This window comes from Vulpes vulpes, chromosome 15, assembly GCF_048418805.1.
Source record: "Vulpes vulpes isolate BD-2025 chromosome 15, VulVul3, whole genome shotgun sequence".
Taxonomy (NCBI): Eukaryota; Metazoa; Chordata; class Mammalia; order Carnivora; family Canidae; genus Vulpes; species Vulpes vulpes.
The window spans coordinates 100,628,157-100,772,335 of NC_132794.1; the positions used below are offsets into that span (position 1 = coordinate 100,628,157).

Here is a 144,179-nt window from a genome sequence, read left to right on the forward strand (position 1 = left end):
ATCTGACCGTGTTATTTCCAGTTCCCCACTGGCCTTGGAAAGAATCCAAATTTCTGAATGCAGTAGAGAAGTTACTTCAGGAGCTGACCTCTTCTCACCTCACTGGTCTTCTGCTTAGCACCCCCTGTCTGTAGCACACGCTGGATCCCTGCTAGCCACTTTCTCTCCCTTTCCTTGTGGCTCACTCTTACTCAGTTTCATGCCTCCTCTGAGCCATCTGCTCCCCCAGGAAGAGGCCTTCACTGACCACACTGATCTGCATTAGGTTCCCCTCCCCACATACTCCCGCAGCACCTTATCACTCCTCAATATTCACTCAGTCCGACCATACTGTATCTGCTCACTGTCCGTGGATTGTAGAATAGGTCACAGAAAAAGAATACAGGAGGAGTTGATTCATAAAAATATTATTAAAAAGGGGAGAGAGGGGTGCCTGGGTGGATCAGTCAGTTAAGTGTCTGCCTTTGGCTCAGGTCATGATCTTGGGATCTTGGGATTGAGCCCCACAGCCAGACTCCCCACTGCAAGGAGTCTCCCTCTCCCTTTGCCCCTCCCCTTACTTGTGCGTGCACTCTCTCTCTCTCTGTCAAACAAATTATTTAAATCTTTAAAAAAAATAGATCACAGAGCAAGAAGACAGAAGTTGATTCAGGTGAATTGTGCTCATACATGACATGCAGACACTACAGTCTCCAGATAATGTTCTGGTTCTTTTGGATGCATCTAGGATGGCTGCCAAGCCAACAGGACACACAGAGGCACTTTCCATCCATAACCCAGGCTCACCCAACTCCCACCTCACCATCATTCAGGCAGGACACAACAAGCCTGGTCAGTCTTTGGTGACCAAGGGCCTGGAGCTGTCCCCACTATTGGGAAGAAGTGAAAGGGAAGTTCAGTAACACTTGTCCTTTAAGGGCTTGGGACCCAGGGGCACCTGGGTCACTCAGTGGTTGAGTATCTGCCTTCAGCTCAGGTCGTGATCCCGGGATCCTGGGATCGAGTTCCGCATCAGGCTCCCCACAGGGAGCCTGCTTGTCCCTCTGCCTGTGTCTCTGTCTCTTTCTGTGTGTCTCTCATGAATAAATAAATTAAAATCTTTAAAAAAAAAAAAAAAGGAGGGCGAGGCTTGGGACCCAGGGGCCCCCATGAATCCCTAGAACTCATCTGCTTCCACTAAGGGAGGAAAAAAGATCTTTGAAGAATAATTTATATCTTGTAATTTCACAAAAGGAAAAAGGCAGAATTAATCCATACTCCTGGTCCTTCCCAGGGTTCTTCTTGATATTAAAATGGATTTCTGTGGACAATTCAAAATAACACGTGATGCAGAGAATCATCTTTCCTTGGCAATCTAAATAAAGCCTTGGATAATATAATAATTTCCTCATTATATTCAATTCATGGTGCTTCAGTAAGATTTACATGCCATTTGCAGAACACAAGCTCTGAACCACCTAATAAATGTTCCAAATAACAAAAAAGTCTTTTTTAATTTTCATAACAAAAATAAATGTATACACTTTTCCCATTGGAAAATAAAATGTGCTCATTATACATATTCAAAAAATATAGATTATGCGCAAAGAAGAAAGTAAATAAAATTCCAAATTTCAACACTCCAAAGTACTAGTTTACCATTTTTAAACCTGCAAGTCAGGCTGAGCTTTGGTTACTTCCTCCAACCGGGCTCCTCTGAAGCCTTTCCAACAAACAGTCCCTTCATCCGAAAGAATTTTCTCTAAACACCTTCTTCCGGGGTCCTAACTTAGATATTCTTCTTATTATCATTATCTATAATTAATTTTTTCAGAGATTTACTTATTTATTTTAGAGAGAGAGCGCACATGAACAGGGAAGGGGGCAAAGGGAGAGAGACAGAGAATCTCAAGCAAAACTCTCCGCTGAGCATGTAGCCCCTTGTGAGGCTCAATCCCATGACCAGGAGATCATGACTTAGGCTGAAATCAAGAGTCAGATGCTTAACTGACTGAGCCACCCAGCCACCCCTCATTATAATTAATTTTTATTTAATCCTGTCATTGATGATATGTCATGCAATAAATACAGTAAGTACACTGCAATAATACAGTATAATCTTCTAATTACTGGATGTAATTTCCTCCAGGGAGGCCTCCCTGACTCCCCAGGGCTAGGGTTGTTGGCTCTCCCTTATAGCACCAATCACAGTACTGTTCACCCTAGAATAATGCAATCACTACTGGCTCTTTCTGCCACGATTTTAAGCTGCCCAGAGGAGGGGCCAGGTCTATCTAATTCACTGCTGTACTAAGAACCCAGTGCACACTCACTCTCTCTCTAACCAAAGGACAACTGTACCTGCTGTTCTATATACTGCCTTGTTCCTCGACAACAGATAGTGGACATATTTCTGTGCTAATCAAGATAGATTTATATTATTCTAAAAGACTGCGGTCTGTTGCATGAAAATCATGACTTCCTTCACCAGGCCTCTATTGACTTCTGCTATCCCATTCTAGGAGGCCATATGACCATTTCTTTCAGAACTTTGGGCACAATAGGAATCTGGACTGTGAGTAAGAAACTAAGGAACTCTGATATGAGGAAATTTAAGAGTTTTCTTACACCTTCCATCTGCTCCAGAGGTCTCTTGTTGTTTACTTCTGGGTCTTAGCTATGTTCTGATGGCTGATGTTGCCAGATCCATGACCTTCAGCTAAGTGTTGCAACATTGTTTTAAAATACTTGGTATTTTTTGAGCATCTGTAAACTGCTATGGTGTGATGTCAGCCTAGGAGAAAGAAGCCATCCTGAGATAAATACTCTGCCGAAAAGAGACCAGAAATCCAGATAATCCACATGCTGACAAAGTAAAATTGACCTTTTTTGTACATTACCAAAAATCCTCTAGGAATTGAGTACATTCCCACCCTAAAATTAAACATTTCACCTCTTTCCTACTAAATGAGGTTTACAGCGCTTATATTGTAAACCCAGGACCATGCTAGGTTCTAAGAAAATGATAAGTCATCTTTTTTGCTCTAGGAAAGTTTATAGTTTCTTTTAATCAAGATGTTTCTATCAAAACTTCTAGACCCCCAAAATTCAATCCACAGCCCCATATTTGGTGCAAACACACTTGCATCCATAAACGAACATGACCCATCTTCTCCTGGAAAAGCAAATGAGTCAGTATAATGGCTCTCTGAAAAATAACTCAAGGACTTAGGGGGAAATGACTAATTGTGTTGAGAAAGGAGTCCTTAGGGCTACTGAACCACAGCCGAGCAAGGCTGAAGAACATCATTTTTCTCTCTAAATGTAAGTATTATCACTTTTTGCCATGTCAGGATGCAAACACACAACTGAACAATGACTGGAGCTTCCAGGGCCATCAAACAGCATGGTAATGACACCAAATATTTATGTATTTCCTGCCTCTGAGGTACTCAGAACCTCTTTACAAAGTGATAAACAAAAACCTCACTAATGCAGTGGCAGCTGGTATTCCATCTTTGTGGTATAGACAGTGGGAGTCCAACAAGATTGGAAGCAAAAGCTGAACATGCAACCAACATGCATGTTTGACCCAACACCCAAGTTCCTCTGAACTCAATTTACCTTTTCTGCCTCTACTTCTGATTTAGTTGCCTGCTATGCCCAAGACAGTTCATGCTCATGAAATTCTCCATGTGTCCCCCAACACTTCCCAGACCCCCTTACAGTTGAGTCAGAGCCAACTGAGTAGTTATGGTCCATAGACAATGAGCAGAAGCCAAGTGTGTTGCTTCTGGGTTGAGAGCGTTAAAATAAATGCCTCTGCTACTCCTCCTTTCCTTGTTTTAGCAACCTTGATGAGATGGGTGCCTCACGAGATGGAGGAGCAAGGGAGCATGGATCCAAGGCACCAGATGGAGAATTTCTCCTAGCCAGTGCCAGACTTTGTGATTGTGAAGTCAGCGCTGTCATGCTAAGCCACGGGGATGCTGGGGTTGACTTGTCACCATAGCACAGCCTGCCCTATCCTGCCAGATACTATCCACCAGCCACTCCTACCCCCTCATCTCATCCTGGCAAAGTCCCAACGTGGTTTGCAGTTCACTCTCCACTTGGCCACGTGGTCAGAGTAAGTGGCTACCTCTCCAGCCGCAGGAGGGTGAGTCAATTGATCTCAGCAGATTACAATGGTTTTATTTACCTGGCCAGAGATTGATTTAGGCCTGGGCATGTGTAATTATTGTGGACAAGGAAATTCTGAGAAGGACTTTGTTCACGGGTGTGTGTGTGTGTGTGTGTGTAGAAGTCATCCCTTTGATGTCTCAAGACGTAACGAGGGTGATGAGGTAATACATGGCACCATGGCTGCCATTTTGCAACCAGGAAGCCAAGGCCAAGCCAGCATGGTGAAGATGACAGAGAAGAAATGGGAAAATAACATGAGTTCTTGAAGTAATTGAGCCATATATTAATCAACTCTGCAACCACTCTCTTCTTTTTATTATCTGAAAATAATTTGAAAGTGGCCTGCCATTCAAGTTGGCAACTGTCAACTCTGGCTGCACAGTAGTAAAGGATGGGGAGCATCTGAAACATTGCAGCACCGTAGTTCCACCCCCAGAGGTTCTGGCTTCATCAGACTGTGGTGTGGCCCAGACATCACTTTTTTTCAGCTCTTGGGTGATTCTAACATCCAGAGTGACAGACCACCATCAGAGTTTCACCTTCCTGAGGTTAAGAACTACATCTCTCTGATCCTTGATGGCCTCGTCAGCAGCAAGCAAACATGAGGCCTGGCATGCAAACAAAAGGCCTGGCTCTTCCGTAATTGGAAAACAATCTATAAAGCAGATAACATGAGCTCATCTCTTTAGAGGTACATTTCCTCACGGAGTAAAAATCAAGCTGTATCTCAGAAGGAGATTAGCAGTGACTGGGAACAGGGGCCTGGGAACAGGGGTCAGGAGCGGCTCTCCACTTGAGGACATCGGTGTCCTTCGGGTCTTGGTACGTCCTTCGCATCCTGACACCCGCCTGGCTTCTTTATATCTCAGTGCCCACTGCTTGCCTTCCCAGGCCTGGGCAGCCATCCCAGTGAGATCTGACCAGGTTCTTTCTAGGGCCCTGAAAGGCTGAGAGAGTGAGATTCGCCAACACCACCACCCTCCGACATAGAATAAACACCTGTCTGGTGTCCGCTTACTTTGAAATATCCAGTTCCACAAAATAAATAATTGCTTTGCTTACTACTGAATGCTCCAAATCTGTTCAGCACATGAAAGCAGAGTCTGGGCTGCAGAGAACCAACAGCCAGGACCTGGAGTGGCCCCCACCTCTGATCACACACACCCCACCACCTCCGGGAACCAGGCCAGACTTCCCTCCAAAGATAAGAGGTGCTTCCTTCCCTCTTCCCGCTTTCCCAAAACTGGGGGAGAAAGCCCTGCCTTCCACACATCGAGCCCTATTTCCTCTCCTGCACAGAGGAGCATGGATGCCGAAGCTCTATCCAGCCATCTACCCCCAAATAAGCTGGGGTTGAGCCTTACTGTCCATCTGTCCAGAAGGATAGTGACTGACACCCATCACCACTCAGTGCGCACAGGGCACTGTGCACAGCAGTCATGAGCACTGCTCCGAGGTCACATTACTGTCCCCATATAGATACAGAAGCATTGAGCAGCACATCGCCATTATATCACTAATATAGCTATTCTACCCGTGTTACCAAAATCCCCAAAACTCCCTCAAAATGCAAGCTAGGCTCGGCTATGCATTTTTTTTTCTCCTCTTGGCTCTGTTCCTTCTGCTTTGCCATCAACTGTGTGTTGATGCTTCTGGAGGTTTCTAGGCATCTCTGTTGCTGGCTGTCGGCTGGCTGTTGGCTGAGGGGCCTCCATGAACTTCCACGTGGTCTCTCACACCCCAGCAGGCTGGCTCTGGCCTGCTCGCAGGGCAGAAGCAGCGTTCCAAGTAAATGTGGAGGGGATCCCTGGGTGGCTCAGCGGTTAAGTGATTGCCTTCAGCCCAGGGCATGATCCTGGGAGACCCGAGATCAAGTCCTGTATCGGGCCTGCATTGGGCTCGCTGCATGGAGCCTGCTTCTCCCTCTGCCTGTGTCTCTGCCTCTGTGTGTGTGTGTGTGTGTGTGTGTGTGTGTCTCATGAATAAATAAATAAAATCTTTAAAAAAAAAAAGAAAATTTAAAATTTAATCCAAGTAAATGTGGAAATGTGGAAGTACTCTTCAGGTCGAGGCTTGGGGTTGGTACAGTATCATTTCCCTTGCATTCTGTTGGCTGGAGCAGGTCACAGCCTAGCCCGGGTCTACTGCTTCATGGGAGGAGCAAAGACACATTGCAGAGGGCAGTGATTTGGGGAAACCATTAATCTACCACAGCTATAAGTGCTGGGACTGGACTGGAGCCCAGGCAGTGTGGACTTGGGCGACATAATCAAGTAGCTGCTCACGCTCCCAGGTGTCCAGATTCTGTGGTTCTGGTTTGAGCTCCCCAGGTATTTTCCTTCCAAGTTAAACCTCCTAGTTATTATGCAAACATATGCTCAATGGCACATCAATAAGCAATAATTTACACCTTAGTCAGCCATTCCCCAAACAGGAGCTAACAGAAGGGGGAAATATGCAAATCTTTTTTTTTTAAGGATTTTATTTATTCATGAGAGACACAGAGGAAGAGACACAGGCAGAGGGAGAGGCAGGCTCCACACAGGGAGCCCAATGCAGGCCCGATACAGGACTTGATCTCAGGACTCCAGGATCACGCCCTGGGCTGAAGGCAGGTGCTAAACCGCTGAGCCACCCGGGCATCCCGAAAACATGCAAATCTTTTTTTTTTAACTTATTTTTTTTGTATATTTTTTTTATTGGAGTTCAATTTGCAACATATGGCATAACACCCAGTACTTATCCAGTCAAGTGCACCCCTCAGTGCCCATCACCCAGCCACCCCTATCCCCCGCCCACCTCCCCTTCCACCACCCCTAGTTCGTTTCCCAGAGTTAGGAGTCTCTCATGTTCCATCACCCTCTCTGATATTTCCCACTCATTTTCTCTCCTTTCCCCTTTATTCCCTTTCACTATTTTTATATTCCCCAAATGAATGAGACCATATAATGTTTATCCTTCTCCGATTGACTTACTTCACTCAGCAGAATTACCCCAAAGATACAGATGCAGTGAAACGGCAGGACACCTACACCCCAATGTTAATGGCAGCAATGTCCACAATAGCCAAACTGTGGAAGGAGCCTCGGTGTCCATCGAAAGATGAATGGATAAAGAAGATGTGGTCTATGTATACAATGGAATATTCCTCAGCCATTAGAAACGACAAATACCCACCATTTGCTTTGACGTGGTTGGAACTGGTATGTCATGCAAATCTTTTTAAAGACTGTCTCATTTCCACCTAACTAAACACTATCATTATGAAACCTCACACACCAACAATATCACAAACAACATCCCGGGGATTTTGTACTGTGTGCTAAGAAATAAAGTACCCACTTACACAGAAGGGCAAGAGAGGCCTCTGAATGGTGAAGAATTTTTAGTATTCTAAAAGCTATTGCTGCTTTCTCCTTAGAGAGCTGGGAGTTCACCTGCAACGAAGGACCCAGTCCCTGGATTGACAGCTCAGGACTCAGACTATAATTTCCGAGAGAGCTTTCACCCAAAACCCCATCATATAAAGACTGTTTGATGTCCTTGAACTCCCAGTACAAGCCCACTTCATTTTTCTTCGAATTACCTCCAAACAATTACATTTGTATTGCACTCATGTCCTGTAATCCAAACCCTGTTCCTCCAAATTGTCTGCAATAAGAAACATGACTAAGTCCTTCCCTGAGAGATATGGTTTTGTTTTTTTTTTTTTTCTTTATTTCTCTTTTTCTTTTTTTTGGGGGGGGGGAATGTGTGTGTTGACATCTTTTAAAGAGATTCTTACAAATTGAACTTATTACACAGTCTGTAAGTGCTACTTGGAATATGTGAAGAAAATCTGACTGCATAAACTCAGTTGCTCACTGAGAACACGAGCTCTTGCCCCCACCCTGCCCTCTCCCTTCTTGGACCATGTGGAAATTCTGGGTAAAGTGGAAAGGCCCAGGAGCCCCTGCGCACACCCCCGCACCCACTCTCACTGCCCTGAGTGGTCCAGCTCCAGCAGAATGCTGTCTGGCAAGCAGTTCCTAGACTTCTCAAAGCTTTCAGAATAAAGGGAAATGTTGCCTGTAGCAAAACACTTAGATCATCTTTCTCACATTTTCCCCTAAATAAAAAATACTAAGAAAATGCTGGAAGCTTTATTTCGTTAAGAGAGAAAAAGGGAAGGAAGCAGGAAGACTGAAAATGAGAACCCCTCTTGGCAGCCAAATGGATTTCAGTAATAAAGGTTTTGAGTTCTCTGGTGCCATGGATATTATCCCTGATTATTCACTTCAGCCCTTCCCTACATCAGGTAGGCCATGTGCTACTAGTTCCATAGAGGCACCACTTATTTCCCCCCACCTTTTTACAGAATGCTGGCCCATCCCCCCAAACCCTGACTCTTTAGCATAGAGCCTGACTCCCAGGTACCCACCTATGCTGGCCAGTTAGGCTGCTCAATGCCTGGCTCCAGGCAGCTCCTATGGTTCAGGGGAGCAGTTTCCAAATGGAGGGGATTATCCATGCCACTGAGGGAACCCCTCACAAGTTCAGATTCCTGTCCTGACTCAGAATCTCCACAGGAGAGGGCTGGGCATATCTACTTCTAGAAGGCTCTCCTATTATTTTGGTGACTAGACAAATCTGGAAATCAGTTAAGCAGAAAACCCCAAAGGAACCAGACATTGTCAAAAAGACAGAAGCAGGGACCTTGTCTGGGGAGGGTTTGGCGGTGCGAGGGGAAGCACACTTCCCTCATGCACATACCGATGCCTCAGATTTCATTACAAGGATCTGGTGGCCCACAAAAATGACTCCTTATCAATTGCCATCACCCTTATTTTTCTTTATCTTAGATCCACAATTGTCAGGGGCACATAGAAGAAAGCTCTCTAGTAGGACTCAACGTTATCAAACTCTTCTTTTCTTCTTTTCCCTTTCTTTTTTTATTTCCAGTTATTAGTTCATGATGAGCTGAGCAATGACCAAGTTCCTCCTTCCCAGCAGTTCAAAGGACAACTGATCATTGTGTTGGGGTCCACCACCATTGGCAGTCAGGGTAACTCCTGACCCTGGTCTCTCTGCCTAGAACACCGAAGGTTGATTTTGGACCCCAGGGGACATTTGTCAGTGTCTATAGACATTCTTGTGTGGCACAATTCGGGGAAGGGGCTCTACTGCTCTCTAGCAGGTAGAGGTCAGAGATGTGGCTTAAAGTCCTCCATACACAGGACAGCCCCCCCCACAACAAAGTATCTAACTCAAAATGTTGAGTGCCTAGACTGGAAAACCCTGTCTAGAGAAGGGAACATTAAAGGGGAAACCCTTTAAAACAATGTTCTGAACAGTATTTAATCAGCAGTGAATGGACTTCATTTAGTTCTAAATGGACGAATCCCCTTCTCTCCTGATCGTGGAATAGTCAATATGACAGATGAAGAATGCTGAAAACTTTATATTCATTCACTCAATGAATGTCTTCAACTCCAACTCCATGCAAGCATCATGCTGGGAAGAGGGGTCTAGAGAAAAGAAAACGTGGTCCTGCCCTCGTGGAGCATTGTTGGGGAGATGAGCTCAAGGCAAAGAATCACCCAAATCACAACTATAAGCACTGAAAGGAAGTGAGAGGGTGAGCAATGGTGGGGAAAGAGGTTTAGTAGGGGTGTCACTGAGGAAATGTGGTTGGGCTAAGATCTGTAGGATGCAGGGGAGGGGAGGTGAAAAGCACTTTCCAGCAAAGGAAAGAGCATATCTGAAGACCATGGAAAGAAGGATGGGATGCATACCAGATGCTGAAAGATGTGCAAAGAAGATGAAAGTGGCACCAGAAGAGACTGAGGTAGGAATGCAGAGTCCAGATCCTGAGGAACTTTGGTTTAGGAGACATTTAAGGGGTTGGTCTTACTCTTGATAGCAGTGGGAAACCAGTCAAGTTTTTTAAAGTAGAACTTGGGGTTTATGAAGGATCCAAGTGTCTGCTAGTCCATTGGCCCCCAACTCTGTTTGCACATAAGAATTGCTTAAGGAGCTTTTTAAAAATACACATCTTCAGGCCTCACCTCATAACAATGAACCAGAATTTCTAGGGATGTTTCCCAGGAATCAGCAATTATTTAAAAGCTTTAGAAACAATATCCTAAAGGATCACAAACTCCAAATCCATATATATCCTTATAGAGTGTAATGTAGTCCATAAATCTCTAAGGTAGGATGAGTAAAGATTACATTGCCCAGAGGCAGCTGGACCTTCCATGATGGAAGAGTGATCCCATGCCAAAGTTTGGGGTCAGTCAAGTGTATTTATTAGCAAAGGACCTGTCTCTAGCTTACCAGTCTATACTAGATACAATTCTAATTCTTACTTCTGTAAAACTACAAATAACTACTGGGTCTCTAGAATATAGTCAATCCCAAGAATTTGGAAATCTACAAATGCCAAAGATCTGCTGTAATTAAAGGATGCAAATGCTAAGGCAGAAATTAGATTTACATAACACAGTAAAGCAATGGTAAAAGAGAGAAAAAGAAAAATTCAACTCAACAGCAGACTCTGTGGTCATGTGGTGAGAGGCTAGCTTTTTCAAGTTATTTCAAGGGGAATAGGAATGGGATTCTTTTCTGAAGTTTGTAGTTTCAAGGTTGCCTGGAATTACAAATAATTTATGAAATAAATGCGAAATTATTTAACGTAGGACTCTCAAGCAAAGGGCACGGTCTTCTGCTGACTCACCCCATTATGGACGAAAATAGGTGCTTAAACCTAAGTGAATGTGACAGAGATAATTACACATCATATTATCAACTGTTCTAAGCACCACCCTCATTAAAACCCACAAATTTTAAACTAAAAAAGACGGAAGTGAGAAGAATTTCAGCACAACTTATTAAGCCAGACAAGATGGATAACTCAAGAAAACAAAACTCGTTCCATGCCATCAGTTTTGTGCCAGCAGATAATTCATTTACTTTGGTTCACCACGCATGGAGCACTATTTACTAGAGACACCTGGGAAATAATAGCGTGTCTCAGTAGAATTCATGACTGTTGCTCCTGGTCAAGGCCACCAGCAAAATGAATGAGAGGTGACCAATAATCCCTTTGGTATTGCTTATAGAAAAAAGGTGGGGGAAGGGCCAAAGACAGCTCCAAGAATCTCCAGCTTTGTACATCAAAGATTAAAATAGATTGTGAACCTTTCCAGAAGCTTCTATTTGAGGATGATTTCAAAATACTATACTTAGCTACCATTTTACGATTCTGCAACACTAGATATCTAAGATTAATGGAAACAATCAGAGCAACAGATAGTACCCAAGCAATGGAGACACTGAGAAATTTGAAATATTTTCACCAAAGGAAGGACCGATTCTTATTCTTTAATTCCAGCTGTTTGTAAAATCAAAACAATAGGAAACCTTTAGTAATCCAATGATCTCTCAAAGGCCAAACACCTCTAGCGAAATAAATTTCACTACCCATCTTTTCCATTCAGATGACACACAGACTTGAGGATTAAAAAGGGTCAAATCACTGTTAGGAACATAGATTGCAATATCACAAACGAAATAATAAATTTTTTCCAGATAAGAAAAAACATAATAAATATTTCATAAGAATTGCTTCTTTATAATTTTTTAACCAATCAATTGATTAATAGTGAGTGGTACACAAGGCATTTGGGATTTATATGGCAAATTGTGACATAAAGCACTAATCAGGAAAACTCCATTTAATTATGGATTTCTGCAAGATGTGCATTTACACCGTTTGATTTACCTTTAAAACGCTTTCCTCTAAACTCAAAGATAGATGCAGATGGCATTTACAGAAGGTATACACTATTATTTCCAGACAAGGAAGTCTTTTGTCTTTTTCTGTTTAAATTTACAACTCCATCAGAAAATGGTGGGGTCATTTTGTTTACATTTCATTTACAGCTCAATGAAGCAAAGAACTGGTACTATTCCTACAAGGGGCCTATTTCCAACCAAATAGGACAATGTTCCTTATTTTAAGGAAAGCCTTCCTTCTGGACAAGAACAATTACCCCCAACAAATAGCAAATCAACTTATAACCTTTTAATAAAGCAACAGGCCTATATACTCTGTATATGTTTCCTGAACAAACAACTTAATTACTGACAAACAGTATTGGGGTGGAGAAAGAGAGGATAAATTCAGTAAAATACAAAGAGTCATAGAGTCGTGGTGCATAGGAATGTGATTGCTTAGCCCTGGGCAGAGGGAGAGGAGGAAACTGAATGATGATGCCCTTTATCAGCTCAAAGAATATAGAAGAAGAGAGGCATAAGTTCATTTTCAGATACTTTAAATTCCAGGTTTCTACGGGGCTTCTAAGTAGAGCCACATCCAATAGGCTGATGGATGTAAGGTCAGAACTCCTTACAACAAGCACATATCAGAACAATAAGGGTCATAAGCAATGGTGAAGGACACCATGAGTTTTCTGATGGGCAGTGTGGCGGGTGCTCTGGACCAGAACCAGGGGAGGCAGCAGCAGAGGACATGCTCCACTTTCACCACATTGGGGCAGCACAGAGTCTCCTCCTCTCTTCCTCCTCAAGGGGGACCAGAGTCTCCTCTCCTCCTCCTCAAGCCAGAACCAGTTCTGGCTTCCCAGAGGTGTTCAGTCCCTGAATGGTGGCCCAGGATACCAACGGGCACCCTGCAAGATGGTTCCCAAGGAGGCCCTATGCATTTGCCCTTCCCTCCTTCAACGAGGAGGCTAGCTGGCATAAACAGTTTTCCTTTGAGCAAATTAGCCCTGACCATCTGAGCCCTGATGACAGCTAGAGTGAACTAATTTCTCCTCTGCCTAAACACATCTGTTTAGAGAGACCTAAAGTGTGCCAGAGGCAAAGTTTACAAGGGTGTCATGTGGACATTCGGTCATCAATAATTCTACATGCCCCTGCATGCTTTCCCCTTAAGGTACTTCACAGTTTATAATTGCATCTGTATGTGATTATTTGATTAACGTCTCCCTTACTATTTCTGTAAGGGCCTGTGTCTGCATTGCCCACTGCATTCCAGTCAACATTTAAGATCCAAGAAAATAATACAAAATGCCTACTGTGTGTCAGATCAAATGCTGGGTCCTAAGGATATCCAGTTGTCAGGGACCCAATCTCTATCATCGAGTTGCTTATAGCCCACTGTGGCTCCAGTATCATCCTCTTGGTTAGCTAGGGACATGGACTCTGACTCCGCTGAAAAGAAACTCCCTCTGGTCTCCCTGGACCAGCCCCTGAAGTGCCCCTCCAGGTCTGACCCTAATGCTAAATCCAAAGACAGCACAGCATGGGGAAAACAGAGCTCCCGAGAAAGTCATCACTCTAAGAGAGACCTAAGATTAATAAAACACTTTGAATTGCTCTTATAAATTGAACTTTTTCCATTCTTAAGTGAACACGAAATAGTACTTGCTTTAAGAGTCTCACCTGTCCCCTTTCACTTGGAGCTGTGAGGTGTTCCCCGTTTCTCCATAATCAGAAGGCGCTGCCCATCTCCCACAGCAAAAATGGTCTTGTGCAACAACCCCATCAAAATTAATATTTACTTATATGTTCTTAAAATTGAGAATTTTCCATCTTTCTGCTCACTAACAAGAATTGTCATGAATTAGTACTATGTATATAATATATAATTATATTATATATAATTATATTATAATATTTATAATCTATATTATATGTTATAAATATAAATATTATAAATATATTATATATATTTGAGGTATAATTCAAATATGATACAATTAACCCATTTAAAATAAGCAATTAAGGGGCACCTGGGTGGCTGTGTGTGTGTGAGGCCTTGGACTCAGGTCATGACATCCTGACATCCCAGGGTCCTAGGATAGAGCCTCTCATTGGGTTCCCTATTTAGTGGGAGTCTGCTTCTCTCTCTCCAGCTGTAGCTCCCTCTGCTTGTTCTCTCTCTCTCTCTCTCTCTCTCTGTCAGTCATATAAATAAATTAAATCTTTAAAAATAATAAAAATAAATAAAATATGCAATTCAATGGTTTTGGGTATATTCACTGAGTTGTGCAACCACTGCCACCATCTAATACCAGAAACTTTCATCACCCTACAAAGAAACCCCATGGAAATGAGATTATACAGTATGTAGTCTTTTGCAATAAACTTCTCTCACTTAAGCATAATATTTTTAACATTCATCCACATTTTGTTTCGCCATTGTTAGTTGATAGACATTTGGGTTGTTTTTAATTTTTGCCTATTACAAATAAAGTTGCTATGATCATTCACATACAAATATCTGTGTTGGCATGTCTTTATTTCTCTTAAATATATATATACCTAGAGTAGAATTGCTGAGACACATGATAACTCTATGTTTTATCTTTTGAGGAACAACAAGACTATTTTCCAAATCATTGCACCATTTTAAGTTCCCACCAGAAGTGTTTGAGGGTTCTACTTTCTCTAAGTCCTTGCCAACACTTGTTACTGTCTATCTTTTTTTCTTATAGCCATTCTAGTGATTATTAAGTGGCATCTAGGTCCTGATTTATATTTCCCTCATGGCTAATGATGTCCACGGCTTTTTGAAGCTTAAAGTTCGAGGACATGATTCAAACTTTTTCCCCCTACATCAAAATAAAAATTGTCTTTTGAAAACATAAACCACACTGGAAAGCCAAGGAATCTATAAGGTCCCTATAATAGCAATAGAACCTGAAAGTCCCATCAGTGATTCCAGGGGAGACACTGGAAAATGCAGTCAAGATGAACTGTAGATGGAAAATTATGTTCTTGGGCTTCTAGAGAGAAGAAAATTAAGAGTTCCATTCAAGTTCCAGCAAGTAGGGATGCTCCAGCTGAGGCTTTGCTAAGCAGGCACCACCCCCTTGGTTCCAGTCATGCACTTGTGTGGATGATCTCATGAGGAAAAATGTCATAATATGATAAAATAAATGAGAATTTGAGGCAGAGCAGCATGTGGTCTTGCTGACTTGCTTGCGGTAAAATCTGGTTGGAGTTTGAGAGGGGCTTGCACAAAGCCCCTTCATGACCTTGCTTTGATCCCAAAGGGGGCTTTGGACCAATGATTGAACCATAAGTAGAGGCTCCAAGGTTGTAACCCCCAAAGCAGAAATGCTGTCCTAAGCCTTTCAATCAGAAGCTTCTTGGACTGCAAACCAGCTGTCATCACGGCTATGGTCATGGCCACTCTTGGATATAGTCAATGTTAGTGAGCTCTCTCCCCTCCCCTTCTCTCACTGGCAGCCTCACTGCAGGGAAGCAGGCATCGCAAGGTAAAAGGCAGAAGGCCAAGGTAGGGCCCCTGGTCCTGAGGTCTGTGTGAGGCAGCCTGTAGTACAGGAAATCAAAAAACCACTGGGTTGGGTGATGGAAGGCTTAGAGGGCATGCAAAGACATAGTCTCACTTTGAGAAGCTTAGACATTAAAAAAAGAAAGTGATATTTAACACTCACCTCCACGACTTTGTGTGGTATTTATCAGTGAACCCAACTCTGGTGCTTACTATCTTTTTAATCTAACATCACCAGTTAGGGGACGCCAGGGTGGCTCAGTGGTTGACCATCTGCCTTTGGATCAGGGTATGATCCCGGGGTCCTGGGATTAAGTCCCACAACAGGCTCCCTACAGGGAGCCTGCTTCTCCCTCTGTCTAGCTCTCTTTCTCTCTGTGTGTCACTCATGATATATAAATAAAATCTTAGGATGAAAAAAAAAATCACCAGTTAGGATGTGACTATCAATGAAATCAAATCACCAGCAAGCCTATTATAGAACAGATGGGAAACTGGGGTATAGGAATACTTGGTGTGACCCCCACATGATAAGTGTGTGGCTGTAGCTCAGGGTTCCATGTGGAATGAAAGAGCTCAAGGTGTGCATCTGAATCCATCAAGAGTCCGTGAATTGCTCACCCCCCACCACTCACCCTCACCCCCCACCTCCCCACTTGTGCTTTGAGTGAGGCCTCTCCTTTACTCCCAGGCCTCCCAGTTTGGGTTGGGGGGGCGGGGCTGGCCTAAACCCCTGAGCTGAGAGAAGCCCAGAACCCAGGACCACTGAGACTACTCAGTCTAAACCACTGAGACTAAAGTCAGAACATTAGCTTGGACCAATAAGAAGCAGAGGACTTTTCGTTCTAAGGACGTGAAGGGAGGCACGCTTGGGGCCATCCTGCAGAGAACCTGCCTGTGGGAGTGGCCAGTAGAGGAAAGTATCGTCAAAAGCCAAAGAGCAACAGAACACTGTTGATAACCTTTGAGCTTCCTGACACCCTGTGCCAGAAATGAATTGCCTCCAGAATTTTCCATTAGGTTAATTAATGCCCTTCCCCTACATACACATACACACACACACACACACACACACACTCACTCACTCACTCTTGTTTTCTGCTTTGTGTTTTGCTTAAATCAGCTTAAATCGAGTTTCTGTTACTTGCAAACAAAAGTCCCAATGGGCACATGACTTAGAGTTTTTTTCCTACAATCACCATCCTACTCCCGTGGATCCCCTTCAGCACCGGGGCTACTATCTGAACACGCCTGCTTGTGCCTTGACCATACTCTCCCTACATACAGATAAGGCTAATAATCACTCTCATGGTCCACTAAACATGCCAACTGTCTTCCCCACTGACTTGCCCTTAATGATGAATGTCTCTTTCCTTTCTCTCGTAAGAATTTGTATCCTGTCCCAAGATAGCACAGGACCCACTCTACTCACCATCCTGCTCCTTTAACACAACCTACTCAACATCTTCAGCTACCAGACAAATAACCTTGACACACTGATCATAGTCTGGCAACAGCTCATGAGGCATCCCCAGCTCACAGGTGCTCTGCAGGCACACTCGCCTTCTGCTCTACTTCTCCCTGCTTTTCTCTATTTCCAATCCAAATCTAAATTAAGGGGTTTTTAACTATTCTAGCAATGTGCTCATTAGCAGAAGCAAAACCATTCTAAATGATACTTCTGCTTTTCCCCTACTTGTCAATCTTTAGGGAATAAAGCCAGGCACAGTGGGAATCCTCCCAGCACCTTCCAACCCAAAGCTCCTATTATCCCGTGGGGCTTGCTGATGACGTTTGTAAAAATTCACAAAGAACTTTGCCTAAAACCTCCCAGTGGGGAGGTAGGTCTGGGTTTGAGCCCCATTCAGTGTCCTCTGGCCCTCATCTTCGCCCCCACCTCGCCCACTGCCCCTCTGCACTCCTTGGCACTCCAAAACTTTTCCACAAGCAGCAACATGGACAAAGGAAGCACCTGGACACATGCCCCAGGTGAGATTTAATTCTTATGCTGCTCCCCAGGGAGCAAAACACTTCCCAGGCTGAGGTATCCTGGTCCCCTGTCAGGGAAGCTTAGCTCAAAAAGTATCTCTTAATGCTTATTAAAATTTGCTCACAAAACATCCCTTAATGCTTATTATAACTTGTTTTCACCTAAAATTATATTTTTCTGGCATTTGGGCAGAACTAGGGTGTATTTTTTCAGGAAACGGGGAGAAACATGAATATATATGCAGCGCAGTGATTTACAATGTGGTCTCTATAATTTTTCCGCCTCACTTTCTCTAAATCGAGATTTAATAAAAAAAAAAATACAATGTGGTCTCTAGAGTCACATTGTCCATGTTTAAATCCCAGGTCAACCATTTGGACACATGATTTAACACACATCTTTCTCATTTGTTTAATAGGAATAGTAATAGAAGCCACATCATAAGGTTGCTGGGAAGATCAAAAATGATCATCTATGCAAAGCACTCAGCACAGAGCTCTGCAGAAAGCAAGTGCTCAATAAACATCAGTTATTGGGACACTGACTCTCCAACATGACAAAGAAACCTGGTGGCTCCTATAGCTCATGATGTCCAAGTGGCCTCTCAGGAGTTGGGAGAAGTTAGTGGACCTCCCTGTCACACAAGGATGTGAGTTTGGTGCTGCTATGGTGAACACTCCTCCCACCCACCCTCAAGGAATCCTCCAGAGGAGACTTGCCTCTTTCTCAGGCTACCATCAGAATCAAAAGACAGCCCACCACATGGGGTGGCTTCATTCAGAGGCATCTTCGCATCAGAGGTGATGTGAACCCCTCTCTTCTAACAACCTGTTTGTGTTGATTGGAGTGTGTGACTGCAGGTCCCAAGCGGAAGCGCTGTCTATGGCTGCGGTTCTCAACCAGGGGCAATTTTACCCCAGGAGACAACTGATAGTGTCTGGAGACATTTTTGATTGTGCAAAGTGGGGGTTGAGGGTTGCTACCAACATCTAGTGGGTAAAAGCCAGGGATGCTGCTTAACATCCCACAGGACACAGAACAGCTGCCCGCAGAGAATCATCCACACATGAATCCACACATATGCAAACATACGTACACATGCACATACACAAAGAATACTCACATGTGCACAATGGACGCATACACACAGAGACACACATGTACACAGAGATACATACATGCACACAAAAACACACATATATATGACATACACAACATATACGCAGACACAGATACATACACACATATGTACACACAGGAATACTCATATATACACAGCAGACACACATACACACGCAGAGACAGACACACATAGACAGACACGTAATAATATATACAGAGAAATAGATACACACATGCACACAGGGACACGTATAGACACACATATACACAACACGTACACAGACACAATTACATACATACATACTCATTCAGTCTTGTTGCACACAGATAGGGCCCGACACCTACTTTTTTTCCCCCCCTCCAGGCCTATTTATTCAAGGAACTTTCAGAAATGGCATCTCTAAAGCAGCCCATAGCTTGCTGGAAATAGAAATCGCAGTCCCTACCCTCAAGGGATTTTTAAATTTGGGAAGAGGGAAGAGGAGCCTCTGCAAGGAGGGTGTACCCATATACCTACGGACAAAGCCACATGAATCAAAGTCATATATCATGTTAGTGGATCAAGTGTATATATAAGGGGGATGGAGGACTACGCTCTGTTTCTGTTCACACCTCCCTGTGTCAAACAGCCTTCCTGACCACAATCTGGACTCAGAGTGAGTCTTGGAGCCTCAAATACTGGGCACAGGCAGGAGACACTGACATGCTGTAAATCCCAGGGCCTCAAGAATATCCACATCCTCTGCCCTCTCCTCCACAATGATCTCCCCAATTTCTTCCATGGCGGGGGGAGGGGGGGCCTTCCTTGCATACTATGCCTAGAGCCAGGATTATCCTGTTGTCATCCCCAATGGAAGGGAATATTTGGACTGAACTCTCTTCCCCCTAACAAGAAGAAAGCACATTTCACTCCACATAAACATTCTGCAAAAGTCAAATAGGTCAGCAGGAATCCTTTTCCTGCCACTGGAGAGATTATGGCTCCACCAGGGTGACTGTGCAACTGGGAGGTCATATGACAGTTCACACGGTTCTAGAGCAGCACCTGGGGGAACCCTGGGCCTTCGTGCAAATTCTGTAGCTGCCGCTTAATAGCTATAAAAATTCACACACATTACTGAAATTCCTTGAAACAAATGCCTCCTTTTTTGGTTTCCTGGCTCGCCTGTACAACACCTATTTCTTCTTCTCCAGATAACAGAACCATGATTTTCCTTCAGGTTGACGGAAGTGAACCACTCCATCCCTGGCTCTAGAGGTGGGCACGTAGCTCAGGATCATAGCTCATCCCTTCAGCCACAGTTATCCAATCAGCATGACCCTGGCTACACCAAAGACACTCAATCCTGGGACTTGGAGTTGGGACCTCTCAGAAGGAAAAGCTCCCTTATTTTTAACTATATTTGAAACTGAGAAGGCACATACCTAAAGCCGCTGGGGCCAGTGCACTAAGAAGCCCACCAACCCAGCAGAAAGTACAACCAAGAGAATAAGTGAGTTCTGATGACACCATGAAGACCCTAAATCCAACTGTGTCTGAAGCCTTAGACTCCCTACTGACATAAATAAATTCCTATATGCCTACACCAACATAATATACACACTCACACCCACATGGACCTGGATTCTTAACATTCACAGCCACAAGTCCCCAGTAATTCACTCTCTAAGCCTCTGTTTCTTCCTATTATAGTGGAGATAGTATCAGTTTTTAGTCTCCTATGGTTATGATGAGGTTTAACCAAGATACAGCAACAAGTAGAACATGGTGGCCTTTCATGCCTTCCTTCAAGGGAAGGAACTCAACTAGATTCGATGAGGGCTTGTGGCAGAACTGGGCATGCTCCTTACACCCCATGTGCTCCCAGCCCTCTTGCATCTAAGCGAGGCTATACAGCCAGTCCTATCCACGGGCTGCATCTGAAAGACTCAAGAGCTGGTGTTTGGCCCTCTACCTCTTATCTCTTGCCATAGTGACCAAGAAGCCTTATGAAGAGCTGATGGCACCACAGGATCAAAGCAGCCAGAATCGCTGAGTTATGCCTGAAGAGCAGCTGTCCTGGAGAGTTGCTAGACTGACATCTACTGTGTTAAGTCCCCGAGATTCAGGGAGTATTCATTGGCACAGGGTGGCCTACCCTATATTGACTAATAGGGATGTCTTCTGAAGAAAGACCTCCACAGCCAAGCAGATGAATGTAGTGAGCCTTGAGCCTGAACGAGGGGAACCATCTAAGGAGGTGGACACTCCACCCCCAAGACAAACCACACAGGTCCTAATTTTGCCCAGAGGCTGTCTTTTCATTTTTCAGGTCTGTACTTCTATGGCATATCCTCAGAGGGGTCTTTCTGACCGCTCTACTGAAAGCAAGTCCCCTCAGTATTGTCTCTCTCAGCTTCCTCTGCTTGTTTTCTCCTCCTCCTCCCCTTCCCCCCTACCTTCTTCTTCTCCTTCTCCATCAACATAACTGACTGGTTATTTCCTATGCGTGGGGTAGAACTCTGCATGGATTGTCTCATTTAATCCAGCAACAACCCTCTGTATCAATCAGGAATCTTGAGTTCACACCATAGAAAGCAAGCTGATTTAAGCAGAAAATACATTTAATGAAAGGCTATTGAGTAGCTCCAGGCCATACCTGGCACCAAGCAACACTGGAAGGCCAGAATCCTAGCCCAGGGCAAACCACAGTCATGGCCCAGCCAGCAACAACTGCGGACACTGCTAAGCGTGGGTCACCATTGTTGTCATCACCACCCTGAGACCTGGGTACACCCACTCTTGTTGATCAACTCTCACTGTTCTCGTGTCTTTGAGCCACAGACTTGGTTGAGTCAAAGTTTTAGGCTGAAGCACCTTATTTTCCAAGCTAAGGCCCAGATCCTCCCCAAGCTGCTACACCAGTGTCCATGAATGGTGCACCATGGATCATTCCCAAAGCACATGAAGACGCATTAGATGCTGTGCAGCTCTGAAAGAAACAAAATGCCCACACTCCTTGGGGCAAACTGAACATTCGTGTCACAATTTTTAAAAACCCTTGCCAATTTGCCAATACTCATGCCACGCCTAATTAAAAAAAAAAAAAAGTTGAACAAATATCTAAAGACAATCCATTTGAAGAGAAGCCAAATTATTAGCCAGATGAGGGTGCCCATAGTTTCCAGTCTCATTCTGCTGATGGGGATGGGGAGAGAAGTTTACCACATGACTGCCTGCAGCCTTAGCTTCTCAGGAACTCACAGTCTCTGACAGTAGAGTCAGGCCTATCAGCCTACCAAGTCCTACTACACAAAGTGTGGTCCTGCAACCAGCAGCACGTATCACCTAGGAGCTTGTTAGACCCTAGGTCCCACTACAGCCCTACTGAATCTAAAACTAAATCTGCCTTTTAGCAAAATCCCTAGTGATGCATGTCCACATGAAAGTTTAAAAATGTCCTATTCTTGCACGGTGATTCTCAACCTCACTCACACAATGAAAGCACGCGGGCAATTTTTACAGAGTACTGAGGCCTCATCCTCCGGCCAAAGACTCCGTTGCGATTATTCAGAGGTGTGGTCTGAACACTGAAATTTTAAAAAATCTCCCCAGATAACTCTAATGAAAAGCCAAGGTCAAGAACTACTTAGAAAGACATGATTAATCCCGCCCAGAGCATCCTCGGAATGGAAAATTATTCTCATGAAAACTGTGTCAACCCAGGGTCATTTCCCAACATCTCCGTCCTACAGGATTCCCAAGCATCATCACTCACCAAAGTTTGTTCCCAGAGAAACTAATTTTAAAAACCAAAGGCAACTGATTGGTCACGGCCACTCTGAGCTACTCACTCTAAATCTTGGTGGTGTGGAAGCTTAAAAAAAGCGATTTTACTCTAGGGTTCATTCGATCTAAACTTCTCAGGCTATACAGGTAAGGAAGTGGAGCCACAAGGAGAGGAACTAAGTTTTCAAGCACAACCAGGAACTTTCACTTCCCAATTCCAAGGGCAGTCCCTTCCCACCACATGCACCGCCTCTGCAGTGAAGGGCATCTATGAGGAATGGATGTTCCATGAGTGCATGGTCAGAAGTTCATCACCAAAATGTTTATTACTCACAATGAGTCTAACAGCTTTGGAGCTAATCCAGTACCAATGGCCCCCCTGAAAGTCAGTTTTTCAGTTCGTTCCCATCTAATCACAGATAGTTACAGTGATTGGAAACCGGGGAGCTCAGACAGGCAAGGTTGCAGGAAAGGGAGCCCTCTTACACAATTCCTCCTGGGAAGAGTCTGCTCCCACCCTCGCATGCAACTGGGACTCTCCCAAGGCCTGTCCCGGGAAGGAGGAGAGTAAGCACATCCTAAGAGGAGTAAGGGAAACAGATAAGACACGATTACCCAGGTCTGGGAGAGTGACAGTCCCACAAGGAAAGCGAGCACCCAGCCCCTGTGCTGTGGGGACTCTGTGCTGTGCCAGTGTCCCAGAGGCCATTACTGCGTCATGAGTTGTGCAAGCCTTGCATGCGTGTGGTTGGTTGTGGCTGGTTGTGGTCTTCATGTTATACTTACTGAGTAGGTACTGGGTACTAGGTGCCAGGTACTGACCTAAGTACTCTGTTCACATTACCCGTTTTATCCCTGTATCTATTCCCTTTGACAGGGGAAGGAAATGAGGTTTAAAGGGCTTTGAATCAGGGGCACCTGGGCAGCTCAGTGGTTGATCGCCCGCCTTCAGCTCAGGGTATGATCCCGGGGTCCTGGGATCGAGTCCTGTATCGGGCTCCCCGCATGGAGCTTGCTGCTCCCTCTGCCTGTGCTTCTGCTTCTCTCTGTGTGTCTCATGAATAAATAAATAAAATCTTTAAAAAATAATAATAAACCGCTTTGAGTCACTGCCCAGAGTCCCACAGATTGGGGTAGAGCCAGAGCCCCGGCATCCACTCTGCTCCACCCTCCATCCCTTGGGCTCGCAGCAGCCTCAACCCTCATCAGGACCAGCCCGACCCTCACAGACGGAAGTGAGCAGGAGCTCCAGGGTCCATCGGAGCAGGGAAGCAGATGCTGGTCGGAGGAAAGTGGACATCGGCAGGAAGAAAACGGGATTCCCAAGTGAACAGCCGCACCTGTCCATGCCCTGGGGGGCCCGCACCATGAGTTCGGCTGACCCAGGAGCTGCCACCGAGGCGTCGGTGGCAGTGCACACTGCAGTGGGCCCACGGTTCCATGGCGCCGTTTGCACCATCTGGCCTCCCCGGGCAGAGTTTCCACCACCGTTGGCAGCTGAGGGTTTGCTGATCAGGGCTCCGGTGGCTACCGCTTAACAAGTTCATGGCTCCGTGGCTCCCGAGATGGATTACTCAAAGCCCCTTGCTCGGGAGCCAGATTTTCCGCAAAGCCAGCTGCAGGTGGCTTCCCATGGTTGCTATCAGCCTTGTTAACACCACCTGAGCTGCACATCATCCTTCTCCCATCTGCTGCCTACCAGCTGGGCTGCTGGAGGCTGGGGGATTCATTTTTCAATCTCCCTCCCGGCTCCCACTCTTTCCCTCTCTCCCCTTCTCCCTGTCTGCGTTTTAATGTCAAGCCAAACTTCTCATGGGTTTAAAACCCCCTACCAAATTTTGTCCCCATTTTTAAGCCCAACCTCAGATGTGTATCAGCCAGGGGTGAAAATACTCTTTGCCTGTTTGGGGTAGTGGAATCACATGGGCAGATTCAGGTCCATCCTCCTTTTGCCACGAGTTTGCACAGAAGTTTCAGGAAGGTCGACACAAAGCTGCGGTGGGGTGGGGGGAGAAGGGTGATGACATCATCTGCCCTTGCAGGTCACTAGTGTCATCCCAATTCCTGCCCCCCCACCCCCCAACCCCTGCTCCCCAGGCCCCTGTTGGCCTCATGACCCTTCTGGAATAATCTGCTACTTTTTTATTTTAGGATGGGGATAAACTGAGGCAATCAAGGAATTCTTTATCAAGACTCATTAGGATGCCGTTTCCCCCTGAGGTCCTGCTGCCTCTGTGGAAGACAGACTCAGGTCTCCTCTGCCCTCAGACACATCTGGAAGTTGCTCCATCTCCAGGGCTCAGCCTGGGGAGCAGGAAGCCAAGCCCCCGTGGGGTCTCTCCATGCCAACTCCTGTCCTGCATCCCTTCCAGGGTGCCTCCCTGCCTGCAGCACTGAGAGTCTTTTTCTGGTCAGAGACAGGGATGGAAAGAAAGTCTGGATTTTATGTCATTTCCTCTGAGATGAGTCCTTCCTAGGCTACTGAAACTCAAAAGCAAGGAAGAGAGAATTTTCTCTTCTCCTTTCTGCTCTCACAGGGAGACATACGGAGAAAGACAGGACTCCCACTGATGGATGGAAGAGACAAGAAAGAAAAAGGAATAACAATCAGTTAATATTTTTTAAATATGATCCTACCACGGGTTAAGAGACAGGCTCAGGCACGTGCAGCGTCTTGCCCAAAGACACAGAGCAAATGGGAACACCCGAACCAGAAGTTACCATCAAGAATATGAGATATGGGAGAAAATCCACACTCCCCTTAATCCAGTGGGTCTGGCTGTGAGTCAAAATAACCTGGTCACACATGGGGAATCTAACACAAGAGCCCCACACAACTAAATAGTAATCTGTACTCTTCAGAGACTATTTTTAAGATAAAGACACCATGGCAGAGAGAAAACATGCTCTCGTGGTTAGCTAGCTATAACCGATAATCTACCTACTTCCAAAGAAATTGAAGCCATTCATAACAAGTTCATGGCATCAAGACCAGAACATGATGCTGGGCTCAGTCTCCTTCTTCCAGAAACCAATCCGTTGTCTATCCTCCGTCCTGTTTACTCCTGGCAGGGGAAATGTTTTACCCATTTTTCACCCTTTGTAGACAATTCATTCTCAAAGATTTTCCAGGAAGAGAAATAGAAGAGTTAAGAGAGAAATAGAAGTGTCCGTGTGCAGGTGGGCAAGAGTGCCATTAATGCACACTCGACATTCATCTGCCCCACTCGGGGGTATGTACGTGTGTTTGGAGCAAGTAGGCTCAACATAATCCAAAAATATAAATCTGACCAGTAATTATTACTTGATTAGTCCTAGGAAACATTGAACAGCATCTTTATTCTTTTTTATTTGGGTCAGATAATAATTGAATGCTTCCTGTAACATCCCCATGCAGAGCAGGCGTACAGGTGTCACCTATCTCATATAACACCCCTACACTCAGGGAATTTAAACTTTTATTGGAAGATAGACCAAAACAAAAGCTAACAAGAAAATATATAAATTGATTCTTGTATGTGAAAAGTGACAATAAAAAAGCAAACAAAAGGCTGAGCTAGAACGGGAGTCAGCAAGTTGTTTGTTTTTGTTTTTTTCTTAAAAGGGCCAGATGGTAACTATTTTATGCTTTCTGGACCATACGGCCTGTGTCTCAACCTCTTGGCTCTGCCCCTCTAACCCCAAGGCAGCCAAATAGGTAATGGAACAGGTGGGGGGGCTGTGTTCCAATGAGCCTCATGTATGAAATCAGCCCATGTAGCTTGGTGGCCCCTGAGCATGATGAGGGGGAGGTAGAGGGACCGTCCCTAACAGAGTCACACGTACTAAGGCTGGAAGGGTGAGGAGCCGCCAGCCATGGAAAGCAAGAGAAAAGAGCCTCCCAATAGAGGGAACCCAGGGCTTGGGCGGGCTATGAGCCAAGCCGAGCAGGCACTGCTGGTGGGGTGCCAAAGGGGCCGTCAGCACGGGCAGGGGGTCCCCTCATGTGCAGGCCTCCCTGTGGGCCATCCAAGGAGTCAGAACTTTACTGCAAGTGCAGCAGAAGGCCACTGACAGTTTTAAGCAGAGAGTTACCATGATTTGAGTGTGTTTCATCTTAGGAGCCTCACTCCTTGTATGACCGCCAGGAGCTATACCAGCGACAAGGGTGGCAGCAGGGACTGAGGGAAAGGGAGCTGGGCCGAGCTGGGCCGAGCTGGGCCGAGCTCAGCTGTGCTGAGGCGGTGACCGTGGCAATGAGAGCAGAGGGGCCTCAGAGACACCCTGTAGAGATCAAGCCCATGGCTCTTGCAGATATATGGCACATGCCAGGGAGAAAGGAAAAGAGTCAAGAATGATTAACGGGGTTCTCACTTGAGCAGGGGGTGCAGATGGGCTCCCAGGCTTAGCCCTGAGAGGCCACGTGTCTGTCAGTAAGGAAGTCTACGATGACGCAGAGGGCGGGGCGAGTCACAAGCATCATCTGAGCTGCAGGCTCTCAAGCCATCCCTGGCTATTTCCTTGCATCTGTCCATCCACCTTAATTAGGCACCACTGTGTGCCCAGCACAAAGCCAGGCTCTAGACCCCAATTGGATGGGGTGGGCAGTCTCATAAGAAATCAGGCGAGGTGAATGAGGCTGCAGGCCTCCTCTGTGCCTGCCGCACTTGGCCCCCTCCACCCACATCTGTCTCAGGCTCCCAGACATCAAAGGATCAGAAGGGCAGTGAAGGCAGAGGCTGCAGAGGGATAGCTGTGACCTCTCAGCACGGGCTCCATCAGTGGAAAAACTAGGAAGTTTTAAAAAGCTAAACTTGGGGACGCCTGGGTGGCTCAGCAGTTGAGCACCTGCCCCTGGCTCAGGGCGTGATCTGCAGTCTCAGGATCGAGTCCCATGTCAGGCTCCCTGCATGGAGCCTGCTTCTCCCTCTGCCTACGTCTCTGCCTCTCTCTCTGTGTGTCTTTCATGAATAAATAAATAAAAAATCTTAAAAAAAAAAAAAAAACGAAAAAAAATAAAAAAGATTAACTTGTAAAGATTTTATTTATTCATTTATTTGAGAGTAAGCAAGAGAGCACGAGTAGGGGGAGGGGCAGCGGGAGAGGGAGAAGCAGGCTCCCCACTGAGCAGGGAGCCCAGCACAGGGCTCCATCCCAGGACCCCGAGATCATGATCTCAACTGAAGGCAGACACTTCACTGACTGAGCCACCCAGATGCCCCTAAAAAGTTTAACTTTTAAATAAAGTAGAACTGTCACTTTTATTATCTTTAAGTAAAAGCTGGGCCAGATCAAGTGACTTAAATGCCAGCCTCCCAGCGAGCAGCTGGGGTGGGGGTGGGGGTTGATATCTGCTTGGTTTTGATTGTTTTCCTGAGGAAAGTCCTCAGGAGAGTCCAGAAATGTCCAGAGACACCTGGATTCCAGTGCTGCCCTGCCCTGCCCTTCCAGGCCTGCCCTAGGGAGGATGCCCACCTTTGACCCTGAGCAAATCACAGGCCTTCTCGTGGCCTCGGTGGACCCATCTGTAAACTTGGGAGTTGGAGCAGCTGCTCCCGGATGCTCTGGTGTCTTCCCTCTGCCATAAATCTCCTCCGTCGGGTGATGTCATTGACCACAGTCGCTGCCCCAAGGGGTCTGTGGCTCGTGTAAATCATGAGCACTTGCCCTCTGTCTGGGACCCATAAATCACAGCACAGAGAGCCAAAAGGCCTTCCCTGCTCAGATGTAGGGCGCACCTCACTAGCAGGCAGAGCCAAATTCTGTCCTTTTGGCAGAGGAATCCAGCACATAGTGGCAAACATGTGGTACCCCCCACACCACCGCCACCACCGAGTTCACAATGAAACACCGATGCCTGGCCCTGACCCGCCTTCCTCAGTATCTCCTACCCAGGGACCGTGGATCGGGTCATTTCTGACCTCCCCTCCTCTCCATGCCTCACTGATTGACCCTCTTCTCAGCCTCATCCCATGAAACATTTTCACGTGTGTATGTTGGGTTCATTTATTTGGCAAATATTTACGAAGCACCTACAGTGTGCCAGACCCAGGATGAAGAGCCAGGGACAAAGGACAAAAAGACATCATGTCTATCGATCTGGTAAGGGGACGACATCACAGCCTATTTAAAATTACCACTTGGAACAAGTGCCATGAAGGAAGTTACAAGAGAACAATCTGAGGGAGACGGACAGATGCCTAATGTTGATGAGCACTGGGTCAGGAGGAGGAGGGTGTCCTGGGAAGTCCGCTCTGGGAACAGGCATTTGAAGGGAAGCCTGTGGGATGATCAAGAGGACAGGTGGAAGAGGTGGCGTGCCCAGAGCAGCAGGACATGATGGGCCACCTTATTCTAGCTACAATTTTGAATGCCATTTATTAAGGGTTTGTATCAGTCCCCTGGGGCTGCAATAACGAAGTACCACCAACTGAGCGGCTTAAAAACACTCACATTTATTCTCTCACAGTTCTGGAGGGTACGATCTGAACTCTAGATGTTGGCAGGGCCATGCTCCCTTCGATGGCTCTAGGGAAGAAATCTTGGCATTCCCTGCCTTGTATGCATCACTCCAATCTGCCTGTCTTCACGTGGCCTTCCTCTCTGTGTCCTCTCCTCTTCTTCTGAGGACACCAGTCATTGGGTTTAAGGCCCACCTTCCTCCAACAGGACCTCATCTTAATCACCCATGCAAAGAATCTATTTCCAAGTAAGGTCACATTGTGAGATCCCAGGTCGATGTGAGTTTTGGGGAAACTAGTCAATCCACTACAGGATTTTAGGCCGGGGGTGGGTATGATAGGCTTTATGTGTCATATCTCTGACTCTGGCTGCTGTGTGAGGGATGGATTAGGGTGAGAATGAGGGAAAGTAAGAGTCTGAGGAGCAGTGGGTGGGGTGGGGATGGTTCTGGGGCTGGGGCTGGCTGAGAGATGGAGATAAGAGGATGAATTCTAAATCTGTCTTGGAGGTTGAGTTGACACCATTGGCCATGGATGGGATGTGAGGGACAAAGGAGAGGGATTAAGAATTTCTCCCTGTCGTTTGGCCACTGAACCAGACACACTGTGAGGGTATGAAATGACATATTTCTTCCCTAATTGCCACATGTTGGTGGGTGGCTCACAGAGCACACAGTTCTGCTGCCAGGACAGGAATCCCAAGTGAGCATGAGGCCACTGTCTCCACTTGGAGCTGTCCCCTCCAGTCTCCGTCTTTGGCTTGTGTAGGGCTTTCCATCCTGCAGGAGCGGCAGAGAGCAGACCCACACTCCTGACCTTTCCCCTGTCCCCCTCCTATTTCCAGGGCTGTCTGGGCATTGGGGTCACTGCTGTCACTTCAGCATTATGCCAGTGTGGCACACCAGTCCCCAGGACCTTCGGGCCAGAACCAGAGGCTCACATCTAACTCATCAGCTTTGGCAAAGAGCTGGCACTGAATGATGGGGGCGCGCAGGAAGAGAAGGCTGGATGCTCAGGACCTGATGTCAAAATACGAGCAAGGGAAGGAGGCAGCAGGAGGAATCTAGTGTGCAGACACCACAAAGAATTCTGTTCCCACTGAAGAAGGCATTTTTGAGGCAGCATCCCAGGGACTGGCTTTGAGAAGGGGGTACTTCCTGTGGCTTCTGGCTTTCTCTTTGGCAGGTGCCTTGAAGCAGTTTTGCAACTTTGAGAGGAGCCTGTGAACAGTGGAAAGCAGTGGCTACCGGGTCGTGGCCGAAGGGGAAAGTAGTGCACAGGTGGATATACATGTGTGCACACACACCGGCACACACGTGCACACACACACACAGGTTGCTTGGCAGGCCGCCTTTTGATTTTGTGCTTGAAGAATGCCAGAGATGCAAAAAATGCACCTGAATGGGAGCAAGCCTCCAGCTCCAAGTACCAGACCTCCAGATTACAGGAAATACAGGGGACAGAGGAACATGCATACGGACCCCTGAGGATGCCAACGGCAAGAGCCAGGTGCGGGAAACCACACAACAATGCACGAGATGTCTTAACAAATACGTTGCAAGGCAGGCACGTGGTGGGGGAAAGAAAATGTACAGCTCGAGAGAAACTTAAAAGGCCTAACTGCTTGCAAAGTGTGGCTCTTGCTTGGATCCTGACTTGAACAAACCAACTGGTAAAAAAAAAAAAAAAAAATTGAGGCAGTTGGATGTTGAACATCGACGAGAACGACTGCTGTTTTTAGGTGTGATAATGCTATTGTGATTATGTTTTTTAAAGAGTCATTATCCTTCAGAGCTGCCTGCTGAAATATTTATGGATAAAATGATCTGATGTCAGGGATTTGCTTTGAAATCATCTGGAGGTGGAGGGAGCAGGGAGGAAACAGACAGAACAGAATTGGCCCAAACTTGGCAATTATTGAAGCCGGCTGACGTGAGTGTGGGGCTTTGTTATGCGCTTCTCCCCACTGTTGTGAGTGTTTGAAATTTCCTGTGATGAACAGAATTTTTTTTTTTAAAAAAAAAAAGGAAAACAAAAGGCCTCTGGCCGGTAGATTCACAGCCCTGCCACTGACCAGCTGGGGGCCCCTGGCCACTCCAGCTCCCCCAGAGCCACTCGTCTCAGTGCTACTGATTCCTGCTTGCAGGGACTAGAGTCTAGTGAGAGCACCAACATGTCACTTAACTTCTGCTATTTATTTGTCCTTTAGTTGGTGGTTCGTCTCTGTTTCTCCTGGGACATTCTCAATGGGGTATCACACTCCTGGATCACCCTCCATCAGAGTTCAACTATTTTTCACGTCCTCTGAGAAGCCTGGCTGTTGACCCAACTCAGCCAAGGTGAATCCCTCCTCTGAGCCACCCTGCCACCCAGCCTGGGCTTGCCACAGTGTGTACCCGCCAACCTTACGTGGTAATGGCCTGTCCCCAAGCTGTCCTCAGCACCTAGCATGCAGTAAGCACCCAGCGAAGGTTATTTGACCAAGTGAACAAATGAAACCAACAAGCCTTTGTGAAGAAAGAACCCTGAAGATCTAGAGGCAGAAATCTGCTTCCTGAGCCTTGTCTGTCTCTGCTTTGCTGTGTGGCCCTGGGCAAGAATCTAAACCTCTCTGAGCCTCTCTTCCAAGAAAGTCCCACTGACTGTCACACTGCACTACAGAATGAATGGCACCCAGCCGGGGCCCACCACCTCCTGGTGTGTGGTGAACCTGCATAGATAATGCAAGCGCTCTACCCATCCTGGCCTTCAGAAGCAAGCCTGCCACCTCCAAGCCACAGGCCTTCCCTTCCTTAGACTCCCTCGTGTTCCACACACACTCTGCACAAAGTGCCCGAGCCCTGGACAATGTCCATCGCTAAGGCTCTCTTGATGATGATAATCATCCCCCAGTGACATTTGAAATCAAATATATTAACATTTCAGACAAGCCCTATACACAGGGAGGGTTTAGTTTCAAGCCCTGAGGAATGGCTGCTGGAGATTAGCACAGAAGCAGCATCCTCCAGCTGCCGGAGTAGAAGCTGGGAGGAGAACACGCAGCCTGCCCGGCATGCCCACAGCCCACACGGCTAAGGCCTGGGGGCCCAGGAACTTTCTGCATGCCCCGTACCCAGGCTGGCAATGTTCAGAGGCGCTGGTGGCAAGAGCCACCCAGGGAGACCTCTGCACACGCAGCACCTGTGCCCGCAGCTGTCGGGACATCAGTGGGCCCGTGGGACACGCAGGCCCCAGCAGCCCAGGACCGTGGCTCTGCCGGCGCCCTCCAGGGAGCCCGGCCCTGTGGTTAAACACCCTCCTTGGTGTTTTCCTGGCCCAGAGCAGCCTGGAGGAAACAGTTTTGGAAGTCAGAAGCAGAGCCGGCTCCAAGGGTTGGTTCTCCAACAGTGGCAAGCCAGGGTGGCCACCGGGCCAAACCTTCTCATCCCATAGTCCTCCCCCGCCTGTCTGAGTCCTCCTCCTTGCTGTCGAGGGCAGCTCACTGCCCTCCCCACCTCCTCCGGCTCTCTGTCCTCCTGTAGGTGCTGTGGTCCCACCCACCCCCCAAGGTCCCCCCGCCGCCGGGCCCTCCTCCCGCCCTCAGTGTCCCCAGCCCTTCAGCTGCATCTGAGCCCCGGCCACACCACCTTCTCACCCACGCATCGTCCGCCAGGGCCTTGCCACCACCCCAGGTGGCGCACCGGGACCGGCCCCCAGGAGATGCACAGGTCTAGTGCATTGGATGAGCTCCTACTGAGTGCAGCACCCAGCTCGGCCGAAGGACAGAGGGACAGACAGGCCTGGGGCAGGGGCTCCCCGGGGAATCTCACCCTGCAGGGAGGAGGCCGGAGGCACCACAGGATCCTGGACAGGCAGATCCGACTACACCCACAGGGGCTAACTTGCGGAGCCCTGCTAGTGTCCACCACAGCAGCCAAAGCCCCCAGGGCTTTGGCCAGGGGTCCCCACTCTAGGGCTCCCCAGCCAATAGTGGGGCCTGCGCTGGGCTGCGGGAGGCCCAAGGAAGCAGCAACCACGTTTGAGCACCAGAGCGGAGGAGGGGGTGCAGGGCATGCCAGGCAGCAGGTCCAGGCACTACAGTATTTCCATCCTGAGGTCCCTGAGACACCCCAAATCTCACCCACTACCAGCGGGCCTTGCAAGCCCCCGCTGCAGGGTGCTGGCGCCCTCTAGCGGCGCAAGTGCCGCGGCCCCTTCCCTGCAGCGGGGAGGACAGTCCCCCTCCCAGAGGCAGAGCCACAGCACCCTGTGCAGCTGGGACACTGCCCTTGGGGCTTCCAGTCCCTCCCCCGTCCCCTCCGCTGCGATTGCCACCTTCCTGCAGATCCCAGATGCAAAATTCCACGTCCTCGCTCCCACCATCGCCAGCTTGCTCGGTGGTTCGCAGTTTTAGGAAGGTGCAAAATTACGGTAAACAACGCCCAACAGGCCTTCTCAACAGGAAGGCAGTTTACAGGCAGCAAAAGCTTGGTGAGGGGTGAAGTTGGGGTATGATGCAGGCGTCCAGGGAGTGTTCCTGGGCCGCGTGGGAGGCACCCACTGTCCCCTTCTGCAGGGCAGTCTGGACTACACGATTCCTAGAGCACTGACTCTCCCCAGGGGAAGAAGCATGCAGGTGGCGCCACCAAGGGAGAACACCAGGGGCCTGGAGCCCACTGCTTATGCAATAGCAATAGCGTTGAGGGCCAACTGGGCTGAGCCCCCGGGAGCACAGAGCAAAGGCCGAGAAAGAGATGCCGAGCCTGGCCCCTCACTCTCTGCAGCCACCACAAGCATTCCTCGGCTGGTGGCAGGCAGCGAAGGGGACCCTGCTCCAGCCCCATTGGCACACATGACCCCAACAGTATCAACCCTTGCTGCTTGCTTTGCCCAAGGGACCCCCCCCCCCCCCCAGGAAATGCTTTCTGGGACACAATTCATCAAGCACTTCTGGAAGTGCCTTCTGGAAGTTTTGAGTCTCCGAATCAAATGGCCACACTGCCCCTTTTGCACCCACCCCAGAGCTGGCGGCTCCATCATGTCACCCTCCGCTTCCCAGAACACCTCCCTCTCAGTACTCTGGGAGGCTATGTCCCCTCCACCCCAGCCCAAGCCAACAGAGTTGGTATTCGACTTGACAGGAGACCCCATCCCTTTGTGATAGGGAAGAGCTGCCTGTCAATCTCTAGAGCATACCCCAAAGGGCCTGCTTCCCCAGCTCCTCCCCACCATGTCCCAGATACCATCATCCTCCGTGCAGTGTGGTTTCCTTCCTTCCCCCAGGCCACTGCACACCAAGCAGCAGCAGTACCCTCAGAAAGGTCTAAACTCTATTGATTTCCCTTCGGTGACTTCCTGCCTTGTGCTCGGGTGCTGGGCTCCAGCCTTCATCCCTCTTCTCTACCCCAGTACCTTCCTGTCCTCGAGCCCTCCTCGTGGTGTCCCCTGGGCAGGAGCACCCCACTCCTGAGCCCCCTTGCAAAGCTGGCTCTTGTCAGCCATAAGGCTCTCAGCTTAGCTGTCCACTTGCTCAGAGAAGACTCCCCCAGTCTACACCCCACAGTGACGCTCTCTCACAGCACCGCATTAGCTTGGTTCACTGCACACATCCTCGTCTGTGCTTTATTGACACTTCCGCTCACTCCTTCTAGACCTAACTCAGCACCTAGAACATAAGCTCCGTGAGGTCCGGGATGCCAGGGTTCACCACTGTATCCCCAGCACCCTGCTGCACAAAGAAGGTGCTCAGTGGAATGGTTGAAAGCATCCAGTGCCCTAGGAGAGATGCAACGAGGTTTGGGAAGAAGGAACGCTCACTTCCAGGGCACCCAAGGGGAAAAGATAAGATCTGACGGTGCAGAGGTGGTGGCAAGGCTGCAGGAGCGAAGGCACAGAGGAGGGGTGGCTCCAGTGGTTGGGCTTGACTATGCTGGAGGTGAGGGCAAGGACAGGGCAGGTGGTCTCGGAGGGCTCTGGGAGGTGTTAGCAGAGGAGCAGAAAGGCTCATGGAAAACCCACAGGGGGACCAGAGAGAGGAGCCTGACCCAACACAGAGGACGAGCAGAGACTCAGCTACAGACATAAGGCCAAGGCGGCGGTGACCCGGCCCCCTCGGGCCTCACCCATCCGCATCCTTGTCCGGTGGGACAGCAGACAGGAGACAGGCAAAGGGAGACCGGGAGCGAGGCCGCCCCTCATATCCCACCGGCCCGGGGCTGTCTCTGCCCTCCCCTTTCCTCCACTGGGAGGATCCGTCCTGAGGTCCCACCTGCGGCCCCGGCGGCTAATCCCGGGCCCCGGAGCCCTAGGTGAGGTTCTAGCACCACCTCGTGGACAGAGCTGGAACGTGCTGCATCCTGGCCCAGGTGGGGCCAGATTCCGGGCCCCCCAGACCCAGGACCTCAGGAAGGCTGAGGGCGCTTGGGAAGCACAGACCACTCTTCCTGAACACGCTGCCCCTGTCACTGGGGCTGGCATAGATCATCTGCGTAGAGTGCTCCCGAGGTCTCCGGCTGAGGGAGAGAGTGGGCAGATGCAAGTAGATAAAGCCAAGGGTCCGGGGAAAGTTTCCGAGTCATCTGGAAAGGGACACACCCTTTACAGAATTAGCATTTATTATTTTTTAAGATTTTATTTATTTGACCGAGAGAGAGAGAGCACAAGCAGGGGGAGCGGCAGAGGAAGAGGCAGGGGGCCCAACTCAGTGCTCCATCCCAGGACCCTGGGATCATGACCTGAGCTGAAGGCAGATGCCTAACCGACTGAGCCACCCAGGCTCCCCAGAGCTAACGTAAAACATTTTGTAGGTGCCAGACTTGGTGCTAACTGCTTCCTGAAGCTGCATTATTTCACAGCATCCCCTATGGGTGGAGAGGGGGAATCAAGGAACAGGTGGGAGGTCTCTGGGCTGCTGAGTAGGGAGCTGGGACTTGAACCGAGGGAACCTGGGCAGATTCTAGGTGCTGACTGAATCACAAAGCTGTGGACACCTCAGGAGCAGTCATGTCAGAAGACCGTGAACCAAGAAGCCCCCAGACTCCTGGGTGGGACCCTACCTGTTCAAAACTCTGTTGGCAGTTCAAGAAATGTGAAGAAAGCCATGAAAGTGGAGTAACTCATGACTTCCCGGTCATGGCCTTCTTTTCCTCATCCAGAGGCCCCAGATTTGGGATTGGCCCATCTGTCACACTCAATACCAGCCCTCACTTCCCCTCTTGAAATACCTCTCTGGCCCTGAGTGGGCGGGATTAAGTCCTGAGGCAGACCGTGTGGGTCCTGGGAGGCAGGCTTCAAACCTAAGGGGTGACCATAAGGCCCTATTCCGGGTGTATCACCCTGCTCTCCCTCCCACCACCCTCACCCCTAACCCACCCCCAAATGTGGTGACCCTGGGGACTTATCACACCCAGACTGTGAAAGTCAGGCACTCAGGAAGATGCTCAAGGTCAAGGAAGCCCTGGGGCTTGGTGGAAAGAGCAGAGGTTCGAGCACCAGGGCAGGGCCATGTTTCCCTTAAGAAGCTTGAGGTGTTTCTGGAGACATTCAAGCCTCCACTTCTTCATCTGTAAAATGGGGAGGGGCTGGCTATGCCTGGAAAGCTGTTAGCTCAGCGACTGGCAATTAGTTCATGCTCAATATGTACCATTTTATTCTCCCCTAAAAAAAATAAATTTCCCATCTGCACATTCAGATGGCTTTCTTTTTGTCATTTTAAGTAAAGACATGCATTTAGAGGCATTACTCAGTATTGAGGGGAAAAAAATTTTAAAACTGCAAGCGCTATGATTCAGTGACCCCTGACCATTGGCCACAGTGACCCCTGACCCTTGGTCAGGGGACAATCAGGTTGGGGCGGGGGGAACCATAGCAAACTAAAAGCCACAGGCCTCATCTAAATGGCCTCTATTCCACTTGATGGGATGAGCACTGGGTGTTATGCTATATGTTGGCAAATTGAACTCCAATAAAAAATGAATAAAAATAAAATTAAAATTAAAAAATAAGTAAATGGCCTCTATTCATTTCAACCCATTGTTCAACCCACTGGAATGCAGACCCAGTGCTGAGAGATCTTCTAGGAATCTCAACAAAAGCCAGAATTTCAGAATTTAGAAATCTTTTGATACCTTGAACATTGACTCCATTTGTTTGGCACTTCACAGTTACCAAGCTAGGCGGGTCTGCGGGATGAATTAAGCCCACAGGTGACCCATGGGCATGGGCCTTGCATGTGAGTGACTTAATAGTTCCGTGAAATTTAATTATCAAGTGAGATTTTCCAAGGATTCCTGTTCCCACCGCCTGATTCTCACCTTTCCTTCCAGACCCAGTTGAAGACTGACTCTGCCAGCGACCCCTCGGGCACTACCACTCAACCTCCCACAGCAGCTCCTGCATTTGCCTCCAAGTAACTTTTCTTGGGAAAAGTCCTGTGTCTTCTAGGAGACAGGGAGCTGCTCCGGGGTGAGTGCCACACTTTGCACTTTGTATCCTGTCCCCTGCCTATTAAACGCTCAGTGTTGGCTGCGGATAACAATAACACTCCCCGAACATTTGCCACCCTGAGTTCTGATCTCTCCAAGCACCTTGTTGATCTTTCTCACTGGCAAGCAGCGAAAGAGGCAGGGCAATGTTTATAGATCATTCCTCATCACCATCTCTGAACACGGATCTCAAACTGGGAACTAGCAACGTCAGGTCCTCTAATTGCTCCACTCGCTGGTATGCCAACGCATTGGTTAGTCGAATTTACCAGTCTTTGGAAACACTCTTCACATTGCTTTGTAGCTCAGCATCTAGCCAACGACATGTAGTCATGATGGCTGTCTTAGTCTGGGCTCCCCTAAGAGCAGCTCCTGAGACAAGAACTGGTCTACAAGTCATTTACGTGTGAGCGGACTCCGGGAAGCACTAATAAGGGATGGGCAAAGGGAGACAGGGAAGAGAGAAAGCCAAGAGAAAAGTATAATGAGTGGGTCACTGCCATGGTCAGTGGAGGTTAAGCCCACTGGAAATCCTCTGAATTGTTCCCATGAGGGGCAAAAAAGCCAACCTCTTATCTTCTGGTTCCCACCCCTTCTTGGTTGAGGGCCACTCTTGGGATGTTAACACCCCAGCACTTCTGGCTTGCTCTGTGGGCCCTCACACTTCCCAGTCAGAGGAAGATACAGGCAGACAAGGGGTGCCGGAACATTCGGCGGTGGCTAGGAGGGTATAGGCAGGGTCCTACAGAATCTCTACAAGAACTCTGCCTCCAGAAGACCCCATTCATGACCCTGAGTGAATGAATTATACTTGCAAAGCATCGTCCTCTGGCTCATCTTGCTTCCCCATGATAGTCATGGGGCCGTGACCCTTTGCTGGAGTTGGCAAATGGAAGAAACCGTTTGCCCAGAGTGATATAAATGGTCACTGACTCTAATTTGCAGATTTGCTGAACTTTATATCACTAAAGGCCTTGCCAGGGGGTTACTTCACATAGCAAAGCATTTCATCCTTGCAAATTATTTTGTAATTTCTAAGTTGATTTCCTCACATCTTTTCGGGAACGTGTCTGGTTCTTGGTGTCATCCGTCTCGGTATGCTGGCGGGTCCTCTTTGTTACAGAAACCCTGTATTGGGTGTCTGGCCCATTCTGGCCCCTTCCAGGGTCTTGAAATCCGAATGCCCTTTCTTGACAAGTACTCTTTCCACCTTTACACTTCACCTTAATTTATGTAAAACTATTTCTTGGGCAGTGGCAAGATTTAGTTGTTAATAAAATTGAATTAAAACAGCAGCCACGGACACAGCATTGATGCTGACCCTCCCGGGACAACAGATTAGAGAGCACAATGAATTTTCACTGAGAACGACCTCAATGGAAGGCTGCTGCCAATAAAAATTAAGTTTCCTCCTTGATCAAAAACAATGGCTGTGTTCCACTCCCCATCTGAGATAGTCGTTCCAAATTAATTTGCCTGCTTTGTGCCTACCGTGAGCGGGAACATCAGTGGGGAAATGTTAATGAGGCCGGAAGGCTCCCACCAAGCAGATTCCATACAACTGCCCAATTCGGATAGAAACAAACTCTCCATGAAAAATGACTTGTGGTTTTGAGCCTTAAAGCATTACATAGCTCTGACCCTGTTGATATCATTACTGGCCCAGGAGTCAGATTTAGAAGTGATTGATTCCATAGGGGAGGGGATGTCTCCTGACCCCAGACGGAGGGGCCAGGGCTGCAGGCTGTGCTGGGGGAGGGCAGGGTGGAAACGCCACCTCCTCTCCGCATCAGAGACAGTGACTTTTCCAACCCGGTGAACACAGCAGAAGACTTCACAGTGAGCCCAACCAGAGCCTGCCCGGTGCTCAAAACGCCTCCCAAATAAATGCCATCTGCAGATTCGCTTTCAGTGTTATTAGTTCTCTCTTCTAGACATGGACTGGCCAGGGAGGCTGAGTGCCCTCAGGAGCATTTGTAAAACACAGTGCTGAGGATCGCATTTGAAAACCGGTCCCAAAGCCTGCTGGCAACATGACCTGGACTAAGTGCTTACATTGCTTACCTCTGAGGGTCCTGAGAACCACCACCAAGGGATCCACATGGCTCTTGACATACAGGATCCTAAAAGTACTTTCATAGGATCTGTTTGCACACTGGCCCTTGTACACTACAGGCCAGGAGACACTGAAGAAAGAGGCAGAGCACTCCAGATTGGTAGGTGGCCGCCTTCAACAAGCAAGGGAACTTAGGAGGCTTGTCCTGGGCAATGGCAAGAACGGGAGATCTCTACACTCACCTGTGGGAATCTTAAAAGCTCACATAGAGACCTTCACTGGGTTCACAGAAGCCCTCCAGACAATCTGAACAACACCTTTTCCTCTCAATGCTACATCCTTGAGATGGCTGCTCGGGTGGGAATAGTAGGGGAAATGTACTTTCCAGAGACAAAGGAGGGGACAGCAAGAGGGGAAGGAGCCTCCCATTGCCCTGGTTCAGCCTGCAGGTCAACTGGAGATCATGTTCTCTCAATAACCTCCGACATGTATGGCAATCACTGCTGAGTTTTGGCTCTGCACCATAACAAATACACAATACGTGTAGCCAACTCTAGCCATCTTCAATCTCAGAGGCTCTCCTCCTGCCTCACTGTGTGCAAGCAGCGTGGTGGGAGAGGGCTTGTGCAAAATCCTCTGAGCGAGTCACATCACCTCAGTGCACAGGAACACCCTCAATGAATGCATTCTCGAAGAAGACCTTAGGTGGAATGAATGTGGAAGTGTTTTGTGAATTGGAAATGTTGCACTTGGGTGGGATTTGCTCTTCTCTGCTTCCGATTGAGGACAGAAAAGTTTAGCTCTGAAAGGGAAATGAGGAGTCACCCAGCATTCAGCCCCATTTTCCAGAGGAGGAAGTTGCCCGTGCTCACACAGGAAGGTGATGAAAGAATCTAGAACAGAAATGACATCATCTGACCACCAGCCACATGGAATGCAAACCAGTAAGTGAAATAACCCAAAGGCCCTGCAGTAACGTCAAGGTGATTCCTGCACTTAGTGTGAAACTTGGAAAACGACATGACAAAGTGAAACGAGAAGAAAGTTTATTGGCTCCAGCAAAACAATGGAGAACACTTATTATGAAAAACAATAAATACTGATTTGAAGGGCTGTATAAAATTTGCACACAGAACAAAACTTGGACAAGCCTTCCTTTTGATAAATTGAGTGCTGAGAATCCCCCAGATGACAAGTCACACAAGGCAGAAGGTATGCCTGCCCTCACCTGCAGAGATGGCTGAGCAATGACAAGGCTATCACCATTGCCCAAGGTAGATACACCCCAACATGCATAGAGGGGCCAAGGCCCATTATCCCCTAGCCCAGTTTGGACAAGCTGACTTGATGGCTTTCATGCTTCCCTGAGAAGAACCCATTTTGGAAAGGGTATTTATTACCCATCTCTGTCCCTTGTTTCCATTTCCTGAGTACAAAGTGAAACTCCCAATTTTTGCCAAGGCTGTGTATCTAAAGCAGGGGTTCTCAAACCCTATGAATCAATGAGAGTTTGTCAAAACAGATTGCTGGGCACTGGGGTGGAGCCAAAAGTATTTGTTTTTCCAACAAGTTCCCAAGTGGTGCTAATGCTACTTGTCTGGTGATCTTCTTGAAAACCACTGATCAACAGAGAACAGCCATATTCAGTCCCTCCTTGAAATCCTCATCACAGGCCCCATGTTGTTCTGGTTTTTCCTTATTAGATAAAAGGAGACTGGTAGCTCTCTTCTCCACCCACCATGCATGCCTAGAATCATACAAATAGAAGCAGGGATATTTTGCTCACCCTTTGAACCATAGAGAAATAATAAAGCATATTCATTTGGCCTCAAACCCTCCAAAAGTACTAGAAGAGATGGATTTAATGGAACTCTGAAAAATTGAGAGATTCCTTGGAGAACTCCGGGCTGTTTCTCCAGTCTCTCCATAAGTGCTCAGATCAGTTCAATTATAAACATTTCCTTACAAGTAAATTTGAAGATGGTTAAAGTTCTCAGGTGGTAAACCCCCGAGTATATTTGAGAAAAAAAAAAAGAAGAAGAAGAAAGTAGTAGAGTACTAACAACAGTGGCCAAAGTCTTGGTGGGACAGTGTTTAGAAAGTTTCTTCCCCTCTTTGGCTAAGTTTTAGTTGAAAGAGTGTAGCCAAAACTGTAACCAAAAGAGGCATTACGCTTCCAGAAAAATCTCAAGGAAAAATACTGCAAGCAACAGTAGTAGCAGTTGGATCAGATTCTAAAGGAAAAAGTGGGAGAGATTCAACCAGTGAGTGTGAAAGTTGTAGGTATAGTTCTTTGCCCAGAATATGGAGACACCAAAGTAGTTCTACGTGACACTGAATAGAGATGGTGACATTCTCGGAGAGCATGTAGACTAAAGTAATTCATTATTGAAATGGCATCCAGTGAAGCTGCCCATTCCAGGGAAGTTGTGAAATCTTTTATCATGTAAATAATTTGTGTCTCTTTTATAATAAACTAATGGTACCCCAAAAAAGAAGCTCCTTTCTCAACTCTAGTGGGATCCTGTCACTGACCGGCAGATGGATGTCCCATGGATACAGTGACCATATAATCTATTACTCTCACCTAGACTCTTCTGAGAGCCAAAAAGGGCATTATTAATAATCACAAAGGGACTATGGCAGGCAAATGGGAATCTAGGTATCAGATGGGCCCACCAATAAAGAACCCAAAAGGAAGCAAGTGGAAAGGTTATTTTTAAGATTTTTTAAAATGTATATTTATTCATGAGAGACACACAGAGAGAGAGGGGCAGAGACAAAGGCAGAGGGAGAAGCAGGCTCCATGCAGGGAGCCCGACGCGGGACTCGACCCCGGGGCTCCAGGATCACACCCCAGGCCGAAGGCAGGCCCTAAACCGCTGAGCCACCTGGGCGTGCCGAGGAAAGGTTATCCATATCTGCTATTGTCTTATGTAGACCCCTCACTTCTACTACGTTCTGTATCTTGGCTATGTAAATTAAGGACTTTCAACAGGTGTCTGCGGGAGTCTGTATGGGTTCTTTTCCTTCTAATTTTCAACTGACCTGCAATGTGAAGGTGGCAAGATGTTTTCCCAGAAGTTTGGAAATTGAGCTTGTGCACCTATTCTAACCATTTCCTGTCAGAAGTAGCTTTGGCAGGAACACCAGAGCCACTGGCAGTGGCAACACTGGCTTGTTTTGATGTACACTTTCCTTGATGTGGGCACAGCAGTGAGCCCAACATCAAAGGCTGACTCAATTGCCCATTGCCTGCCTGGTTAAACATTACCCAGGGGTCCTCATCAAAGCCTTGCTTTGACACTTCATCCCTGCCTAACTCAGATGAGCAAGATCAACCTTTCCCCAACAACAGAACCTTTTCTGGCTCCTGGAAGGGGCATCTAGAACTGGTGTTTTCATAGCTGCTTTCTCCCAAATCAGAAGGCATGAACTGGCAGCTGACAAGACAGAAATGGCCCAGCAAGGCAGAACACACAATCCACATACTTTGTTGTACCAACATGTAAAAATTGGGTACTTTCATATTGAAAAAATACAAATTTCAGACAAAATTGGCTTCTTAATACTCAGAGGCTCCAGCAACAATGCCTGGACCATCTGATAAAGGGCGGGAGGCAAGGAAGAGTTGGAAAGGGTGGCGTTCTGAAGGAGAGAGAAGACCAGAGGGCCAAGGACACTCGAAGAGCAAAATTAGCATCTCAAGGAGGGGTCAGGCTGCGGTATGGACAGCGCGAATGCTGTGGACAACATTACAAAAACATCTATTTGCCAAGGAGGGACATTAGAATTTTACTAGATATGTGTGTAGGAGACAGACTAGGTGGTACAAAAGGAAATAAACAGACTAAAATGAGTGGGTGCAGAACTGAACATCTAGAGATTAACCTTCAAAACTAACATCCACTTAGAGTGAGCAGTTGTAAAAAATGGAATTTTGTATGATAGAGGAAGGTCACACTTGGCTGCAGCGAGAGAGTTGCTAATGCAGAGAAAGAATGAATGCATCAAAGGGCAAGGGCACAGTCCTGGCAACAACCAGACCAAATCACAGAGGGCAGAGTACAACATTCGGATAGAGGGTCTGGTGGAGAACAGATGAGACGGCCTTGAATGTCAGGTTCACAGCCATGTCGTATGCCCAAAGGACAGGGACAGCATGGCCAGGCAAGTGTTTGCTCCCTTTCCAAAGGGCATGCTCCTGGAAAGGCTGCATTGGAGTGACTGTGAAGGATCCACAGAAAAATGTGCCATAAGAAAATACTTGCCTTGTCAAAAAAGTCAACTAATATTTTTTGAGCAAATATTATGAACTATTGGGAAAAAAAACAAACACTTCAGTACATAAAAATATGACAGAAGCACCCAGTTTAAAGGGATCTTTTAAAGGGATCTTTACAGAAACTCAAAGTCTATCTCTGTGATGTGAATATTTACTAAGGAGAGCAAATGCTTGATCGCAGTTGGAGAGTTCTGGGTCCGTAATAAAACCATGCACTGCATGCAGGCTCATAAATTTATGTAAGATCATTTCCTATAAGCATTTTAATAAAGTGCTATATAAAATCAAACAAGAACAACTGTATAATGAATTATGTCAGGAACTTTTAACTACAAATGCAAGACATCAAGAATGTATTCATTTTTTGGTTTATTAAAAGAAAACTACACTTCTGTGCTTCTTACAATACATTAACAGGCATAAAAATCAATCAACGTTTCCAAATAAGTTTCGCTCACAAAATCACATAGTATTATTTCACAGTACTTTATAGTAATTCTTTTTACAGCAATTTAACATTTCTTTGTACAACAGGAAAATAACACCTTCCATCAAGGCATTTCAGAGCTTTAGATGTTTAGAAATAAAGTCAAAATTCTTTCAAATGCAATCATTAGTTTGTATTAAACTAGAACACCAGATGCCAAGTCTCAAGTTCCTAAAAAGAGTGTTTTAAAAAACAGATTTACATCCAAATTAAGTCTTAGAAACTTCAATGATAGATCTTATCATTTCTAAACACTAGAACTACCTGTGGATAAAAATCTGTATTCAGTTGTGCATTATTTTCTTCTAGATCTGAATTAAAATCTTCATTATTTACCCCAGTTAATCCTTGTGTTAATTTTGCTACTTTCGGGGGGGAAAACCCAGGATCATTGACGGCCAATCTCTCCATCAAAGGAAAGAGCTCTGACCGCCTATATTAGTTTTCTGTGCTTATTGTCTCCAGGGGAGAAAACATACACCCACTAACTAGAACGTGACTATACACAATGCATGCAAACTCTGCCTCCCTGCCATCTCATTCTGTTTTGTCCCCTTAAATAACTACCTAATGTAGTGGTTCCCAAAATGTTTTCCATGGCATATTAGTGAGAGGTTCATAGGGGTGCCGAGGGGAAAAGACGGTCACAACAGTTTGGAAATGCCGGGTTAAACAGGCTTGGGACTGGCATATCCTGAGCCCTCACCACGCTAGTGCACAATGGGAGTTTCTTAAAAAAGAAAAAAAAAAAAAAAAAGAGGATCCACACTTATTTTATCACCAACACTTCTTCTACAAAACACCTATGAACATCTCACAGAGCACTGAGATCACATGGAGAACCATGGGAAATGCTTTGCCCCTTCAGGTGCCTGGAAGCTTCACAATCTGAGTTTACATTCATGGCAATCCCTGATGTATTTTCTCCACTCGTCCTCGTGACTTTGAGAGACTGAACAGGTCTGAGAAGAAAGACTTGGGAGTACTTTCTCTGTTACTAGTTCTCCATGTTACACACAAATTCCTTCCCTTTGTTTTTCTTGAAATTTAAGGGAGAAAAAAATTCCTTCCTCTTTCTGAAATCACTTAGGACATTCTCAGTTGGAAAGCGTGCAGATTCATATTGCTTATTATTGGATTTTGTTTGTTTTTTAATTTGACTCACAGTCTTCCCCTGGAGGGCATGCATTTCAGTGTTAGAGAAATGCAGGAGAGTAAACTGTAATAAATTATTTACAAGCACCTAGTTTGTTTAATCTTACATGGAAGCCATTCGCTTTTGGAAAACAGTGAAAATAAATCTTTAAGCAAAAACAGTGCTACCTGGAAGCCTTACTGTGATGATGTATGTTTTTTTTCAGTAATGAGGCACTGAAGAATGAGTTGTGCTAAAATTAACTCAGGGTCAGCTTGTCTGGATGAGCATAACTTTGGTTGAGATTATTCTTCCTTAAAAAAGGTTTTCAAAGCACCAGTTAATTACAAAAAGCATGCATATTTATTCTCACAGTGAGTTAAGTTGCGAGAGAGCTAGCAAATCATACATCGCATTCCTCAAAGCATCTGATTATATTTCCAGAAAACAAACCAACTGAAAAGGAAAATAAAGCCAGAGGAGCCACTGTTCCCTGCTCAGGCCAGCACAGCAGTGGCTCTTAGCAGAAGTCTCAGGTAGGGCAGCAGACTCCACTCAGTCACTCCCAACCTTGACTTCCCAGGTAACTGAGAGAATCTGAGCAATCCTTGATCTATGATTTAGAGGGAGAATGAGAGAGACTAGTGCGATGACGGCCAGTCGAGAAAAGGAACGCCCATGGGGATTAGTAAGTCTCCCTGGGTGTTCCTCCACAGGCACAGCTCCAGTCCACAGAAGTGCTCCTCTGTCCCCGTTAGTCAAACAGAGTGCTACAAGGTGGAGACCCCACTCCACACCAGAGCCGCTACAACACTGACAATGGCTTAAGGGTACATGAGTTCCTATCAAGAACAAATATAACCTACACACGGAATTTGAGAAGACTGGAAAAAGATCACCACAGCACAGCATTATTGCTATGAGTTTCAAAGGAGATATTTCATACAACATGAAGTACCAATCAGTACCCTTTCCTCTCCTGACACACACAGAGGACGATACAATTAGTGTTTAAAGTCCAAGCTTATAAAAGTACAAACTAAATTCTCAGTACTTTCTAATTCAAAGACTATATGCAATATTCTTCAAGAAAAATTCCTAATTCCATAATACCGTGGAGAGAAAGAACAGTAAGATGCTAGAAAATATTTTCATATCACATGATCTTTATGAAATCACCATAATTACAATGCACAGTTATGCTCCCTGCTCATAAAAAGGCACCTACCCATTATGAACAGACAATTTTTCATGACAATTTGCCACTATGTGGCATCAGGGTGTAGGCATGTAACCCACATACATTTTTTTTAAAACCATGGTTTTTCCTCATAGCTAAAAATCCATACATGCCTCGAACCACTGACTAGTCAACAGGGCTACGACATATATGGTACAGGTTGTACACCACACGACTTGAGTGGGCACCAGTCACCTGGACAGGATGCTGTACACAATCTGTACAAGGTACATGAGCCCTGGGGCAGCAGCCTATCACCACAGCACTTTACCCTAACACAGTCTCTCAGGCCAAGCTAATCAGGTTAGGACAACTGCTATTTGGTTGGAGAATCTCCAAGAAAGAGCTGCACCTGTGACAGGCGGGTGCCACCCGAGGGTGGGAAGGGGTACAGACATAAAACAGGACTCGTTCCTAAATCCTTGCTGGTCATTTAAAACTCAATGGCACTTTTTCTACATGAGCAAAAGTTCAAAGTCAGTGTTCTGGCCAAGTTCACCTTGAATTTTGCCAGCCAAATTTACCTCCTGATGGTAACAGTTTATCACATTAGCTCTATTTCTGACATAAACTAATATTGTGTTTTCAGGTAGCTTTTAAAAAACTTTCTAAATCTGACTGCGAAGGACAGCACAGTGATACCTGGGTGTGATAAAGATCAGCCCATTATTTGTAAAGCACTTTGGGATGAAAGGTGTCCCCTTTAAGACTTAGCTACTATTGACAAAAACTGAAAAAAAAAAAATCAACAGTGAATGGATGACTCAATTATGTTTAAAGGAAGTATTAACCATTAATCAGAAAGTATACCGACAAATTATCCGACAGTATTAAGTATACAAGATTCAGTTCTAGAACGAATCTACATTTTTGTGCCCATCACAGTAGTTTAGTCCTATACTTAAAAGGTAAATCTTTTAATATAAACTCCAAAATAATTTTTTGAGATTTCATTTTGTCATCTATTGATGATGAATTGCAAGCGGAGGCTGCTGTGTCATCTCGGAGTAGGGATAAGCACAGACCCACGGAGGGGAAGGCACTTGTCTTCCAGCACGTCAGATTAGGACAGGTCAGGCCTGACCACACGCTGGCACCTTCAACTCTCAAGCCAGAGGCTGGAGCCTACCAGGGACTCGTCCCATGCCCTTAACTTGCCAGAGGTGCCAGGAGTTACCTACAGCACCACAAAACTCAGAATGTATTCTAGGAGTTTTTGCCGGTTGCGTTGAGGTAGAAACGTGCTGCTGAGTTCTAAAACAGACACTCTCTTTTGTTTGGTCTCTTTGAAAACCTAGAGAGAAAGTTTAAATTAAAGACAAACCAAAAAAAGACATTCCTATTACCAACCCTGACCTCTGTTCTAGACCCCAAAAGGCACAAAGGCATATAAAACTGTATCTTGGCTTTAAGTAAATGTACTACGGGTTTTCACAAGTATGGGGTGGAGAGGTTATGGATGTAGGTGTCGTGTTCTTTGGGGTAGAGTCCAATCAGTACACTATACTTTAAAATCTGTGCTGGGATAGTCACAAATAGTTCCTTACAAATGCCATTAGTACCTCCATGGAACTCATGTCCCATATGACACATGAAGGAAGGTTAAGTACACTGGAGGGTATGTCTGGCAATACTGGTAAAAACCCAGTAACTGAAAATCATATGGCATAACTAATATCCCTGTCAAAACTTGTAGTAGCATCTTGAAACACACTGCCACCAGTTATATATAAATGGTCTTGGGATAAAAATGAAAGCCAGGGAAATACTAGAACATTAGAAATAAATCTGTACTGATGGCACTTTTAACATACCTGTCCCCCTCCCAATCCCCAGAAATGTGGTCATGACTAGTCCAGCACAACCTGCTTTTCTCAGGGCCCACCCCAGATGCAGGTGGCTCAAACAGACCAGAGCTGATCAGAAAGAGAAGTTAACACATGCCTTCATACCATAAGCGGTGGGTACTCACCCCAATATCCTTAAACATTTTCACAGCATTCTTCACAAGGCAGAAAGTGGCACTCTCCGCTGTAGAGAAAGGATAAGACCTTGTCAAAAGTTCAAGCCTAACAAATTCAAAAACCCCAACATCCACAGTATGAAAGTGTGGGAGGCCCTGGAGAGGGTGTGAGCAATCAGCAGATCGGGCTCGAGCTCCATTTCTGCTACTGGCAACCTGTGAGGTCTCAAAGGATTTGCTGTTTCTTTAAACCCATTCTGTCATCCTTTTAAGGCAAAAAGAGCAAGAAAGAGGGAGGAAAGGAAATGAGAAAGAAAGGAAAAGAAGGAGAAATACCTATAACATCCATCTTGAAGGATTTTTTGAGAGAAGTAAACAAGACAGTGGGGAGAAATTCTGTTAATCTGCACAGTGATGCACAGATGTTCCCATACCAGTGGAGTCATAAAGAGCACAAATCTAGAGATCAGAAAAAAAGAGTTCTGAATCCAGGTGTGCCCATGAACTAGCTGTGTGACCTACGATAGTTTCCTCATCTATAAAGTGAGTACTCGATCTCTAGATATCTATCTAGAGATAAATCTATAACTATATAGGTCTATAAGACTATGGGGAGAGGGAGGGAGAGAGAGATATAGGTCTAGAGAGAAATTACCTCTAGGTCCCTTCTGCCTCTAAAAAGTATTGATTCCAAGCAGTTTCAGTCCTAAGCCATCACTGTATAAACACTACTCCCACCCTAGTCACACTCCCATAAACATGGACTCTACTAAGCAGTGGCTGGATGGGGAGCACCAGAAACACATCACTGCAGGTGTGCAAACTGGCACATCACCCCAGGACCAGCCACAATACCCCCAGAAGCTGTGACAGGCAACTCTATTCCTAGATGCAGCCTGGTGTAAATGAGGGCATATGCTTGCCCAGTGTTCAAACATATTCGCAGTAGCACTAGTCACCATAGCTCCAAGGTGCAGACAACCCAACTCTCCATCAATAATGGAAATAAATGAAACATAGTAAATGTTTCTGCCTGGGAGGACTATACAGCAACAACAATAATAACCAAAGGACCACCTGTGCTATCATGTATGCTCTCACTTACAATGCTAAGTGAAGGAAGCCACACAGGACAGTACCTGTATCATTCCATTTATGTAACATCCCCACACAGATAATAACAGCAATCTAGGAAGTTAGAGGTCAGGATAAGTTTGCATTTTTTCCCTTTTGTCTACTATTAGCAGATTCCTGTGATCAAAAAAGGCCTAACTTTTGGGGATCCCTGAGTGGCTCAGTGGTTTAGCACCTGCCTTCAGCCCAGGGCCTGATCCTGGACACCCGGGATCGAGTCCCATGTCAGGCTCCCTGCATGGAGCCTGCTTCTCCCTCTGCCTGTGTCTCTGCTTCTCTCTGTCTCTCGTGAATAAATAAATAAAAATCTTAAATAAATAAATAAATAAATAAATAAATAAATAATAAATAAATAAATAATAAATAAATAATAAATAAATAAATTAAATAAATAAATAAATAGATAAATAAATAAATTAATTAATTAATTAAAAGGCCTAACTTTTAAAAGACACCAAAGTAGAGCCCTACATACCATAGACAGCAACACTTCTCTCTGTCCTGGTGATCAAGTACTTGTGCAACTTCTGCAGATACTCAGGCTCCGGGACAGGCCCGCTGAAGTTGTGGATGAAGATGGCGGCCGAGCTGTAGGCCTCGAGCAAAGGCCCGAGCAGCCGCTGGAGGAAGGTGATGAACTGCTGGTGCTCCTTGGACTGGCTCACCTGGGAGTGCGAGGGTGGGAGATGAAGTCATGGAGCAGGGACAGAAGAAACGAGCCTGTGACACAGCAACCTCCTCAGAGGCGGAAGTGGAGCGGCAGCCTCTTCTGGCCCCTTCACAGAAACAGCCGGCCGCTCCGGGGGCACAGACCCTCTGCTCAAAAGGACTCCGGCTTTGAAATGGGCTCTTTTATTGGGAGTCACTGCTTTCTATAGTATTTGAGGTTTGCACTCCCTACACAGCTGCCTAGAAGAAACCGGCATACCTGAATGACAGAGTTACGACATATCGTCATCACTGAACATAGCTGGTCCTGAGGCCAGACCCTCCAGGGTTTCACTCCAGTGTGAAAGAGGGCACATGGCAAGACCACCAAGGTCACCTCAATCCTCCCCAGCCCTCACTTCCTGCTACCCCACACGGCCTTTGGCCCATATCCCAGCACAGTGGGGAGTGACAGTAGTGCTGATGGGGTGCTGGGTGGCAGAGGGGGCTCTCACTGTACCCCCCAAAACAGGCACATTCAGGTAAGCCCCTCTGCAGTGTGGCAGCAAGATCACTGCCCCGTCTTAATGATGATAATATCCAAAATGCAGAAACTTCTAAAGCTCAGGTGAACTTTCCAGAAGTGACACCTCCTGAATCTCTGTGTGTTTGTGTGTAAATTAGGGGTGTTACTGAGTAATCCATTTAGGATATTCAGAAAAAAATGGGTCATTATTAACATAATATTACAAATCAGGGACAATCAATCTTTCATAAATCTGAAGTTTCCCGTGATGGGATTTGTTTTGATTGAAGGCAAAGAGCTCAACATATGAAATTTGGGGAGGCCTGACAAGACTGAGCATGCCTCAGAAAGAGCCACGGGCTGCGTGGCAGCTGAGACCTACTCCCTCCACCACCTGGTCCAGCGCTGCTGGCTTTGTGGAGGACTGAACACTGTCCCCCTCTTCGGGAGGAAATGAAGGTGTTGGGAAACAGCTTTGCTCCCTGTGCATTTTGATGAGAGGGTCGGGAAGGGTCTCACTCGTGTTCATCTTCCCAAATTTTGTTTCCTTTACCATTATCTGCACCCAAACTGAGCAACTGGGGGGTATTTGCTCACCGCGAACATTTGAGTGTCTTTACTAGGCAGCAAGGACCACAGCTGGTTTGTGGGTACCAGAAATGTGGGTAAGTCAGCAGAGTCCCAGTTGCTAAGAACCTCATTGACAAGGGGCAACATAAACCTCAGCTCCTCACTATAACGTCCACCAGAATTCTTCACCGAAGTACCTTCAGGTAGCAATCTCGCTGCTCCTCACCAAAATCACTGTCTTCATCTTCTTCATCACTTCTCCAAGACAAAGGCTCAGGAAGCTTCTTGTCCCACTGCTGCTCAGCAAGACTGGGACTGATATCTTCCTGGTCATCTTGCTATGCCAAAGAGATAGCAAACAGCAAACAAACATGTGTGGGCACACAGACATCTGCGTGGCTGGATGTCAGACCAGCATCCTCTCGCCCTGCCCTCCCAACTCCCCTCTGTTAGCCCCTACAGCATCAGCCCACCTCCCACTCCAAACAGTCACTCGGGAGACAGTGGGGAGGGAAAGAAGGAAAGAAAGAGGTAGCAGGGGAAGCTACCAGGTAGAGCAAATAAAAATACCCTGACCTCCCCTAAACTGATATCTACTTTCCCAGGCTATACCTGCTATACCCAGTACAAAAATTAAAATCTCAAAAGAGAAAAATGCGTGTGTGCAAGCTACAAGCACATGGATATGAGACACATCTCATCTTGGAATGAACACTTTCGGGTGTCACTGAGTCAAGTCAAGGTATGTTCTAGACACCAATTACACAAAAGAAACCAAAATATTAAAAACAATCCCAAAAGAGGTTCGCTCTCCCTATTCTTTCCTCTTCATGTGGACTTGACTATATATATCAAGATGTAATTATTGGCTAAAATCATTGGTTGTAACACTGGTTAAAATAACTGGTAGAAAAGATAAGGAAGAGCCAGAAATTAAATAAAGGCAAATAAAGGAAAGCCATTCTTCTTACCTCTGCCACAACGAGAATGCCATACTGGATAAACCTTCCTACTGTTTCATGGCAAATTTGGTAAAATGTCTGGCAAGGCTGAAAAGAAAAGGCATTTAAATAATGTCACTGACCTTCTTAAAAAAATTTTTTTAAGATTTTATTTATTTGAGAGACACAGAGAACACCAGTGCAGGGGGGAAGACAGCGAGAGAGAGAGAGGGAGAAGCAGATTTCCCACTAAGCAGGGAGCGTGACACCAGGGCTCGATCCCAGGACCCCGGGATCATGACCTGAGCTGAAGGCAGATGCTTAACCCAACTGAGCCAACCAGGTGCCCCATCACTGACCTTTTTTAACGACAGAAAACACAAGGTAACTGCTAAATGCTTCCATATCAACTAACTTACTCCATTGGGCAAGTCCTAAGATTCCTGAGGCCCACCCTCCATGGTCAAGGGCAATGTTCAAGAAGAGCCCTTGTTCTGTATCTGGTAGAGCACCCAGTGTGGCACCACCTGCACAGATGCCCTGAAACTGTCTCCTCCCACAGTGGGGCAACTCTCAGAAGGGTTGCTCATCAAGCCCCTATAGTCTTTCTTTTCCTTCATAAGACAACTTCTCTGCAAATGCTACCTTACAGTAAACACACGTACGTAAAGGTGGTGGAAGAGGAAACATGCTATTCAAGTCATTCAAAAATGACCCAGGAAAAGGACAAGGTCAATCTTGGGAACTTTATCCACTCCATCCCATCCCACCCTGTCCTTCAAAGTTCATGCAAAACAGATTCCACAACAGGATGACAATATACCATATGCAAAGATCACTGTACTCACAATACACATACTCATAAATGTCCCAGGACACATTCAAATAAAGTGAGAGAGAGTGCAAGACTTCAAATAGAATATGAATACTATTTGTTGATGATTCTGAGAAACAAGATTCTATTGCTTAATATGTATGCCTCATTATGGATGTTTAATGGTAACTGAATGTAACAAATGCTCAGCAACCCTGCAGAGACTTAGTTTTCCCATTTGTAAAATGACAAGGGGTTGAACAGATGATTTTTAAGACTTTCTGGCTCTTATCTTCTGGGCGTGTTAATTATTTACAAGCCTCTAACCCAGTGCCTTATGTACAAATAAGAGCTCAGTCACTTGGGATCCATCTGATGGAGAATGTTGAGCAATCTGTCCTATCATGCCTTATAACTACATGAAGGGTTCACTGGAGCAGTGACCCCAATGGCAAACAAAGATAGTAAACAACATACTGGCCCGAGGGTCACTGACACCCAGGAGTAGAATGTAAAGCTTCAATAATAGACCAAACATTCTCTGCGAGAACAAAGGTGGCTTATGTTTGCATTAAAGTTCTCAAGGAAAAGAGAAGAGGCAACACTAAAAAGTCTTCACTTACGAGGGATATGGTGCCTTCGTTAGAGAGAAGACAGCAGAGGCTGGCAGCCTTCCGCACCAGCTGTTCCTGGCTGACCAGGCTGGGGGATGTACCTGAAGGCCCTCCTGTGCCTCTCTTGTTCAGAACTGCGTAAAGGCTGCAGGCTAAAGAAAGGAAAACATCAATGAAGCCGGCAGCCTTACAGTTCCAAGGAAAACTTCAACTGGCTCAGAAAACTTGAATTACCTTAATAGATCATGAACAAATCAGAAATAACAGTCTGCATTCACTGGGGAAAAATGTAAGTAAATCCCTGCAAGATTCACTCCTCACAATTCCATGTGATCCCAATGCCATCCAACATCTTCTTCAGGGGCTTCAATCCCTCCCGCTCTCCTTCTCTGTTCCCTCTGGATCCCCTACACTCACTTCACTGCCATGTGGACTTCTCACTCAGATTTTCAGCTTCTGATAGCAAAATACCTTCCCTCTCCTCCTTAGTAATAAGTGTAACACTACGCAAACAGTGATTCAGTAACAACTCATCCATAAATAAATGTAAAAATAAGTTACAGTGATTTAGCAGATTACATAATTTGAAAACTAAAAGTACAGCAACACATCCCCTCCAACAAGGGGCTACCGTCCAAATCAACAGACGCCACCATGTGCTTTAGGCCCTTTCAGCTTCCATGAAGCCATTTCAGGGCAAGCCGTACCTATGATGGCCTCCATGATGAAGACATGGAGCACTCCGTTGCTGTAGAAGTTGAGTTCAAAGACTGATGGGACAGTTGTGCTGGGAGTAATAAAAAACTCATCATTCCTACTAGTGTGGGTGATCGTGACGCAATTTCCCAGCAGCTGTATGGCGTGCATGACTACATCTTCTGAGTTTCCTGAGAAGCCCAGGTCAAAATCACGAGCCAGGACTTCCTCCTTCATCACAAAGAAGTCCTCCACCAATGTGGAGAGATCAATTCCCTAAAGAAAAAGACAGAAATGGTCTCACAACAGTGGAAAACTGCTTCCCAAATGGCAAAGAGGCCAGTCCAAGGATTTTATTTCTTGCCTTGGCTTTCCTGCAGCCCACTGTTGGTCATATAGTGGCCAGAATATCAGGGCACAGGATATCAAAATACTAGTGAAAAAGCTGGTCCTCCAGAAAGTCAAGATACATCCAGAAAACACTCTGGTCACAACACATGATATGACCACAAAGGGGAGAAGCAGCCATCTAAAAGTAAGAAATGCTTATGTTTTAGCAATTATTCCCCTCATTTTATTTAACAATTTTATTATTTGAGAGCACGAGAGAACACAAGCAGGGAGAGCAGCAGAGGAAGAGGGACAAACAGATTTCCCACTGAGCAGGAAGCCCAATGCAGGGCTTGATCCCCAGACCCTGGGATCATGACCTGAGCCAAATGCTGACATGTAACTGACTGAGCCACCCAGGTGCCCCACTTTCCCTCATTTTATTGTATTTTTAAAAAATTTTTTTTAATTAAAGATTTTATTTATTTATTCATGAGAGACACAGAGAGAGAGAGAGGCAGAGACACAGGCAGAGGGAGAAGCAGGCTTCATGCTGGAAGCCTGACATGGGACTTGATCCCGGGTCTCCAGGATCACAACCTGGACTGAAGGCAAAGCTAAACCACTGAGCCACCCGGGCTGCCCTTATTATATATTTAAAAAAAAAAAAACATTTTGTTTATTTAAGAGAGAGGGAGTGAGAGCACGAGCAGGGGGGAGTAGAGGGAGATGGAGAAGACTCCTTGCTGTGCAGGAAGCCCATCATTGGGCTCAATCCTAGGACTCTGGAATCATGACCTGAGCCAAAAGCAGACGCTTAACCAACTAAGCCACTCAGATGCCCTCATTTTAAATATTTATCTGGGGCAGTCGGTGACTTAGCGGTTTAGCACTGCCTTTGGCCCAGGGCATTATCCTGGAGACCCGGGATCGAGTCCCACGTCAGGCTCATTACATGAAGCCTGCTTCTCCCTCTGCCTGTGTCTCTGCCTCTCTCTCTCTCTCTGTTACTCATGAATAAATAAATAAATTCTTTAAAAATAGTAAATAAATATTTATTTATCTATCTATCTGACAACTACTTATTTGGTGCTTACAATATATATACACATACACACACATAGGCACTATGTTTGGTGTTGAGTGGAACAGATGTGGTCTTTTCCATCACAGTACTTAGACAAGTGCATGAAGGGAATGTGACCCTAATTTAAGTCACATAGTTGTCAGAACACTTACTGCATGTCCATGCAATATGTCTTATTTACGTGAACTATATTACTCAAAGAGTGTCCTACTGTCATCTGTATTACGCAGTCTCTGAGATTTTTTTTTCTTTTTTTTTTTAACATAGACTTCTTCCTCCATCAGATCTGTAAGCTCCTGTGGGCAGAGTGCTTAGCTTATTTTACTGGTTATCTCAGAAGCACAAGCCAGGATGAGGCCACACTTATTAGTGAACAAGTATTTAAACAGCAGACACCGGCATCCTCTGCTTCCCCTTAAGTGCAGGTGACACTGCAGACATACCTGCCTGTGTCTGTAGAGGAGCAGGCAGGCCACGATGTGTGTTGACATAATGGCACAGGACTTGCTAGCAGCTGGAAGGCAAACACAAAGCTTTAGGGTCCCTTTTTTTAATACCACTGAAAGTCTCTAAAAAGTACCTAAACCTTAAATAGGAGGATTTAAAACTATAAATACCTCTACGTTTCCTGTCACTATAATTTACCGAAGGGAAATTACAGCATTACACCATGCTCTGGCCAACAGATCCTCCGTAGAGATCACTATGATGATGTAACAGAATCTGGCCTAAGACAGCTCCACTTTCCAAACAGGCCAGTGGAATTTAGTTACTGAATGACCGAGAGACACCTTTATGGAAATACCAAGACCCAAAGCAGAAGCCGTTCTGGCAGTTCTACAGGGTCTCCCACTTTTGAGTTTGACTTAGTACTCTAGTAGCTGCATCTCTACTGTTCTAGTAGCTGCACCACTACAGCCTTCCTCTTGTAGGCAGATTCACCATCACAGTAAAACAGATGTGCAGTGGGAGAAGGGGTAGTAGATTTGAAGTCAGAAAATCTGGACTAAACTCTAATTTCTAAAACTGACTAATTTCGTAACTTGGGGGGAAATTACTTCAACCCCCGTGCCGTAGCTTCCTCATTGGTAAGATGAAAATGCTGCCTCACTCACTGGGCTGAGGAGGAAATGACCCACCTGCCAGGTAGAGATATGGAGGGAGAGGGCAAAAATATATTTGAGAATGACCATAGTCCATAACCCAATACTCAGAATTTGTAGGAAATAATTACATAAATCAAATATAAGAACATCTATGGAATAATCTGAAACAAACACACTGTGAGTTTTCTTTTTTTTTTTTTTTTTTTTTTTTTTTTTACACTGTGAGTTTTCTGAGATAATAATGAATTCACGAATACTTCACTCACAGTCAGTGTTGTCTCCAGCGTTTGAAAAACAAAAAAAAGTACCAACTACCACATTTATAGCCATTAAAAAGAATATTCATAAATAGTTTTTAAAAAAATGAATAAATATTTGTGTTATAAATGCAAAACAGTGCAATACAAAACATTTTTAGAGACTACACAGCAACATCCCTGGTTATCTAAGTAAGGGATTTTTTATTTATCTTCCAACTTTTCCACATTATAGGTGTATTATTTCTAGCATCAGAATTTAAGAAAGAGACGCAAATAGAGGTGCATAAGAAAGAATACCCTGACCTCGGGTGAAGCAAGAGCAGGAGCAGCTGGAGTGGCAGGAGCGAGAGGAGGTGAGGAAGCCCCCACACTGGTGTTGCCAGGAAGTGCTGAGAGTTTGGCCTCACTGGGAGTGAGGCTCAGAGAATAACAAGGAGAGCCCACCTGGGCTGTGCACCAAGGGACCTCACCGCTACCGCTACCACTGCCACTGCCACAGGATTTTAAAGCAGACTCTACCACATGATACACACTGTCATTTGGGACTCAGAGACGGCTAATTCTGCACTCAACTCACTCTGCTCTGGCTCACATCCACTTGAATTACGTGTGCACGGCTATGCCACCAAGAAGAGCATAAGCTCATGCAGAACTGCTAATTATTCCATTTGTATCCCCCATGGCTGAAACAAAGCTGTATGCACACACGACAGCCCCTCAATATTTGCTGGATAAAAATGATCATGGGGTCAGCAGGGGAAAGGGACATGCAACTATAAACCCACATGCAATATACTACTAATTAGTTCAAAGAAACAAATTCATGAACAAAAGAGGCAATAAATCATTGTGACAGTACTCATTTGTAAAAAGCATAAGACTCATCATATGAGCACCTACTAATTATCAGGCACTGTGTGTGATGTTTTACCCAATTATTTCAAATCCCCAAAGCATCACCTTCTAATAACTTGCCATCACCACCTATGTAGTAGGTAATGGCACCAGAAGCAGAACCTAACTGCAGCAGGTTCTAAAATCAGTGTGGTGCGCCCTGCCCCACGCTGGGTCTCAACTGCAGAATTAAAGGGTTTGGTACTGTGCTTACTGAAGAGAATGTGCTCAGCCAGATTTGCAATCAGCCTTCTTCGGAAGGATTCATCGGTTACATTTCTGGACTCATCAATGGATGTCTCTGCACCTTCATCAGCAGCATCACTGGGTCTGAAAAGAATTGTTTTAATTAGACTCTATAAGCTCTTTTAACTAAACTATCCAAAACTAAGGCATAAATGTCTTAAATGCTTTCAATTACTCTATAATGTAAATTTAAACCACAAATAGATTTATATGCATTGTTTCCCTCCACAATATGCCTTACTATATTTATATATGTAGTATACTCTCCTGACCAAAAGATTTTATTGAGTCATGACTAGGTAATCTATTGATACATCACTTCCAAAATCCACTGGCTGAAAAAAGCAAGATACCTCATTTAAGACATTTCTAAAATTGAACACATTAAGGGAAGGGCTTAATATTTAATTTTGCTAAGTTACGATTCAACTTAAATTCTAGAAAATCTACATAGGAATTCTTCTATACACTGCACTTAGGTACAATACGCATAACCTATGCTACTACCAAAAGGAATTCAGTTCCAACACTCAAAAGTATAAATCAAGTAAGAACTCATACCTGATTCACACAATCAAAAAGATGTTAGAACACAAATAATCAAAAGCCTCCAGACTGATATGAAAATGCATTACTTCACTAGCCTTTAACAGACCAAGAGAAAAGTTACCCAAAGTGAGGATGTGAAAATGAGAATGTGCTCATTCTTCATACCTGCCCTACGACCCAACAATTGCACCGCTGGGGATTTACCCCAAAGATACAGATGCAATGAAACGCCGGGACACCTGCACCCCGATGTTTCTAGCAGCAATGTCCACAATAGCCAAACTGTGGAAGGAGCCTCGGTGTCCATCGAAAGATGAATGCATAAAGAAGATGTGGTTTCTGTATACAATGGACTATTACTCAGCCATTAGAAATGACAAATACCCACCATTTGCTTCGACGTGGATGGAACTGGAGGGTATTATGCTGAGTGAAATAAGTCAATCGGAGAAGGACAAACATTATATGTTCTCATTCATTTGGGGAATATAAATAATAGTGAAAGGTGATAAAAGGGAAGGGAGAAAAAATGGGTGGGAAATGTCAGAAAGGGAGACAGAACATAAAGACTCCTAACTCTGGGAAGCGAACTGGGGGTGATGGAAGGGGAGGAGGGTGGGGGGTGGGGTGAATGGATGACGGGCACTGAGGGGGGCACTTGACGGGATGAGCACTGGGTGTTATTCTGTATGTTGGCAAACTGAACACCAATAAAAAATAAATTTATTATTTAAAAAAATTCTTTAGAAGAATTTGGGGATGAGTTTGAGTTTAGTACATAAAGAAGTAAACATTGACAAATTTAAGCTATAATTAACTCCAGGGAAAATAAAAGTTGTACAAGCAAGCAAATTGTAACAAAAAGAAAAAAATCTATCTTTCTGTACAATGCCAGAAGTAATAGATTATCTGATAGTTTAGGTAGTATAAAAAATGTCCACAAATCTTACCTTAAAGGAAGTATAGCTGGTAACAATGCTTGCTCTAGAGAAAGTGGAGCAGATACAGGTTTCTGACTTTGGCTTTCTAAATATTCCTGGGGGTGGGGAGGGAATACAATACAATCATTAACTTCCATTGTCTTGCTTACATAAGCCTATATAAAATATAATTCAATCTTCAAAAAACAAAAAGGGAGTGGTTTATAAAATGAGCCATGCTACAGAGCAGAAGAACTTTCTATATCCTAAACTACCTTCAAAAGTGTAGAACGACACCTACAATGTTGGCAAGCATGAAATCTAAGGACTGATGATACAAAGGATGGGACAATGAATGCTTAAGCAAAATTACATATTTTTTTAGCTAAAAAAAATTTTTTTAAGTAGGCTCCACACCCAACGTGGGGCTTGAACTCCCAACTCTGAGATGAAGAGTTGCATGCCCTACCAAGAACTTTTCTCATATCTACACAAAACTATCTGACATTTCCAATATTATATTTAAAAATATAATGCTTATAACCATGCTTTTAAAAATCATGGTTGTGTTATCATAATGATAGTGATAATAATAATCATAATGATAATCAACACAACCTTGCTTTTTAAAGGAAATCTGACAACCTGAAAGTCACATAATATTCAAAAGAACCTTAATCCAAAAGCAAATCCTAACAGTATAGAGAAGCTGTACAATAATTTTGAAGAGGATAAAGTGGTTAAGAAAGGACAAGATTCTTGAAAGCACCTAGCACCACAGTCAGAATCTTTAAAGAAAAACTACGAAAAAGAAAAGGAGGCCTCTGCTCCCTGTCCCTGGGCTCCCAATTGCCTTACTCGTTCTTCTCCCTTCTCCTGGACTGATTCAGTGATCTCAGGAAAGTAAAACTGCCAGGACCTCAGGGACCCGCCAGCACCAGGCTTCTACACAAACGGTACCATGCCTTTGAATGTATGCATGCTGCATTCCACTCGGTAGAACAGAACATGGTCCTAGACTGTCGATTTTACCCAGGTTTTAGGGGTAGGTTTTGAAAAAATTTCCTCTAAAGACAATTTTAAAACATACTATAAGATACCAACGTGTATCAATGTGCAGAATTCTCATGAACTAAGAAAGAAACAATAGCAAAAAATGTTGATGCTGGCATCGCCCAGAGATAGACATTTACTGTCCTTTGTCAATAGGCACACTTGGGTGGGAAAATTTAGGAAATGCCAATTTTGACATAGCTCTCATTTTATAAGAGAAGATACCAAGGTCACACAGAGAGGAGGCAGTAGAGACAGAACCAAAGCCCACATCTTCTGACACAGAGCTATGCCAGCACTTTAATACTGCTTCGTTCCAATAAATACTCACCTTTAAGGAAAATGGTTGTGCAAAATCCACTCTGACACATCCATAGTTTTTTCGTAACATTCTGATAACTCCTCTAGCTACGCTCCAAAGGCTCTCATTCTTCTTAGGTTTTCCCTGAATGCCAATTTTGAAAGAACAGCATGGTAAGAAATAAAGCTAACAAGGTATTCTGTTACCCAAAAAATGCCATTTCATTCATTCACTTATTACTCGGACGCTTAAATCAACTGAGCCCAGGTGCCCACCATTTTTTTTTTTATGGAAACTAGATGTTTGTATTAAAAGAGACAACATTGGATAAAGAAGGAAAAGTGTTCATTGACTGATACCTGTCATAAATGCTTAGCATGCAAAGACGCAAAAAGACATAATCCTTTTATGGGGAGAGACAGTTTGGTCAGTGAAAACCAGAACACTAATTCATTTAGCACACTGTTTACACCACTCACAAAAACACCTCTGCAAACTATGGTACTGGCACAAAAACAGACACATAGATGAACAAAATAGAGTGTCCAGAAATAAACCCATAATTATATGGTCAATTAATCTTCAACAAAGGAAGCAAGAATATGCAATGGTAAAAAAAAAATTGTCTTCAACAAATTGTGCTGGGAAAACCGGACAACTACTTGCAAAATAATTGAAACTGGATCTCTTTCTTACACCATACACAAAAAAATACACAAAAAATAAACTCAAAATGCATTAAAGAACTAAACATGAGACCTGAAATGATAAAAATCCTTGAGGAGAGCACAGGCAATAATTTCTCTGTCACTGGTCATACCAATATTTTTCTAGACAGGTCTCAAGACAAGGTAAATAAAGACAAAAATAAACTATTAGGGCTACATGAAAGTAAAAAAGTTTCTGCACAGCAAAGGAAACACTGAACAAAACTAAATGACAACCTACTACATGGAAGAAGATATTTGCAAAATGACATGAGATAAAGGGTTAATATTCAAAATGTATAAAAGAACTTATACAACTCAACACCAAAAAAAGAAAAAAAATTTAAAAATGGGCAGAGGTGCCTAGGTGGCACAGTCCATTGAACATCCAACTCTTAGTTTTGGCTCAAGTCATGATCTCAGGATCATACGATCAAGCCCTTCATCAGGCTCCAGGCTCAGCACAGGTAGTCTACTTGATTCTTTTTCCCTCTCCCTCTGCCCCTTCCCCTCCCCCCTGTAGGGGTACATACATTCTCTCTCTCAAATAAATGAATCAATCCTTAAAAAAAAAAAAATGGCAGAAGATATGAACAGATAGTTCTCCAAAGAAGACATGCAGATGCCAACAACACATCATCAGGAAGTTCAAATCAAAACTGCAAAGAGGTATCACACCTGTCAGAACGGCTAGCAACAAAACAAGAAACAACTTTTGTCAACGATGTGGAGATAAAAGAACCCTCATGTACTGGTGATGGGAATGCAAACTTGTGCAGCCATTGGAGGTTCCTCAAAAAATTGAACACAGAATTAGCCTACGATCCCATAATCACACACTACTGGGAACTTACCCCAAAATACAAAAGCACTAATTCAAAAGGATAGATGCACCCTAATGTTTATTGCAGCATTATTTACAACAGCCAAAGTATGGAAGCAGTCTAAATCCCTATAGACTGCTGAATGGAGAAAGAAGATGCAGCATATATACATAATAGAATGTCATTCAGCCATAAAAAAGAATGAAATCTTGCCATTTGCAACAAGGATGGAGCTTATAATTATACTATAGAGTATAATTATAAGCAAAATAAACCAGTCAGAGAAATACATATGATTTCACTCACATGTGGAATTTAAGAAACAAAATAAATGAACAAAAGGAAAAGAGTGAGAAGGAGAGGCAAAGAAACAAACAGATCCTCAACTACACAGAACAGATGGTTGCCAGAGGGGAGATAGGTGGGGGGGATGGGAGAAATAGGTAAAGGGGATTAAGAGTACACTTAACATAATGAGCACTAAGGAAGGTATAGAACTGCTGAATCACCATTACGTACACCTGAAACTAATATAATACTATGTTAATTATACTGGAATTGAAATTTAAAACACACAAAAAAGAAAAAATACCATTGCAAACTAACGAAGGATAAAAATGATGCAACAGGCTGGAGAACTGTTCTGCAGTTCTCAGATAAAAATAGGTCAGGTGCCATTTATATGAAGCCTGATGATCACCAGAGCCCACATATCCAGTATTAGGCAAGTGAATGCCAAATCTAGCCCCACAGTGGCCTTTAATCCAATTATTCATTTAGTAACATTTACTGAATATTAATATACATAAGGCACAATCATGGCTTCTAACGGACAAAGGATGCAGATATGGCCTCATGAAACAGGGTGAGTGGTGTACATATTCAACACAGACCAATTCAAGGAGGGGTCTTCTAAGAGGAACACAGATGATAATCCGGTCTATCACTTCATCTTTAAAGCCTCTAATTATTGGGGTGCCTGGGTGGCTCAGTCAGTTAAACATCTGTCTTCGGCTCAGGTCATGGTCTTGGGATCAAGTCCCGAGTCAGGCTCCCTGCTCAGCCAGGAGCCTGCTTCTCCCTCTCCTTCTGCCTCTGCCTACCACTCTGCCTGTTTGTGCGCTCTGTCAAATAAATAAATAAAATCTTTAAAAAAGTAATAAAGCCTCTAATTATCTAGTATCCTTGAACTTCTGGCATTTTAGGGGCAGTTAAGCTCAAAACCAATACTTTATCCAAGACTTCTACACTAAATCAGAGCAAAACAAAATCCCTCTGGAATTCTCATAATGCGGGGAAGTCGATAAAAGCAATCTGGAAAACTGGCATTTTCTGCTAAAGCCAAACATACATATACCTAATGACCCAGCAATTCCACTTGTAGGTACATACCCAACAAAATGCATATATATGGTCATCAAGAGAAATCTACAAGACTGACCATAGTCAAAAACCAGAGGGATCCCTGGGTGGCGCAGCAGTTTGGCGCCTGCCTTTGGCCCGGGGCGCGATCCTGGGAGACCCGGGATCGAACCCCACACATCGGGCTCCCGGTGCATGGAGCCTGCTTCTCCCTCTGCCTATGTCTCTGCCTCTCTCTCTCTCTCTCTATCTCTCTGTGACTATCATTAATAAATAAATAAATAAATAAATAAATAAATAAATAAATAAATAAATAACAGAAACCAAATTGCTTTTCAACAGATCATGGTACATGGCTAAACACAACACAGATGCATCTCACAAACGCCTGCTTGAGCAAAGAAAACCAGAAGCAAAAGATCATCTATATATTACATAATTTCATTTATGTAAGAGTTCAAAAATAGGCAAAATTAATCTATTCTATAAGCAGGTAAGTGGTTACCCCTGAGAGGACAGTGATGACAGGGGCATGGTGGGCGGGGGGGGGGGGGGGGGGGGGCAGTTCCTAGGGGCATGATCATATTGTTCCTTGCTGTGCATACCAGTTACACAAGTGTGATCACTTTGCAATCATTCAACCTACATGCTTCTGATTTGTGCATTCTTCCCCAACTATTACACTTACTTCAATAAAAAGTTTACTAAAAAATTACTGCCACTTATCAAACGAGTTCACAGTTGCTTTTTCGATGTGATCCCACCACTCCTTCGGGCTGAACTTAAAACCCACACATAAGCCGTAAACCCTGGGGAGAACTACATTTAACCCTCCGTGGTAGAGATGGCAACTCAGTGCCAAGTGCTCTTGCCTTTCCCAATTCCACAGTCATGGCCAGCACTGAAAATCTAACCATGTCAGTCCCTCCAAGTGCAGGAAAACAGCAGGTCAGCACTACCAATCAGACTGACACAAAAGATAAGAGCTACTCAGTATGACCACGCTACCATGTCTCCCACAGTGCTTTAAATAAAATAATAGCAAAAAAATTCCTAATTGATTCCAAAAGCTTATATCTAAAAGCAAAAGAGTTGACAGTGAAGAACACTTTTGGGTAAGCAGGCCTCTTACCAGTTGTTCGCCATTGTAGTGACCTTCAATAATACGATCATAGGAGATTCCAACAGGTATTATCAAGATGTCTGGGATAGTATTAGTAGACAGAGTATCTACCACAACTGACAAAAGTCCTGCCCGAGCACAAGACGTTTTTCCACTCCTAGAGCGTGTGCCTTCCAGAAAAATCTCTAAGAATTGCTGCTGTCGAAGTAGTTCAACTATATGCTGGAATGGAAGGAGAATGTAAAATGTGAATTCAAGACCATCCAACTTAGATGAAGCTTACCCAAGTTAAATCTTAAAACAAACAGAAACCTGTAACTTCACTACTGACAAAATATTTTACTCATGAATAATAGCAAGCCAGCTCCTCCAATGCTCTATTTTGGTGATAACAGAAATAATCATCAGCCCCATAACCAAACAGTAACCACTTAAATAATTTCTCAGACAATTTTTTAAATCTCAATCAAGTCTCTTTTTCCTTCTACTGTGACAACTATAATAAGGGCTTTAAGAATGAGAGAACGTGTGGGGATCTCTGGGTGGCGCAGCGGTTTGGCGCCTGCCTTTGGCCCAGGGCGCGATCCTGGAGACCCGGGATCGAATCCCACATCGGGCTCCCGGTGCATGGAGCCTGCTTCTCCCTCTGCCTATGTCTCTGCCTCTCTCTCTCTCTCTGTGACTGTCATAAATTAATAAATTAAATAAATTAAATAAATAAATAAATAGAATGAGAGAACGTGGGCAGCCCAGGTGGCTCAGTGGTTTAGTGCTGCCTTCGGCCCAGGGTGTGATCCTGGAGACCCAGGATCAGGTCCCACGTCCAGCTCCCTGCATGGAGCCTGCTTCTCCCTCTGCCTGTGTCTCTGCCTTTCTCTCTCCCTGTATCTCTCATGAATAAATAAATAAAACCTTTAAAAAAAAAAAAAAAAAGAATGAGAGAATGTACATACCCCATGGAGCAAAGCTCTATAAAGAATATCCTTCCGTCCATCTGGCGTCTCATCCAGCCTCCGTCGTATGAAAAAGCCTCCGAGCTTATGGATCAAGGTACTGCAAATTAAGGAATGCATTAGTTATTTATAAAGAAAAACGTAAGGATACACAAATTCTAGGTTACTTCAAAACATATGCCACATGAATATAAATCACATGTGTTGTTTGAGCTGACAGTGAAAACATGAGCCTTTTTCCATTTTCCATGTTATTGACATGTTTCCATCATTTGCATCATTTGTCAGCCTTTAGAATATCACTTCATGTACTGAAGCTCTAATAACATCTGTTCCAAACTAAAAGAAGTTTGTACAATATATTACCCTGCAAAGATGGTGTTATAGATTTAAAGAGGATGATGAAATACTGACAAATCTTAAAACTGTCAAAGATCTCAGGACATTGACTGTTAGATATCCTGAAATCTACCTTTGGCACATTTACTACAAAATGAATGTGATGTGGCAGAAGCTCTTTGGGCAAATGTTCTCGGAAAGTACTGCTTAGGGACGCCTAGGTCCCTCAGTTGGTAAGCATCTGCTTTCAGCTCAGGTCATGATCCCAGGGTCCTAGGACTGACCCCATGACAGGCTCCCTGCTTAGTCTGCTTCTCCCTCTCCCTTTGCCCCTTCCCCTGCTTGTGTGCAATCTCTCTCAAATAAAATCTTTTTTAAAAAAAGAAAGTACTGCTTAGAGAGTGCCTCAGTAAGACAAGGATAATCTTATCAAACCAAAACCAAGCATAACCATTTTCCCAAAACATGAAACAAAAATGTGCTTCATATACCCTTACAGGGGGATAAAATGATTCTTTTCTCAACCCTATGGTTCTTTCTATGACACTGATGGATCCTGACATTGAAATGAAATTTTATAATACTTAAGTCAACCTTTCCAAACTCAGAGCATCCCCCTTTTCAAATAGAGTGATATTAATACCAATATCAACATACATTTTCAATATCCTCTGAGAGCAAAACTACAGAGCTATTTGAAGGCAAGGACTACGTTACCTTCTTCACTCTTGTCTAAAACATAGCTGGGTAAGTATCAACTGACACATGAATGAATGGCCTCCCTTCAGCCATTCACATGAGTCCGGTCAGCCATAGAACTTTGAGCAAAGGATTAGGAAGGAGCTCCTCGGACTGTGAGGCTGAGGGTAAAACTTCACAGCACACAAAGGTAATCACACTGCCACTTTGTGAGACCTTCCTTACATGCACAATCTGCCAGTCCACTCCCCCACCAATTACTGTGAATCCATCCTCGTTCTATTCCCGACTGCTCAGAGCTGACCTCAGAGATGCTCTATACTTTGAAATTTGAGCCTTCAATGTCCTAAACCAACTAAACCTACTCCTCACCAATTCCCCATTGGTGATCAGCTCTACTGTCTACCCAGTCACCAGGTGGTAAATATCTGGGAGGCTTCTTCCCTCATTTCCCCCTCTCCCACTGTGGACTAGCATTTCATCTTATAAATTCACCTAAGTACTCTTAGTGGCCACTCTATGCCTTCCTTACCAAGAGCACCACGACAAATTTTAAGCCTTCATTACCTTTTGCCTAAACTATTGCAATAGTTGCAATAGAGCCAGAATTGTTCTAAATCCCTCTAATCCAGAATGACTTTCCAAAATGCAAATCTAACCACTTCCCAACTACAGGATACACTCTATAAACTCTTGGCTTAAAAACTATTGGTTCTGATCTAGCTCTCACTCCCTATGCAATGACCACTTCTGGCCTTTGACCATTTAACTGCATCTCATATTCTAATCCCACTGAATCGCCTGCCCTTCTGACCATACCATGCATTTGAACCTCTCAGCCTCTTCACATACTATTTCCTCTGACTGGAATGCCTTGCATTCTCCCAAAAACCTCTAATTTATACTTTTCGTGTCATGCTATAATTATTACATGTTCTAGCAGTACTAAATTATCGGGGCAAAGTTAACAGGTATGGTTCTTCTTACATACTTCCTACCATCACCACAACCCTCATACCCGCCCCACCTTCCCCTACTGCCAAGCCTTATACAATATGCTAGCTCATCTTTCTAATGGCCTTTTAACCATTTGATAAATATTGCCAATGAAGTTGAGGTATTCACAGTTCACCAAGTACCCCACATAAAACATAGAAATAATGGTTAATAATCTTAATGCTTTTTTGTACTTTTCAAATTTTCACAATAAACATGCATTACTTATATAGCGAAAGTAAAAAAGCTAATACCATCTTTACAGTAACAGGTTTCATGTTTCAAGACATATAATGAAAAAATAAATATTCAACATACAGTCTTTCCACTACCCTAAAATTCAAAATAAGCTGGTCTTACCTGAAGATGGGAATGTTAAGATTATTGCCTGAAGCAATGTATGGTGCTTTGATGTTATGACAGAAGAGAATGAAAGTCAGCAGGAGATAGTCAATATGTGATCTGTGAACTGGCAGGAATATAAGTGGCAAATTCATCTAGTAAAAAAAAAAAAAAAAAAAAGCCAAATTTAAAATTCAAATGTGAATGTCAAATCAATGAGTCATTGATCTGTGTACAATTGCAATTTTATTTTTGGTTAGAATCACTCAAATGCTCATTGATCAATGACTCATTCTTTAAAAACATTTTCCACTAATTTCTCCCAATTTAATACTTCCACAGCTGAAAGCAACAACCACCACAGTAACAATGAGTTAGGAAAGGAGAAGTGCAGTCGAGAATTCAAATGGACTTTATGTACCTTCGGAAAGGCAGCTCTGATCATGTCAAAAGAGCAGAGGGTTTAGAGTCAAGCCTGGCTTGGGTTGAAATCGTGGGCAGTCACTCACTAGCCATGATTGGGAAATCCTTATCTGCACTTCTATTTCTTCATTAAAAATACGGATTGTTCTACCTGATTTCAGAGTTGTTGCAAGGTAACTTACAAAAGGAATCCAGCATATTACTGGCAGGTCCTCCTTTACTCACACCTCCCCAAATGTACAACTACTGTGGTCACCTCACATGGGGGAAATCTTCCAAATGGGTTGAATGCACACAGGACACAAGAGAACATTTCCATACAAAAGACTCTAACATCACTCCACAAACATGGGGATAACAGAATGACAGATCACACAAATTCTTGCCTCAGTTGCAGCTTTAACCATCTCAAGTTGGCCTTTGTGGATCTGAATATTCCAAAAGAAGCTGTTGAACAGTTTAAGCAACACCCATCCTGTCAGTCTAAAAGAAATTTAAAAAGGAAAAAAAAGAAATTTCAATGTTCATATATACAATGAGACAGAACTGACTTTTGTCTAAAGTTTCTGAACCTACAACCTAAAAGTGCTCATAAACAACTTAGTGTGTATGTCTGTATCTGAACTTCTGAATTAAAGAGCTGATTTTTACATGTATACGTATAGATACATGTATTTATTAAAGACTAAATCTTACATTTCACTCAAATAGCATACTTTACACTTTAGAAGCAAATCATCAACTGAATATTTAGGTGAGCAGAATGCCATATAAAACTACTCCCTTTTGAAGCACCTGGGTGGCTCAGTGGTTGAGCATCTGCCTTTGGCTCTGCTCATGATCCTGGGGTCCTGGAATCGAGTCCAGCATCAGGCTCCCCCAGGGAGTCTACTTCTCCCTCTGCCTATGTCTCTACCTCTCTGTGTCTCTCATGAATAAATAAAATCTTTTAAAAAAAGGACGGGGGAGGAGGGGCCAGCCTGGGTGGCTCAGTGATTTAGTGCCGCCTTCAGCCCAGGGCGTGATCCTGGAGACCCCGGATCAAGTCCCACGTCAGGCTCCCTGCATGGAGCCTGCTTCTCCCTCTGCCTGTGTTTCTGCCTCTCTCTGTCTCTCTCTCTCTCTCTCTGTCTCTCATGAATAAATAAATAAAATCTTAAAAAAAAAAAAAAAACCACTCTGTAAGATATGGATATGTGAAATCTACCACACAAGTCTAGAGAGATGTCAGCTGCTGTACAATGGTTGCTATCAATTAACAAAGATTAAGGCACCTCAAATCCTACCACAGTGCTACTTCCTATGGAAGCTGAATAAGAATATAAAAAGGAGTTAGTTTTAACATCAGAACATGCTCAAACTTCCTTTGGACGGAAACCATTGCACTAGGAAAGTCCAATGGTTCAGTCCCTGTTTGCTCAAAACCAATGGCTCTGAAGGAAAGCTTTTTGCTTTGCCTTTTAATACCTGATCATTGTTGGTGAGACAGTGGCAACCATTTCTTGAAGGATCCTTTTGGCTTTCTTTTTCACTTTATTGATGGTTTTTGATTGCTGCTGAGCAGAACCATCAGGATTTAATTCAGCAGCCACTTCTGCAATTGCCTCTTGAACTCTGATTTGAAAACAGAAAGACAATGTAACTGGTTCTAGGATACATTCTGCATTCAGTATTTTCTAAATCACAGCTATAAATCACAAGAAAAGCTATAAATCTCCTTAATATATTTATAGAACCTGAAAATAAGCTCAAATTAGATATGTTTTGTTTGGCTGCCCACTAAATATTAAGGATATTACGCTCCTAAATCAAGGAATCTCTGAGGTATCTGGAAGGCAGATTTAAGAATCTAACTCAAATTCATTGGGTTAACAACTACATGAATTGAATGTTCCAGGTATCCTGCAAGGGATACAAAGTTGCAGTCTAGCAGAGGGAGAGAAAGAAAGGTTATCCTTTCAGGAATATAACTCAGAGGTATCCAAAGCCCCCTGCCAAGGTGAAGTGTGATTTTTCTTCTTGAAGACTTTACTACTCATTTATATTGTGACTTTATTAGAACTATATGTAAAACTCTCTAGGAGGGATCAAAGAGGAGTATAAATATTTACAAGTGTTTCCCATATCAATTTACTAATATAAGAAAGTCATAGCTCAAGATTAAAACAACACACAGTGATAAGTGGTAAAGTAAGAGGTAAGATTTAACCTAGTTTTTGTAAATCTTCCATGTGACTTAGGGAACAACATGTGAGGTTAAACCTCCTTAAATCACTTTTAATATCCTAGTTATTAGTCAAAACAGGCAATGGAATGAAACATACTTAAAGGTTTTTACCTAGAAAACAGAATATACAATAACCCAAAGGAGTTTCAAATAATTACATTTTTCTCCCACCGCTGCTGATTTCACACTAGTACACAGCAAAACCCCACATAGTCCCATAATTCATTAATACAAAAGATCAATTACATAGGACACTGATGCACCTTCAGCCTATTCCTTTAATACCTTCATTTCAATCTGGCCAGGCATGTTTTTTACAAGTAATTGAGAAGACAACTAAATCTCCATATCAACTATTTTCTCATTCATTCATTCATTCTTTACTGAGTACCTACTATGTGCCACCACTGTTCAGGCCTCAACAACCACAGCATAGGGCCTGCATTTCAAAGCAGTCTTTCTAACCACTCTGATTTCTGGTCCCTAAATCCAGGTAGATATCTACATGGGCCATACCAATGAGGTGGAGCAGAGACTGACCTTCCTGCAAACTCCCATACTCTAACACTTAAACTTGAGAATGATTTATTTCCCCACTCTGAGTTCAAGTCACTACCATTTGTAAGTAAGCTCTTCTGAGACCAAGGACAGAATTTTATTCTCTTAAAATTTCTAGGAAGGATTTTCTAGCACAAAAATTTGTACCTACGTACTCAATAACTGAAATAGCAAATGCACTTCTCTTTCAGCTATAAGATAGGAAATATAATGTCCCAAATATTCATATTAAAGAAAACTTAACAGAACTAGGTATGTGCATCTCTGAATTCTAACTCACCTTTCACATATTAGAAGCCCATTTGATTGTTAATGCATAAAACAAGACTACTATTCGCAAAACCACCTGTTTTCCTGCCTTTCCTTGCTTTCCCTTGTAGTTTAACATTTAACATTTGGAAATGGAAATCCCACTTAAGACAGAGTCCCAGAGAAACTAAAGGTTAATAAAGGAATTGATCCCCCACTCCCTCACCCCATCCCTGCCTCTTCCCCTTACAATAGTATCCTTACCCTTACCTACTGCTGTTCAGTACATTTTCAGCCACATTGGTGGCAAACATGCCTCTATGGACATCTCGCTCTTGAATAAAAAGCACATAAGAAAGACGTCTTGCAAGCCATCCTCGGTGCCTGCAATGTGAAAAAAGACTTAGCAGAGAGTAGACTAAGAAGACCTAAAAAAAGTTGCTTGAAGTATACAGTAGTTTCCCTGCCATAAAAACAAACCCTTGTTTCATCTATTCCTGAAACGTGGCATACTATAGCAAATTCTCCGGAGTAGTTCAGAATGATTTGCATAGACAGTTTCATTCCAGATTTCTTTCATGTACTCTCAACTAAAATTTCAACTTGGAATTTGTGTACTAAAATGCTTGGTTTAAAAAAAAAATGCCTGGTTTTTACTCTGCCAAATAATAAACCAAATATAAAAACAAAAGAAATAAAAATGTCTTACTTTATTAAAACATTGTTAAAAGCAAGTATGTTGAATGAGATCTATATATTTAACTGTGAGCTATAAAGAAAAAGTTTGGAAGTGTTTTCTACACAAAGGGCTATTTTTTTATTAAAGTTAATTTTTTTTTTTTAATCTAAGGTATCACTGACTCTCATATTGAATTGACAAGGCTGATTAGTTGAGAAAAGTCAAGCATAGCTCAAGTACAGTCTAAACATTTGTATACTGGGCTTACGAAGCCAGAAATTCTTACCTTTCCCCCCCACATTTGACGTATCTTAGGCCTAGGACACATTCCCATCAGTGTTGCTGACTATGTGTTACTTATATAGGGCTTTGGGGACAGAGACCACAAAATAAGAATGCTACAAACCTTCACATGCAAGGATTTGAAACCATTTGTAATGATTATATAATGCCTCACTATCATTTCCTCATAAGCACATTCAAATGGATTTCAAATATAAATTCATGAATTTTGAAAAGCCCTCAGTTGAGAAAAAGTAACTGGAGGAAGAACTATTGATGAATCGCTCGTTCCTTCACCTTTTTTCCGGATATTCTTTTTCTACCTCCTTTCCTCTGTCTCATTTCTCTGCAAACTTGACCCACTATGTTAAGTGTTTACTTCTAAATTCTTCCTTGAGTGAGCACTTTCAGAACTGTTATTAGAATGTGCAAAGTCCCAGCTCCTGATGAAATCCTTTTGCAATGGATTGAGTTGTGTGTGTGTGGTTGGGGGGGAGTGTGTGGTGTGTGTGTTTATAAAACTGTCTAGGCTTTGCTCCATGTAACATGCAGAGAAAAAGCTAAGTAGCCAGCTCAACTGCAGAGGCAGCTCATCACACAGACTGGTTTCCGATTGCCTAGTCAGTACAGCATATGCTTTTTTTTTTTTTTTTTTACTTTACTGCCTCCAACTGAGGACAACAAATGAACCCTTTGGCTTTATACATAAAATGGCTACTTAAACAAGAAGAGACCCTATGAGATTTTCCTTAAGTCAAATAGGGAGAAAAAAAAAAAATAGTGGGCCAGAATTTCTCCTCTCTCCTTTAAACTTAAGACAGAGAAAAAAGAGTAGCATGGGAATGGGGAAAAATACATCCCTTGACTTTGGTTCTATTAAAAAAAAAAAAAAAAAAAAGAACTTTTATATGCAGGTATTGTCACGCTCACTTATAATCTCATCACCAAAACATGAGCAGTAACATCAGAAAGCCTTCAAATTTAAGTACTTGGCTTTTTTGGATCAATTTTTCACAGAATTTCAAGCATGTCTCATCACCTGAACCTACTTGCTGACCCACTCCAGGCATTTACTCTTAGAATTAGTTGTAAGGACTGGCAGCATTTTTGGCTGCCATTCTCTTCTGCCTCACAGACATTCACACAACCTTCCCTTCCCCCTAGCCTAGATTCACATAAAACAAAGCCTCTTTTCTCTGGCTCGGATGCCTAACAGCCCATCTCCATCTTCAGTGTGCCTGAAGTCTCGAAGAATTCTAAAGAAAATCTTAACCTAATAAATCAAAGAACATTTGCTCAATGCAGGAACACATCTTTTAAAACTCCATAAATTAGCCTAATTTCAATTTTTAAGTATAAAATAATAATAGATAAGACATCTGAAACTACTCTTTCCTCAGACAAATCTTTTATCGTTTTGGCACACTTCAGATAAAAATCAATATACAAATAAAAAAAAGAAAGCTATTAAGAGAATCTACACTCTCCCAAAATAGTTACTAAATCATTACAAAGTGTAATAGTAACCGGCTGCTCAGGGGGCTGTGCTGCTCCCAGTTTTCAGATAAAACCCCTTGTATCCAAAGCTCAATTCTATTAGCTTTAAAAAAGATGAAGAGATTCCTCTTAGAATATATCCATTCATAATTATAGCATTTCTTTTGAGAGGTATTAGAAATAAAAGAAATTTCTTTTTACCTTGTGTGAGTTTCATTGATATAAATAACATTCCGCAAACCCAAAGATGGGATACTGGAGTTGAAAAATTTATCCTACATGAAACAAAATGTAGATGTAAGTATACAACTGGACTGCTGGTGAAGAGCTCACATTACTACTTCTTGATAACCTTTATAACTCAGTTTAAAGTTAAGCATTGCTTCAAAAATCTAAGTGATGAAGAAAAATTATGTTTTGTTGAAAAAAAAAGAAAAGTACTTTTCAGCCTTCAAAGAAGGTCACAAGCTCAGAACTAAGGCTTCCCACTACCTTGCAAAGGAAATTGTGCCTCCCTTTCTGCCTCACTCCCTTATCTCCAACCCAAAAGGGCTGAAACTACTGAAAGCTTGTTAAATCACTGCCAGGAATACTGGAGATTTCAGTGTTCTCCAAATGCAAAAATATCATGCTAAGTACCATGTAGTTATCATTAGATAAATAAATCTGGCAATAATCCTGACACAATAATTATTATCCCCATTTTACAGATAGGAAAATTGAGGCTGACAGACACTTTAATTTTCAAATCTACATCTTGCTGGAAAGAGTATGGTCTTTCTATTTCTTTAAAATGACTGTTTACTTAATTGGAAAGTGTATGGCTAGATGTCACTCTTTGTACGGGAAACCTTAAAGGGTAATTCAGAGATAGTTCTGCTGAAAAGAGAGTCTGTAGCTTTAGCAGTGTGGACAAAAAGAAAACATTCCACAAATAAATGCTGGTAAAGCATAATGTACCTTCGATAGAAAATATAAAAATATTTATGTGGAATCTCTTTAGAGATAAGGAAAACAAGATATCAGAGAAAGGATAACAAATATCAAAAAATCACTATTTAAAAACTGTTTAAAATTATTTTGAATAAACATGCCAAAGGAAGAACTTTACGTTCAACTCCATCAGGTTCTGTATTTAAGCACAAAAATCAATTATTTACTATACAATTCATCTATGCCTCCCCAAAACACCCCTCCCACCACCAAATAATTTCCTACACTATCTCTTGACTTAAGAACATATTAGAGTCAGGGCCCCTAGGTGGCTCAGTCAATTGAGCATTGGACTCTTGTTTTTGGCCAGTCCCTGATTTCTGGGTCATGGGATCAAGCTCCATGAGGCTCCGTCCTCAGCAAAAAATCTGCTTGGGGCTCTCCCTCCTTCTGCCTCTGCCCCTTCCTCATGCTCGTGCATACGTGTGCACTCACTCACTCTCTCTCGCTCTCTTTTCAAAAAAATATTTAAAAAAAAAAAAAGAATGCATTAAAGTCAAAGCCACATGATCGTTTATTTAAATTTGTATTTCTACTGGCCTATTCATCTGAACTAGCCTTACTTCTAGACTAGAAATATCATGGTCCTTCAATACTACCAAATTCCTGCAACAAGGCACTTGTGATTTAAGAGGAACAGTATCTATAACTAAGATATTCTTGAGCAGACCAGAATATTGAACATAAACTGCCTGGGTCCCACACAAATCTCTCCCAAATTAGTGAATCCCTTTATACAACTCAGAATCTACAACCCTGAGTAGAAAACTCACATAGAGAGTTAGCTCTCTACACAGATTATAAGCAATGTCAATAAATGAAAGGCACTCAAAAGGCAGAATTTCTATCCTGGTAACTATCCCATCCCAGAGAGAGCTTTACATACAGGCATACCTTTTTTTCTTTTTTAAAGATTTTATTTATTTATGAGAGAGAGAGAGAGAGAGAGAGAGGCAGAGACACAGGCAGAGAGAGAGAAGCAGGCACTATGCGGGGAGCCCAATATGGAACTCAATCCTGGGACTCCAGGATCATGCCCTGGGCCGAAGGTGGGTGCTCAACCGCTGAGCCACCCAGGCATCCACCAGGCATACCTTTTAAAAGGTAATTCTACTGCCCAAGAACACAGGCACATTAGATTTTACATTCCTGTGCTAATTCATCCCTCTAGCAAATTAGCAACAGAGGCTTACTTTTCATCCAACTGATTATTCAAATACTTAAACTGTAATGTGGAAGATTTTGCATGATGTGCTTATTTCACCAAAATACAAGCAACAAACCCATACACATTCTATTTAAAATTTTCATCCTGGGACGCTTGGGTGGCTCAGCGGTTGAGTGTCTGCCTTCGGCTCAGGACATGATCCCAGGATCCGAAATCAAGTCCCACATCAGGTTCCTTGCATGGAGCCTACTTCTCCGTCTGCCAGTGTCTCTGCCTCTCTCTGTGTGTCTCTCACGAATAAATAAAATCTTTAAAAAAAATAAAATAAAATTTTATCCTAACACTTTTTTGAAAATTTTATTTATGTATTTGAGAAAGTGAGCACACGTGCGAATGAGCATAAATGGGGGGGAGGAGCAGAGGGAGAGGGAGAAGCAGACTCCCCCTTGAGCAGGGAGCCAGACACAGGACTGGATCCCAGGACCCTGAGATCATGACCTGAGCCAAAAGCAGATGCTTAACCTACTGAGCCACCCAGGCACCCCTTATGTTTTAAAAAGATTTTTATTTATTTATTGAGAGGGAGAGAGAGAGAATCTCAGACTCCAAAGACTACACTCAGCAGAGCATGAAGCAGAGCTCGATCTCACAACCCTGAGATCATGACCTGAGCAGAAATCAGGAGTCATATGTCTGTCTGAATGCATCACTCAGGCACCCCATCCTAACATTTTCATAACCATCCTTCACTATCATAGTCAACAGATACCCATCCTCCCTACCTGTCCTCCCCCTCAACAGAAACTTAGCAAAAGGAGAGGAGGACAGAGCCACATCTTTAAAACTTCACTCTGTCCTGCTATCTCTTGCTCATCTTGCTAGGATTTTAAGATTAAGTTAAAGTTCAACATCTAGAAGTTATATGAAGGTTCCTATTAAACTCTTTAGAAAGAGTAATTAAAAGATCTACTAGTCTTCCCCTAAAGTCCTGCTAAACTTAAAAAGAACTGGGGAACCTAAGTGGCTTAGTTAAGCGTCCGTCTTCAACTAACATCATGACTCCAGAATGCAGCTCAGCAAGAAGTCGGTTTCTCCAAGTGCTCCTCCTCACAGGATCTCAAGCACACATTTCTCTCTCTCAAATAAATAAATTAAATCTTAAAAAAAAAGAAAGAAAGAAAGAAACTAAAAAAGAACCAAATTATCACTTATCATCAACTGTTTGACCAATATTTACTGAAAAAAAAAAATGAATGGAAAGAAAAATTGAATCAACATCGTTACTTGGAATATTTGGTTTATACACATGGGCCTAAGTTCTAAAAATGAACTAAGTCCATTCAAACTATCCAAAAATAAAATTCACACAAAGCTGGAATTTCACTGTGTTTATGAAAGGTCAACAAGCAGTAACATTCTTACCCAGCTCTGGGGAGTACAGGAGTAACAACATCTTCCAACAAATGGCCTTTTCCGGCTCATTAGGCTTTCTTTCCATTTTAAGGTTGCAGATCTGAAGACAGTAGGTCTGAAACCACACTCACCCTAATAAATGTTAATGAAAAAAAGGGTCTGAATGGCAAGAAAACTCTATTTGTTCACTTGGTCTCTAAAACTAAGATATTTCAGATAGAAGAGAAACCTAGGACTTAGGTTTCTTTGGGTAGTAGAAGTTTCTCAGAGTAATTTCCCTTCATGGTACTCCCCTCCATCATCAACACTTGGAAGAAAACTTGGAACACAAGCAAAAAGTAAGCACCTAAGAGTAATAGCAAGGTCCACTGCACAGAGGTTCAAAAACAGTTGTACAAGGTTAAGCAGCCTGTGACAACACCAGGATGAACAAAACCAGACTCCTGGATCCATATGCTAATAATCAACCTTATCCCTCTCCAATCACAGACTCCCACAAAACCACTACAAAGCCTTAAACAGCAAGTAACTTGTCATTTACAGCTTAAAATATTTTAAACAAAAAACAAGGTAAACTTATATAACATTCCTTTATCCTGACAACAGAGTTTAAAGGCTGGAATTTAAATCATAGCCATACTGTCCAATTAGGGTCAAATTCTACTCATTGTTCTAAACATTTTGCTCATTGAGTTCGTAAGTAGCTCAAATCCCATGGATATAGTATTCTCAAAAATAAGCCAAAAAGCCTCAAAACTCTGACATCATTTTTTATATAAAGCAGATAGTGTTCAGGAAACATTTTAAACATGCCACGTTACGTCAAAACAAAAACAATACAAGAAAATGCATGTCCTTTGAACTGAGATTCATACTAATATTTATTTTCTGCTTTTATTTTTTTTTAAACTTTATTTCCATTGCAAAATCCATTATTACATTATGGAAAATAGACACAGAAAGTATCTTATAGGACACCATCCAAAACAACTCCTAGTTGTTTTTTTTCTATGCAAAATATTTTGCTTTTTAACATAACCACGGTGCTTAAATATCCCACCCAATTTTTTCTTCCCAATTAACATAAAATCATAACAATATTTAAATATTAGGCTTCATAAACATATCTTCTAACAGCTGGAGGCACTTTCTTTGGCTATTAACTTCTATTTGATATTATGTTGCTTCCAGCTTCCTTCATAAACATTGAAACAAACATATTTAGGTTGAATTTTTACCATATTAAACTTACCCATTCCTCATTTGCATGCTTACATCGACCCACACTGTATTCAGATGAATTTGGCAAGTAAGAAACATCTATTGTGCCAAGGGTCAGTGCAGATTCATCCATGTCACAAAGAGTAACTTCCAAATCATGTGCTATTAAAAAAAAAAAATACACCATTTAAATTTAATGACTAATCCAGGTGGCAAATTATTTTGTTCCATCATAGGATGCCAAGTGAACTACTGGTGTACTTCTACCATGTTCAGTCAATGTGTAAAGGTAGACTTTGATGTGTTTAAACTCAACAACTCCAGTAAACTATTCTGATTTTTTTTTATATATCAACATTTGTATCCTTAGACTTCCTGAAAAAAATAGCCATGAATGTGCAAGGGTAAATAACAGCTTATTTCAGGTACGTGACCAAGAATTCCGGAAGGATGAAGGCATGTGCTTATTTAATTAAATAAAAGTTATGTGTATGCACACAAGTACTTTTTTAAAATTATGTGCTGGGAATTTTTGGTCTTACATACTCTCAAGTTTCCCACTTGAATTAAGCGGCCAGTTTTCTTGTTTTGCCTTAAATGCAATATTTGCACTTTTAATACACCTACAGGGCTCTAAGTCAAAACCAACACTGTCTTGAAATAACCTGATTTAAAAGCTTTCCCCCTTTTCAATAAGCCTAAGGGAAAATGTTCATGAACAGTGAGCTGCTAAAGAAAACAGAGATTAACCTAAAATACAAAAACTCCCTAACAGAATTCTCAAATTGCCTTAGCTCTCGGCTATTTCTCACCAGTCCTTAAAGTATTCCCTTAAAACTCTGAAAGGTCACGTCCAGGGTAACAGTGTCACTCCCCAGGTGGGTTTGCTGCGGTAACCAGCATCCTTGCCACAACCACCCGGTACGTCCTTAACGATGTAACGCATCAACCTAGCGTAATTGGCCAGTTGAGAGAACAGTAAAGCAACGCACCTGGCCCAGAAAGCTCTTCACGCTTCTGAAAAAAAATCAGCTATTAGTTCCACATGCAGGATGCAGGACGTGGCTACAACAGGGGGAGCCCCACTGCCGCCCCAGAAAAGTCGCTGCTGGCCCCAGGGATGGGAGAGTAGTGGGGGGGAGAAGGAGTCTTGTGCCAATAGGAAGTCACGCTACGCTCCTCCCTCCCTACGGCGTTTATCCAAGGTCAGTAAAACAAGATCTGGGGGCGCCAGACCCTGGGGGGGGGGCGGGGGAGGAACCCGCTCTGGGTTTTGAAAAGAACAGAGAGAGAAAGAGAGAGGAGGGTCAGCTCTGAAGCACAACATACCCGAGTTCGAATCCCCCACTGCTGATCACATGTGTGACTCTGAACAAGTTGGGTAACTTCTATGCCTTGGTTTCCCCATCTGGAAAATGGGCACAAGATGACAGCTCTTACCTCCTGGAGCTGCTGGGAGGGCTGGACGGTACTCACAAAGCGCCTTACACGGCGCGTGGCACGCGGTGTGCGCTCAGCCCCCCGGCCCGTCCTGTGTCCTGCGGCTGCCCGAGCCCCCACGACTTTCTCCGGCGCGCAGGACGCTCCATCCACCCGAGCCTCCCTCCGCCGCAGCCCAGCCCCCGACCCCGGGCGGCACGAGCCGGGCCCACTCGTCAGAGGGGCCCCTGGAGCTGCGGGGACGGCGACGACGCACCTGTCGCGGCGCCCCGGGCCCGAGCAGCCTCCCGCAGCCGCGCTCGTCCTCGCGGGGCACGCCCGGCGGCTCCGCCCGCTCCGGCTCGGGCTCCTGCGGCTGCCGGCACTTCCAGCCTCCGCCGGCGCTGCTGCAGCGTCGCGGCGGGATGACGCAACGGGCGCCCGCGAGTGAGCGCAGCCGGCCCCGGGCGGGGGGGCGGGGGAGCGGGGGGGCGGGCGCCCGGACTCCGCGTGCCGACGGCGCCGAGCGTGCGCGCACAGGGCCGGCGGGGCCAAGGCTGCGGCGGGGGCGCCTAACCCGACGCTCACTCCGCCTAGGCGCTGAGTCACGTGAGCGTGTGGCGCGCGCCTGCGCGCTGGTGCACGTGCGTCTAGGGCTACATTGTATCCCTTCTGCCCAGCTGGAGGTCTGCACCTGCGCGGCCCTGCTGGGAGCCTTCGCCGGGCCTCTGGGGGTCCCGTAGGCCTGTGCGGTCAGCCTTCGTGAGGTCTCTTTTTTTTTTTTTAAGTTATGTTTTATTGGAGTTCAAATTGCCAACATAGAGCGTAACACCCAGTGCCCATCCCATCAGGTGCCCCCCTCCGTGCCCGTCACCCAGTCACCCCCACCTCCTCTCCACCACCCCTAGTTGGTTTCCCAGAGTTAGGACTCTCTCATGTTCTGTCTCCCTCTCTGATATTTCCCACTCATTTTTTTCTCCTTTCCCCTTTATTCCCTTTCACTATTTTTTAATTCCCCAAATGAATGAGACCATATAATGTTTGTCCTTCTCCGACTGACTTATTTCACTCTTGGTGAGGTTTCGAAGCGTATACACAAGTCGTCAGGCTTGGGGGAGGTGGGGTTTGGGAACGACCCGGTTGTGTAATTTCTGGGACAGTGGCTGAGTCACAGTGGAATGGACTCAAGCAATGGAATAAAATGAGTTGAAGAAGAAATAAGGCTTTGAAAGAGCCGGGGTCCAAACTTTAGTTCTTCCCGGGGCACGAAGAAGTGTTTTCACGGCATTTGTCATGCCGTTGGCGAGGCCGATGGTTATGAAGAATATTAGCAATTTGGAAAGCAGAAGACAACCTTTTACACGCACCTTAGCAACAAGCATTAAGTCTGAACCAACAGATGGGAATACGGACATAATTAAGACGGTGTAAATCCCTGCTCTCACACCTCTGCCACCAGTCCTCATCTCCTCTGTGCACAGTAACCCTAACGGCCTCTTGGAAACACATCTTCCATGTCCTCCCATCGAACACCATCCAGAGCTCTCCACAGTCCAAATGCCTGAGCCTGGCACATAAGGCCTCCACTGGTAGAGCTCTATTTTCCCCACTGTTCTCCAGTAGGAGCTCCCACTTCAACTCCTCTAGTCCCTAGTCAAGCCATGGGCTCCCATACTCTCATGCTCACACCGCTTTTTTCCTAAATTCTATAGTTCTTCCCTGAACTAGATCTCCAAGCCTTCCCTCATCTCTCCAGCCCTCAGTAATCACACCCTTCTGTGAAATGTCAGATTTACTGTGGTGCCACACCTTCGGTCTTTATCAATATGTGTCGTTCTTCCAAAAGATTATGAATCTATCAATGTCAGTGATTTGTCTCAGTCTCTTAGGTAATAACAACAACACTTTGTTGTTGTAAACACTCAATAAATACTGTTGAAGCTGTGGAGCAAGAAGAAAAACAAGAATTCCTTTTCTTGAACTTTCTGCTTCTATTCCTAAATCCGTCTCAAAATGGAGAGATATCCTTTTAAACCAATCCAAACTGTAGGAGCATTAAAAAAAAAAAAAAAAGATTGAGCTGCTTAAAGCCAAAGACCCTGCCTTTATTCAACCCAACATACCCCTTAACTCCAAGCACACACCTAAGTGCTCAAGGACTGTATTGATGAGAATACGATGAATTCTAATCCCAAAACATCATGACATTTTGTGTATACATTACTGGTCCCTGGGCAGCCCAGGTGGCTCAGCGGTTTAGCGCTGCCTTCAGCCCAGGGCACGATCCTGGAGACCCAGGATTGAGTCCCACATCGGGCTCCCTGCTTGGAGCCTGCTTCTCCCTCTGCCTGTGTCTCTGCCTCTCTCTCTCTCTCTCTCTCTCTCTCTTTCTCTGTGTGTGTGTGTGTCTCTATGAATAAATAAATAAAATCTTAAAAAAAAATAAGACTACTGGTCCCTGACCAAAAAGAGAAAGAAACAAGGAGAGGAGAAAACAGAGGACAGTCTCAGGGTTTGAAGTCACTACTAAAGAGAAAGTGATATGAAATTAAGTACAGAGAGCATTGCAGGAATGAAAATGGAATCCTGAGGGGAAAATCAGATTAATTTACACAGAGTTTATTTGTAGGCAACTCTTCTGTAACACCCATTGCACAAGAATATCCTGTACTTGTAGGAGATGTGGATTGCAGTACAAGTATTTCAGGTTACATAATGAGAATTGTTTTTAAAAACAGTTGTCATAGCAATATGTTTTATCAACAGAACAATAATAATTTATATAATCCAGTCTGGCCAGCCAGGATGGAGCAGACTAAATTTACTCTCCTACTAAACCAATTTAATTAATTAATTAATTAAGCAGCAGTGCAGAACAGTGGTCAATAAGGGAGAGCAGATGCATGCAGTGAGCACTCTGACTACCTCTGCTTACTGCCTAAGAGAGCTGCCAGGTAGCAGTGCAGAGAGGGGAAGCCAGGAAGACCTAGACAGTCTCCTTTAGTTGAGGAGATAGAACTGGGAGATCGGGAAAGCTGAAACAGTGGGAGCTGGGAATAGAGTGCTGGAGACAAGGGAACTATACAGTGAAATGGGGAGCTCTGGAGACCCACAGAAGATCTTGCTCCAGTCTTCAACTGTTTAGCACGTGAGTGTAAGCTACCCCAGAGTAAGAGCCACCTAGATAGAGAGAACAATCACCAAAGCTTGCATAGGCAGGGAATTGTTTCTGTTCCCACAAATCAGAGTGGAGAGATACCCAGTGATCATACAGGACAAGGAAGAGGACCTGAGCCTGGGACCCAGATCAGAAACCTCATAATTCATGGCTCATGGGCAGCCCGGGTGGCTCAGCGGTTTAGCGCTGCCTTCAGCCCAGGGCGTGATCCTGGAGACCCAGGATCAAGTCCCGCATCGGGCTTCCTGCATGGAGCCTGCTTCTCTCTCTGCCTGTGTCTCTGCCTCTCTCTCTCTCTCTCTCTCTCTCTCTCTCTCATGAATAAATAAATAAAATATTTTTTTAAAAAGTCATGGCTCAATAGGTCTTGTCTCAGTAGTGAGGTAAAAACAATGACAGAGTAAATGCTACTCTGGTCCTACCAAACAAATCTTAAAAGCCAGCCCCAAAAGGATTGAACTGTTTCCAAGAACAAAGTGTCCCAAAACAGAGCACAACAGTACTTATAGGAAATCAGAAATATCCAGTATCCAACAAGGTAAAACGCACAATGTCTGGCATCTAATCAAAAATAATCAGGCATACAAAAAAAAAAAAAAGTAGGAAAAAATGGCCCATATAAGGAGAAAAATCAATCAATTGAAACAGTCCTAGAGGGGTCCCTGGGTGGCTCAGTCAATTAAGCCCCTGCCTTTGGGTCAGGTCGTGATCCCAGGAGTCCTGGGATGGAACCCCACAATGGGATCCTGGCTCAGCAGGGAGTCTGCTTGTCCCTCTCTCTCTGCCCTTCCCCCCTCCATTCTCTCTCTCTCTCTCTCTCTCTCTCTCTCTCTCAAATTTTTAAAAAGAAAAATAACTGGGTGATGGGCACTGGGGGGGCACTTGACAGGATGAGCACTGGGTATTTTGCTATATGTTGGGAAATCAAACTCCAATAAAAACGTACTAAATAAATAAATAAATAAATAAATAAAAAGAAAACAAAATCAATGGAGTCACAGAAATTATAGAATTAGTAACATAGGACACTAAAAAATAATAATAACCACATTCTATATGGCCAAGGAAGTAGAAATATGGAAAATCTTTGAAAAGCCCCAAAGCAAATACCTAGGAATCATAAAAACATTGTCTGGGATTTTTAACACACACCACTACATTTCTTTGGAACTAAGAGCAGATTAGACATTACTGGAAAAAAAAAAAGAGGTTAAAGAACCTGAAAACATTGCAGTAGAAACTATCCAAAATGAAATACAGGGAATAAAAAGCCTTAAAATATACACAAATAGGGTATCAATGAGCTTAACATACACATAACTGGAGTCCCTGAAGGACAGGAGAAATATGGGAATGAGGAGGAGTCAAGGGAGGACAGGAAAAAAAAAGTTGAAGAAATAGTAGCTGAAAACTTCCCAAATTTGATAAAAACTATAAACTCACAAATCTAAGAAGCTCAACGAGCTCCTAATAGAAATATGAAGTGCACTATACCAAGGAACATCATAATTAAATTGCTTAGAACCAGTGATAAAATGAAAATCTTAAAAGCAGAGAGAAAAAGATACATCATTATGCAAAGGAAGGAAGATAAAATGACAGCAGATTTCTCATCAGAAATTTGCAAACAAGAAGTCAGGGAAGCAGCATCTTTAAAATACTCAAAGAAAAAACTGTCAAACTAGAATTCTTTACCATATATATATGAAATATATATATGAAATATATATAATAAAATATAACATATATATATGTGTGTGTGTGTGTGTGTGTGTATATATATATATATATATATATATATATTTCAAAAACAAGACAAACTATAGACAAGATGGTCGTGTGACTCAGTTCTGGGAAATGTGACCCTAAGAGAAAATCAAATCAAGGATTTCCAGAGAAAGTTTTCTTTCTTAGTAAAAGGGAACAGGCAGCTGACACTACTTCTTTTTCACTATATTCCCCATTTGTTCTGTGACAAACCCAACACCACCAGCCACACATCACTGGATTTTTGTTAAATCTCTGTTTAATCCCGTAAATCTTGTTTTCTGTTACTCACACGCAAGTGCATTCCTGACTCATGTTTAATCTTGAGCACAATTCTAGCCACTAGAAAGATTCGAATATGTAGGGAGAAAAGAAAAAAAAAAGAGTTATGAAGTAATCCCTACCAGTGTATCTTGCTGGGGTTTATGGCAATGAAAGTGGCCTTAGAGCATGTCATTTAGAAAGTATGTTAGGCCAGAAGAGAATGGAACACCTCTGACTCATTTTTATGACATTTGTGGCAGAATAAGGACTTCAATTCTACTCGAAACTGCTTTATTAGTAATGAAGCTATAAATACATTCCAATAATCTAAACAGGATGCAGGCAGGCTTCTGGGAGAACTGCCTTGCCATCTCCTACAGGATGGGCTACCTGATAATACTCAGTCCCCTGCCTCCTACCCCCAAGAAGGCAGGCCAGCAGGAACTAGGTGGGGTTCTGGACTTTCAGCCATTAGCTATGCATCAGTTCCAGAAGGGATCTGGGGCACTGGATCAGAATACTCGTGGAGCAGGGTAATTAAGAAATTAGCTCGTAAATCGAGGTTTGGTTTGATTGATTGATTGATTTTATAGCTGTTAGTTCATTCCTAAGAAATGGAAGGTATTTTTTTCCCTTTCTCCCAGGAGTGTAGCCAGGCTCTTTGGTTTAGGTCTCGAGATTCCCCAAGCTCTTAAGGGAGGCTGAGTAATTGCAATTCACTGCCTTTTTATTACTGAAAGTCAAAAAATGAAAAACTATTGATTGGGTTGGTAACCAAGAAGACAAAACATGAATGGGTCTTTTGTTTTTCTTGTAGAATCAAGCTGGGCTGTGTGAGAAGAGGTTGTCTGAGAAGGGGACAGGGACCAACATGGCCCAAGCACTGAGAAGGGGCTAAATGTTGAGGGTGCTAGTCCTGGATTCCGTATGAGATTGCTTCATGCAGGGCCATGGAGGTGGCCAGTCTGCAGTAGGAGGGTCACTATGGGAGGACCCAAAGGACTGGAAGTCTAGATTCTTGAGAGCCTCAGTGAAGATCCCAGTAGCCAAATGTGTTGTAGAGAGAAGGGAGCTTCACCTACCACAGGGCCTGGGCATGGAACAATCGTGAAGGAAACTGGCTGTCAGGCTTTCAGTACTACCCAAGTGCCAGGATAAGGGAGAAGAGGGGAATCCCCAAAATGATCACTATTGGACTTCTACGGATCCACAACAGGAAATTACTTCAACATTCTTTCTTTCATAACATACTAACTGAGAGCCCCTTTTGTGCCAGTCTTTTTAGTCACTGAGGATACAAGATGAAGATCTGGGGAGGTCACATGTAGATCCTGCCCTTGTGAGGTTAATAGTCTAATGGCCTCTGGCAGGTTGGGAGGGAAACAAGTTATGGAAAGGACAATGAAGAACCAAACAGCCTCTGTCACAGAGGACAAAAGAGGTGACCAGCATTAGAGAAGGTGGTCAAGGAGGGCCTCTCTGCAGAAGAGGCAGCAACCCCAAGGCTGTGGTGTGAGAAGGACCTCATCTGATAAGAGCCCAGAGAAGACCTTTCCAAGAAGGGGGACTACGTGTGCCAAAGCCCTGCGGGAAGACAGAGCTGGCATACACAAGTGAGCAGTGTGGGCAGGAGTTGGACAAGTGAGAAAGTGGCAGAGAAAGATGTTGGAAGGCCAGAGGGGCCAGATAAAGCAGGGCTTTTTAAGCCATAGTAAGAACTTTTGAAAACTAAAAATAACATTGTGAGATGTGTTTAAAATATCATGGAGGAATTCACAGACCCCTGAGAAGGATGAATCCAAACAGAATCCTGGGTTCGTGGACCTGGCCAACGTGGAAGGAAGATGCCATGACTCAGGAGCTGTGATGCAGGCTGGGGCCTGCCTGGGGCAAACTGGCTGCAAAGAATCTAGGTAAGAGGAAAGCACATTTTCTAAGGTACCATTGGTTGGACACGTTTTATGTGCCAAGCACTACTCTAAGGAATCCATAGGCATTATCTCCAGCAATCCTCTGTATCAGCCATGACAATCTGGAAAAGAGCCTATGCTGGACCACCGGAAGTGTGATTTTCCTACACTTCTTAGAAAGGTCTTGGGAGAGCTGAAAGAGCAAAAGGGGACTGTGAGGCAGCCCAGAGATTAGCAACAACAGATTAGGACTCTAGGACTGGAGCAACGAAGTAAGATATTAACAGAACTGGGAGCCAGAACCACCTGAGCAACATCTGGGACCAAGGAGAGAGGGGCTGCTTAGGAGGACCCAAAACCACAGAGCTGCCACTGCTGGAGGTACCACCTAGCAAAGGGAGAGACACTTTCTGCCCTCCCTCCACCTGAAAGCCCCTCCTATTAGTTGAAGCAAACTGTAAAGAAGCTTAAGGAATGAGTTTGCAGGAACCACTCCTCTCCCAGACATAAAGTAGAGCAGAGAAGGATGGAGAATGGATCTGAGAGCAAACAGAAAAACAAGGTTTCCATCCTCCTCACAGCCCCATGAGCCAGGAATAATTATTACCCTCATTTTTCAAATGGAGAAACCGAGGCATGTGGAAAGGTTAGGTGAATCCAGTACCTGGAAGAACCTCAATTTGAATTCAGATCTATCTGATTCTAGAGAACAAACACGTAACATACATTTTCAGCCAGCTTAGATGAGAGCCTGGTAGTCAGAGTGGACAGGTCCCAGGTCTGAAAAGCATATTGTAATGTTAAATCCCACTCTATAAAGATAAGATACTCAGATGGGGTTGGCTTAAGAACTGAGCTGAGTGAGGACATCAGTGAACCAACCCTGATTCCTTCTAGCAGAATGTCTGAGAACTCTGCAAGGACTTTGGAGCCAGGCATCCTGGGTTCCAATCTTGGTTCTGCCATTTACCAGCTGTGTGACCCTGGGCAAGATATTTAACTTCACTGAGCCTCTCATTTTCAAAGTGGATTTGGTCATGACCACTACCTTATTGGGTTATTTTGAGATTATATGGAATAATGTGTGCAAGATAATTAGCATAGCACCTGCCACATGGTTAAGATTTACTAAATAGTAGCTATTATTATGAGTGTTAGTAGTCTCCTTTTGCAGAGACTTTTGGAGAGAAAAGAGAGATCCGGGGATCCCTAGGTGGCTCAGCGGTTTCGCACCTGCCTTTGGCCCAGGGCGCGATCCTGGAGTCCCGGGATCGAGTCCTGTGTCGGGCTCCCGGCATGGAGCCTGCTTCTCCCTCCTCCGTGTCTCTGACTCTCTCTCTCTCTCTCTCTCTCTCTCTCTCATAAATAAATAAAAATAAATCTTTAAAAAAAAAAAGAGAGAGATCCAAATTCTCTGAGCTTAAATCCTGGCAAAGAATTTGTCATCAAGTCTCTGGAACTCATATGAATTCTTAAGGTTACTTTGTTCTAGAAAGGGTGTCTCTGTATCAGTCAGGATGGGCTAGGTTATGATTCAGTAACAAACGTTTCAGAGTCTTAAGATAACAAAGTTTATTTTTTTACCTATGCTACATGTAAACTGCAGCTTATTATAGAAGCTCTGCTCATAAAAGTCACTGATGGAGGCTCCTTGTTGACACAGACTTCCTTTTTTGCTGAGGCCAAGAACAGAGTATAAACCGTGCAATGGCTCTTAATCCATACATTGCTTGTGTTCCCATTGCATTAGCTAAAGCCTTATATAAAGCAAGTGGGTGAAGAAATATAATCCTACTATGTGCCGCAAACAAGATAAATATTTATGAACAACCCTAATGACCTTCAGAACAACCTCAGTGAAACTTCTGGTTGGGATGAATAAAACAAAACTCCCAATCTGGAATGAAAATATTTTGGAGCTTCTGACAGGCCAGACTATCCTATAGGACATCATAAAAGTTTGCATTTCTGAAGACATATAGTTTTTTTCCTACATATTGCTTAGGGTCACTTGTCTGAAAATCACTGTTGGCTTCTGAAAGGTATTGTCAAAGGTGGTTTCTGGAGTTGAGATGCTACCTGGAAACAAGGCATCTTGTCTTCCGGAAGAGGGATCTGAATGTGGACTAGATTGTGAGTGCCCAGACTTACCCAGAGCCCTTCTACTATTACACAACCTGATGTCAGATTATCAGATACTGAGGGCTTGCTGAGCAACTTCAAGTTCTAGTAGAAGGAGCAAGGCCTTCCCTTGGCTTTCACAACCCCATGCTCTCCTGGATTTCTTTCTCCCTACCTGGGTGCTTTTTCTTGGCAAATTTTGTTGGCTAAAGGCCCTCCTTTATTCTTATTCCCTACTCTCTCAGCACACCAGGAACCTAGGAGTCATTCTTAACCTCTTCCTGCATCCAATCCAACACCAACTTCTAGCAATTTAACCTTCTAAATAGCTTTAAACCCATCATCCATTTACCTCCTCTCTACCTGCACTATCCTAATGCAGGCCATCACCATGTTCCCTGGGAAGCACAAAACTTACTACCAAGACTCCTGCTTGGTCGTCAGCTTCCCACCCACCACTTTCCCAGACATCCCACACATCAGCCAGAGTGTGCAACACCGAGCATTTCAAACACTGCATTTCTCCGCCTGATCCCCACTATGAGTGATTAAAATCCTTTCTATTGTTCTTGCAGTTTAAGGACAAAGGCTTTGGACTTTTAGGACAGAGACTTTAAGAAAAATTCTTCAACATGGCCTCTAAGCCCTGGCCCAGCCCACACTTGCCAGCCTTACCACCCTCATCTCCTCCCACTTGCTCTTTCTCTCTGACTTTGTCCACACTGGCTTGCTTTCATTTCCTTACAAAAGATGGCTCTGCTCTTCTCTTGCACATACTGCTTCCTCTGCTGGCAGTGGCCCCCACCACAACCCCCTTTTTTCTCTACAGTTCATGCCTCATAACACAGCTCAGTTCCCACCTCCTCATGACAATCTTCGTGGATCCTCAGACTGTCAGACCCCTTGTCATGTGCTTCTTCCCCATGGGACCTATCATAATTATAATTAAAGACTCCACTATAAAACTAGTCATTTAACATCTACCTGTCCCTCTTAAATTCTTGACCTCTCTCATTTCCTTCTTTATTTCCTAGTACCTAACAGTGCCTTGCACAAAATAGATGTTCCAGATGTTTGTTGAGTGTCTAAGATGGGATAAATTATTTAATAAAGGAGAGTGTAAGTGGCTATTATAATTATTAATAGTCACAGACAAGTATAACTTTAAGAGTGGAAGAATTCAAGGAGCAATACATGAACCATAGAGCTTTAGGGGCTCAGGACTCCATGGGTCTTGAGAAGCATGTATCCAAGTTTGGCAGAGAAGTAGGAAGCAGATTACTGATGCTCCCCACCCCCCACTCCCACTCCCTGGGTCAGAGGAGAGGGGACAACATAAATACCAAGGAGAATAGGGTCCCAGTTCTCCAGTGGTGCCCAGTAACACAATGGGTGATGGTCTTCCATGGATGAGTATCTGCAATTGAGAACAAGGCAAAGCAGAGGCTGGGAGGCAAACACACATGTGCCCAGGACACTTGAAGGAAGGAATTTGAAAATACTTGATAGCTAGACGTGGCTGGAGATAGACTTACTTTTATTTCCTCCTTAGAATCAGTTTTTGTCTAAAAGTTTTTTAAAACTTTTGTAAAAAGTTTTCATGAAGAGGACAAAAAGAAGCAGAACTACACTGAATTCTAATGAGATCAAAGTAAGTTTTAGAATACTATTAAAGACATCTAGACTTATTACTTTTGGAGATATAGAAGCTCCAAGATTTTCTTTTAGAAAATGTATTCTCTTGGATGTTCTAAACATACTCCTTAAACTGTCTTTAGCTTTTAACTTACAGATTTCCCCAAATGAAAGATTTACAAAGATTGTTATCAACACAGTTTTCAATTTTCTAAATTACCTGATATAAAGCAAAACTGGAACAAGCATAGTATTAATGATTAGCCGTGATTTTTACCAAATCTTTCCTGATGGTAGTCATCATATTATTCCATAAAATATTTGAAATGGATTACAAGGATGATCTCCAACATGAAAGTAAGACATTGTTTAATAGGCTTTCCATAATCCAGAGTCACAAGGTACAATCCCTCTGGTAGCCCCATTTGGTTATACCGATGATTGCACAGGTCAATGAGTTTGACCCTTCATTCAGGGTGACTTACACCTCACCCATTCCTCTGTACCTCCAATTCTGTTAGAATATGGATAAACAGCTTTCCCCTTTATCAAATTATTTTATAGTTACTTTTTCCAAAGGCTGTTGGTTCTGGTCCAGGGTTTCTACTTTACCTCCATAAATCACTGGCACACATATGTAGATTTAGCATGCATCCATGAATTATAGAATTGCTAGGAACCACTATAGGCCACAGAAGGGTTTAAACAAACCCTTAATATTCAAAATGTTGGTTTTCTCTAGCTTAATAATAAATAATGTTTTTAGAAGGTAGTCCATAAATTCTAGGTCGCCTGATCATTAATTGTTGAAAAATATAATCTAGGTAACAGATGAATTATATCTAAAGCCCCATAAATTAATCAAATCCTGGAATGAATGAAATTTTAACCTCCCAGAGATAAGGCTTAGTCAACTTAAAGTTCTATAGGGTCATGACATGCCTTAGGTACATGACCTGAATTTTTTAGTAGTGATAATAACAATAAAATTATCTATATAGTTAGTAACCCCATTTTATAAACACAGTGATGCTTAGACAAATCCTAATTAAAAGAGTAGTAGCTGCCTCTCCTCTGCACATGACCTGCAATCTGTTCTTATTCACAAAACCAGAAGTGGCACCTACAGGAATCCTATTATTAATTAGGCATGTGCTTGAAGATTACAACATGACTACCATTAAGACACGTCTGAAATGGTAATTATTCTCAACTACTAACTACAGCTTGACAAACTACATTACCCAGAACCATGAAGTATCTTGGAATATTAAATACAAACTAAATCTATGGTTTTAATCTCTCCATGTCTCATTTTCCTCATCTATACAACAAAACTAGTAATAGTATCTGCTTTATATGGGAGTTGTGAAGATTAAGAGTTAAAATATGTAAGGCATTGATGGACAGTGTCTGGTGTACAGCAAGCAAAATATAATGTTTGCAATTATCATAAGAGTTTCTTGGGAAACATCTAGTCCAGGAGAGGCTTCATTTGATCCAGGTTCATAATCAATCAGTGTGGTAGTTCAGAATCCCAGGCTTCCCCAACTCCAACCCCAACAGCCTCTCTTTTCCAATTACAAATAGAGTTTTCCTTCAATGACTACACTATGGATTATGTCACTAAAATCTTGAAAGCAGTAGTTCCTAATTTCTTGGAGTCAAGGGAACACTTTGAGAATCTGATGAAACTCTAGACTGAGGGGGGAAAAAGTACATGTAAAAGTGTGCATTTGGTTTCAGGAGGTTCATCACCCCCCAGAGGTCTTTCATGGACCCCAGATTAAGAAGCAGTGTTTGAAAGCATGGCTTGGAAGACAGCCGCATTTGGGATCTTGTTCTTTTAACAATGTCTAAAGCAAGATGAGACAGAAATACACATTTGCACATTGTAAAGGAAGTATTAATTACTATTAGCCAGGCAAGTACTTTCCAATAAAGGATTTTGCTGATGATGAAGAAGATGAAGAAGAAGAATGAAGAAGAGGAGGACTCTTCCAAAATGGATAAAGGTAGACTAAAACTAAAGGTAGACTTTGAATTTAAGTAAGCTAAGTATGCAGCAGGGCTTTGAAACTGCGTGGCTGTTATTATTAGCAACTCTAGAGGCAGTTTGAGTAACTGATTATATCTATGGCTTTCTTTAAAACCTCCAACAGGCAAAATATTATCACTGGGGCTCTTCACGCCTGTTCAATGATTCAGACACAAAAGAAATGCTAATTATGAGAACTGGGCTGTGAATTCTGAGAGACCCTAGGGACAAAATGATTATCTGGTGGTCTTATGTTGCTGGAAATTTATTAGAGTGTTTTAAGATTACATTAACTGGTTTTCACCTTAAGTGCTCTGCCTGGAGAAGCATTAAAGGCTCCTGATAAGAAAGATTTCAAAGAGGTAATGGCATCAGCCAAAAGATCTTTTGGGTGAGTCAGGGGTACTGTAAGGAGAAAAGCCCAAGTGAGGATCAGCCAGGTGGTGGGATGGGCTTGCCACAACCAAAAGCTTCCACTTTGACCTGGGCTCCCTAGGCCCCTCCTCATCTCCAGTTTCCAACAGTGACAAATGCCAGAGACCAAAGAGGAAGAATAATATATTTACAACAAAGGTCAGAGAAAGAGGCCAAGGACCTCATTTCTGCTCCATTATGGTCTCAGATTGCACCTCTGCCTCTAAAATCTTCCCAAGGCCCAAAAGTGTTGACATGCTGTTACCACTATGGACATCTGCCATCCTCCTCTCCATCACAGCTCCAGTCCCCAAGGCCACCCCTCTTCTTGAACCATCCCAAGCTCATCCTTGGCTCAGGGATTTCTTATTTGTCTCTGCTGTTAGGAACATTCCTTTTCTGGATATGCACATGACTCAGTCTTATGTTTAGGTCTTAGCTTATTTAGCAACTTCCTGTTCCCTGCCTCATCACTTTCTTCTGTGCTATCCTATTTTATTTTATTTATAGCACGTGTCACTATCTGATAACAATCTGTGATTTGTTGTCTTTATATTGCCCATCTTCCCTGTTAGAATGTAAGCATAATGAGAGCAGGGAGCTTCTATGTCAATCACTGTCATGGCCACCCCCTCTCTCCCGTCCTGCCAGCTTAACACAGAGAAACCACTAGATATACATTTGTGAGCTAAAGGAATGAATGCATAGGATTAGCATTTGCTCTGTGCCAGGCACAGGGTTGTAGTTTTTACAAATACTATCTCACTGAATTCTCACACCAACCCTCCAAGGTAGGTATTTCTCTATTATCCCCATGGTACAGATTAGGTTTCAGAGAGGTCATGCCGCTTTTCCAATGTCAAAGCTAGCTTGTTACAAGCTAGCAAGTAACCAAGATCTGATTTGAATTTAGGCATGTTTGACTCCAACACATACACTAAATCAGGAGTCAGCACACTTTTTCTATAAAGGGCCAGCCAGTAAACATTTAAACCTTTGGGGGCTATATGGTCCTTGTCACAACTATGCGACTCTGAAGCAGTATGAGAACAGGCATAGACCATACATAAACAAATGGATGCTCTGTGTGCCCATAAAACTTTATTTACAAAACAAGTGGTAGACAGGATTTGGCCCAAGGGCCATAGTCTCAGACCTGTTCTTTAAATCATTATTTGATATATGCTATGGCAGAAGGGGGTTAAACAAAAGAGGGGAATAAAAGAAAAAATTAAAATATGTGCTCTGTACATGGTGAGCCCCTTTCAGATAAGAAAGACGGCCATTTTCAGTTAAGTTTTAACTTAGTTAAAAGAATAAAAAAGGTGGAATAGAAGACAGAGTCCTGGTAGGAAACAGGACTCTACTGATTCAACTTCTTGACTGAATTATGGCGATACAGTAGAGTTTAATTCAATTAAGCTATTCCATTTTTACCAAGGTTCCATTCACAGTGTAATTACACCTGATTTCGCATCATGGGAAGTATACGTGATGCCAGCATCTGAACAGAACCACATAACCTCCCATTGCAAGCAAGCTCCAAAGAGTCAACATTGAAGGACCAAGTGTAGCAAGCCACTCTTAAAATTCTTCCTCTTTCAATAGCGAGCCTAAAACCTTCGGTCTTTCCTTCTCAAGCAAGCTTATGAGTTATTGGCAAGAGATGAAAGATTCGATATGAATCACAGCTCTGAGCCAGCCCATTGGGAAGGGGCACACTATTTGTGCTTATGGCCATTCATAGGAGCTCTTGAGACTGAATATCAGCATTAAAGCAAAAGATCAACTCACCAGTCCCTTGGGCCTGGGCTAGACGGTAAGGGCTGAGCTTTGAGAAGGTGGGAGGTAGAAGGACAAAGGCAGTCGTTTTTATAGCGCTTGGCTGTGCATCAGGACAGGCTAGTGTGGCTGGGGTGCCCTGGGGGGCTAGGCCTCCTCTCCTGCTCAGCTTTTCTCTCAGGAAATCCTAGGTCATCAGAAACCCATTAGACAAATATTCATTTCTCTCTTACCCTGAAGAAAGAGTGCCTGTGGAAACAGCACGTGGTACTTAAACCAATAGGCACATTTTCCTCAATTTGTATACACTTTTCCAAACTTGGGCTTTAAATGTTTGGGCAAGTGACAAAAATTCAAACTTTAGTTAGTTCTCCTGAATCTTCTCCTAAGCCCATCGGTGCACCTCTTTGTAAAATCCAGTTTTAGTGAGAACGCTGCTAAATCAGTTTCACCAGGTCCCCAACCTCCCATATCTGATCAGGCTCCTCGGCCTCCACCATCCCACAGGTGTTGTCTGACCACCCCAGCCTATCTTCAGTGAAGAATCCTGTTAGGTCAGTTTAGCCAGAGTCCCCCCACCCCCACCCCAACCTTACTGTTTCCTCTTAGTACTTTTCCATCTGCTCACTGCTACCCTGCTCCTTGCCCAGGCTGTATGTGGAGTTGAGTCCAATCTCTGTTCCCCACTGTAAAAACCCCATCATGGTGGTCCCTGTGCTCTGGTGAGAGTCCTAAAGCATCTGCCATACCATGTTTACAAGTGTCATTGAATATTTTGTTTCTTTAACACAGGAAAGCAGCCCTAGCATGGAAGACTCAGCATGTGAAGGAGAACCTACAGATGCAAGATCTGCCCCAGCTCTGCCATTAACCTGGGCACCCTTCCTTTCCCTTCCCCTGTCTGAGCCTGTTTTCTCATTACCAACAGAACAAGTCAATCTCATACATATCTTTTCACCCAGTCTAGTCCATCTTTTTGTTATCTAATACCTGTCATATTTATTATTGTTTATAGTTATTATTTAGGTCGATAGGTATTAATAAAAGTGGATTTCTATTGAGCACTTAATATTTACTAGGATTGCACTATATATTCTAACATTTCATTCATTCATTTCATCCATGTATTCTAACATTTCATTCTCAGAGAGACCCTAGTGATTGCAGACTTCTCAGATACAACAGCTGAGGTTCAGAGTAGTAACATAAATGTCCCAAAGTGAGACAAAGAATAAGTGACAGAGCTGGGATTTGAGCCTGAACCTATTTTTTTCCCCCAAGAACTTCATTTTCTTCATGTTGCCCTAGCCCCTGGTCAGAATCTGACAGGAGAGGAAAAGCAATGCTGAGAAGTCACAGAGCATGAGCTCCCCCTTCCTCAGTTCCTTATTGTCACCATGCAGAAGCGAACATGAAACAATGGCCTCTGCACATCTTCGCTAGAGAGAGGCAAATCTTCGCTAGAGGAAGGCAACTCTTTCAAAATGGACCAAATAAACAATCTGGTAATAGAAGAGATTGGGATGGGGGGCTCTCCTTTAAACAAACAGTTGGAGTTTTTTTTTTCTTAAAGATTTTAATTATTTTTCATGACAGACAGAGAAAGAGAAAGGCAGAGGGACAGTTGGAGATTTTTAAGAAGACATATCAGTATTGGCCTGACCAGGAATCAGGGAGCGGCCATGTGGTATAAGAAGGGTAGATTCTTAGAGATGGCAGAGCAAGGCTGATGAAGTTAACAATTCAGGCAGATCTGATTCTCTCAGGGGTGGGGAAGAAAAGAGAATGAGCTTAATTATTGAATGTCTATTATGATCTAAGGCCTTTTATATACAGTAAGCATTAGGTCTTGACAACAGTGTGCAAGGTTGATGTTTTATAGATGAGGTTAGTAAGAATACAAAGAGAGATTCTCTCTTTTTTTATTCTATCTCAATGCCTGCGTAGACACCATTCTAGCTCTTACTCAGATTTTCATGAAGTAGTAGCACTTACTTTATGGAGTGTCTGTAAAAAATATTTAGGCTACAAAACCTAATATAGTGCCTAGTATATAGTAGGTGTTCAATAAAACAGGATGGATTAACAACTCAGTGTGGTTTCTCAAACTGAGATAAGTATAATCTGATCCAATAGTTCTCAACTGGGGATGATTTTGCCCCCAGGGAGACATTTGGAAATGTCTTCAGATACTTTCAGTTGTTACAAAACAGGAGAAGAATACTACTGGCACCCAGTGGGTAGAAGCCAGTTTGCTGCTAAGCATCCTACAATGCACAGGACAGCCAGCCCCACAACAAAAAAATTATCTGGCCCATAATGTCAATAGTGCCAAGGTGGGAAATCCTGATCTATTCCAGCATATTTTACAGATGAAGAAACCATGACCGTGACAGATAGATGACTTGCCAAGGACCATATAATTGATTGATGGCAAATCTGTGATGAGAAACATGCTTAAGCTTTCTACATTGTTCTTGCCAGACCTCAAGCTGCTGACCAGCCAGAGGCTGCCTGCTACAAGAGGGATGAGTTCAGTGGAAAAGAATGTGCTGGCCAAATAGCCCAGGCAAACCAAATACAATTATGTAAGTTCAAGTGGACCAAGCCTATTGCCCCCCAGTCTGGATCATACCCTGAATAAGCAGCCAGGGCAGATTCCAGAAAACTAGGGACCAACGCTTGGAACACAGAGTGCTCACTAGAAGCCTTTGTTGCCTACCAGTTGCACACCCCCACTTTTTCTTTTTCTTAGTGTTGCAAACCAAAACATAATTATCAAGTCAAGGAAAGAATTTTCTTCTAGGGGCAGCCCCGGTGGCTCAGTGGTTTAGTGCGGCCTTCAGCCCAGGGTGTGATCCTGGAGACCCAGGATCGAGTCCCACATCAGGCTCCCTGCATGGAGCCCGCTTCTCCCTCTGCCTGTGTCTCAGCCTCTCTCTTTCTCTGGTCTCTCATGAATAAACAAAATCTTTAAAAAATAATTTTCTTCTAATAATTAAATAGGCAAGTTAAAATATGAATGATTAAGTGGTGGTATCATGTCAAGGTAGAAATTGCCAGAAACTGATTCTCTCCAAAAGATACTAGTTATTTGCATTATTGTTATTACCAGCAATAATTTTTTGGCATCTTACATGCCAAGAGATGGGTTAGGTCCTAGAAGAGAGATAGGAAGAATAGTGTGTTCACCAATATCATGCACAAGGTACATCCTTGACCTCAAGAAACACTCAGTCCAAGCATGAGAGTCTCCTTTTGTATTGGCCATCACAGACCAAAACCAACATTGCGGAATGGTAAAGGAAAATCTTCCTTACCGCTAAATTATCTAAACCTAGCATGAATCATTTATTTTAAATAACCCATTTTAAAAGATTTATTTATTTATTTTAGAGAGAGAGAGAGCACAAGCAGAAGGGGTAGAGGAAGAGGGAGAGAGAATCTCAAGGAGACTTGGTGTTCAGCAGAGCCCAACATGGGGCTCAATCTCACAACCCTGAGATTATGAGCTGAGCCAAAACCAAGAGTTGTTGTCCAACTGGCTGTACCACCCAGGTGCCCCTCAAATAACCTTCAACACAGAAACATTCAACTATAGCCCAAGAACTTGGACTTTACCACATATAGTATTGAGATTTGGCTTGCCTGATGGGCATTTTCTTCGATCCGTCAAGCTTCTTGGGGACTTCTGATGCCCTCTACCATATCTAAAAGGTGGGATAACCAAATGCAGTATGGGATTTAATTTAACTAGATGAGATCCTTTGACCCCAAGATTTCCTAACCTCAGCAGGTGGATGGAAACCCCCTAAAAGGCTATTCCAGGCCAAGGTACGGGCATCTTTTCCAGCAGTTTCTAAGCTGCATCTCAGTGGGAGATGGAGATCTGGGTTAACACAACTCTGAAGATCAACTTTTATCTTGCAATTTCAATGAAAAATTAAACATCCTGATAACGCTGAGTACGAATCGCTTTTATTTCCATTGCAACTACTTTCTGAGACAGATAATTCCCCTTTAGATTTTCATGAGTTTGGCCCAGAAATTGGATACTCAAGGTATTAAACATACAGCAGCTTGAGATGCCAAGAAAACAGCAGTGTCTATTTAAAGATTTGGCCTCCACGGCCAGCTAAGTGTCTTTGGGAGGTGGGTAGAATTTGAATACATCAGCTCCACCAGTCTGCTACAGACTGAGAAACAGACATTAAGAAAGATACCCCAGGGGCTCCCACTTGGGTTTGGATGAAGGTTTTAACCTTGGTGACAAGCAGTTTGTTAGGCAGTGCTTCCCAGACCTTGAGTATCATGGGTGTTTAGCTATCACTAAACAATGGATGTGGACTTTTTTATTCTTCTTGGTCATAACATTAAAATTAAACACAACATAAATTGATAATCTACAAATGCCATCATCTCATAAAAAAAAAAAAGAATGTTTTGACATCCCAACAAACAGGAGGGATAGACTCTCAGAAGGAAGGGAAGTTCCTCCAGCTAAATACATAGTACTAAAGGTTGGCTACTTTCTCCTTAGCTCTTAAATGCCCATGGATTAGAAAAACATCATAGACCAGTACTCATCTGCAGTTTGGAATGTGGGTACAGGGAGTAGCCACTGGAGTTGCTGGGAGAAAAATTACGTTTGAGACCCAGATTGAACAGAGGAGGCATTCCAGGGCAAGGACGGGGAGGAGGGAGGAGTAGAGGTGGAAGGATAGAAGTTGCCCTGAGAATAAGCCACTCTGCTTTATGGTGGCACTCTACACGTGGTAATGCTCCCCTAAACTGCTTGTTTAATTACCGATCCACTCTGCTTGAGTTCCTTAAGAGCAGTGGCTGTGCCTTGTTGCCTGAGTCACGGAACTAATTAGTTGGGGGGCAGAGGTGGCAGTGTAGGGAGAGGGCATTGGAAAGAGCAATGGTGAAGCACCAGGAACACGCAGTCCTGCTTCATGAACCTATACGACCTCACGATTGGCGATTAGAGGGCACATTTTCTATGATCTAAACCATGCATGCTGTTTCTGGCTAGTGCAGTGGATAGGGAGCCTCACCTCCATCCTACCCAACAGGCTCACCCTGAGCATCATCCCACAAGATAATTAAAATGAGCCCCAAGGGGAGTGCGATGGGGGTTAAGACTGCTACTGCCCCAGGGAGTTGCCAGGGGACCGCTGAGTGAAGGCTCAGCAACTCTCCCGTGTCCCTGAGCTGCCTGGGCAGAAGCAGGGCTGGGGTGTGGAGCCACCAGCCTCCTGCCTGCTGCTTGATGCCCTTGGTTTTCCCATTGCCGAGTTGAAGAAGAGCTTTCAGTCCCAAGATTTTGCATTTTCCCAGGCCCTTGCTCCTCATAGGCACTCTTAATTTGGAATCGACACAAAGCAAACATCATCCGCATTGTTAGCAAAGCAGCCCCACGGTAAGTTCCACAGCAACCACTCCTCCCTGCAGAGAAAGTCCAGCTCATGGGGAAATGGATGTTGCTTTCTCTTAAAACTCGTTTTGGGTAGATTTTTTTAGCCAACTTGATTTCTGGCAACAGGTCAAGGCTCTCAATGCACAGAGCCAACCTCAGCTAAACTTCCTGCCAAGCCCGTAGGGCGGGTTGGAGGCCAAATGTAAAGCTCACTAAGCAAGTGCATGAGGCTAGGAGGGGATGGGGTGGGGAGAGGGCTCCTGGCCCCCTGTTGCTTGAGAGCTCAGGAATGATGGAGTATCTTCATTAGCACTGGCTCGGCATGCTAACTTAGAACCCCATTACACAGCTGAAATTCTGTTCATGACTGGAGAACCCAGCTTCACCTTGTAAGATTAGCAAGACTTCAAGTTCTGGGAACTGAATGGTGAGGGTATGCTTTCCATTGCAAATATCCTGCCACTTTCCTTTTATGACCCTTTGGGGAGCATTTGCCTCAGGGTTCAACTTGCTATTCAAAGTCTCTTTGGAAATGCTCTTGGCATGATGTATTACTGCACAGCATTTTTGTGCCTTTCTCAATATCCATCCAGTCCTCTTTGACTCTCCTACCAAATAAAGGTTTTCAAACCCTGATTTCATGTGAAGACAGTTCTGTGAAGTTTCAATCCTATAGCCTGTCTCTCTGCCATCATTGCTCCCTTAGGTGTCATTGGTTAAAACTCTGATGTCCCTGGGAGGTCTTTACTATGCATCCTGGCCAGCAAGCAGTAGGTAGGGATTGGCTAATGGGCAGCTGAAGGCAAGAGTGAGGCCCCAGGTAAGGAAGAGGAGGTAGAGAGTTGATATGCCCCTGGAGGTCGAGGGGACAGGATCCCCCTTGGGGAAGGTGGGAGAGGATTGAAGACCATTCTTTCAGGAGCCTGAAACTAATCATTTCCTTTCATCTCGCTTGGCAAGCTTAGCCTTTCCATCACCTCTCAGAGCTTCTGGCTTTGTCTGGAAAAAATGCTAACCAGCTCTTCACAAGGGCTGTCACTAAATCCCTGGCCAGAGAGCTCACAAAAGACACTGTGTGCAGTGCAAAAGGAACATGGTGCTCCCGGGGCAGAGGGGGCGGGGGCGGCTGAGTGGGTGGGGGAGGGGGTAGCCTTGGGAGCACTCATGGGCAGTCAAGGAAGACGATGCGCACATCCCCAAATCCTCAACTTGCAGCCCTGTGCTTGGAATTTCACCAGAGAGGATTGCCTCAGGCCAGTGAATCATTCAAGCTGGACATGTAGGAATCTGGAGGACAAGGACATGGAGAACTTGTTTCTGTCCCTAGGAAGGGGCTTAGGGATTTCTGTCTAGGAGGATCGAGGATGGGGAGTGAGGATGCTGGGCTCCAGCTGGGGAGTGGAAGGAGGTGCTAGAGAAAGAGGCTTCCAGGAGACAGAATCACCCAAGTCTTCCTCCTGGCTTCCTTGATTTTGGACTTCAGACTTTCTCCATCCATGGAGACAACTGGGTAGAAGAGCACTGGACAGGAAGTCACGGGATTCTCCTTTACTCTGACTCTATCTTGCTGTGGATCAAGGGAATTTTAAATACCAGAGATTGGAAACTCAGCCTTAGTAATCATCCAGTCCAGGGGATCCCTGGGTGGCTGAGCGGTTGAGCGCCTGCCTTTGGCCCAGGGCGTGATCCTGGAGACCCGGGATCCCACATCGGGCTCCCTGCATGGAGCCTGCTTCTCCCTCTGCTTGTGTCTCTGTCTCTCTCTGTCTCTCTCTCTCTCTCTGTCTCTCATGAATAAATAAATAAAATCTTAAAAAAAAAAAAGGGAATCATCCAGTCCATATGCTACACTTTATACTCACAGCCTCTGAGTCCCAGAGAGCTTCAGGTGGTTGGCCAGGGTTACACATACTGAGCACCTACTGCATTCTGGTCCAGGGGACATGTTAGGTGCTTCTATACAATTGATTCATCAGAGAAGTCTTTCCTGTCTAGCTCTCCACCTCCATCCAAATTAGGTCCTTTGTTCTTTTTTCTCACCACTAACAAGAATGACCTAGTTATTTGTGTGACTTTTTAAAAAATCCCTATTGCCTCCAATTCGACTATAACTTCTAAAGGGAAGGGAGTTTCCTCTGCCTGATTCTCCATTATATCCCAGGGTCTCACACATGGCAGGAACACATGCACATTCAGGGAGAACAGAAGCTCTATTCGCAAAGTAACCCCATGAGAGATGTATTATACCCATTTCCAGATGATAGAAACTAGAGCTTAAACAATGTAAATAACAAGTGGGGAAAAAAGCAAAATTCAGCAGTGGATCTGAATGATCCTGCCCCCCTGCCCTTTAATGGCTTACGACTCTTCTAACACAGGTTTTCAGACTTTGTAGATTCCCTTAGGCCAGGGAGCCTTGGCTTAGGCTTTTTTGGCTATGAGGCTCTAGATCCAGATGCCCCCAAACCATTAGTCCCTGGCCTTGTCAAGCCCCATGCTAGATTGTGGTCTAGGCAGGGAAGATGATGGGGAGGACCACACACAGCAGTGAGGAGAGCCCCACTCAGCAACTGGGAAGGCAGACAGTGGAACAGGAATATCTGCCCAACAGGAATTTCAGAGGGGACCCATCACCAGATGGCAGTGAGCCCAAAGCTAAGTGTTTGTGGAAACCCCTGGTATGTGGGGAGGGTTCTGGCTTTGAGGCTAGATACATCAGAAATGGAGTCTCAACTTTCACACTTACCAGCTTGGGCAAGTTAATTCTCTTAGCCTTAGTTGGTTCCTCTAAGATACAGGATGATGCTAACCGCCCCCCACCCCCACCCCTAGAAGGACGATGAATGAGATCGGGCAGAGAGAGCCCTTAGTACAGCCCCTAATCAACTCTGAGCATCCAGTGAATGATCGTTTCCTTAAGTTCTTCCTTCAAGGCTGGACCAAATTGTTGATTTGGAGCTCATAAGTGGTTAAACCTGGCTACAAAGGTAGGCAAGAGGCTGAGAGGGAAAGCAGATCCTGACAGAGAGGACAAAACTTAAAATTAGAACCCACTCAGGTCAGGGTCTGTGCCCACTTAGCTACCATGTCCTCAAAGCCTTGCTCACAACCTGCGCTGTGGTTCATGTGCAATCTGCTCAGCTGGGCAAACAGGTCAACAGAGCAGATGGGAGAGTTGCCTAGTGTTCTGCTCATTACCCTGATATCACTCATTGGGTTTTCATGGACTCACTCAGCACCAGATTGGCGGGCAGCACAGAAGGGGAAACATGGGCTCTGAAGTCCACCATTGCCTAGCTGAACTTGTTTCTTGATATAGCCCCCTTGTCCATTAAATGGGCTGACACTCCTCACAGACTTGTGAGGATTGAGTTAATAAGTGTAAAGCAGTTGGAACAGGGCCAGACAGGGAGAAAACACTCCATCCGTGTTACCTGCTATTACCAGTAAGAGTTTACTGGGTGTCACATGCCACTAGGCCTTGGGGGCCCAGCTGGAAGCAAGACCCCATGCTCCACAGAGCTCCCAGTGTAGGGGAGCCAATGGATAAGGACGCAAGACATCTTAAGACAACACAATTAGGGTCCAATGAGGTGCAAGGGGCCCTAACCCAGTTCCAGAGCAAGAGGCTTTACTCAAAGACACAACTAATATGTTGACTTGGCCAGAGCAGGGAGCGGGGGCGGGTGTGAAGAACGAGCGTCTGTGTGGCGGGACAGGGATGGAGAACGGTGAGGGAGAAGGACGGAGAGGTGAGCAGGACCCAGACGATGGTAAATGGAAGAAGTTCTCCCAAGAGAGCAGGAAAGAATCCAGCCCCGGGGGTACCATCTGCTGCCCTGGGCTTTTCTTCCCTCTTGCTATTTCCCTTAAAATTATGAGGGGGAAGCAGGATTTACTGTGATCAGCAACTCAGACCATTGCTCTGAAGAGTCTCAGGAAATCCAATGTGTCCCCAGCAGAGATAATTCCCTGGGGGCCACAGAGTCACCAACAAGAAGAAGGGTCCTCCCACCACCCTGTGGAGAAGCTTTGCAGGACAAGGTGACGATTACATCCCACGGAGACCAACAAAGCACAACCCGGGTACAAAGAGTTCAAAATTAGAACAGCCTGGATGGCAACATTTGGAAGTTAAAACAACTGCTGTGACTAGAGGGAGGAAACACAGTAATCTAAATGCACAGGAAGGGGCGCCTGGGTGGTTCAGTCGGTCTCCCTTCAGGTCAGGTCATGATCTCAGGGTCCTGGGATCGAGTTTGGCATCAGGCTCCCTGCTCAGCAGGGATTCTGCTTCTCCCTCTCCCTCTGCACCATCCCCCTCTCCTGCTCGTGCTCTCTCACATTCTGCTCTTTCTGAAATAAAATAAAATCTTTTTTAAAAAAATTAGAAAAATGCAGAGGGAAAACCCAGTTTTAATACCAACTTACTCTAAAAGCCTCTTTTTCCACTTAATGCTAAAATAAAATGATTTTTTTCTTATTTTGCATCATATCCTCCCCTTCTTGACTGTGTCCAGCCAAACCTCACAATTAGAGAGGACAGTTCTGTCCTCATTCCAAGTGGTTCAATCCCTGCCGCCACCACATGGAGCTCAGTTTGCATCTGTAGCGAGGAAGTTCTCTGACTTGTCCTCCATCCAACCAGCCCAAGTGCAGAAAACATTGCTGAGCTGGGAGCTTGGTGGGGATGAGAACAGTGTACTTCACACAGAGATCTCTGACAAAGTGGAGACAAATTCTCATAAATGCAGTGCTCGGCCCCACTCTTTTCTCTGTGGTCAACAGCACAAGGATTGGGGTCACCCAGCAGGACCTTCAAAGGCCGTGTCCTATTTGCAAATCAGATCGGATAAGTTTCAAGCTAAGGCAACTGAATTCCTCATATGGTGCCCCAAATCCTATCAGAACTTTGGGGTTCTGAATCAGTGGGAGACGATGACAGACATGCCAATGGAGGGGACAGACCTCCAGGAAGGACTTCATAGGGAACAAAACACTCAAATGCCAGTGATACGTCGCAATCATGCTCACACGTCTTTCCAGCTGCAAATAACTCACATCTTGGCTTTGCCTTTCTGTAGAATTCCAAGATTCTGAGTCTTTTTTTCTTGCACTTTCTTTTTCCACTTTCTCTGCCTCTCCTGCTTTCCACTCTGGGCCCCAAAGCTCCACCCTACCCCCCATTTCAAATGTCATGACATTCTAGGAAATTAGACCTCCCCCCGCAAAAAAAGTTACCTGTAATACCTGTATCCTTGACTCTGTAGTGTTTGAGAGATTATTTTCAACCAGCTGATTAGCAAAGCTGATGAAGACTCATCAGAAAATAGCCTCTGCCTGTCTGTAGCTTCTCTGGGTGTCTGTATGGCTGCAGACCGAAGGACTTTGGGTGCTCGGGAGTAACCTCAGAAAAACTCCCCAGGCAGCAGCAAACCTCTCCCAGCACAGTTTTGAAACACCACAGGAGGAGGAAGCCTCTTTAATCAAATAATAACCAGCCAGAGATAAGGCCTGCTAGGCCGAGCTCGGCCAGCCAATCACCTGCTTCCTTCCGACCGCAAGGACAAACAGACCCAGGCTTCGGGAGTGAGTTTCAGGCCTCGTTATAATTTAATGATGCTGTAAGTGGTGTCTTCTTGGCTTTGGCTGGTGGGGATTTTCTGACTTGGGAGTGAAGCTTTGAGCTCAGGAGCCTCATTCTCAGTAGAGGAGCCCGACCCAGGGGCTGCAGCTAAGTATCCTGAGAAATCACGTGGGGGCACTCAGCTCCCAGCCTGGATGCTTCCATGATGCCCAGAGAGCTCTCGCTGCTCCTAAGAAACCAAGCCTGAGTGGGGCTGAGCAGCGCTGGGTCGTGAGAGGGTAGGGGAGTAGGGGTGAGTGTATTTGGCACCAGATGAGCAACTTATTGACTGCGACCCTGAAGAAGTCATGGAGACCCTAGTGACTTGTCCTCACATGCTAGAGATGCTTTACATGCCTTTCCTTGGGTCCTTCCTTGGCAGTGACTTTAACTTCTCTATATCCTTCATCCTTCCCAATCACTCTCCCCCTCACACTGTCAGTGAGATGATGCCACAGGGGCATCATGAGGAGGGTGGGTGTTGGCAGCTAAACAGGCCTGAGAATGGATAATGGTATTGATACAGTAGAACTCTTCTATGAAGGAATCTCAGAACCCTTTTGCTAGGCGAATAACACTTACCCATCAGCAGAATCAACTTTAGGACATTTCAAGTGACATCAGAAAGAAACCCCTTCCCATTAGCAGTCATTTCCCCTTACCCCCACTCCAACCTCTCCATCAACCATTTGTTCAACAGAGATTTATTTTGCTTCTACTGTATCAGGGACTGAGGTAATCCCTGGGGTGGGGATGGCGGAGTGGGCTTGGGAAGGAGCACCAAGGTGAGTCCCCTGCCCTCATGAAACTGTTACAGCACAGGAAGCAGAAGTTCATTAGAGTCCTTTGTGCAGTCAGGCCAAAGGAAGGGGCCAGTGAAGGCAACTTGTCACAGATGGTTTGGGCCTGTCCAAAGGGAGCAGCGGAAAACCAGTAACGATGGACGGGAAGTGGACTCAAGTCAGTGGGCTCCCTGCAGGGCTCCAACTAGGGGGAAAAAGAAGAAAAGCAAGGTTGTATCCCCACTTCAAAAATATATATACTTATATATAAAGTAGCCTCCTTAAGATATAATTACATACCGTACAACTCACCCATTTAAATGATATAATTCAACAATTTCTAGCATCTTCACACAGTTGTGTGGCCATCAGCAGAGTCAATTTTAGAACCTTTCAGCACCCCGGAAAGAAACCTCTTCCTGTTTGCTCCATCCCCCACCCCCACCTCTACCCATTCTAGGGAACCACTCATCCACGTGGTGTCTCCCATGGATTTGCCTATTCTGGACATTTCATTTAAATGGAATCATATACTATGTGGTCTTTGGGACCGGCCTCTTTCATTTAGTATAATGTTTTCAAGGTTCACTCCATTCCTTTTTATTGCTAATAATATTCCATTGTGAAAATATACTGCAATTTGTTTATCCATTCACTGCTTGGTGTTCATTTGGATGGTTTCCACATTTTTGTTGTTTTGAATAATGCTGTCATGGACATTCACATACAAGTCTCCACTCCCCTTTATCCACAAATTCACAACCCCACAGCAGAAAAGCAAGAAGGCAGCAAAGCAGGTGCGAGAGCTAGCCTTCAAAGGGCTTCTCTCCAGGCAGAAGTTAGAATATCATAGCAGCAACTGAGTCTGATGTTTGCACAGATTTTTACCATGCAGAAGCACCATCACACATTCCCTCTCGTGTGATTGTCCCCACAATCATAGGCATGAGGGAGATATTATTTTTATTATCATTTTAAAGATGACACCATAAAGAAAATTAGAAAGTTTCAGTAACTTGCCAAAAATCACCCATCTGAAAATTGAAGCCAGAATTAAGTCCTATGCTTTTTTTCTACTTCAGCTCGTCACACACAAAACATCTTTAATCTTCTCTTGCAGACTCAGCCTTGGCTTCCAGGATGTATAGTTCAACGAGAAAGAAGAAGAAAGAAATAAAAGAACTTCACTATTATTTATGGAGAAAATGGCAGTTAGACCAACAAATAGAGGTTAGCATTCACATTTTAAAAATGTGTACATTCAGCCCAGAAAGATTACACACTTTTTCTAAGGACACAAACCTAGTAAACCACACATTAACAATTGAAAGGCAGTTATGTGATTCCCAAACACGGGCTAGATCAGCTTGCTCTATTGCTAACATTTAACTGAGAGCAGCTGAGGTCTCGGATGTTCAGGTGGGAGGAAAGGTAACCCATAGGAGGCACAGCAGGTGAGGGAAGACCAAGGTGAGGAAGGTGCTGGGCATCACAGGGAATTAGGGAACATGAAAGTCTGAAGATGCAGTGAAAGATGGCTATAAAGAGAAGAGCCAAGGGTAACAGAGAGAATGTGGGGAGAGTCCTGTTCAAAGGCTGGCCATGTTCCCAGCTTGTCCCATGGCCAGCAATGTTTCATCCAAACCCTAAGGTTTGATAAACAATACAAACAGATGCTCCAGGTGGAATGATGTGAGAAAAACATTAACCAGGGATAGCAAGTGTGGTATTAGAGTACAGAGCCCACCCAGCTTCTTATCACCAGTCCAGCCCCAACCAAAGAGCACAGACCTGGTGAGCACCACCCATGAGGGATCCTCCTGGGAGCAGGAGGGCAAAACTCCCCATGGGGGAAGGGCGGTCTCGTGGGCCAGGAGAGCACAAGTGATGGGCATGGCCACAGCTCACCTCTGAAGTGGAGATTCCGGTGCAAAGTGTTCCTTACCTGAGAGTAGGAATCATGGAGTGGGCAGAGGGGTATGAAAGTACCAGAAGTCTGGAACCAGCCAGGTATCTCATGGGCTCCTGGATCTTGACCCATTGCATCCAGATCATGCCACCTGCATGGGTTTCCTTGGGCCCATTACTCGCAGAATACAGTATGCACCAGGAAAACCAGAAAAATTTGGTTACAAAACGCTCTAAGAATACGAAGCAGTCCCAAGCTAGTACCAGGTCCCTCATATCTCTGAGCTAGCTACAAGATCCACTTATGGAAAAGGAAAGGGTATCTTTAGATCTGCTCCCACTTCAGAGTCCCAGAGAGTATTGGGCATCGGGGTGCAAAACAAGGCAGTAGGTTCAACTTGGTGAAAAGAAACAATATCTTTTGGCACCTACCATAGGCCAGGCCCATGAAAACCCAAAGGGTAGGAATATGTACACACATTTCAGAGAATGAAATAGTAGAGCTCAGGAAGTTAACTAAAATGCTTGAGGTCACACAGTTAACATGTGGTGCAGTTGGGACTTAAACCTAAGGCCATCTGACTCCAAAACCTATCTTCCTGTGATTTCATGTTAGCACTCATAAGAGAATTCTTATTCTCTTATTCTTATTCTTATTCTTAGGGGCACCTGGGCGGCTCAATCAGTTAGGTGTCTGACTCAGGTTGTGATCTCATGGGTTGTGAGATTGAGCCCAAGTTAGGCTCCATGACCACCGGGGAGTCTGCTTGAAGATTCCCTCTGCCTCTCTGCCCATTCACGCGCTCGCACGTGTGCACATGTGCGCTCTCTCTCTCTCTCAAATAAATAAATAAACCTTTAAAACACAGAGAGAGTTTTTAGATTCATTTCCTTTCTGTTTCTCACAAACTACCACTTATTCCCATTCTCCTTTCAGTGATTTCTCCGGCATTCCCCAAATCATGTGTATGTTAATACATATGTGCATCTAGATCCATATCATACATATCTGTGAGAATATCTATGTACATATCTGTGTGTGTGTTTCCTTGCTTTTGACTCTATGAGTTCTGTTGCCTTCAGAGAAGAGCAGCTTTAGCTTTAATTTCCTTAAGGCTATGTCAAAGTTTGTCCTTAAATAGTTGGTTGATGATAGTCTTAAGTAGAGAAATTGGCTCCTGTGACCAGGTAAATCTTCCTACTGCAGGCATTTTCTGAGTACCTGGTCCTGGGATGAGTCTTCCATTCCAGAGAAGATCTGTGCAAACTTCTGTTAATGGAGGTGCCCAGTGATGCATACCATTGATGGCTGTGTCGTGGCCAGATAAAAACCCTTTTCCATTTGGGCTCGGTCTGCACTACTTAAGGGCAGAAGCACACAGAGACAAACACGCTTGTCAATTGAATTGGGGAGTCTGTCCAATGTATCACAAATCCAAAAGCATCTTAGCACCAGGCAGGTAATATAAATGAGAAAAATGGGTTAGGTGTAATTAATAGGGAGTAGCGGGGGCTGAGGTCAAATGGGGGGTACATAACCCATCTAAGGGCATCTACCATCTCCAGCCAAACATCGCATGGAAAATGTAGGCTGTGTTGTCAGGGCTCTTTATCTTCATGAGAGACAGGAAAGATGACTTTTATGGAAACCTCCAAAATTTTTTAAAATTTGGCAACTGTTCAGGCCAAAAAGATCCCCACAGATTTTCAAGATAATTCAGCCTATGGCTGCCAGTTTTTGCCCCATAACGTAAACAAAGTACATATTCACGTATATTTACTAACTAATACTTTTTTACAGTTACCAAAGTTTCTAAATAGACTGTAACAGCCAAACCTCCAAGTGGCTTGTGGGTTTCTCTCTCTTGCCTCCCTAGAGTCATTAAAGTGTGGTCAGAGGACTCTTTTATCGGAAGTCTCCAGGTACATCATAACCACACAGATCTCCAGGCACCACCCTGGAAGCCCTAAGAACAGAAACCAGGAATTGCCCATTGTTTGTGCCTCACTGTGAATAGTAGCTGGATTCCAGTCATTAGGAATCCCACACAAACCCACACATATTTCCGTAGATGTGTGTTTTTTTTTTAATGACTCATCCGTGTCTGTGAGGCCCCTCTATATCATGAGCTTGTTTGTGACCAGGGACCCACATAATCACAGTAGCTGGCATGGAGCCTAGTACTTGGTTAGATACTCAGTGAATGCTGAATAGGTGGAGGCAACCCGTGGGCGTGGGCAAGGCTGAAAATGATGCAGAACACCCAGCACACACGCCTGTCATAATGCCTAATGAGAACATTCCAAGCTCTCCTCCAAGGATGCCTCTTTGAACCACTACCACACATTGTTCCTGCCAATCTCAGACTGCTCTGTCATTCTCCTTTTATTATTGCCTGTGCCATGATTTGATGCACATTCCCTTGTCCAGGTGTGCAAATTGATCTTCCTGGTTAGATCATGAGCTCCCTGGTGATGGGAACAATGTTCCTTAGATCCCCATAGCTTCCAGGCCTAACACAGACCCTCGCAAGGGTGTGCAGGCAAAAAATGCATGTTGTAGCATCATAGAGATGTACTCCCCAGCCTCCTCTTCAAGAGAACCTGCTACAGGAGCATAGTTGGCAAACATCCTCTAGATGCTGCCCCTAAAAATCCACTACACATTTCAGCCAAGGCCACATTTCCATAGGTTCCTGTTGATCAATGGCTGGGCATGATAGGGGACTGAGCCAATCTTTTCCTGCCCATGCAACGTTGCTCCATCAGCCCAGATAAGACATTCTTGGAGCTGCCATGGGGTCTGAGGCTCTTCTTTCCTCCCTCTCTCTCCCTTCACAGGGCTCAGACCAGCATTATGGTCCAAGGCCTACCTGCTTCTGCCCTCTCCCTCTATATCCTTCAAAAGCATTTCCCTCAATAAATCTCTTGCCTGCCTACTCCTGTTTCAGTACCTGCTTCTTGGAGAACCCACACTGTTGAACAACCAAAGTGCCTGAACTCCACCAATAGGCAGGGACTTCCATGCTTCCTTTCTTGCACATAAATAAACAAACAAACAAAAAATCATTGGCTTCCCAGGTTACATTTGAAAACATGGTGTGAAATTCTTACCCTAGAACCAATTAAATAAATTCTGCCCTGAATGAAGATGTTCTCTTCTGTGAAGCCCACGAGTTGCAGTGGAATGAATCAGCGCCCCATGGGACACCTAGGTAGTTGTACATGGCATTATGATATTGAGCAAGGTCCTCTCCTTCGGGGTGCCTCACTTGCTTAATAAAGCTACTAAGGTCTTCCTAAGGTTGAAAGACATTTCTAGGCCCCAGTTGGAGATGTTCCCAGGTGCCACAGCAGGAAACCAAATCTTCAATAAAGTTCATTTCCCTGTAAATGCTCTGCTCAGCCAGAAATGTAGTATAACCACTCAGCCAATCCCCAAGTGTGAAGTTACCTCTGGGCTCTACGCTTACTTTCTCGTTCTTTATTCATTTTCTATTTGTCCCTTCCTTATACCTTATTCTTCATCCTTCTACACCATTGTGCAGTTCTCCAGCCCCTTGGGAACAGAGACTGCCTGCTTCATGAAGTATTAAATAAATGTTGTCTGTATCAAATGAACTGACTTACTTAATCATTGTTAACACTTGCTTCTTACTTCCCTGGATGTACACCTTTTTAAAACGTGTCTTAAGTACCGTAAAACAAAATTGACAAGCTCTATCTGTAAAGAGCTAAATAGTAAATATTTTAGGCTTTGTGGGCCTTATGGTGTCTGTCACAGCTACTCAGCTGCCATGTAGGCAAAAGCTGCCATAGATAGTGTGAAAAAGCAGTGCAATTGTGTTTCAACAAAATTTTATTTAAATGAAAACTTGTAGTGGACTGCATTGGGTCTAAGGGCTGCAATTTGCTGACCCTTACCCTAGAGTCATGGAATCTCATGGTTGGAAAAGATAATAAACATTATGAGGCTTAAGGTACCAACAACCTTCCTCCTATACTCCTGGCAGAGCTGACCAATCAGGAAGCATCTTCCTATAGCACTCACCAGTGGCCTCAGAATCCTTCTTAATACAGGGCTGTAGATCAAGCTGAGCTGGCATGTCTATCATTTCCCTCGCTCTTGTTCAGTCCCCACGACTCCTAAATGAGAGAACTGAGGCCAGTGTTTCATGACAACATATATAAAAGTGTTTTAAAATGTGTACTGCCCTTCTTTGATGGGTACTGGGCTAAAAACCAGCCATTTGAAACAATATTTAAATAATAATAAATTAAATCATTGCATACAAAATGATCATGATTTTCTGCAGCGGGAACAACTGGGTCAGAATTTTCTATTGCCCTATTCCTATCTAATGGAAAGTAGGGCTTCACCATCTTAGTTTGCACAGACAAATGTCTATTTTTCCACTGGCAGGAAATGGGCTGGGCTCTCTGGCCCTGGGCTGGAGGCATGAGATAGGTCTGCACCTGTCCCCTGCAGGACCACACAGGTGCTGGAACAGGGTTGCCAGCTGTCTTAGATGCCCTCTCAGCAAGGGTCTGTCCAAAGCAGAGCCCACATGGGCACCACCAGGTGCTCCTTTGGCTGGCCTCTCCTTGAAGCTGCTTTGTCATTGCGTTCTGGGAGGGCAACCTTGACATTTTCTCTCAACTTGTTCAGCAGAAAGATCAAAGCCTTCTGTAAAATATACAACTACACAGGATTTGTGATACTGTGATTTATAAGAAATGTATGTTTTGGTCTTCATCCCCATTTCTGGCACAGAGTTCCTAAAACCCTTGAAGTTTCTGAAGCAAAAAGGCAATGAAAGATAAAGTTGTCTTTCATTAATCCTAATAAGCCCTTTTCAACCACACCGCAGATGTATTTGCAGGGAAAGCCCCTAGGAGGTGGACTGGTTGCCTGGGAGAGCTACCATTAGTTGGTTGAAACTTTAGCTCCTCCTCGCAATCTGACCAGGGGGTTGGGGGGTTGGGGAGAGGAGAAGCTGGAGATTCAAGTTCAATCACCAATGGCTAATGGTTTAATCAATCATCCTGTAATAAGGCTTCCACAGAAACACAGGACTGGGTTGGGTGAGCTTCCAGGTTGGTGATCTCACCGAGGTGCTGGTAGAACAGTAGACTCAGAGAAGGTATGGAAGCTTCTCGCCCCTTCTCGCACACCTTGCCCTAAACATCTCTTTCACTTGGCTCTTTCTGAGTTGTATCTTTTATAATAAATCTAGTATCTAGTAAGTAAACTGTTTTTCCTGAATTCTGTGAGCCACTCTAGCAAATTGATTGAACCAGATGAGGGAGTCATGGGAACCTCTAATTTATAGCCATTCAGTCAGAAATAGAGGTGATAATTTGAATTTGGGATTGGTGTCTGAAGTAGAAGGAGGGTAGTGTTGTGGAACTGCGCCCTTCACCAGTGGGATCTGACAATAATGCCAGGGAGTATCAGAACTGAGTTACATTGTAGGATACCTAGCTGGTGTCACCAAATTGATGTGTGGGACAGAAGTGTGTCAGAAGTGAAGAGGTGTTGTCATGAGTTTTGAGAGTGGAGACACATGGGAGATTGATTTTTCCTTTACAGGACTGACAATGTACATCTCTGCCCCTAAGAAGCCAACTTCCCTTATACACACTGGATAGGTCAACTCCACCATTTGGGATCAACCACCCATTTTAGAATCTGATGATATCCATGGATCTTCTCCATGGGAAAGGCACATGTACTGTGGTCACCCCAACTTTCCCACTCTCCAGGGTCACCTCTTTATTTATATCCAAATGACAGCCCCACACTAGTTAATATCATTATCATTTCCACAGAATGCGCATAGTCCTCTGTGTCATCAAGCAGAACATTTATAAGCTTAGGTTGGAGCATGTGCCTTAGGATGGCTTTGCCAACTTCACAGCTGCCTCCTAGGGAAGTCCCCAGGGATATCTCTCAGAACAGGTGGATGCTGCCCTAGAACAGATTTAAGCTTCTAATCTAGAATGCAGAATCCAGGTTCCTGCTACACAGGCACAAATTTGCCCACAATTTCAAAATCCTGGAGGAGAGCCCCGCATTGGAAAAGCCATCTGAAGGCCACTGGCTCCTGGAGAAAAGACTCCAGGGAAAGTTGGGGCCTGAGGTTCAAAGCTTCAGGACACTGAGTTGTCCAGGTGTCACTGCCACACCTTTGCATTCCACAATTTCACCCTCCCAGGTGTGTCAGTCAGCCAGCCCAATTCACTACCAGGATGTCTATGGGGGGAAATAAAATAAAAAGAATGTTCTAGGGAGCAAGGGGTTGGGGGCAGGAAGATTCTTAGTAGGATCCTGGCACTGTGATCTCTCATAGAAGAGGACACACTTCTCTCTTCATAAATGAAATCTTAACTGACCTCTACATAAACAATGGCAACTCCTTCCCCACTTAGAAGAATGCCTGGCCCAATAAATGCTTCATTAAATACATTTAATAAATAAATAAAGGAATTACCAGTAGCCATGTTTTTGGAGCCTGGCTTAGGCTACACCTACTCTGGGAACCTCCTCTGACTACTCTGAAGATCATTCCATTTTTCCTGTGGACACTCATTCATTTCTTTTCAACAATTCTTATTGAACACCTATGATGTGCCAAGTTATATGTTAGGCCCTGGATTTACAGGAGAGACTAAGGAAAGTCCTAGCCTTCAAGCAGTTTGCAATTTAGTTTAGTACACACAAAGCATCCAGTTTGGGTTTCTAGTTGCTTCCTGATAGCTTTTTCTACCCAAGAAGCAAGAGGTTGCTGAAGAAGACAGAAAGCTGACATTGCTGAGCATCAGCACATTCCCAGTGTGGTCATATGCGCTCTTCTGCAACCAGGTGGTCTGACCCTAAAAAGAGGGTCATTCATGGGCCAATGATGGGAAAGGAATGGAGAAGGGCCTTGCAGAGCACAGGAGTCAGAACCCAGAGGTTGAAGGGAATAGACCGTCATTTCCTATTAGAAATATAAAAGGAGACACAAAAAGAATATAGGAAAAGATCACCAGGCCTGGTGAAAAGAAGCCAGGTTATACCCTGTACCCATGCAACCTTGGGCATACCACTCTTCTTCTCTTGGCCTCTTCACATCAGTAAAGGCAAATGGTGGCCCAAACAACCTCCAAATTTCTTTACGTGTAAACATCTATGATCTTTCCTAACCCACACAGTGTCTCCCTTCTTTGCTTCCTGTGGACCTTTTTCTAATGTCTCCTCATGGAAAAATGACTTCACGGTGTTTTCATAAATGTGATTTTTGTAAGGGACAGTCCATTAAACCTGAAATTTTGCTTCTTAGGGAAAATTAGTTTGGAGAATGAAAGAGAATAAAAGAGCTCAATGGTTTCTCTGTTCAACTCTTTCCAACTAACCTGGAGCACTCTCTCTCTCTCTCTCTCTCTCTCTCTCTCTCTCTCATGCTCTACCTTCTCCTCTGGCATCTCTCCATCCTGGAGCTCAGCCATTGGCTGTCCTGGTTCTTCTCTTGCTCAATTGACTCACCTGATTGGATATGAGGCCAAAGCTCAATAAGCTCCTGCACTCACCAAGAGTCCTTGGCTTCTGGCCCTCTGGCCACCCATTGGACAGAAGCCAACAAGACTATGGTCTCAAGTGACTTTTTCTTCATTGTGCTGATCTCCATAGCTGAAGAAGATGGGTTGAGCCAGGTAAATGAAGACATGAGCTGATGACATTCATTAAGCTGTTGGTTCTCATCCTGCTGCTGCTAGTGGACAAGCAGAGGTCAAGGTCCCCTCCCCACCACTCTAACCACGACCAATTACATACCAAGGAGAACTGCATGACAAGTACCTGGTGGCTTTTGAAACCACAAACAGTCTGAATCAATTTGTTTCAAAGGCTCATTGGACAACCATACTGCTCTCTTCCCTCTTTGTCTGACTATGAGGCTCCTTGCTCCAACAGGCAAGAACATCACACCAGCCCCTCAATTACAAGGGTCTGGGTACACTGAGCATAGGGCAACTAATTAACCACATTCCATTTGCAATCATGAGATGATATGAACGGTATCAAAGCCTCCTGACTAATCATTTCCAGGTCTTTTGAAATACAACCTCTCTTTCAAAAGGGTAATCTTACCACTGGGCTGAGATAAGTTGTCACTAACAATAGTGAAATGATGAATGATGGGCAGCTGAAAATACTCCATAAACAAAACAGTATAAATGTATCATTTTGACTATTCTGCTTAGCATTTTAAAAAAAACAAGCATCATTTTGTGTTTGTGGATCCTGTAAAGTTGTCTAAACCAATAGTCTCAGAAATTCTTACATGTTCTGTAATCGAGAATTCAGAGTTACAATCAAACCCCTGATATTAATTGAGTGTCTACCACTCTCAAAATGCTGCATTATGTTGATACATAGAAATATAAAGTTCAGACCTTGACTTCCAGATGTGAGTTGGTCACTGAAGAAGGTTTAGGAACAGAAGTTATAAACCTACATCAAAGTGATGGAGTGAGGGAACATATGGGTGGCTCAGGCTGTTAAGTGTCTAACTCTTAATTTTGGCTCAGGTAATGATCTCTGTGTCTTGTGATCAAGCCCTGTGTCACGCTCCATGTTCAGTGAAGAGTCTTCTTGAGATTCTCTCTCTCTCCTTCTCCCTCTGCCTCTCTCCCTGCTCAAGCTCTCTCTCTATATATATTTCTTTCTGAAATAAGTACATACATACATACAATCTTTTAAAAAATGATTGAGTGAAAATAGCCAGATGTTATGAACTCACACTGAAATGAACATCTGAAATAGGTCCTTGGTTGGATTAAGCCTATTACTGTCAAAACAGATCCACCAACTTCTGATGTAAGATTTGGTAATTTTACATAGAGCGTAAAATGGTAAGGGATAGACATGAATAATGCTGGATTTCATATGCATCTCAAATCAGTTAGAAAGGCATTCAGCTGTAAGTAACAAAATACTCACAAAAAGTAGTTTAAACTAGTACAGGGCATATTTTTTCTCACTCAGTAAGAATTCCAAAGGGAGACAACTCAGAGCTGGAGAAGTTGTTACGAAAACCATCAACAGTTTGTATTTCCCTGCTGTACTGTCCTTTGTGGATTTTATCCTCTTGTTTTCAAAATGGCTGCTGCATCCCAGGCATCATATCATCATATCCACATTCTAAGAAGACAAAACAAGGGAAGTAGAAATGGCAAAAATCCTCTTCTTCTTCTTCTTCTTCTTCTTCTTCTTCTTCTTCTTCTTCTTCTTCTTCTTTCTTCTTCTTCTTCTTCTTCTTCCTTCTTCTTTCTTCTTCTTCTTCTTCTTCTTCTTCTTCTTCTTCTTCTTCTTTTCTTCTTCTTTCTTCTTCTTCTTCTTCTTCTTCTTCTTCTTCTTCTTCTTCTTCTTCTTCTTCTTCTCTTCTCTTTTTAAGCTAATAATTTTTCAAACAGGAAGAGAAGCCTTCCTTGGGTATCCGCCTTTATCTCATTGACCAGAAGAAAACGTATGGCCATCTCTAGCTGCAAAGGAAGCTGGGTATTTTTCACTTTCCAGCCTTCATAGCAGAGAAAGGCAAGGGAGAAGGTGATTAAATAGGTTTCACTAAATCTATAATATATGAACTATATTTGATTTTAAATAGCCATATTATAAGACACGATGTCCCTGGCCTCACTGAATGTGTGATATACCCCGTATTTATCTTTTTAAGAATAGGCTTTTAAATGTAGTTATGTTTTTAAGACTATATTTTTAAAGAATAGTTAGGTACACCTTTTATAGTGATTATCCTTGAATGGTGAAATGATAGGTTTTTAAAAATATATTTTCTGTGCAATTTTTTTTAAATTTCATTTCTGAGTTTTCTGTAACAAGAGTATATTGTCTTGTAATCAGGAAATAAAAAAGTTTTTTTAAAGAACATTCATGGTTGTTTATGATACACTGTCAAATGAAAAAGCAGTATATGAACTGTTCCAAATTTTCATAAATACATAGAAGAGAAACAAATAATATGTATATGAGAGAAACAAAAGCCTGGAGAGTTGCCTCTGAGTGTTGGGAATATAGTTTGTTTTCGTTTTTTTTTCCTTCTGTTTTTTGACATTTTCCAAATTGATCCCAGTAAGAAATCTTAGGAACACACAGCAGCCACGGGCAAGTGGTTCTCCACCTGGACCTAGAAGACAGCCGTCTACCCTCAGGCATACACTACTGACACACTGGACAATAGGCTTGGAGGATAAAAATTGCAGCCAAGAAAAAAAAAAAAAAGAACAAGACATTCTCCTGGGGAACAGGCCTTGTTTGTTAAGACCAAAAAGGATACAGGAAAATGCCTCCCTCTGTCCCTATTTCCCCTTCTCCTAAAGCACTTTCTGCTGAGAAACATTAAACCCCCTTAACATTCTTCAGGGGATTCTCAAGTCCAAGGCTCAGAGATCCACAGAGGGGTATTTGTTCCTTCCCGGTGAGTCAGCTGGGAAACGTGGCTCCTTATTTTCTGGCAAATATGGCCACAGGAAGGGCCCTTTCATGGACTCTTTTCTTCCCAGGAGGCTGGAGAAGCTGGGAGCAGAAAGGTGGCCAATGGCTCCTCTGCCTTTCAGGGAGCTCGGTCCACATACATCCCAGGAGCCATTATCTTTGCCTTGTGTTGTAAAGTTTTTTTTTCTTGCTTTCTTCCAGAAAGCAAGAGGCCATCTATAAATCTCCTGAGTTTGCAGAGCAAGAGGCCATAATCCCAGAGGTCTGGGAAATTAATAATCTGGTAAAAGGGTTCTCCTACTGGATCAACCTCAAAGCCAGACAGCCCATTCCTTGAGCATTCACTTACTCATCCATCTGTCCACTTCACAAGAGTATTTTACCTGAGGATATAGTAAGAACAAGACAGATTAAACATGGCCTTCAGGGAGCTTATATTTGGAGGACATAGGGGAGGGTAGACAGAAATAGGAAAAAAGATAACACATCAACAAATACTTTCAGAAAATGGGCACATGCTACAATTAATATGAAGCAGAGTCTGGCTCTAGAGAGTCATAAGGGAACAGAGTGAGTAGTGAGAAAGGGTCTTTTAGGAGGTGACGTTTGAATTTAATTTGGGAGGAGACTGGAATGACAAGGAGAAGGAAGCCACGAGAAGCTAAAGTATGGTGTAGGGAGGCAACAGCAGAGATGAGAGCAATAAAAGCATAGGAGGAGGAGGACCAGTGGCCATCATCAGGCTGTTTGGTGAGCCAGAGCAAAGGGTAGCATGCAGCCATCCAGTCATTAGCAACTATGTTCCAATCTTGCTGGATGGGAACATAGAGGATTTGATGAAAAGCTTCTTATTTTCTAGAAGCTTCCAGGCTAGGGCCAGAGCCAAAAACAATAGCTAACACAATTATGGAAGAAATCTGGGCCAAGTTGTATGGTGCTGATTCTACAGAAAGGTATTTGAGGAAAGCAAGATCACTGGAGCGGAAACATTTAGAGGCTTTCGTGGGGGAGGAGTGGGCCAGATCTCGGAGAGGGAAGGATCGTACCAGGATGGCTAAGCTTTCACTGCACACACTCACTCCTCCCACTGCAAACATCTCAAGCCACTCTCCCACAAACCTTGGTCTCAAAAACCTTCTCAAACTATCATTCCAGGAAAATGGCTCTAGAGAAGCAGAGTTAGCATAAGAGGAGAAATCTCAGCCTGAGCCAGAGACCATAGGTCAGGGAAATCGGCAGGTGAAAATGCCTCCCAAATAGAGAGGCCTAAAGATCAATTAGGAGTTACCTAAGAGAAGCTGGCAAAGGTGATGGTTCTGGACATAAGAACAGCAGGTACAAATGGTGGGAGGTAGAGAGAGTGTGGGGCAAGTGACTCCATGTGGCCAGTTATAAAGGGCAGGCAGGATTATCATGGGGGATGGTGAAAGCCATGGGGAGAACTTGGGTTTAGGGGAAGGATAGGAGGCTATTGCAGGAACCCAGGGGACTACACTAGGGTGGTATCCAGGGGAACGAAGATAGGTGGGTGGCTTGAAGGCAATTAGGACATGCAATTTCTCCAAACTGGTGATCCAATGAAGGGTTAGAGAAGGGCGCCAAGGATAGAGTCCTGCTTCCTCACATGAGTTCCCAGATCCCCCTACTGACAAGGGAGAGATAAAAACCAACAAGCTCAGCTAAGCTGTGTATCCAGACCCTAAATACCCACAGGAAGCAATCAATGCCAGAAGCTTTGCCAAAAGATGTCTACATCTTCCCTGAGAACTTGACACCCCAGATGTGCAGCTGTCCCTCTCTTCTGCTTTAGGTCTCAGACAAGTTTGTACACAAAGACTTTTCCATCCAGAGCCTCTCACTTGTAATAGCGCTAAGTGCTGAGCGGTAGCCCAACCTTTGAAAACCACTTGATATTCTAATTTGCTGGTGTCCCATCTTTGCAAAAGATAATCTAGAGGCTCAGAAAGAGAGGAAATATTATTCAAGGCTACACAGCAAGATGGAGGTGAGTGGAGAATTAGAGCCCAAAAATCCCTCTGTGTTCGAGCCCTCAATGCTCAGGCCCTGGACAGAAATAACACCAGGCCACTGCCCACCTTAGCATATTTATACACCTTCCCAGTGCTGGGTCAGCACCTCTGGCCAAGCCCCTTCCCGGCTATAAGCAAATGTCATCAGAGCCTGGCCTGGAGTGATAGAGGGTTGGGCCAGGATCCATCTCATCTGTGTGTACCCCAGGGCCTCCGGATTCTACTTCCCCCTTCCCTGACTAGATTTTAGTAACTAAAAGAAGGTAGAGTGGGGTGTGTTCAGATTCTGAAATATGACATTTGTATAGCACCTCGCTCCTGGTGGGAGCTGTGAGGTGACGTGGCACTGCTGAATCTCAGCATTCACCTGCACACCTACTGCATGCAGACACTGTCATCGGCACTGTGCACTTGTTGCCTGGATATACTTCTGTTGCGGCCTCTGATAAGCAATCTATACAGAACAATAAAAAAGATCTTTTTTAAATAAATTTATTTTTTATTGGTGTTCAATTTGCCAACATACAGAATAACACCAAGCGCTCATCCCGTCAAGTGCCCCCCCTCAGTGTCCGTCACCTATTCACCCCCACCCCCCGCCCTCCTCCCCTTCCACCACCCCTAGTTCATTTCCCAGAGTTAGGAGTCTTTATGTTCTGTCTCCCTTTCTGATATTTCCCACACATTTCTTCTCCCTTCCCTTATATTCCCTTTCACTATTATTTATATTCCCCAAATGAATGAGAACATATAATGTTTGTCCTTCTCTGATTGACTTACTTCACTCAGCATAATACCCTCCATTTCCATCCACGTCGAAGCAGATGGTGGGTATTTGTCATTTCTAATGGCTGAGTAATATTCCATTGTATACATAAACCACATCTTCTTTATCCATTCATCTTTCAATGGACACCGAGGTTTGATTTCTCTTGAACTCTAGGATGGCTGGTACCCTCAAGTGGGGCATGCAGAGTCAAAGGAGTTTAATTTCTGTGCAACAGTGAGAGACATCTGGAGATCTGAGGGCAGGAGAGGGGGCAGGGAAATGGGAGTTTCAGAGGCTAGGAGCACCCAAGATGGAAATTTCCCAGGGATTGGCCCAGAAGGCAGACAGTGAGTGGGATGAGCTGGACAATATAGGCTGTCCCCATCCCCCACATCACCATTCACTCATTTATTCACTCATTTGTTCACTCATTCATCCAACAATCATTTATGAGACACCTTCTCAAGTGTTTTGAGTGATAGGTACAATGACAAGTGAACAAAGTGAGTCAGACAAATATCAAACAATTTCACTCATATGGGGAATTTAAGAAATAAAACAAGTGAATAAACAAAGGGAAAAAAGAGATGACCAAAAACCCCTGCTCTTAAATCCAGAGAAGAAACTGATGGTGACCAGAGGGAAGACGGGTAGAGTGAAATAGATGAAGGGGATGAAGAATGCACTTGTCATGATGAGCACTGAGGTACATACAGAATTGCTGAATCACTACATTGTACACCTGAAGCTAACGTAATACTGCTCATTACACTCGAAGAAAAATTTTATTAATCAATATTTTTAAAATAAAAGGTTCTGGGTGCTGGGACTATAATAGCAAAGTTAAAATCTGTTCATATGCAGCTGTTACTGGGGTGGGGGAGAGGGTCTGTGAAGAAGGACATAGAATGTTCGTAGTGATATTCATGTAAACACCCAAGTGTGGGAAGAAGACACAGGGAGGGAGTGGTGTGTGAGAGGAGATAGGGCATGGTGCTCGGGAGGCCAGAAAAGGCTCCAAGAAGCAGAGGAGTTTTCATCAAAGACTAAGGGAAATGAGGGAGGTCAGGCTGCTGATACCTGGGACAAGAGCAATGTGCCTGTCAGTCTCCAAGTCTGAGGAATACCCCCACCACCACCGTTACCACCCCCAGAGTGGCCTTCCCAAAACACAGCTCCACCCATGCTTCACAATTTTGTTAAAAAACAAAATTCAACCGATCAGCCAACCAACAAACAAAACAGTCTTCCCCATTCCTCCTCCATTCAATAAGAATTTTTATGCCGGAAAGATCCATCCACCCATGTGGCTCTAAACCCCATTTATAGATAAATTCACTGTCTCCCCATGTGTGAGTAGTTTTCTATTTGCAGAGTCTGGGGACTGATGAATAGCTACTGGACTTCAGTCACACTTTTCACTGAACAGCATGTCTTATTCATCAGTACAGCATCACCATGTGCTTCAGAAATAGCACCCATGGGACCTGCAATGTGACTCGTGCACATGGTCCATTGACTTGCAGGGAACCTCATAGGCCCCAGGGCTGGTGGCCCACAGAAATTGCTGATGAAGGTCAAAATGAAAATATTATTGAGCAACAAATTGAAGCCAAAGGAAGATTAGGTGAATTTCCCAAGGCCACACCATGAGAGGTAAGACAGAGACTTCTTGAACCCTCATCTTCTAATAACCAGTGTATCATTCTTTTTTTTTTTAAACATTTTTTAAAATTTTTATTTATTTGTGATAGTCACAGAGAGAGAGAGAGAGAGAGACAGACAGACAGACAGAGACAGGCAGATGGAGAAGCAGGCTCCATGCACCGGGAGCCCGACGTGGGACTCGATCCCGGGTCTCCAGGATCGCGCCCTGGGCCAAAGGCAGGCGCCAAACCGCTGCACCACCCAGGGATCCCCAGTGTATCATTCTTTATTGCAAAAGATACTCAAGACTCTCCCATCTGGCCAGGCCCACCTCCTCAGACTTATATGGTATCACCTCCCAACAAGCAACAATATGCCTGATAAAATGGATCACTCATAACATAAGCCCCATGGTAGAGAGATTAATGGCCTCCAAAGTAGTCTCTGTCCTCTCTGGGCACCAATCCCATTCATGAGGGCTTCACCCTCACAACCAATCTCCTTCCAAAGGCCTCACCTCCTAATACCATCAAGTGGGAGTTAGGATTTCAACATGAATTTTGAGGGAACACAGATATTCATCTCATGAAATCTGTTCTCCCAGAGATAATAATTGAGTAACTCTTAGCATTTTTATATAGCTTTTCATGCAGGTATGTGCGTGTTATTTAAATTTGGAACCATACTATGAACGATGCTTTGCAACCTATTTTTTCACTAAACATTAAATTATAAGCATTTCCCCATGTAATTAATTATTCTGCAAAATTACGGTTTCTGTTAGTTTCATTGTTTTCATTGCATCGTATTTGTATAAATATAGGTAATATATTTAATACACATATAGATCTTCCTCCACTTATATTGGAGGAAGACTTACTTCCTCCACTACATCTTGATAGAACCACTGCAAGTTGCAAATATCATAAATTGAAATGCATTTAATATGTCTAACCTACCAAGGTTCATAGCTTAGCCTAGCCTATCTTAAATGTGCTCAGAACACTTACATTAGCCACAGTTAGGCAAAATCATCTAATACAAAGCCTATTTTATAATAAATTCTTAAATGTCTCATGTAATTTACTGAAGACTGTACTGAAAGTGAAGAACAGAATGTACTGAAAGTGATGAACATACTACATACCACTAGCCTGGGAAAAGATCGAAATTTGAAGTACAGTTTCTACTGCATGCATATTACTTTCACAGCATTGTGAAGTCAATAAATCATAAGTCGAACCATTTTAGTTGGGGACCATCTGTATATTCAGACAAAGCATATATATATTTTTCAATTGTGCAGTTGTGTAATACATTTAAATATATGTACCTGTGCATATGTGATTTACTAAACAATATTATTAAAATTTTATTTCTAGGGAGACCAGGGTGGCTCAGGGGTTGAGGGTCTGCCTTCGGCTCAGGGCATGATCCCAGGGTCTGGGATCGAGTACCACATCAGGCTCCTTGTGGGGAGCCTGCTTCTCCGCCTTTGTGTCTCTGCCTCTCTCTCTCTCTCTCTCTCTCTCTCTCTCTCTCTCTCTATGTGTCTCTCAAGAATAAATAAATAAAACCATTTTTAAAAAATAAAATTTTATGTCTAATTTTTCACTATTGCAAAAAATAGCTCATTTTTACTGTGTTAAATGCTTTCTAATGATTATTTCATTAAGTTTCACAATAATGCCATGAGGTGGGTATTACTATCATCACCATTCTACAGACAAGGAAATAGAAACAGAGAGAAATAAGTAATTTGCCCAAAGTCACAGAGCTAGTAAGAGATAGAACACAGTCTCAGGCACTTTCCTAACCACTATGAAATCTGGCTGAGTTTCAGTTTCTTTTTCATAAAAGGACACTGGCCTACTAGTCAGTAAGGTCCCTTAACACACATTCCAGTTAACCCAGTCCATCACTAGGGAAGATACAGTGGTGAAAGCAGAGGCTTTGAAGCCAGGCTTATCTGAGCCCATAATCCCAGCTCTACTTACTCACCAACCTGAAACCTTAGGTCCTCATTTGAGAAGCAAGGATGAAGGAAGTCCTACTTTACAGGATTGCTCTGAGCATTTAATAAGATGATGCCTGCTAAGCACTTCAATTTTCCCAACATGTAACACTTAGAAGTGTCTTTAGTTGGAGTATTTTTGCAGTTGGAATACTGACACTTTTGACAAAGGATGGAGACTTCTTTTATTCTAGAAGGTATAAATGAATCTAGGCAACATTCCAGGAATGGAAATCTATTCAGATCACACCATAAAATTCTCACCCAAATTTTATCATTTACTGGTTGGGACTTGGCAAAGGACTTCACTGGAAACTTCAAGCCAGATTTGATCATCAGCCCCTCCCCAGAAGACTAGATACTGGTACGAGTGAGTTCTTTGCTCTTCTCAAGCCCAGGCTGGCCAGTCATGACCCTCCAGGACAACCTGGCCCCTCCAGATGAGATACAGGATGAAGTCCTTGCAGAGGGTCCCAGAGGGGAGAGGAGCTCCTGTCTAGGGATGTGAGGGGCCAGCAGGCACCAAGCACAACCTATGTCTTGTTGAAGGTTTCCAGAACTACCCAGCTGTGCACAGTCTGCATTTCAGAACAAGAAGCTTTTATTTGGTTTTATTTCTAAGAGAAAGAGATTTACCATCCCAGGGAGGACACCAGCTTCCTCTGGAAAACCAGGGGTTTATCCAGGTGCCTCAAGATGGTATCATCCATAAGAACTGATAAAGGCATCACTCTTAACATCCAATGGATGTTAAAAAAAAATCCAATGGATGTTCCCACAAGACAACACACCTATTGCTGAACCAACTCACCAACATGCTGTTTTTGTCAATCACTTCGAATCTACCCAAAAATGTAGAAGCAGCCAGGATTATAGGAGGTTCTAAAACCAGCCAAGAGGAGACGTTCACTCTGGTTCATCGCCCCAACTTCTCCACCACGCCCACCTCTCTACTGCTTTTACAAATCTGATAAAAATCCCATTTTCCTTGCTTCCAGTTTCTCATGTTTTCTTCCAACAGAGGAGGCTGTTTTAGAAGTTGGAAAATGGCCAGTTTTAATAAGAACCTCCCTTGCCCTCCCACCCACCTCTGAAAAGAGCTGTTCTGCTTGAAGCCAATGCAGACCCTTCTCCATTTTGGCCTCAAGAAAGAGAGGGGAGGGGTCAGCTGAGGTGAGACAAGGGAACAAGCCACATCTGTCAACATCTCCCTCAGGACCCTTCGTCTCTATCACCATCACCGCCTTTAGAGAGTGAAAGACTTTTTTTGGAAGGCAGTAGAAAGCAACAGAAAGCCTCTCGGAACAATGCTTTAACTGTTACAAGATCTCTCTAATAACATTAGGACAGGAGCCAGTTGATGCCAGAATGGAATGTTCCTTATGTTCTCACACATCCCCTCCTCCACATTTGCAGGAAAAAAAAAAAAAAAGGCACCCTTCCTGTCCTCAGTCTACCTAACCTGAATAGAATGGATAGGTTAGGCTTGCAGAGAACCTAATTGTTTATCATGCAAAACACTACAGCTGTTTTGTGCGTTTTGTATTTGTTGTTTGTTTCAGCTTACTGTTTGTTATAGCACTGACTCACAGACAGATAAACTTTTAAAAACAAACTAAAGCACCTGCCCTCTTTGTAAAGTAATCAAACATTGACTCTGCAGAATATCTTCAGAGACCCTTCCTGCCAAACTCCTTGTTTTTCAAATGAGACACCTGAGTCTTGCTCCAGAGAACGTGACTTACTCCAGGTCAAATATGTTCACAGTGACCAGGAAAGGGAAGTGGCTCCTCACCAATTGTTGACAAGGCCAGGGCTGTGGCAATGACCTCAGCAAAGCCCAAGCATCCCCCATGCCCTCCACTGCCCTCAGAGAGAGTGAGTATTTTTAAAGAATTTATTTTGTATCTCTGAGAAAGCATTAAAAATTCAAAACTACATTGGATCCTTGGTTTTTTGTTTTTTGTTTTGTTTTGTTTTGTTTTTGCTGTGTAGTATTTATATTTTTAATTACAAACAGGAAGAGGGGAGACATGAGTGTTTAGGGCTTAGGGTCTCTATAATGTCTACTGCAGCCTTATTCTGCATCGCCTCCCCAAGTCCCCAGCTCATATATCAAAAAATCTGCCTCCTGTCCCCAAACATTCACATTCACCACCCACCTGGGCAGCATGATGACTTTCTGTGACATTTTTCCCTTTCAAGAGGCTGCATTTGATTCTCTCATTGACCTTTCAGCTCTGGAAAGTACTGGAAGCTGGAGGACTGTGAGGGAAGAGAAAGGTGCATGGATTTCCCCTAGTTGGTCTGAGTAGCAGGGCTTTAGAGTGAATTCTACACAGAGATAAATGAAAATGATGTCGGTATCACTGAATTCTGTTCTCCCATTGCACAAATGAGAGAGCTGAAACCCAAGGGAAGGACTCAAATCACCTGGAGGCAGTCCTGCATCAGTGCTGTGCCCACTTCATATCCCCAGCATTCGATTTTAATGTGTCTTTTTAAAAATTTAATTTATTTATTAATGAGAGACACAGAGAGAGAGAGAGAGGCAGAGACACAGGCAGAGGAAGAAGCAGGCACCATGCAGGGAGCCTGATGTGGGGCTTGATCCTGGGTCCCCAGAATCACACCCTGAGCTAAAGTTGGCACTGAACCACTGAGCCTCCCAGGCTGCCCTTTATCCCCAGCATTCGAATAGAATATCTGCTCCACTGACTCTAACATCTTTCGAAGGGTAAGTAACCCTTTAAAATAAATAACTGGAGTGAGGGCTAAGCAATGGCTCCGAGGTAGAAATTTAGGCTACCAAGAGAGACAGAAAGAGAGAGAGGGAGAGAGAAATTAAGAAGGCTAGTGGAGCCCCACCAGTCATACTGTGAGTGTGTTGGGTAGAGGCCAGAGGGGCCCTTCTGAAGTAGGCATGCTTGCCCAGATGCCCACCTCATTCCTTCTGAACCTATAAAGTTGAGAGAGAAAGTTCCCCAACATGGTGTCAATACATAAAAGTCCTTCATCCAATGATGCTGGTAAGAATCAACAGGCCCTGCCCCTCAGCCCATTCCTCCTCCCCCTCCCCTGGTGCTCTCTGAGGATTTCATATGGACAAAACCATCGGGTAATGAATGAGATGTGTTTCAGGGCCCTTTTGAAGGTTGTTGCACCCATTAGCTGGTTACACTCTGCCAAGTCACAGCCTATTGTACCTCTAGCCTGCTGATGAGCCCCATTGTCCAGGCCTCTCAGCCAGAGCTGTCTCTGAGACATCAAGGGTGGGAGCCTTTGGGTTTGAACTCCCATGAAGACTGGATGGGGAGAAGAAGCAGAAGGAAGTGAAGGCAAGAGATTCTCCCCAAAATGGGGACAAGCTATTGGCTGACACTGGTTGGACAGGACATATAAGAAAAAAATCCCCTCCCTTAGGTGAAAACCAGACACCTCCTGGCATGAGCAAGAGTGAGAAAGGAGGGCTTCACAACACAACCCTCCGGATCCTAGCCCAGGTTCCCAATTCCTATGTCAGCCCCATCCCCCCACTCTTAGATCAGTCTTCCCCTTTTAACACAGTGTCTAGAAAGGTCAAAAAAGGATTCCCTGTAATCCTTTCAGTGCAGCTAAAAACAAGTAGCATTTTCACTTAAAAAGAAAACAACAAAAATGTAAGGAAAAACAAAAAAGAAAGAATTCCAAAAAATACAGAGTAACTATCATCACATTATATACCAAAGTGCCCTGGTCTCCATAGAGGTCATGAAATGCTTTGCTGACAACCAAAATACATTCACCAAAGGATGCAAATGTCTCTCATGCATTTTTTTGCTCTCAATTCAATGCTCTTAGCAGATATCACTGTCCAAGTACAGCATTTTGACCAAATGGTGATGCACTGATCTTTTAGGGGGGACACAATTCAATTCATAAAAGATGTCTAACAAGTGCATCAAATCTAATAGGTTCAAAATCAAGCTCTGAATTCTCATCAGTCTACTTTTCTTATGGTCTTCCCTCCATCCATCATTGGAAACTCTATTCTCATAATTTCAGACTGAAAACCCTGGTATCACCCTAGAGTCCTCTCTGTCTTCCATGTCCTCCACTCTGTCCCTCCCTGCCTGCCCATGTAAGTGCTGATGAGACCAACCAGCATGGGGAGATTTAAACTTTCCCAGAAGATTGCAACCCAGATATAGCCTCCCACTCTACAATGCCATGTTCTAGGCAGAGCTTTAATTTGTTTTAATAGTGCTTTGGAAGAATCCATGTGTATGTTTTCATCATTTATTATTTTTCAGTTATTGTTATTTTTCTTAAGGCAGAAGTCGCAAAGGAAAATGCATACAGGGTCCAGTTGGAATATGAATATGAGAAGCCCAAGCAGGTGGAAACATACACACAAATTGTGTCTGTGAATGGCAGGGACCGTGACAACTGGAGAGAATGTGACCTGTCAACTGCATATGGGAGCTAATCTACAACCACAGCTACCACTGTGCTGAAATGTAGGCACAGTATTGCCAGAGTTTGTCATTCTTCAGATTCAGCGAAAGGTGTTTGTCCAAGGTTACGTGATATCTCCCAATTTTTAAATGTTGACCCAAATTCACAAAATTCTCTGAGGGCCAAACAAGTCATGTGTCTGCTGGTTGAATTAGCCTGTGACCTGACCTGTCTATTCCTAACCTCTGATCTAAGGATATGCTCTTTTGTAAATAGTTACGTGCTATTGGGTGGGGGGCACGTGGGTAGCTCAGTTGGTTAAGCGTCTGACTCTTGGTTTTGGCTCAGGTCATGATCTTTTGGGTTGTGAGATTGAGCCCCACGGTGGGCTGTGTTCAGCAGGAGTCTGCTTGAAGTTTCTCTCCCTCTGCCCCTCCCTCACTTGCTCTCTCTCTAAAACAAATAAACAAACATTTTTTAAAAAATAGTTAAGTGTTAAGTAAGTAGTGAGAAATGACCCAAAAAGAAAGGAAGGGGATGGGGAGCCATTACCAGCAGAGTAGAAATGCTTGAGTCACAGTTAGGAGGTGCTAATAATGGAGAGACCACAGTAAATCTGCTAAATAGGATGGAGAAAAAGGAATAAAACATGGAAGCACAAATTAAGGGGGATCACTGAGGGACCACCAATCCTGGGGATTTGATTTTATCCTGGAAATCATAAGGAGCCATTAAACACATTCAAGCAGAAGAGTGACACTTGACTGCAGAAAAATTTTACAAAATCTGGGCACCCCTAGAATCTCTTCTTCTGAAGTGTGGCGCTATCTCCTACCCTTTGATGAAACCAGCAGGCCGCCATCAAAGGAAGAGCTACGAGGGCTGCGGCCCTTTTGTGGTACTGGGACAGGTGAAACCTGCGCCCAAATCAGCTTCAGAACTCACTGGCTTGGCTTTGTTCTTTTTTCCTAAAGCCACTTTCTTGTCATTCTCTCACTTACTATGTGTAAGCCGCCTCTAACAGGCCACCTCCAAGTGACTCAATATGAGTTCCAAAAGGCCTGGGACAATGAGGTTGGCTCCATGGGGGATGGCGCTATCAGCTCCCTTGAAATCACAGGCGTAGAAAAACAGGGATTACCCGGTAGGATCATGGTTTCAGTGTGTTCACAAAAGGAGGCCCTGGCATGAAGTCATAGGCTTGAGTTATGTGGAGGAGAGAATTCTGATTCCACTCAGGATAAGCTCAAATGCAGAGGGGAGAGGTCGACATTTGCATTTTTCCAGTGGCCATTTGATAGGAAACCTCTACTGAACCCAGATGAGAGATTCTGGGGGCCAGCTTATGGTCATATTGCTTTATCCCTACCTCAATCCCTTTTACCTGCTGGAAAATAAGAGACTTTTGCTGTGGGTCACCCTCCCTGGATGGCAATGAGGCTGAATGAGGTGATTCTCTGAGTCACCAAATTCCACGTGGGAGAAGGTCAAGAAAGATGGATGAGAAACAGAATCTTGAATGGCCCTTCTTCCTCAGTGGTATAGGTATCAGGACTCCCTTGGCAGCCACTGCTGAATATTTGAGGTTTAAACTATTCACAAGTGATCCTGAAAGTCCAAGGAAAAATGAAAGGAAGAGGTTGGTAGAAGAAGGTAAGATCCTATGGAAATGTCTCTGCCTCCCCTCGAGTCATGCAAGCCACAGCTCAGGGCCACCACTCAAGGACCACCTCCACCTGCATAGCCAATAAATTGTAATCAGCACAGCAGTCTAACCGGTGGCCTTTCCTCCAGCTAAAAACACCACGAGCCGGCCTCACTATTAGAAATGGCTGTCTCTTGTAGGACCTTGCATATGTGGGTGACCTTAGAGTATTGAAAATACACTCACAACTTCCACCTACCTCTCTATCAGACTCTCTGCTTAGAAGCAAGAAATTTTATATAAATGTAAATATATACATGTGTGCATACACGTGTGTGTATATATACTTGCAATTATGTACTTCAATGTACAGCTTCTAATTTTCAAATCATTTTTGACTGCCTCTCCTCTGATCTTCATCAGAACTTTTTAAGGAGCTTGGTGGAAATGAATGGCCAGGGAAGTGGGGCCATTTGGCCAACGTTGCACAGGGAGCTAAGGGCAGGACCAGAACAGGGGCGGGGGTGGGGGGGAGGAGGAATCTAAGTACTTCCCAAGCCCAAGCTTCTGTTCTCCAAGGGAAGACTGCATTGTGCTGTAGATATCTTGGAGTGTGCACAGAGCTGCAAATGGATTTCCTATCAAATCTAACCATCTTTTGGGTCCACTGGGAAGGATTGATTTCCATAGCTGTTTAATCCATCTGTAAGAGAGCAGAGCTAATTTCAAACCAGAAACCAAAGCGGTATAAATGGTCTGATGTAACCAGGAAGGGTCATAGGGCACAAAGCCATAGAACTATCCAGCAATTGCAATACTTGAAAAAGATTGCAGGCCTGGTTATGCGGCTTCCAAGTTGCTCAAAAATACTGGGCCACTCTTTGTTTTATTTTGCTAAAAAAAAAAGAAAGAAAGAAAGAAAGAAAGAAAGAAAGAAAGAAAGAAAGAGAAAAAAAAAAGTCACTGCACTAAATTCTCCCATAAAGATCTCACAGCTGTCTGTATATTCTGGATGGTCCCAGAAAATCAATACAGGTTTCCCCCACTATCTGAAAATAGAGCATTCCTTTGAAAGCTTTAATAAGCTGAAAAAGCATAAAGCAGAGAAGCAATTACTATTAATCTACATGGGGAAATTTTCAAGTGTTCCCAGACCCACAAAATACTCTCTATTAGGTTTTTTTTTTTTGATACTTTAGGACACATCTTGCTGATGGGTGCCAAAAATAAATGGAGATACGGCACGGGTGGTCACAGACACAGTTCAGAGCTCTGGAGGTTCCATGCTGAGATGCTGAGTGTCCTTCTGGGAAGGAGGTTAGTGGGGCCTCCGTTGCGGCTGGGGATGCGGACTGCTTCTGTCACCACCCTCTGCAAAACAAACACTGCATGCTGTTTTTGCTTTTTCCCTTTTTGGTAAAAGCAAAAATCCTCCTTGGATTTCCTTTGGTCAGTGAAGACAGGTCCTAACGTCGATCTCTTGTAAAAGTGGCAGAGTGTAAACTTTTGAAAAGTGGAAGCTACTGTATCATTGTTTGGGCCAACCTATTGGCTCACTGCCTCACTGCCAGATAAAACCCTTCAATTGCAAATTGTTAAATATAACAAATATTCAGTGAGCACAAAATCCCTAGATCAATGGGCTCTGTAAAGATGGACAATGAAGATAAGAAGCAAATGGGAACAAAACCGGAAAGACACCTCACCTGTGTCCCAGTCTGGCAGATGGACGATGGGAGGGGGTTGACCTAAATTTCTCCTGCAAGCCCTGACCCTGTGTGTTCTGCTTTGACCTGATTTCCCAGCACATGAGCAGACACAGGCTGATAAGACAGAGTCGGTGCATGAATGGTTCCATAGGATGTGATTTAAAAGTCAGTGTCAGAAAGACTTCACTGGGGCCAAGAAGCATCTTGAACATTGACGCTCCCAGACTCTTGAAGGCACCTGGCAAGGAATAGGAAAGGTGCCCCCCCTCCGGCTCCTCACACACATGAGTCCCTGGGGTTATCCAGCAGAAGCCCAAAGGGCTTAGATGAAAGATGTCCTTTACATGAGGGGTCTGAACCCCATAGAGGAAGGAGCCAGATAAAACTGCCCTACTGGGACTTTGAGAAATGATGTTAAGATGATGGCAATAGCTACTGGTTATTGAGCCCTTACTGGATGCCAAGTACATTATCAATCTTATCTCATTTAGTCTCTCAACAACCGTTGGAGGCAGATGTTGGCATTATCACTTTCTTCCAAATGAGGAAAGTAGAGGAAAGAGAGGTTAAGTAATGGGTTCACAGACACACAGCTTGTGTCTCACTGTCAGTCTAAGTGGACACAATACTCTAAAGCCCACCCACTTACAACGCCCCTCTGAAGGAAAGAAGCCAAATTTTTCTTATACCTGATTACTATACTTCAACCAACTTGAACCTCAGCTGATTGGACAAGGGGTCAGTTGGTCCCTCTGTAGGCTGGTCAGTAATCGTTGAGATAGCTGGCCTGGCAAAAGAGCTCTGCCAATAAGGTACTAGCTGACCAAGAAGATCCTCTACTGGGATGACCAGTGATCTACAGAGGAACTCAGCAAGCAGTGGATTATCTGCTCTGAGCTTAAGAAGAGGATACAGTAACACTGTGCCAAGATTTACTGTCCTGCTCATTCACCCAAATCCTTACTAGCTCTGAGCCACTGACATGTCCAGTCCAGGACCCCAAGTTCTTCTGTCCACCTACCCCCTACCAAGGCAGGAGCCTACCACCCTATTCGGAGACCTGAGGCTTGGCTGCCTGGAGTCAGAAGGCCTGGCCACTCCAAAATGTGTAAAGTCTTTACACTGAACCCTGTTCCCATTATTTCTGCAGGCTCTGCTCTTCAGATTTCAGCAGCAGAGGACACAAAAGGGAGAATGAGCCCCTTTCTATTTGTCTGTTTGATGCTTTTTTCCCACATAATCAGTTGCCATCAAAGTAACCATTACACTGTCGGCAATTCTGCTGGTGCAAGGCCCAGGAGATGGCCACCGGTGGGCACTTCTAATGGAGCTGGAGTTGACAGGCACAGCCTTGCAATATTGCCAGAGGAAGCAGAGGTGGAGCACTGGGTGATGAAAAAGGGACAGAGGTCATGAGTGCTGCAAAAAGCATCACCTGGTTGGTAGTGCAGTGGTAGTAGTAGAGGGGAGTGGAGGAACTCCATTTTTGTGTAATCCACAGCAACCACTTAAGTCTTCAACATGAACAGTTGAGATTTTAGTCTTTTTTTTTTATTTTATTTTTTTTTTATTTTTTTTTAATGAGAAGGTAGAGCCTTTACCTGATGAATGTCCTTGTAACTCATTAAAGGCCACAGATCTAGTAAGTGATGGTCAGAATTGAACCCATGTCTATGTAGCTCCAAAATCATTTTTTTCCTCCCAGTGCTCCCACCTCATTCCTTTAAGAGAACCCTCATATATTTTTTTTTTTTTTTTTTATTTATTTATGATAGTCACACAGAGAGAGAGAGAGGCAGAGACACAGGCAGAGGGAGAAGCAGGCTCCATGCACCGGAAGCCCAACGTGGGATTCGATCCCGGGTCTCCAGGATCGCGCCCTGGGCCAAAGGCAGGCGCCAAACCACTGCCCCACCCAGGGTTCCCAGATTTTAGTCTTATGTAAGGTCAGCTTATCGCTGAAACATCCTATCCTTTCAACTAGAATGCTACATTAAATCCCTTCCTTATAGAAAATCTGCTACTGCCATTGTGCATAAACTAGTTTTTCCAGATAAATCACTAGATTAATTAAACAGAAACCCTGCACAGGCTCAGGAGCATTCTGTGACCCTTTCCCTGCTCGTAGTGTAGAGGCTGATATTCATTGAATGTGTGCAGAGGAGTAGATTCAAGATCCAACAGCAGTTTCTTCTCTCTCTTCTACTAAAGACAGGGGCCTGTGCAGTTACATCTAAAAATTTTCAGGGAGTAAGATACCTAACCCTTCCTAGAAGAAGATCAGAAATAAGTTATTCATTTATATATATATATAAAGATTTTATTTATTTATTTGAGATACAGAGAGGAAGTGGAGGGAGAGGGAGGAGGAGCAGGGGGAGGGGCAGAGGGAGAGGAAGAAGCAGACACCCCACTGAGCAGGGAGCCCCAAGATGCAGGCATCCCAAGACCCCGGGATCATGACCAGAGTTAAAGGCAGATGCTCAACCAACTGAGCCACCCAGGCTCAGTCATTCTTTAACAACCCAGAATCTATGTTTCTGAGCACAGGCTTACCCACAGAATGTTAGGACATTCAGGGACCCCAGGGTATGCTCTCAGATTGTTTCCAGATAATTCTCTAATCTGAAGCCTTGAACCCTGGTCAGGGCCTTTGCTTTTCATTCACTAGGGAATTAACATATATTTACTGAGCATTTATTAAAGATTTTCAGGTTGTGAACTGTTAAGGCTGGAGCTGTCCTTTAAGAAGATTGATCTGTTGGGCAGCCCTGGTGGCTCAGCGGTTTAGCACTGCCTTTGGCCCAGGGCCTGATCCTGGAGACCCTGGATTGAGTCCTCTGTGGGCTCCCTGCAGGGAGCCTGCTTCTGCCTGTGTCTCTGCCTCTCTCTGTGTGTCTCTATGTCTCTCATGAATAAATAAATAAAATCTTAAGAATAAAATAAAATCAATTGGCATGTCTACTTTCTATGAATAATAGAAACTACATTTGTACCTTCCCAAGTTTTCAACCTTCCCCAAATGTTTAACACAGGCATTGTCATTCTCTCTCTGCGTTCAAAAGCACACAATGTATGTCTGCATTGAGATGCAAAGCAGACTTAAAAGTGTCACACATCATCCTGCCAGTTTATTTAACAAATGAGACCCACATGTTAGGGTCAGAAAAATAGAAAAATGGGACTACTCAGAATTTAGTTCATGAGACGATTTAACACTAAATGTGGAGCACACATTTTGCAGGGTGAGTGCTACCAGCACTGCAAGGTTTTGAAAACACTCCCTCCCCAACCCCAGGATACAATTTGGTTCTCAGAGCAAAGGGACAATGTTGGTAGGTTTGTGTACTGCAGTTACACATAAACCCCTTTGAGGCACTGTGGGAATGGCCTTCCCCTCAGAAACACTTCAACAATGGTGCCTGCCTGTGGGGGCTGTGGAGCTGCAGGAAGCAGAATGGACTGAGAGTTAGTGAGAGGCAAATCAGAGTCACGCATGTTCAGACTTCAGAAGGAGTCTGACCGGGTCTCTTTTGGCAAACTGGACAAAATGTAATTGACTTCACAAAGAAATACAGAATAATACCCTCCTGGGTTTGAGGACAGTTTGAAAGTTCTTTGGCTTCTTCCAAAGAATAACTTGAGCAAATATTTTATAAATCAGAGTCTCCTTAAATGCCAAACACTCTGCCTAGAATATTCTGTCCCTGCATATATACTCACACATACATGTGTGTATACATGTGAACAAATCCCATCGACACCCACCCCAATGCATTTTCATCCTTCAGGCCCCATTTTGACCAGATTATCTAACTTAGATGCCTCTTCTCTGTCCTGTATTCTTTGTCTTTATAACAATCATGTGCCCTTCCTCAATATCCTTACATTTACCCCAGATCCACATATATTCCTCAACTTATGATGGGACTGCCCGGCATCACAAGAGTATTAGATCATGTATTGCTAGCCCGAGAAAAGATCCAAATTCAAATTTGAAGCATGGTTTTCTCCTGAACACATCACTCTCGCACCATCATGAAGTCAACAAAATCTTAAGTCAAAACATCTTTAAGCCGAGGACCATCCATGTACACATTCACATACATGTATTTGATTACTACATGGTACATAACAGACACTCATTACATGTTTGGTGAATGAATAAATGAGTAAATGGATAAAGAATTAAAGGACGATATCTCGTGAAGTTTTAAGAACGGAATGTTTTTGACCAGTAATGAGATCCTTAATGTTGATCTGAAGAGGAACTATTTTTTTTTACTCTCTAGTCTTATACTTGGAGTCAAGGAGAGTGGTGGGGAGACAGGCCAGGGAAGAACCAATGGGTCCTACTCTTCTGAGAAAAAGGTAAGAATTTATCCCCCCACCCCCAGCCCCCTTCTTAGAGATTAGCCAGATAAGACTGGAGGATTTCCTGGACAGACCAGTTTACCTTCCCGAGGCAATCTGGTTCCCTGAAACTTGTGGCTGCTGGGTCTGGGGAGGGATGGGGAGGTGGGGCTTCTTGCTCTGAATTTCTGATGCACTATCAGCACAGACTCTTTTCTCACTTCTCAATTCTCCTTTATGAAGTGTATTTTCTCTAAGGGGAACACCGCTTTCTCTGGAGAACTATTAATTCCCAAGGAGTAAGCCATTGAAGACTGCATGGGAACACCCACTCATTTGCAAATTGGCAAAAGAGTCTCCCACAAAGTAGAAGAAGGCTTGATTCAGGGCTTAAAGGAAACAATGGAGTCCATTTAACAAAGCCAACATTTAATGAACTCAAAACAGTGTGCTTTAAAAAATAAGTTAATAAAGCAGCCTTTTAAACTTTAATGCATGCCTATTACCTTTATTTCTAAAGTACCATCTGTTACCATAGTAAGGGTTTCCTGGTTTGTTTATCATCAGGATTCATCACCTATATGATTTCTGACCGATGAATGAAAATGTTGGTTGGAATTTTGCAAATGGAAATCTTTTGGTGTCTGAATCAGCTTTCACAAATCATGCAAGACCTTCAAATAGAACAGATAATTTCTATTCCCTGGCAATTTGCAAAAAAAAGACACTTGAGAGACAAGCTCACCTTTCAGATGAGTGCCATAAAACCCCCTTTACTGCATTCTTTTGAGATCCCAGGATTGTTCAAATCTTCCCATCAGTTTTGTGTGTGTGGTTTATGGAGAAATAGCAATAAGTCTCAGCGGGAGACATTTCTTTGGGATCCATCTCCCAGTGGCATCCCTTTGCCTGCATCCTCATCTCCAGAAGGGAGAGGGGTGTTGGAAAGCAGAGAGGGGATGGGGTGGGGTAGCAGAACAGTGGGATAATTACCAGGAAAAAATAGGAGCCTCCTACCTTTTATCAGAGCAAGTATCAAATACTGTTCAGCCCCAGTACATTTTGTCCTGTTCTGTTTCTTATGCAAATTCAACATCTAGTAAGCAGCCTGCCACAAAAGTTAATTCCACTTCCCCAACTTCATTCAACTTGCCCTTGAAAGGAGTATCATATACCTGATTGTTAGCTGGGCCCCTACATCCAAGAAATTGTAGGCGAGATCTTATCATTATCAGGCTTTTCTAGAAATCAAAAGCACCTACTCTTTGTTAAGGTGGGCTTCTAAAGAGAGAATTATTCCCATTAGAAATAATTCTAATGCCCAGAGTTCATACAGGAACACTATTGACATGTCTTCCCAACTTGAGGCTACCAACCTCAGACGAACAAACTTAATGGTAGCAAACCTTCACTGAGCACTTACTGTGGACCAGGCCTTGTGCTACGCAATCTACATGTATCATTTCTTTAGTCCCTTGCCACAGCCCTAGGCCATAGGAGCCCAAATTTACAGATTTAGAAACTGAAGGCTTAGAGAGATCAAGTTACTTGCCCAAGATCACACAACTGGAAATGTAACAGAGCCACAATCTCTGATTCAGAACCTGTGCTCTTAGTTACATGTGACATAATTCAGCATTGATGGCAATAATGTATATACTTTCCAGTGGTGACCCGCTCCTAATGGGCTCCCCTCTTTGGATTTCCCAAATAGAATAAAGCATAAAACAATGATGCTCTACCCCTAATAGAGAAAAATAAACCATTTCTATATAAACCAATTTATATCTTATTTAATACTCTAACACTATGTCATAGATATTATCATATCCTTTCAGGAGTGGAGGAAATTAAGACTCACAGAAGCTATGTAACTTGCCCAAGAACCCACAGCTAGAGAATGCTATGGGTGGGCCTCTGATTCCAAGCCAACAGCAGGGTCTATCTGCCCAAACTCACAGCATCTTGCAGGTGTTTATCCGACATTTCCACTGGGAGACAAGAAAGGTTTTCATTTCTACTGCAACACTTTCCTTGAGTGAACTCTGCCCTTCCAGGTCAGAGATTAGATGACCCTGTTGAACTGCCTGAGCCAAAGTTGGCTGAAAAGAAGGATAGACTTGAAGATGTGTGAAAAGAATCTTCTTGAGATAGAAACAGGTATCTCAACATACATAGAATAGCAATAGTGAGTTATCAGTGATGAACAATCATTATGTCGAATCAGAGGGGCCATTCTCTAGAAGCAAGGGTGCTTTGGGCCTCTGTGACCTGAGCTACTGGTTCATTCCTCTGCCAAGCATCATGATTTCCCCCCTTTTCCCTCCTCTCCATCCCACATTTCATCGCTACGCATCCCCCACCCACCCACCCAGTTCCTGGCACCACTGACATGTCTGTGTTTTCCCAGCACACGTATATGTTTGAGGCTCAGTAAATGTTTAAGAAAATGATAGAGGAAGAAATAAGGTAGGTTAGTGCAAAGCCTGAGGAAAGAGGAACTCAAAGAATTCACGCATACTTGTTAGAGTCCAGTGCCTTTTGTGCTCAAGAAGTAGTGCCTATAATGAACTGTGGAGATGAGTATAAACATGCTGGTGTTTCCAGGCCACATGAAACTTGATCCAAGGGTATGACTAAAAAAGTAATATGTACCATCTCCCTCCTCTCTTCAGCCCATTTGGTCTTTATCCATAAAATACATGCATGTCTGTTATATAATATAGATATGCCTCCTGTTACATGAAACTAGATACAACACGTTATGTACCTTTTTTTGAGAGGAACAAAAAAACCAACTCAGGAACATAGACATTTGCATGAAATTGTTAATTATATGTCCATGTAATCTATTATTTATTGTCTACTTCATAGCTTATAAGATCCTTCATTTCATTGCTCTCCCACTCTGTAAGGTAAGCCCAGGGCTATGGCATTCATTTAGAGAGAAGGAAAGTGAGTTACAGAAATTTTTAATGACTTGCCACATGGCTACTTCCTTGTTTTCTTGACACCATCATTGTTAAGACATACCACCAACTTAACAGTAGGTTTTTGGAAATAAAGAAACTCTATCGTGTTATGTATGCACGTTGCTTATAGAACACATCCCAGTGTTTCCATAAATTATGTGCTCTTGGAGGGAGGGATGGGTATCTTCAAACTAAGGAAATGTGGTAAGTAGCAAAACAATGATTTAACCCAATATTCCAACTCTGAGTCATTGTGTATTGGTGACTTAACTTCTCAGCTACATTATAAAGCCCTGCCAAGCAGGGCATTTTTTTTTGTGTGTGTGCTTTTTATAACTGTCTCTTAAAGGGCTTTATGTAGTGGCTTCCATTGATTGATGAAAGAGTCTGTTTCCTCTAAAAACAAAAACTAAAACAAATCCTGATTTTTCATTCTTAAATTTCTGGGTGCTGAAGAATCTCATGCAATATATTCAGAAGCTTCACACAAGCAGGATTTTATTTGTTGTTTCCGTGGGATCTGGTTTGTTGACTAAGAATTGAATCATAAGATTACCTTTTTAAATTCCCTCTTCCAATATCACTGCTCTGGGAGACGAATAAAACTTCAAGAGCCTGGAGATCTAAAATAAGAGGTTATATTTCAGGATGAAGTTCTAGAGAAATGCCAGGATGACATTCTAGTTCAGAGTTTATTAAAAAATATTAGAGGGGACCCCCTTACCATGTTTATATTGACACAAACAACCTTTTTTGTTTGAGTAGCAGGTGTAACACTGTTGAACGTCGGTCTTCTTTAAAGTTTAGATAGCCTCCATATAAAGATAAGAACACAAGAAATAAAGCAAAGAAAGTAAGACATAAAGAAAGAAAACTGTCCCCTGGAGCCATGCAGAAATTAGTTTGCCTCCAATCAGAGTTATTTTTTGTTTGGGGGGAAGTTTTTATTCCAATCCTGGTTGAAGCAGTTAAAAAAAAAAGGTTTTTTCCAACTCTGTGAAGTAAAAGAAATTAGATTCAAGTGGCTGAACTTGAGCTTCCCATTGGATTATTGTGCAAGGTTTCCCTTTATTTCCCCCCACAGTGGATAATGCATGTTCATTGTGATTTATCTGGAGCCGGTTTCTTTTACACCCTCAGCTGATATAAAGTCGAGCGAGGACTGAGGTCGGAGATTTGGGGAGCATCTGGGAGGCAGCCTCTACGATCCAGAGAGAATGAAACATTCGGGAACGTGAGCAACCGCATGTGTCATTGACGTTCCCAGTGGTAGGAGCCCCACTTTTTGCCTCTCAGCACAGACAAGGAACCATTAAGAAAGAGGGACAGAATTATTGATCTCCCTGGAAAATTTTCCCCCAAGACTGTGTGTGCTGCTTTGTTTTCATCTTGATTTTAACTTTTCGCTCATGTTTCTGACCTAGAATGATCGAGGCTCGGGCTCTCTGGCAGGACTGTGAACCTTTGGCCAGCTTGGTTTGGCCACCTGGCAAAGAGAGGGTTCTGAGAAGCGATGGTGATGAGGGCCTTTGTCCTGTTGGCTGTCTTCGCGGAAGCCTCTGCGAGATCTTGCACTCCGAATAAAGCAGGTATGCCCTGGGCTAGCCCGTCTTCCTGGAAAGGGAAGTTTCCTAAGACTCTTTGCAAAGCTCAGAGCTCTGTTTCTCTTTTCATCAAAATGCAGTATTGTAGCCACATAGACCCAGTGAAGCCTCCAGGCCCAGCCAGACTTTTCCCGTAGGAAACAACAGTGTAGTGGATAAACTTAGACTTTTTTAAAATTTGAAAATCCCAGATAGATGAATGGATAGATACATAAATAGACATAAAAATATTTATTTTCAATCAATAAATAATAATGTATTATAATTTCATAAATACATAATCTATTTCCTATTTGACCTACCGAATTTTTGTCCTGTGCCATAAATTAGGTTTCACAGTGCTACATATGAAATGGACATTTTTAAAAATTTTAAATGATGTGCTCACTTTCATGGGCATGCAAATTTGTATATATTTTTAAATTGAAATATATTTCTAATCCATTCAATCTGGCTTCACAGATATATCCCTGAAAATAGATGAAAGCTTAAAAGTAGACCAGTCTTGAGTACATATTAAGTATGGAGCAGATATCACAAAAATGTAACAGAAACTGTAAAGGCAGAGCTTCAGTGACTGAGGTTTAGGGAAAACATTCACCACAGTCATGAAGAATAGTGAGAAAAGTATTTTTAATCAACTGCTTTTCATGTTCAGGTGTGCCTAGAACCCACTGTTCTCTATGAAGATTAATATGATTTTCATATCTGATTTCAAACCCTGTGTATCCTCTTTCTAGATGTCATTCTTGTGTTTTGTTATCCCAAAACCATCATCACCAAAATCCCCGAGTGTCCCTATGGCTGGGAAGTGCATCAGCTGGCACTTGGTGGGCTGTGTTACAATGGTGTCCACGAAGGAGGTTACTATCAGTTTGTGATACCAGATTTGTCACCTAAAAACAAGTCCTATTGTGGAACCCAGTCTGAGGTAAGTCCAGGCCACCCAATGAGGAGTTGCTAAGATTACCCAATTGGGCCCCCAAAATAAGACATCTATGGCCCACCCTTAAAAAGGATTCAGAATTCACCAATTTCCTTTTAAAAGCCAATCCTCACTTTTATATCCTGGGATG

The 144,179-nt window shown here is 43.9% G+C and overlaps 2 protein-coding genes across 15 annotated transcripts in view; one reads left to right on the forward strand and one right to left on the reverse strand.

Annotated features, from left to right (window-relative positions):
• Positions 1–43,948: 43,948 nt before the first annotated feature.
• GPAM (glycerol-3-phosphate acyltransferase, mitochondrial) lies at positions 43,949–106,683 on the reverse strand. 13 transcript variants are annotated; one of them, XM_072740020.1, is made up of 23 exons: positions 106,357–106,580; positions 80,495–80,573; positions 80,158–80,182; positions 79,197–79,327; positions 77,954–78,076; positions 74,572–74,645; positions 72,183–72,296; positions 70,346–70,492; positions 69,265–69,361; positions 68,474–68,610; positions 66,080–66,179; positions 65,136–65,348; positions 61,141–61,254; positions 59,787–59,872; positions 58,256–58,371; positions 56,225–56,295; positions 54,376–54,640; positions 53,678–53,820; positions 52,271–52,348; positions 51,497–51,637; positions 50,031–50,220; positions 48,431–48,489; positions 43,949–47,752 (listed from the first exon to the last, which is right to left on the reverse strand). In XM_072740020.1, exons 4-23 carry the CDS (start codon positions 79,296–79,298, stop codon positions 47,636–47,638), a joined length of 2,487 nt encoding a protein of 828 aa, XP_072596121.1. In that variant the 5' UTR covers positions 79,299–79,327; positions 80,158–80,182; positions 80,495–80,573; positions 106,357–106,580; the 3' UTR covers positions 43,949–47,635. The 13 variants fall into 13 exon arrangements, with proteins under 13 accessions (XP_072596121.1, XP_072596120.1, XP_072596122.1 ...); XM_072740019.1 differs by having other exon boundaries at positions 106,366–106,578; XM_072740021.1 differs by having other exon boundaries at positions 80,158–80,179; positions 106,357–106,578.
• Positions 106,684–142,593: 35,910 nt separating this feature from the next.
• The window catches only part of TECTB (tectorin beta), an 18,901-nt gene continuing 17,315 nt past the window's right edge, over positions 142,594–144,179 (forward strand). The window contains exons 1-3 of one of the 2 annotated variants that reach the window (XM_025993568.2): positions 142,594–142,768; positions 142,924–143,088; positions 143,844–144,034. In XM_025993568.2, coding sequence (XP_025849353.1) covers positions 143,013–143,088; positions 143,844–144,034 — 267 coding nt within the window. In that variant the 5' untranslated portion in view covers positions 142,594–142,768; positions 142,924–143,012. The remainder of the gene's footprint in view (positions 142,769–142,923; positions 143,089–143,843; positions 144,035–144,179) is intronic. The other variant, XM_072740024.1, reaches the window with a different exon arrangement.

Bases quoted from the DNA above. Each gene is read 5' to 3' on its own strand.
- GPAM (XM_072740017.1), bottom strand. From the start codon at position 79,298: ATGGATGAATCTGCACTGACCCTTGGCACAATAGATGTTTCTTACTTG. The intron at 68,611-69,264 runs GCAAGAATTTGT...TTTTTTTACTAG, and splicing joins TGGTTAAAGCTGCAACTGAG to ATGAATTTGCCACTTATATT. The intron at 50,221-51,496 runs GTACTTCGGTGA...TCGCACTCCCAG, and splicing joins AGCGAGATTGCTACCTGAAG to GTGAGCCAGTCCAAGGAGCA.